The sequence below is a fragment of the Salmo salar genome, chromosome 02 (assembly GCF_965601325.2).
Source record: "Salmo salar chromosome 02, fSalSal1, whole genome shotgun sequence".
In the NCBI taxonomy this organism is placed as follows: domain Eukaryota; kingdom Metazoa; phylum Chordata; class Actinopteri; order Salmoniformes; family Salmonidae; genus Salmo; species Salmo salar.
In genome coordinates, this window is record NC_138292.1 from 40,016,176 (window position 1) to 40,138,071 (window position 121,896).

The 121,896-nt window shown below is 43.8% G+C and overlaps 2 protein-coding genes and 1 long non-coding RNA gene across 3 annotated transcripts; 1 reads left to right on the top strand and 2 right to left on the bottom strand.

The window, feature by feature from the left end:
• Positions 1-17,574: 17,574 nt before the first annotated feature.
• LOC106582885 (protein FAM110C) lies at positions 17,575-35,593 on the bottom strand. The gene is made up of 2 exons (XM_014166472.3): positions 35,297-35,593; positions 17,575-21,577 (listed from the first exon to the last, which is right to left on the bottom strand). The coding sequence occupies exon 2, from the start codon at positions 20,807-20,809 to the stop codon at positions 19,412-19,414; it is 1,398 nt and encodes a 465-aa protein (XP_014021947.1). The 5' UTR covers positions 20,810-21,577; positions 35,297-35,593; the 3' UTR covers positions 17,575-19,411.
• A 29,362-nt stretch (positions 35,594-64,955) lies between these two features.
• LOC145861137 (uncharacterized) lies at positions 64,956-78,918 on the bottom strand. The gene is made up of 2 exons (XR_014380975.1): positions 78,754-78,918; positions 64,956-66,469 (listed from the first exon to the last, which is right to left on the bottom strand). It is a non-coding gene; the product is annotated as an uncharacterized LOC145861137 (long non-coding RNA).
• On the top strand, positions 77,934-120,429 carry LOC106582892 (sodium/hydrogen exchanger 1). Its single transcript, XM_014166485.3, has 12 exons — positions 77,934-79,029; positions 97,747-98,210; positions 100,026-100,276; positions 103,093-103,310; positions 104,043-104,245; positions 106,483-106,572; positions 108,432-108,502; positions 109,424-109,600; positions 109,920-110,043; positions 110,618-110,719; positions 111,816-111,897; positions 113,497-120,429. The coding sequence occupies exons 1-12, from the start codon at positions 78,726-78,728 to the stop codon at positions 113,814-113,816; spliced, it is 2,406 nt and encodes an 801-aa protein (XP_014021960.1). The 5' UTR covers positions 77,934-78,725; the 3' UTR covers positions 113,817-120,429.
• Positions 120,430-121,896: the final 1,467 nt, after the last annotated feature.

The window sequence follows — 121,896 nt, forward strand, 5'->3', positions numbered from 1 at the left end:
CATACCTTCTCAATAGTGTTGAACTGTACGCATATGAACCAGCGCTGGCATCCACAGATGGCATTTAGTTAATGTCATAGGACTCATACCTGAAAATGACACCAACTAGCAGGCTGGATTAGATCAATTAACCAACAAAAACAGATGAGGAGATTACAGATTACAGAGGGGTAGTGGGATTAGGTGTTGGGTTATGGCACCAATTTGGAAAGGGATTTCATAGCTGATAAGATTTTGCTTTCACTGTAAAACCATTTTACAATGTATATAGGAAATATTTCATGTTTTCTTGTGAAGTTAAGAATGGGGGAAATAGGATGTACAATGTTTGAATGATTGGGATTACATGGCCTTTCAGGACATAATATTTGTCTAACTGTTTTGGCTGACTGGTTCATGGAGGTCATGGTTTGAGTGTCTTGGGTTGAACTTATTTGGGCATGAGACTGGTAACTTATTATATTGCCCCTACAAAACACAATTGCGGCAATTCTGTTTTCAATACGCTTTTTCAAATGTTTTGTTCTGATGTGTTGCTACCTCTTGTGCTCGAATAAACACTATTGCACTAATAATTCACCATAAAGAATGACAGGTCAATGAGGCAGGGCACATGCAAGGGGCGTAGGTCTGACTTCAACATTGGGGTGGGACAATATCGCCTCTTGTTTAATATTGACCTTGTAAGATACACGCTTGCACGTGAGCCCAAAGCACATAAGAGCCAATACACATGTGAGAACATGACAGAGGACGTAGACAAATGACAGCCAGACCTTTCTCCCAATCGCAGTCGCGACAGGAGGAGGGCGTTTGCAGCTGGGAGGGTCATTAACTTACGTGTGAACTCCTGTACGTGCTAAGAGCACATGAGGTCTATGGGACTAGCGTGGGAAGATCTAAGACACCCCTTGAGCCTTGTTGTCATGTGTGCATGTCTGTGTGAGCCTGGTCATGCTGTGCGTCTGTCTGTCATCATGGCCTGGTTACTATGGCATGGGTCCAACTGTTGTCTCATACCGCTCACCCTCAGGGTCAGTGAAGTCACAACCTTCCTTGTTGTTGGACAGAAGATAAGTGGGGATATGAGAGGAGAGCATGGGGTTAGTTTGAAGAGTTTACAAGGTTGCGCTTTATAGGGACGTCTTCTGCAGTCAACAGCAGGGGGCGATCTTTGCCAAGTCATAGGTCAACTTCACAGTGAGTACGGTACTACTGGAAAGTACTCTGGATGGTTCTCACTTACAGTCATCTGTTATACAACAGTATATCTCTCAATTACTCTTCATTTAACATCAGATAAGTTCTCTCCCTCTATCACACATATGTGCGCACACAGTCTTGTATAACTAACCTTGTGGGACACACAATTCAGTCCCATTCAAAATCCTATTTTCCCTAACCCCTAAACCTAACCTGAACCCTAACCTTAACCCGAAAACCTAACCTTAACCCTAGCTCCTCACCCTAACCCCTAATCTAGCCAAAATACATATAGGCCTGCCCATATTTCCTATCCGTAACTTCCTCCCAGATGGACAGCTTTATTGTAATTTACGATAGACAGACAGACAGACAGACAGACAGACAGACAGACAGACAGACAGACAGACAGACAGACAGACAGACAGACAGACAGACAGACAGACAGACAGACAGACAGACAGACAGACAGACAGACAGACAGACAGACAGACAGACAGACAGACAGACAGACAGACAGACAGACAGACAGACAGACAGACAGACAGACAGACAGACAGACAGACAGACAGACAGACAGACTGACTGACTGACAGACTGACAGACAGACTACAGTACCTCTTCCTTCCTTCCTCTCTCTGTCTTTTTCTTTCCCCTCTTTTCTTTCCTCTCTCAGCATTCTGTTTCCTCCATATCCTCTCTGTCAGCTCTCAATCCCATTTCCTGTCTAACTGACACACTTCCTGTCTCAGAACGTTAGTCAGTTATGTTGAAAACACTTCAATCCACTGGCAAAGTAGAAGTAATGGTAACTTCCAACTGGAGAATTGATTTTGAACCATCAGTGAGTTAGCTGAGTTGTGTCCCAAATGCCACCCTATTCCCTCTATTGTGCATTCTTTTTGACCAGAGACCTATCCCACTGGGCACACACTGGTTGAATCAACGTTGTTTCAACATCATGATGTTGAACCAACGTGGAATAGTCGTTGAACTGACGTCTGTGCCCAGTGTGATGGGCCCTGGACAAAAGTAGTACACTATATAGGGACTGCCACATCCTAAATCATCCCCTAGTTATTTCCCCTATGGACTTCACTCTATTTCTCGACAGTGAAAAGAGAATCCATTTATATTGATCCCCTTTCGTCACTGGGCTATACGACACTCCCTCTGTAGCGTGCGGCAGTGCGACAGCTGACAGAGAAAGGGTGATGCCACAGCTGTCAGCCTAGGTTTGAATCACAAGGCATTCCCCTTCCCACCCATCATTCCCCTCCTTCCCTCATTCCATCCTTCCCTCCCCTTCATGCCCCCTCCCTCCCCTTCATGCCCCCTTCCCTCCCCCTGCCCCCCCCCCCTTCATGCCCCCTTCCCTCCCCTTCATGCCCCCTTCCCTCCCTTCATGCCCCCTTCCCTCCCCTTCATGCCCCCTTCCCTCCCCTCAAATGACTATTCCAGATACAGACCGTAGGCCTATCTGATGTTAAAACTAACGAAAACACAACCCAGTAACGTGCTTTGTACTCTCTGACAGTAAACACGGCAGGATGCAGCCATTCTGTGGCCATGGAGTTTGTAGAGCATGAGGGAATCACAAAGTGCACATCGACAGACCGTGTTCACAGTTTGAACTGAGAGTACTCTTCAGTGAGGGGAGATGAGGGCACACAGAGACACAACGAGGTTGAGGCCAGAGAGGAGAGAGAGAGAGAGAGAGAGAGAGAGCAACAGCAACAGCAACAGTGACTGAGATAGACTGCGAGAAAGAGACAGAGATACAGAGGAAGTGACAGAAAGAAAGAGACACAAAAAAAAGAGAGCATGCCGAATCAGAAGGGTGTTGAAGGTTGTAACAGAGTGAGCCACAACAACCCCAACCCCTATATTAGGATGTTTAGGTTGAAGTACTCAATCTTATCTTGACATTACTTGACTCCCAGATGCCCAGGCATACAGGTTGTCTTGTCTGGCGCCCTGCCCTGTTGAGAGATGTACACACCCGTTTAAATATGTAACCCAAACCACAAGGCCTTTTCATAGGGGTGTATGGAGACACTTGAAAACCCTCTGTATCTCTCTTCACTCTTTTTCTCTCTCTGTCGCTCCGTCTGTCTCACTCTTTCTCTCTGGAAAACTGACCCTACCAACCCTGCGTCCTGTGCCAAATGGCCCATGTATGTTCTGTCCCCTTGTGTTTCCTGCTCTGTTCCCTCTGGGCCTCCCGTGCCTGCAGGTGTGTCTATACCGCTACCTCCCTCCCTACTACATTCCAAGACATGATCTCAGATCAGCAGAGGCTGGGTCTTTTTTTCCCACGTTTTTAACCGCTGAATGACTGAACAATGACGACTTAACAGTATCACTACCTGAGTTCTTCCATGAAGTAAGAACAGCCAACAAAAGCAGGCCACAAACGCTGTGTGAGCATGTGTTCATTGTTGCACTAAGCCCACACTATTTGACCACTCTTTCCTGGATCGGGAGAAGAAGGGAGCCGATAGCTTTGAAGCTTAATGAGCAGAGTTTGTAAGGGATTCTTTCTCACCCAAAATGCCCTATTGTGGTGAGGATACCTTTGTAATTATCGTGATGTGTAAAATTACACCTTGTTAGTTATAGCATCAAACTAATGAGAAGAAATGTGAATGTAATTATTAATCTAATGCTATTAACCTTAGCAGCATTTAACTAAGTACAGTTTGTAATGCTACTGGCACATAGACCAATGCAGTAGACACAATGCATGTTTGAGATGAACAAAATTGCAGTCAGACTGTGCTTATTCACTGGTCTACAAATCATCTTGCATCCCAAATAACTGCTCATTATGTGATGAAGATTAGTAATACTGTGCCTCACTGTGCTCAAACTGATCCGCTCAAACACAATGGCAGACAAATGAAGAGGATATTACCCATAAGCCCTTTTTTTGGTCAGTTATTTAAATCCATCATACAAGCAGGATGAGCTCAGCAGGAGACTATTCCATCTGTGGTCATTTTTAGAACATATTTAAAAATGATTGGTTTGAATCAAATTGCTAAGTGATTATAGCTGTAAGTTGACAATGCATTTTCATCCTGTCTGTAAGTCGTCCTGGTCAGTTTGAGTCACACCTCAAACATAGCCAACCGGGCTGTCTGTTTTAGCCCCGACACATCCCAACTAGGCTACCCTATGTATGAAACAGACCTTGAAAATGACCAAAGCTTTCATGTCTTTGTCTCACATGGAAAAATAGTGAAATTATATTGCCCACACTTATGCCAACTTTTTGAATTTGGCTCTAATGTCTCTCCTTTTACAAGCGTAGTAAAAACAAACAGTAAAGCCTGTGTTTTACTCACACACTTCTTCCACAAGGAGCTTTCCTCCCTCAACCAGACAGACATCCCCAGAAGCACCCACGGGTGACAGTCAGACTAGAGATGAGCGTCTCTGTAGACCTGATCACACAGACAGGCAGCAGTCCCATCTGGAAACCTACCTGTGTGAACAAGGTGGGTGAAACACGCACACGACACACACACACACACACACACACACACACACACACACACACACACACACACACACACACACACACACACACACACACACACACACACACACACACACACACACACACACACACAAAGCACTTAGGGGAAACAGATGTGAGGAGGACAGGGTATGTTATTGACCTGTTCACCTGGGTTTCCCCTGTGGTTGTCTACCTGGCCTGTCAGGGCCAACCAGGGGAATAATCTCTTCACAGCTTGGAGAGGACAAAGCACTCCAGTTCACAAGAGGTCACCTTTGAATACCTCTGATTTTTCCTTTTAATTGAACTTTTATTAAACATTTCCATCTTCAATGGAAACACAGAACGAAGTGTCAGAATGCATAGGTTAATCATGGGATTCACTCTCGGATTCACAGGTTTTCCTATTTGACAGTTTATAGTTATAAAATATTATTGATGTCATAGTTATTTCAGTTATGGGGTAAATGACCTGCCAGATGGGCAGAATCAGCTCTTTTAACGCTCTTATCAAAGAAAAACAGCAGATAGCCAAAGCAGAGTGAGCCAGAACACTCATACTCCCAACAAAGTGTTCTGCCGAGATACGAGAGAGGGTTTACTTGATTTTCCCTTTTCGTTGGAGTTCCGTCTCACTCAGAGGAACTCTGTCACGCACCCATAATCCAGAAGTGATAATGTGTTGATGATCCAGTCAGTGTGTGTGTGTGTGTGGGTGTGTGACTTTGTGTGTGTGTTAAATAATTGGACACGCTCACAGTGCAGTCATAGGAAAAAACATAGAATTGACAGCTTTTGCTTTTCTTCCTTTTAAACCCAGATAGCTGATCTGAAATCTGTGGCCTGGCTGAATGTGAGGATTGAGGAAGTCTCCAAGGTTTTCGCCGGAAGAGAAAAAGAAAGCGGAAAGGGGTTCACACCCTCTTCTGTTCCTTCTAACCCATTCTCGTTGCCATGGGATTCTCACAGGAACTGGAGTGGCCGAGTTTCCAGCTCTCAGTTCGTAATCTGCCAACGCAGCGTCAGCCGCTGTTATCTGCCGGGTCTTTAGGGGTGAATTTGGGACACCCCTTATATCCCTCCCCTTTTCGCTATCTCCCCCACTATCCCCATCAGAGGGGTAATCTGCCATTAAGTTCCCTTCCACCATCATCTCATACCCCTCAACCTCCCCCAAAACTCCCACAACACACACAAGCCTTTAGAAGCCCCCCCAGCCTCTCCACCCTTCCAACCACCCCAACCCCCATCACCCACCTCTCTGTCTCTCTCTTTCATCCTTCAGTCTTTCACTGCAGGACATTTTATCCCAGCTGCCAAACTTGGGACCGTTGCCTCAGTGCTCTGTAAATAGATTGATTTGTCTATGGTGATTATTATTAGTCTGTAACAAGGGTTGAGGGGTTGAGGGACTGACTGTTAAATGTCCAGGGAGTCAATAAGTTCTCAGTCAATTACGTACACATTCATCTGTGCCGTCTTGAAGCCTGCTGCCTGCTTGAACATGGCCATATTGATTTTCCCTCAGCCATGATGTTTTGCATAAAGAGTTAGAGCAGAGAACTGCTATCCAATAAGTAAAAGAATGTAAGGATTATTGAAAACTTTATACAATCCACAGTGAAACCATCTTTGAACTTCAACTGACATCTTTCTCTGACAGTCAATAACGACGCTTAAGGACACGTTGGATACTTTTCTTTTATTCCATTTTATTCAATTCAATCATTCAATTAAAACCAAAACAGTGTCATGGTTATGGTTGGACATAGAAAGTGACCCTGATAAAGTGGTGTTATGAGTTTTGTCTTTGCTTTGTATATTTGGAACATGGTGGCTCTAGAATGCAGGATGAGTTCAACAACCCCTCACCAAAATCCCTGTCCGTGTCACGTTTCTGTTTCTACAGCTGTTTGGGATGTTGTTCTTTGCTCTGCTCCTGTGTTGCAGCTAGACCCCCCCCACCCACCCAGCCCTCTCCCCTTCCTAAACCCCACAGGGGGAAGGAACCACCACAGCTAGTTGAAAATAGGCTCAGTCCTACCATAAGATACGGCAATATCAAACAAATAGCTAAGCTTTCATCCTCAAGATAGCAAGCCAAGGAGGAAATGTCATATTGGTCATCCGAATGGTAGAACCAGGAGACAATATCCATACTTCAATACTTCATATCTTGTCTGAGATCAGTGCCTTAGAACAGCCAATGGATGGCGGAGGTAGATAGGCTTATATATCCACTCTGGACCCATGGGCTAGTCTTCCACCCCTTCCACTCCTCACACGCCCCCTTACTCCTGCAGTAGCCATGCATACCCCCGTCCGTCCCGCCTGTCATCAAGGTGTCATTAAAAGCCCTGGTCTGCGTGTCTGCTAGTCGTTCCTCCATGGGCCCTGACAGGAATTCCTCCTCATGCCGCCTAGCTCCTCCGTCTCTATTTCGGACTGACCTGGGAATCTGGTGTGTCGCTGGGTACTGGGGTGGGGGGGGGGTTGGGGGGGGGGGGTTGATGGGGAGTTGATAGAGGTTGTCATGAGGCAGTGCTATTGTGGGATAGAGAGGATTGGGGGGTAGGGAAATGGGGATTGGGCTTTAACCTTGACCTTTATGGACCTTGACCATAGAACTGAATATGTAAGATGTGCCTCCCCACAAACGGGATGATACGTAATACAAAGGGATAACTCAGATATGACAGTCCTCTTTGGATGTCGCAAGAGCTATTGAATGATTGAATCATATTTGTGGTTTATTAGTATATCAGATGGACCCCATTGGCGGCAGGTAGCCTAGTGGTTAGAGCGTTGGGCCGGTAACCAAAAGGTTGCTGGATCGAATCCCCGAGCTGACTCGAGAGCATCCTGACTGGTTGCATCACTGCCTGGTATGGCAACTGCTCGGCCTCTGACCGCAAGGCACTACAGAGAGTAGTGTGAACGGCCCAGTACATCACTGGGGCCAAGCTTCCTGCCATCCAGGACCTTTATACTAGGCGGTGTCAGAGGAAGGCCCTAACAATTGTCAAAGAGTCCAGCCACCCTAGTCATGGACTGTTCTCTCAGCTACCACACGGCAAGCGGTATCGGAGCTCCAAGTCTAGGTCCAAGAGGCTTCTAAACAGCTTCTACCCCCAAGCCATAAGACTGCTGAACATCTAGTCAAATGGGATAAAATATTGATTCAGGCCTTTAGAGAAATGCATTGAATAACATATTCATGAATGGCAAAAAAGAAATCAAAAGGAACAAGGTTTTGAAGTCCTTCTATATGAGATATAAGAAAACTCAGGAAATGTTTGTGTTGGAACAAAACTACCTTCAAACTCCCATTCATAAAAAAAATAAACATGTACCGGTTACCTTCAGACGAGTCCTGTGATACTTGTGGGGGTCGTAGAGCACCATCGTGCTCGTGAGAGTCTCCCCTTTGCACAGAGTGGAAGTGCGGATGTGGTGGACTGAGACGGCAGCAATGCAAAAAAAGATATCTAGTCTAAACTGACGGATTTTGATGGGGATTTTTGTATTATGTTACTTAGATTAACGCACCGCTGCCTCAATCAACTCTAAAGGGAACACCTGCTCTTTCCCTGACTGACTGACCAGGTGAATCCAGGTGAAAGCTATGATCCCTTATTGATGTCACTTGTTAAATCCACTTCAATCAGTGTAGATTAAGGGGAGGAGACAGGTTAAAGAAGGAATTGAGACATGGATTATATGTGTGCCATTCAGAGGGTGAATGGGCAAGATAAATATTTAAGTGCCTTTGAATGGGGTATGGCACACCTGTTTGTGTCAAGAACTGCAACGCTGCAGAATTTTTCATGCTTAACAGTTTCCTGTGTGTATCAAGCGTGGTCCGCCACTCAAAGGACATCCAGCCAACTTGACACAACTGTGGGAAGCATTGGAGTCAACATGGGCCAGCATCCCTGTGGAACATCTTGTGGAGTCCATGCACCAACTGACTTGAGGCTGTTCTGAAGGCAAATGAGGGGGTGCAACTCAATATTAGGAAGGTGCTCATAATGTTTGTATTTCTCGGTGTATTTTGTTCTTAACCAGACTGTAAGCCCAGTTTGACTGGGCCAAACACTGGATAGAGCGACTGCTCTCGGAGTTAAAAAGCCTGGATTAATGCTGTGCAAATCCCTTCAGTCAACATCCTTAGATGACATCATGCAGGTGACTTGCTTTGAGGAAGGCCTAATTGAGTCACTCAAGAACTTTACACCTGTCTGAGTGACAGGATAATTGACCAATTAGACACCTGGGTTAAGCTCTGGCCCCTCAGGGCGGTCTCTAGCCCAGCCCTCCATGTCATTTGAGTACACCACAGGACCACACAGAGCCCAGCCTGTCCGTACTGTGCCTGAGGGTCATTTGCAGAAAGGCCTATATTAAGACACAGACAAAGTCATCTCCTGTCTGTAATTTGAAGAATTAAATGTCCTATATTCATTTTAGAGGGAATAATTATCTTTGGGCCACTTTGCACAGTTGTTTGCTCATGATGCACGAATATCACAGGCAATACATAACTTCTGATTGAATAAACATTTGTTCTCCAATTCAAATGAACGATTCTCCTGCAAAAGGAATGTTTGTTGTTATTTACACGTTAATGAGGGATATTTCTCAGCCAAGCAAACAAAATTGCTCAGAGGGTTGCATATAAATAGACTTACCTGCAAAGCATTATGCATCTCTTCTTCCTATCCTCTCTGTGCTGGTTGCCTCTCATTAACTAGAGATTGTGTGTGTACAGTTATCCTACAGCACATGTTCTCCTGCTGATCATTGTATAAGTACAGTATATAAATGTAGAAATAAGAATAATCTGATGTGGCTACTCTGAAAAACGTGATAATTATACAGCTACCCTCTATATGACACCGTAGAACAGTCTTCACTGGCCATCCAGGAAAATAAAAAGTCAAAAATGTTGACTTATAATCACCGATATACAGTAATTAGAGAGAAGACTTGACTCTGCTCTATATCAGGGTCCTACTCCTCCCTGTCAGTGCCTGCAGATGTTCAGATTGTGCATCCCTAAACATCACTCATTTACACATATCTCTTGGTCATCAATGACTTATGATGGACAATTGGATTTTTGCCTGAGAACTGATGACTTCCTACTATGCCATATACCAACTCTAGCTAGTTTCAACAGTGGACAGAGTGGTGAGCAGATATTCTCTAATATTATGGTCGCCATATTCGGCTGCTATCTCAGGGGAGGTCCTGAGCAGCATGGCGCCGTGGTGGAGGGCCGTTCCTCTCCCTGCCAACCAGGCGGGGGTTAAATAAGGAACAGCGAAACCCCGGAGCAGTGGGCGACTTTGGGCGAGGTCACACACACACAAACACTGGTCTGGTCTGGTCTGTTTTGATGTTGGTCAGTCGGCGCTGGAGCACAGCAGGCAATCCCACAGGAGACTAAGGAGAAACCCCATAGGGAGTGACACTACACTCTGCTCTCCATCTATACTCTTACTCTCTTGCCCATGGGGATCATTCGCAGAGCCACCTCCACTACCTAAGTACATCTTATTAAAGGGATACCTTGGGATTTTGGCAATGGGAACCTTTATCTACTTCCCCAGAGTCGGATGAACTCATGGATACCATTTTTCTGTATCTGTGTTCAGTGTGAAGGAAGTTATAGGTCGTTTTGCGAGCCAATGCTAACTAGCGTTAGCACAATGCCTGGAAGTCTATGGCATCTACTAGCATGCTAGCAGATACACATAGACTTCCAGTCATTCCGCTAACGCTAGTTAGCATTGGCTCGCTAGTAACCCTTTAAAACATAGCCTAGATTTTGAGGTTTCCTCACGTTCGTGTGGTCCAGAAGCTGAGTAATTCACTTAAATTGGACAGTGGACAACAGACCTACCTCCCTGTAAAAAGCCTGAGAGTTGTATGTTTTTAGTCCGACTCTCTGCCCCCTATCCTGGGCCCTAATTTGGTCTAGCTTCCTGCTTCGTGGGAATATGTGCCAACTCGTCCCATGCAGATAAACAGTCGGCAATTAGAGGGACAGAAGACAGTAAATTACTACCAAATCCTCCATGCCGGCCAGTCCCCTGAGTCTGGCTGCTTTCTAATCAGGACGTTTCAGAGTGGTTGACCTCCTTTCTCTCTCACACACACTGCCCCAAGGTCACAGTCTTAAAGGGATATTTGGGGATTTTGGCAATGAGTCCCTTGATCTTCTTCCCCAGAGTCAGATGAACTCGTGGATACCATTTGTATGTTTTTGTGTGCAGATTGAAGGAAGTTGTTAACGAAGAGTAGTGCTAACTAGCGTTAGCGCAACGGCTGGAAGTCAATGGTATCTGCTAGCATGCATCGCAAAACTCCCACTAACTTCCTTCATACTGGACACAGAGACATAAAAATGGTATCCACGAGTTCATTTGCCAAAATACCAAAGTATCCATGTAAGCCTAGACGGATTCTCCTCTTACGAGCAGAACTATTGTTGTTTTCCCCCCTTTTTTTATAGGGAGACGTTATACTACAGTTTCTCAATCAGACCTGTTTCATCTTTGTACATTTCACAAACAAATTTAACGGCTTGGGTAAAACATCAAAGCTCAAACCAAGAAAAGGAGCAAGTCACTCACTAGTTATAGCTGGCCCATATTGTCAACACATGGGGATAAGAGACAGTTTAACCCGGCTCTGAGAAAACATCAAGAACTGGAAGTGAAATAGAGTAAACGAAAACAGCAGGGATACAATAAAATGGGCAATAAGTAAGATTGTATTGTGAGGGTTTTGGTATGAACTTTAAACTCCCTAGGAGTCGAATGTCAAAGCATAAAATGTCTAGTTGAATGTTTTTACTAACACATCTACAGCAGCTGTCTGCCTGATGTTTGCTCCACGTTAGTTCCCACATGACTAGGAATAGATCAGAACATATGATTAGCCAACTCTCCTCACCACAGATCCTCTTTTATAAACAATTAGGTTTAAGAATGCTGCTGTATATTTTTGCAATATACTGTATAGCAAACCCAAGTTGCAATGAATATAATAGTTTTTTATGTCTCATAAAGAAAATGTATATTATTGCTGACAATTTATGAGTGATATAACCCAAACATAGCAAGAATTGGTACATTTAAATAATATCGTTTTTTTCTTCAGAATTGTTCATGTTTCATAATCAATCAATCAAATGTATTTATAAAGCCCTTCTTACATCAGCTGATGTCACAAAGTGCTGTACAGAAACCCAGCCTAAAACCCCAAACAGCAAGCAATGCAGGTGTAGAAGCTCGGTGACTAGGAAAAACTCCCTAGAAAGGCCGGAACCCAGGAAGAAACCTAGAGAGGAACCAGGCTATGAGGGGTGGCCAGTCCTCCTCTGGCTGTGCCGGGTGGAGATTATAACAGAACATGGCCAAGATGTTCAAATGTTCATAGACGACCAGCAGGTTCAGATAATAATAATCACAGTGGTTGTCGAGGGTGCAACAGGTCAGCACCTCAGGAGTAAATGTCAGTTGGCTTTTCATAGCCGATCATTCAGAGTATCTCTACCGCACCTGCTATCTCTAGAGAGTTGAAAAAAGCAGGTCTGGGACAAGGTAGCACGTCCAGTGTACAGGTCAGGGTTAAAGAGCCGCAGGCAGAACAGTTGAAACTGGAGCAGCAGCACAACCAGGTGGACTGGGGACAGCAAGGAGTCATCAGGCCAGGTAGTCCTGAGGCATAAGTGTTGTCATATAAGGTTCCCGTCTTAAAAAAATCCCTTTTGAGTTCACTGTACATTCACAGAGCCGATAAACCCAACACACCCAGGCTACCCCAGCTTAGATCCACGGTTGGTTCCAGCATTGTGTTTCCACTGACCCTCTCCCTGCACTGTATCAAAGCAGCCTGAACCGCTCAACTCCTGACAACACAGTCTCTCTCTCCTCTCTGCACCACCCAGACAAAACACAAGGATTCACCGGCACAGTGTTGCTCATTACTTTCTCACCTCTCTCCTCTGGCACTCTATCCTCTGGTATCTGGTAATGCCATTAGCATATTGTGGTAGCTAGCTAGTGTATTACAATGTGGTTACGGGTATTACACAGTAATAAGGCATTAGCTGGTCACCACCTATGCTTTAATCTACCATGATCCTTGGGTCTTCTCAGTCACAGTAAAAACATCACTGAAATAACATGGAATTAGATGAAATTAGTCAATATCAGGCCGCTTTTTATATGACATGTTTTGGATGACTAAGTAAACTGTTTGTATTGTAATTTGCCACTTCGACTCTTGAGGCTTTGCAGCTGTCACTAATGACATTATCAACTTTTCACAGCTGACGCAAAGCAGCGAGTGTGAGGGGGTGTTACTGAGTCTGAGTGGGACATTTTGACTAAGGAAGTCTGTAGCATACTAAAGTTCCAAAACTTCGGTTCAACAAGAACTAGTCAACCCTTGCCCCACAATGGGCTCCATTGACCTCGCCACCACATACAGAACATTAAACACATACAACTCGTCTGCTCTTCCTGGAAGTTTCCACCCGAGCCAACCCAAACCCCCTCCATTCCCCATCGTTGTTGTCTTTCCTGACGTCAATCTGTCTTGTGGAGAGGAGCTAACCGTGTGTGCTGGTGTCTCCTGGTCAGGTTTCCCACAGGGGCGCACTATACCTCCTCTCCCTGACCCCAGGGAGCGAAGGTCGCATGAAAGAGGGGAGTGAAAAGGGCTGTCTTCTGATTTATGGCCCGGTGGAGCCATTGGATCCCCCTGGTTGCTCCAGCATCCCATGGTTTTTGTTAGGGGAGGGGGCACACTGAAACTGAACCACCACCCACCCCCACTCACACCCCATCTACGGGTTTAGGGTATAAGGTTTCAAACCTCCATAGAGGCAGGGTTGGGTATGGGGAACGGGTGGGTGGGTGGGTGGGTGGATGGGTGGAAGAGGTAGGTGTGTTCCTTACTTTCTCTGTAGGTATACAATGTAAGTAGTTTGGTGTGTTGGAATCAATCTGATCAGGTTTTGGGAGCTACATTATATAACCCTTGGAATATACTGTAGCCTACATCACAGCATGACTCATCAATCACATAAATCCAGGCCCGTGCACAGACCTTTCAGGGGGCAGGTCCTCAAAATTAAAAAGATGACTCACCCAGTGACGAGCATGTGCTCGTGCCAAAAGCCTCCCACTGGGCACAGACGTCAATTCAACATCTATTCCACGTTGGTTTAACGTCATTTCGTTGAAACGTGGAAACAACGTTGATTCAACCAGTGTTTACCCACTGGGCTATCTCTTTCTTGTAAACAATGTTTGCTCAATAGGCCTATTTGGAAGTTCATAAAATATAGTGTTTTACCCGTGTAGCTCAGTTGGTAGAGCATGGTGTTTGCAACGCCAGGGTTGTGGGTTCAATTCCCACGGGGGACCAGTACGGATATGAGCGTCTGCTAAATAATGTAAATGTACAGCAGACAGATTAGAGTCCTTTCTTTCAGCAGGGCCCATTTGCTTTCTAACATGTGTTTTCCAGCAATTTTATTTTAAATATTGTGAAAGGCCTGTTTGTCTCCATGCTGTTCACTGACAGATTTTCCGTGCGTTCCCGACTGTAGGCTATGCCTTGTTATTGGGTCACTCACAATCCACAGCTAGGCAATAAAAAAGAACAAGCTATTGATCCTCACAAGCCATGCATGTTTGGATATCGGGCACGCAAATTCTACATAAAGGGTACACAGGGAAAAAGGTATAACCAGGCTCACGTGAACTCCGTACACGTACCTCAGGAATGCCTCTGGTCTCTGTGCCATGTGCTAGCACTATCATAGGGATCCTGTGCTCCTGTGTGTGTGTGTGTGTGTGTGTGTGTGTGTGTGTGTGTGTGTGTGTGTGTGTGTGTGTGTGTGTGTGTGTGTGTGTGTGTGTGTGTGTGTGTGTGTGTGTGTGTGTGTGTGTGTGTGTGTGTGTGCGCGTGTGTGTGTGTGTTCGTATGCTCTGGTTTAAGTGTGTGTGTGCGCGCGTGTGTGTTCATCCCTCTTTCCCTATACAGTATCTCTCTATGAGTCATGGATCGGGCTTCACTCCAGCGTGCTGGACGGTTGCAGCACGCTGGAGCTGCTGGCCCAGAAGAACTAGGCCAGATTTGACACACTCCACAACCGCTGCTAACCCTGACACACATTTCTATTCAGAGTGCAGGAAGGGAAAACACAGAGCACGAATCGCTGTCCAGCAGTGCAAGAACACACACTAATAATATCACCAGCAGTAACATACAGTATGTCTTTTTGAGGGGGAATACTGTACGATGTAAACCTGCCCGAGCAACTTGTGACAATGCCTTGCCCCCCCTCGGGTTCGTGCCGTGGGGGAGATCTTCGTGGGCTATACTCAGCCTTGTCTCAGGGTAGTAGGTTGGTGGTTTGTGGATATCCCTCTAGTGGTGTGGGGGCTGTGCTTTGGCAAAGTGGTTGGGGTTATATCCTGCCTGGCTGGCCCTGTCCGGGGTTATTGTCGGACGGGGCCATAGTGTCTCCCGACCCCTCCTGTCTCAGCCTCCAGTATCTATGCTGCGATAGTTAATGTGTCGGGGGGCTAGGGTCTGTCTGTTATATCTGGAGTATTTCTCCTGTCTTATCCGGTGTCCTGTGTGAATTTAAGTATGCTCCCTCTAATTCTCTCTCTCTCCCTCCCTTCCAAGAGGAACTGAGCCCTAGGACCATGCCTCAGGTCTACCTGGCCTGATGACTCCTTGTTGTCCCCAGTCCACCTGGTCATGCTGCTGCTCCAGTTTCAACTGTTCTGCCTGCGGCTATGGAACCCTGACCTGTTCACCGGACGTGCTACCTTGTCCCAGACCTGCTGTTTTCGACTCGCTCTCTCCACCGCACCTGCTGTCTTGAACTCTGAATGATCGGCTATAAAAAGCCAACTGACATTTACTCCTGAGGTGCTGACCTGTTGCACCCTCTACAAACACTGTGATTATTATTATTTGATCCTGCTGGTCATCTATGAACATTTGAACATTTTGGCCATGTTCTGTTATAATCTCCACCCGGCACAGCCAGGAGAGGACTGGCCACCCTTCAGAGCCTGGTTCCTCTCTAGGTTCCTGCATTTCTAGGGAGCTTTTCCTAGCTACCGTGCTCCTACATCTGCATTGCTAGCTGTTTGGGGTTTTATGCTGGGTTTCTGTATAGCATTTTGTGACATCAGCTGATGTAAAAAGGGCTTTATAAATACATTTGATTGATTGATACGGTGTCCATATTAGGACAGCCTCAGTCTCAGCAGGACTTCTGCAGATAGATAGAGACGGGTGCTGGAGACTACATTTTTAGAGGTCTCCCATTTCGAGGCAAAATGGATTTCTCAGGGATTTCTGATCTAGCCTTGTCCCAGATCTGCTTGTGTCATCTTCCCAATTCCTATGGTCATTGGCGTGACAATGACCAAAGAAGTTGGCAAGACAGCACAAACAGATCTGGGACCATGCTACCTCTGAACCAGTCCTCAAATAAAAATTAGGGCAGCTAACAGGAAGGATTTGGTGGTGCTGGGTAAACACATGGAGGTCTGGTCTGGTTCTCTGCAAGGCCCCCTGAAGTTTAACGTTAGGAAAAACTCACATCAGCCTCAAAGCCGTGGATGGTAGATCCCTGCCAGCTTATCGCCTACTTTCCACAGGCCAGCCACATTTTTTAGAAACCCTTTGATGTCTAACAGGTAGAAACCTTTCATTTGTAGTATTGTACATTCGGAAAAGCAACATTTTGTGGCAGTGTCTTTCCATCAATGTAACTTGATATCATCAAATTCAAATGGACTGCTGCAACTAGGTGTTTGGTCTGTTTATCCCGGAAAGGAGAGGAGCAACCGAAAACGTGAACATGTGTTAAAAACCTGGTCCTACGAACCAATAACAGGACGTAACAGCAGGCTCTGTAGTCAGCCCTGACTGACACACACAGACAGACAGGATACCTATTGTTCTCCTCGAGAGAGAGAGAGAGAGAGAGAGAGAGAGAGAGAGAGAGAGAGAGAGGAGAGAGTGAGAGAGAGAGAGAGAGAGAGAGAGTTTGTGTGTGTGTTGGATGGGAGAAGGGTTTAGAGGAAAGAGACAGCTTGGAGAAGAGAACCAGGAACCAGACAAAGACAGAAAGACAGAGAGAGGGGGAAGAAAGGTAGAAAGAGAGAGAGAGAGAGAGAAATAGAGAGAGGGAAAGAGAGAGAGAAAGAGATAGGTATACAGGCAGGGAGAGAGAGAGAAAAAAGAGAGAGAGAGACAGAAACATAGAAAAGGAAGCAGTTGTCCATGGACGTCTCAACCTGACCACCCAGACATAGCATCAGGCCACAGTCTCCTTTGTGTTGTCAGTAAACAGGACCTGTTGCAACTCCCTCAGGGGTTCTATATGCTCAGGATGCTAAAATGATTACCACAGGCAGCCTTTTGAGCTAATGTGAAAAATGAGATGTCTGTCAAAGGCCAGACAACATCAAAACACTGACTCACTCACTCTTTTCCATCAGACATTCCTAAAATAACTATTTACAGAGGAGTTTCTTTCTTCTCAAAAGTAGTTATTAGCCTACTGTAAACAACAGGTTGCCTGTACCCATGAAATGGTTAGCTAAGTTTGTAAGAATTAAGACCGCACTTATGATTGCAATGTTAAAGAGTGGATGAATTCATCATGTACTGTTTCTGTGAGACAGAAACATTATATGATGGTATACAGAAATGTGTGGTGCTTAATGTTTTTTGTCTACTTGTTTATGTCTATTGTAGCAGGAGCCAAAAAACTATAAAAAATAAAAACATTTGTTGCACAAATATTACTTTATTCTTAAAATGTTCTGTGTACAACATCATACACATTTCTCTTTGGAATAAAAATGGAACCTCTCATATATGGAAAATAAAACATAGATTGAATAATGTACAGAGCCGTTTTGTAAAGATGCAAGAGAACAGTTTTCTCAGAGGAGTTTCCAACACAAATCCAGTTTAAAGGGGTGGTCCAGTTGGTTTGGGCGCCATGCTACATACAGAGAGAAAATACCATGGCTCTAAAAGGGGATTGGTTGTTGATTTATTACATAGCCTATCATGTGACCTTCCTCAGGTCCAATATTACTCCACCCAATGCCTCTCTCTCTCTCTCCGGGTCACACTCTAACCTGTACATACCACCCGTGGACCTTCAGTAAATTTTTTAGGGATATCCCTGGGAGAACTCTGATCAAAGTGACATTTTCATTTAGATAAAAGGGGCATCAATGACAGATTGATGAAGTGAGGTAGGATCTATAGCTTTTAGAGGTAGAGGGGGAGAGAGGGAGTTCGCACCCCCTTGCCATCCTCCCTCAGGCCTGGGGTCTCCTGTGGGGGAGAACCAGATGACCATTGGCCCCAGGGGGAGATGAACCCCAACCCCCACCCTCGAGGGAGTCTGGGGGACTCTGTAAACGTCAGCTCTGTGAAGGTGTCACCCTCAAATATTTGGCAACCTGATAGCTCATGGTCCCTTACACTTTGAACACCTACTATGGTGAAATCTGTTACATGAAAACAGAAACAAAATGATCTTTGTTTGATGAGGAATTTAAAATGCCCTTTAAGTGAATATTTTGTGGTCACAAAGTAAAAAGTAACTTTCTTCCACAAGGAATTGACTAGTTATCCAGTAAAAGAACATATCACACTTTAATTTCTACCTCCAAGGGCAACAAGGTAGCTTACACAGCAGCAACAGGTGTAAAGGCAATGCAGAGTTCGCTGCCAGCCAGTTACACATCTGTAGCTGTCAAAATCAATTGCAATTGTATCACAACTAACGTATCAGTGGTCAGTAGTTTCTGTGTAAGAGTTAGCTCTCTTTGGGGTAAGGTTCAGAGGTGCTGTAGGATCAAAATAACCGACCCCGCGTCCCTCCTTGTCTAATACTACTGTCCCGGTAGTACTGTCTCTAAAGTATTATGCTCAGTGTTTAATAGGAGAGGAGTCTCCTATAAAGCTGTTTCTCTTTCTCTCTCTCACTCGTTTCCTCTCTCTCTCACACTTTTCGTCCAGTTCAGTGCATTAACGACCCCATAGGGGTCCCTCGCGTGCCTGTTCCAACGCCTGCGTTTAAGAAGAAAAAAAAAAGCAACACACAAACTGAACTGGCACAGTTCGGAATGAGGTACTCATGGTTCACTCCAGTTCAGAAAAAAACCTGTGGTTTTCCATTCTAAATTATTCATATATTCGAGAGAAGAGTGTAGGGTTGTGTTGTTGTGCGTCCATGGCACTAAATACAGCCTCATCTGTGCCTGTTGTTTTCTCATTGATGTGCCTTATTGTTGGTTGTAGAGTCAGAGCGGAGCTTAGGGGAGGCTGTCAGTCACTATAGATCCGACAATACCTATTAGTTAGGATAGGGAGTGGGTGGGAAAGCCATATCCAACACAATCACACACTCACTGACACTAACATATGCAGGGGTAAAGGATTCCACTTGAAAATAAGGTGTAGGCCATCCACACCCCCCACACTTCCCATTGGACATATAAATACAGCATATCAACTTGGGAGAAGACTAAGGATTACAGTACAATAACAAAGTCTCTGTCCTTCAGTCATAGGGGAACATGTCTTCTTTTAGAGAAGGGGTGTCTAAACAGTGGACTCTTTGGGCCCCTCCTGTGCTGCGTTCTTGCAGCTGTAGAGCCACTTGATGACACGGGCGTTCCTCTCGATGATTGACACCCCCGTGGTCAGCTTCTCCGCCACCTCCTCCTGGAAAAGCCCCGCCTCTCCTGAGTGGCGGGAGAACTCGCTGGGCACCGAGCCACCTCCCCCTCCCCCTATGCTCCTCAGCACCAATGAGAGTGTGTCTACGTCGCTGGCCCCACCCAGGAAGTTCTCAGGCCCCAGCCGGTCCACCATGTCCAGGTCCAGCCCACAGTAGTCAAAGAAATGCTCCTGGTCAGACAACGCCACTGAGCATCGCAGAAGCAGATCTGACTTGGAGCGTTGTAGTCCTGAACGCCGCCGCGGGGGCGGTGGCGGCGGCACCCGCTTCCAGATGTCCGCCTCGTTGTCAGTGTGGTCACTTACGTCATTGCCCTTGGTGATGCCATTGCCGTTTCTGGTACCATTGGTGGTGCCATAGCAAACACAGCTAACACCATTCTTAGTCTGCTCTGGTGTACAACTGAAGCCAGGGCTGAGGCCAGGGCTGGGCAGCGGTGAGCGCTCATGGTCCGTCTTACTGGATCTCCGGCTACCTGGCCCTACCTGTCCCCCGTCCACGGTGTCCTTGTCATTGGTCCAGGACATGCGTGAGTCCCCATCCCGCGACAGAGCCTTCTCCTCGTTGATCACCATCTTCTGGGTGCCCCCCTCGCCCCCGCCACTCTTCTCCCGCATGGAGCCCTGGAAGAGGCGGCGGACAAAGTTGTACCCCTTTATCTCCATGTTGGAGTTCCCCAATACAATGCCACCATTAGGCAGGCTTTTGCACTCTTTCTTCTGCCGGTAGATGACCAGGGAGTCAGGCCGCAGCATGCGCTTACCGGTGCTCCTCCTGAGGATGGGGGCACTGTGAGGGGCTACCAGGGGTACGGAGGGTGGAGTCCTGGGGGTCCTGGGGCTGGGTGGGGTCACCTTGTTGGCGTTACTCCTGTTCCGTGCTTCCACATCCACCGAAGTCCTCCGATTCTCCTTCCTCGAGTCATCATTCTCGTTCTCATCTCGTACGGTGAGGGGGCCGGGCAGGGTGGTGAAAGGAGCAGAGGATCGGCGGGGTGGCAGTCGTGGTGTGAGGCTCCCAGGCACGGTGTGGGGACGACGGTGTGGAGGAGGTGGTGTGCAGGGCACCAGGACGGGCTCTTGTTTGGTGTTGATGACCTGCTGACTCTTAACGTACTTGGCCTTGTCTGCCTCTAGTCTCTCTACAGCGCTGATGGAACGGCCCTGGCCCCCACCCTCCATCTGTCTACGCAGGTAGTCCGGGCCCTTGTTGAGGAGCCTCAGAGGTGAGGGGGATCCTATGGGTGTTAGCGGCTTCATGGTGCTCCACCCTTCTGGGTAAAGACATCAAAACAGCAGCCCCAAAATGGCTGCCTTCTCCTGCAGCTAGTTGCGAAAGGTGTTCCCCCTGGATCTATTGTTGTACCTTTCAAGTTCTAGTCTGGTGTGAGCTTTTCAGTAAGCTTTCTGCTTCAGAACTAAAGCATAGCAGCTCCCATTCTCACTCACAGTTCCTGAATCTCTCTACTGAGGAAATAACTAGGTGGCAATTCTGTGACCACAGAGGCCAAGTTTGTTGTGGAGCTTTCTATAGATAGCTTATAGTCTCTTTTTGGGAACTATTGGAGCCCAGACAAATTGATATCTCTATCCAGTATTTACACAGGCATTTGGATAAATGGGCAGGGTGCAGAGAAATCCTTTTGCCACTGGCCAACAGCACTCCCAAATGGGATGTTCTCCTGCCCACAGCGCAGCAGAAATAGCAGGCAGAGTTCACTTTGAAAGGGTTACTATTTTTCACCCTCCCCCTTACTTTCTTTTGCTCTCTGTCCGTCTCTCTCTGAGCGATCACTCCTTTTCCGTTGATCTTTTCACTGAAGGTTAGCCCTGGGAAATGAGATATAATGGCCACAAATATTTGCTTTGTGAAGGCAGGCAGTCTGAGGGACGCTGGGTTGAGAGACGCCTATTTGTTCGGCCTCCGTCGTGGTTAAGGTGACCTGAGGGTGGGCGGCACCGGGACACTTCTGACGTTGACGGATGAAGGACTTGTCCTTGTCCTCACCTCACATGCACTCACAGTCCCTGGGAGAAAAATATAAAAATGAGAGGTGTTAGCAGGGCCTGCTTTTCTCCAGGGCCGCAGAGACAGAGAAACAGAGAGAGACCATATGGCAGAGAGTGACAGTGGTCTCTAAAGCTCACACGGAGCTCATTTCGCACTCTTTAGAGCTGGAATGAGTCCTGTGTCTGCTAGGAAAGTGCTGGGCCAAGCTCCCACGCATGCACTGAGCTGACTGCTATTGGGAATACACAAAACATGCCAATCCAAGTTTTACGAGGAATTGAATATCTTGGAGGCTACAATAATAATAGGAATCATACTTCTGCATTGATATTCATAACACCCTGTAGCTGTGAGAGTGTGTCTGTGTGTCTATGTGCACAAGGGGAAGGAGCTCAACACATCTCCCTAAAAAATTTCTCCTCAACATGCAAGGTTGACAGAAAAGAGGCATCGCTCCTAATCTAAAATTGCATAACCAGCTGCGATGAGTTGAACAAAGTTTCTGCACACCACATTTGCATTCCTAAACGGCTGTATGGAATGCTTCGCTAACGCAAGACCATCAGTATTTTAAAATGTTCTCCAAATTAGCAAGCCCCAATGAAAGATAAATGCAACTTTAAAGCAAAAGTAACTGGAGTGGTTTGAAATGGTACATATCTCAATGACATGTCGCATAGAGAAAGAATACCGTTATTTGTAGGGGAACACATTGCGATGACTTGGGAGTAAGGAAGGGAGGGGGCAAGGTTGTGTGTCTATAACAGGATAGTGTACCTAAACCAAGGAGGATGCTCTCTAGCTATTTATTGCTAGAGCGCATCCCAACATGATTATCCTGTGTGCATGTGTGTGTCAGAACGTGGCAATAAGGCCCTGCCCAGTAAATTCAATTGTTGGCCCGCAGAGTTGGTTTGCAGATTATCAGGCCTTTTGGAGAGCCCATATTCTGTTATTTTTCATGTGTAAAAACAGAAGGCACATTTCTTTTAACTAGGCAAGTCAGTTAAGAACAAATTCTTATTTCACAATGACGGCATACCCCTCCTCTAACCCGGATGATGCTGGGCCAATTGTGCACTTCCCTATGGGACTCCCGATTACGGCCGGTTGCGATACAGCCCGGGATGGAACCAGGGTCTGTAGTGACACCTCCAGCACTGAGATGCAGTGCCTTAGACCGCTGCGCCACTCGGGAGCCTACATAGACTACCATGTGGGGTATAGCAGTAGAAAGACCTCGTCTGTAAACCCCAGAACTGCTACAAAAACCTGGGGGCACAGGTGGTGGCTGTTTTTCATTTACTTTCCTTCAAAAAGTATTAAGAAACTGGCCCAGAGAACCAAACATGCTCCTTCTGCTGTGTGACAGCTGAAGAGTCAGAGTGGTATTGTCCTCAGAGTGGCCTGAGGTATGATACAAATAAGTCTATTCTGGCACTTAGTTTTTATGAGGCAAAACAATGAGTTCCTTCTGGCAGGAAAAGGATCTATGTCTGTGGTGTTTTTAAAGGGTTTTGTGTACACATTACATAATAGTATAAGGTTAGTATGTTGGTATGGTTCAATAGCAAAGAAACAGAGGCACTTTGCAAATAGCAAGTACTTTCCAAAAGTATTCTAGCCCTAATGATCACGAAACAAACCCCCAAGACTTTAAACAAAGTCCTATGAATTTGTGAAAAAGCTAACTATTGGCAGCATGACATAAAAACGGGGCTTACCTCCCTACCTCCGTCGTTTAAGTTGGCTCTCTAGCGTTCAACCTCCACACCTCTCTCACGTCAACCCCCCTCTACCCTGCTGTCGAAAGGCCTAGAAGGCCTACTACTATAAATTCCGTCTAGAGAGGAGGAGGGACTGCTACACTTTCCAGATGTCAAGCAGGCAAGGCCGGGAAAGGTACCCATTGTTTGGAATAAGTTCCGGGACAAAACTCAACAGGTGTCAGAGGAAAGAGCCTAGACAGGGACAAAAACAGGGATAAAAACAGAAAGGGTAACACTGTATTTGGATGGTCCATCCGTAGATGCTCTACAGACTATCAGTAACATTTCAACCAACAACTGTATCTACTAACCTTAACCCTAGCCCTAATCTTAACCCTTATCCTAACTCTAAATTGGACCCTTACCCCTAACCCATATTCTAAATCTAACCCTAACATTAGCACGCAGTTGCCTAGTTTGTTGATAGTTTGACCATCTGTATCTACAGATGGACTATCCAGACCGTCCAATAAAGTGTGACTACAGAAAGAAAGAGGGGATGAAAAATGTAGCGGAACTAAAGGTAGCGGTGGTGGAGGTGGTGGGGCGTCATATTTACCACACACCGTTCTTCCGGAGCATATGTGCTCCATCAGACAGTAGGATTGCCGTTTCAAGTGGCAGGATTATGTCAGTGGAGCGTAAAGCTAGATGAGTGGCTGGCCTATGAACTCAAATATGGGGTACTGATGACAGGCAGCCTCTACCCCTCCGTGGAGGTGTGACTTTTTCAATCCAATCTGAATAGGAGTTGTATAGAGTTTGTGGCATGGAGTAGATCCTGGTTTTAGTAATGACCAATGGAAGACACAAAACGGGTGAACACACAGGATGTTGGAGTCGAGAGTTAAGCAAATAGTAATAGGTACACGTTACACGACAAAACAAGGGAGAATGTTCCGAATATGAAAGTATAACTCCGTAGACCCTGCATCTTTTGAAAACCACTGCCTTTTCACTAAGACCAAGTTCAGAAACCGTGTTCCCCGCTGAGATTGACTGTGTTCCTAAGAATGCCTTTTGTTCTTTGAAATGTAAATGTCTTCTGAAGGCATTGTATTCATTGGATGTGACATCAGCCGTTTGAAGAGAGTCAGCCAGTCTCTGATTAGAGGTTATCTCTTGCTCTGAGCACTGTGAGTACTATCACTGAGAACAATGCATAGATCAGTGTGAATCACAACACTAGCCGTTGGTTGTATGGGACACTATTTATTACTTACAAACCAGACAGTGGCCCAAATGTATGTTTGCTCATATGTCTTCTGGACACACATGGTGATTGATAACTGAGAGAAGATTTAGAAATAGACAGGTTTCAAGCCACAAAGTAAGAAAACAGGTTGGATCTGAAAACACAGGGTGAGGTCAGTAGACCAGGTTGACGCGTACGCACGTGCGCGCACATACACAATGAGAGCGAGGGGTGATCCCAACCTGGATTTACACACAGACAATAGCCTCCAGTGACTCCATTCACTCTAATGAGACTAATTAGTACCCAGCACCCTTGATCCTCTCTCTTTTGAAAAGCGTGTGACGGCCACAGTAGAACATTTCTCCTATTTCACTGCATGGTCCCTGCTCCCGCCCTGACTTCCCCCTTCTCTCACAATGGGTAGATATTAACCTCTTCTGTACCCCTCTCATCTCCCTGGCTTTCATATGTCACTGTCCATCTCTCATCTTTTTCTACCCCACTCGCCCTCTCTCTCACTGTATTTGTTTCTCTCTCCCCCCCCTCCTGCTTTCTTTCTCTCTGTTTTCCCCTCCCACCCTGTCATTTCCCCCCTCTGTCTGTCCCCTCTCTCTCTCTCCCTCTCTCTCTGTGAAGCTGCTAGCCCGCCTGCAGGGAAGGCTTAACCAGGCGCCCCCATGTAGCCCATAAGAGGAAGCAGATGTTTTGTGTCATGCTGCATCAGGACCTCTGGGCCGGACAGACAACTGGGTAGCGAAGTGCGAGCGCGAAAAGGGTCCGACGTTCTGTGATCACCAGGGTCGCATTGCGGTTGTGTGCACAACAAATGGATTCGGCTCGCTCAATTTTGCTTTTAATCAATGGTATTATTTGGGCTACTTGGTTGATGAGTATGACCAAGGTTTGATAAACCAAAAGCAAAGGTCATGCCTATATGTTTCCCACTCCAGAGCTCAGAAGACAGACCTAATTCAAAAAACAACTAATTCAATTGATTGTTAATTTAGCTACTGTTTCAAATACAAATGGTGCTAGAGGTAAGTTATATGAGTAAGCAAAGACATTTGACAAGGAAGGGTTAAAGAACGCTGTTGATTACTCTGGTGGGTAAGATACGGCTACAACCCAGGAATTGAATGTTTGGTTCATGAGGACTTCCTCATCGACCCACCAATGAAACAGCTAGAGTCCAGAGCTAACAAAGCATATCCAAGGGAAACCGGCTGTCCTCAGTTTAGAAGGTTAAAACAAGGTCCACTTTGAAATATGTATTCAGAGGGATAAAACACAAGATAAGAGGTACATCAATTCTCGGAGAGACCACCGTTGAAGCACTTTAATAATGTGCTGACCCTCTTTCCACCTGTCAAATAAATGAGGGGCATCTGCTGTGAACTATCTATCAGCAGAAGGGTAATCTCTCAATCTTCACCCCGATATTTTCTCCTTTCTCTTTCTCCTGTGTTCCCCTTTTCTTTCTGTCTTTTGAAACATCTGGCTCCTCTCTGTGGGATGAAACAGGCAGAAGCTGGAAGACCATCACCATTGGACTCCAATTTTATAAAACTGTAACATTTTAACCAGGACCTATTCAGGATTCTCTTGCGGCATCTGTAGATTCTATGGACGCACAACACGCCCAGGTCGACAGCGCCATGTGTGAACATAAAGACGATGACCATTAATGGTCCAAATGAACGGTTCATTCCTGTTGGGTCGTTAACCAGCACTACAGAAACATCTCTAGAGGGTCTGTTCTGAGGATGGACAGAGAATTGGCTCTTCTAGGCCCACAGACATTGCATTATTAACGGCTCTAAACAATGGCTCTCTCTGGGTCTGGTAGATAAGAAGGGAAAGACCTGGACCACTCCATCTCAATAGCTGGGGGAGGACAAAAAACAACAACATGACAATAAAAAATAACAGCGACGGAGCCAGGGGGACAAACACCCCTCCACTGGCCCAACAGACAAAGCCAGTGACACACCGTAAATCCCATCACAATGGTGAGGCTTCGAGTGCCATCAGGCCATTAGCTACTTGATGTATGGTTGGGGGGGGCAGGAGGCAGGGATGTTGCAGGGTGGTACCTCAGACCCCTCCACTGTCATGCAGGGGGGCATCAGGTCACAAGGGGGACGACTTAAGGGACCGCCACCTCAATAGACCTCCTCCCAGCCATAAAATAGACGAGATGGCCACTTAACTCACTGAATGTGGCTCTTTTGTCATTCAAAGTTAATCACTGGAAGACAGTGAGTGGATCGTCGAAGCCTATAAGTGCGAAATAGAGACAGCCTGTACAGACGAAAGCAATCTGTCCTGCTCTGTATCATTTCTTTTTTATTTAACCTTTATTTAACTAGGCAAGTCAGTTAAGAACAAATTCTTATTTACAATGACGGTGGGTTAACTGCCTTGTTCAGGAGCAGAACTACAGATTTTTATCTTGTCAGCTTCGGGGATTTGATCCAGCAATCTTTCAGTTACTGGCCCAACACTCTAACCACTAGGCTACCTGCCACCCCCTCATTACCACTTTACAGTATATAAGTCAAATATTTATATTAGCCTAGTCCAAGCATATTCAAGGTTCGGAAAGTCCTACAAGTCTGAGGCCAATCACAAAAACCTGAAGTACAGAACGTCACTTAAAAAAACACCGTTGATTAGCTACTCAAAGGACACATGGACTACGTGATTGTGGCACTGGAGGTGCAAGACTGCTGGCCCTGGTCAACCTCTTATCAACTCTCACACCCCTGCAAAGCTAATAAAGGTTGAAACGGTTGAGATAAGATGGCCAGACTTCCTAGACTGTTCTAACTTCTAACTTCTTTCTGACAGCAGGAGCAGGCACCCTCCTGGTTGAGCTGATAACCACAGCGCAGTTGACCTACAGTATGTAACCCAATGACTCAATACGGACTGTTTGTGTGTTACACATTTTAGGCCTAATGCATGGAAAAACACAATTAAGCATGTGTTTTGCCCACATAGACAATTCTACAGATGCAGGAAAAAACATAGCTCTATTCATTGGCCTTTCAGTATTATATTCGTTCAGATATCTTTCCACGTAACTTGGATTTGTGGTGAGGGACACGTCCCCCCTGTCCTTACTGCCATGGATACAACATGTGTTCCTCTCTGGAACCAGCCCCAGCCCTGGTAACCCATGCCACAATTTAGTGACACCTGATCCACTCTCTGTCTACAGCTCAGTGGTGGAATGTTAAGCCTCTGCTACGATGGCTCACTGTCGACGAGTGAACTAATGAAGGGTGAGCTCATACACATGGAAGGAGAACATGTATACTGGGAACCTATCAAGAAAATGTTGGAAAAAATGTATTGCATATTACAATAGTCCTTCTGGTCAGGAATGTGGGGAATGCAGCTGAGGTCAAAAGGGAGATGGGAGAGGTTGGTGGTGGATTGGGGGGAGTGTGTGTGTGTGTGTGTGTGTGTGTGTGTGTGTGTGTGTGTGTGTGTGTGTGTGTGTGTGTGTGTGTGTGTGTGTGTGTGTGTGTGTGTGTGTGTGTGTGTGTGTGTGTGTGTGCATGCTTGCTTGGGGGGATGTGGTGCCTCCATCCCAGGTCTGGATAGCATGGTGTACATATTCTGAGCAATGACTACCACTGTTACACCTATAAATACCAACATGTCTTTGTGACTAAACAATACGAACCCTCTGTCAAATATACTGCTGAATGCTGTGTGTGAGAAAGAACCCTGTTGGGTACCAGAGAGCACCCCCCAAACCTCCCAAATACACCATCCTGGGGTTGTATACACAGTACTGTAAACACACATACATCTGGGCACATCCCCTGGAGTGTTAAATTATGAAGGCTGTTCTGCCGGAGTAAGCCCTCATTAAGCTCTCAGCTGGTGTGAAAGCTCTATCTAGAGCTCTTGCTGGAGACGAGCCAGATGTTTGATTTCAATAAGTCGGAAGAATTCGCCCTCTCTGAAGCAGCAAATGCCCGTTCCTAGTGGTTTCATAGCGTTAAAAGAGAGTTTGAGGCATGCGGCCCATTTGCAGATCCCGTAAGGGAATGTCCAACAAGGTGAGAGGTTTCATGTCTTTTCTCTTTCTACTTTGTGTCAGTACACAAAATACATTTTGTCAATGCTGCAGTTTTTCAGGTAACCATGTATCTACTTCATAAAAGGCTGACTATTTAGATGCTACATTATATAATAAACAACTAAGTTTAGCACAGCTGGGCAACTTGTGTGTTAGTTCTGTCGAAACGTGAGGGTGTCTGCATTTACAGCCTCTTAGCACTCTAAATAGAAAATAACGGGGACCACAAAACACTCTCACAGAAGTCTTACAACGTTGCTGGGATGTTCTGACTAGACCTTTTGTCTGTTATAGCATCATCCAAGTGTTGGAGGGGGGGGGGACTCCTCCAGCTAGGCCTCCCTCCCCAAACATCATGTCATCTCTGAACACACTGATACATCCTAGCCAACCACCGAGCCAGAGAGCACCCCCTACCACCACTCACAGTCTCACACTTTCCATTGATTAGCTATCTGTCCCAGTATGGATGAACCATGGCCTGAACACGATGTACCGACCTACAATGTAGGCTACCAGTCACTTATCACCAACCCACCACCAACGTGACAGACACAGCTATCAACTGAACGGAAAAACCAATACGACTCGATTAGCTTACCTTTCAACTTACCCTGAGGAAAAGAGAGAATGTCAGTTATGTGTTTTTCATATTTCCCTGCGAAAACGTGCCACATTTACAGAGGCCCACCAAGCACTGACCCCTTACGAATTGCCCTACTTTTTCGTTTTTTTTTCTCGGATATTTCCAAACCGAATAAAGGAGTCAACCATGGAGAAAACTAGATGAGGGTAAAACCTCTCAAACACAGACCCAGAACAAGGCCCAGTGTTTTCCTTCCTGTCATATGTACTCTTAGTGTGTCACCTCTACTGAACCTGCCAGCTGTCTTCACTCATTACTCAGTCGTCAGCCTACGTCTCCACAAACAGGCCCCAAGTGCCACAGAAATAGACCCCCTCGTTCCTCCTCCTTGCCCTGTCAGAGTCACCAAGACTCCCCATAGTTAGTCGGATGGAGAGGACGGAATGGATAGCAGTCTCGGAGGCTGCCGGGCCCAGCGCTGCCGTGTCCTCTTAATTGAAGGGTCCAGACTGTCATGCGTCAGTGACTGAGTGGATATTACGGCTCTATGGGTGATTCTGATTGGATGTGGCTGAGCCACCGAGATACCCAGCAGGGCTGTGAACAATTACAGGGATGTGAGAGGGAGAGGGAGAGGAGCTCCCACAGCTGTCATCACGACACAGGGGACCAGTTGGAGATGGAGGGGCGGACCACCTTTCATGATTTAGTTATCGATGATTCATTATTTATTGGGTTTGGAGCTGATAGAAATGGGTCTATGGATGCTACAGTGGGAGGATGGTTGAGAATCGTGAAAATGACTAGATTCATAGGGATAATGATCTGACTTGTTGTGCCTCCGATGAAGATTCTGCAGGGGCCCCTAATGCACTCTTAGTAAAAAGGGTCCCCACAGGAGAACACTTTTTGGTTCCAGGTAGAACTCTTTTGGGTTCCATGTAGAACCCTCTGTGGAAAGGGTTTTACATGAGCCCCAAAAAAGGGTTCTACCTGGAACCAAAAGGGTTCTATCTGGAACCAAAAAGGGTTCTTCAAAGAGTTCTCCTACGGGGACAGCCGAAGAACCGTTTTAGGTTCTAGATAGCACCTTTCATTTTTAAGAGCGAAGGGCTGGGATTTGCCAGGGATAGGATATTTATTGTGATTCTCAGGATTCTATATGTATTGCAATTAGATACTGCAATTTTACTGCGATTCGATGATCCAAACATATTGCTCATCATATGCCTGCTGTAGGGGGACAAGAGAGAGCCATGAGGGATTTGTTTTAATCAGTTATGGAAATAAAATTGCTGAAAACAAAATTGGCTCACTATTTAAAAAGAAGATGGAGAACAAGCTATGAAGGAAAAATACAGGAGTTTTGGTGCAGGTACAGCCCAAAACACCAATGTGGTTTTGAATAATAGATTTTAACATGTTGTGGAAATTACTTACTGAAAGAAACTACAATAAATAAGTATCTTCAAGGAAAGATGAAGCCCCTGACGAAACTTTGTACACAAAGTTCTCTGTTAGGTGCATTTCCAGTTTAGCTTTGGATGAAGCTAGGTATCTCAAAAGCACCTCCTCAAACACAACACATTTAAAGGAACAATAAAGTCAAATTATAAGCTCTGATTCTGACAGTTTGTGTGAAGACTGAGGGTGTTTGAAGTCTCACACAGCAGTGATTGTCAAATGTCTCACACCAGCTGCCTCTCATTCTCTCATACACACTCTCTCTCCCTCACACACAGGCACACACACAGGCACACACACATACCCACAGGGGGAAGGTGATGTCACTTACAGGACCCTTTACCCTCTAATTAGAAACCTGAACTTCCCTCCGTAACTAGGGGGCTTCACCTTCTGTAACCAGTGGGCTGTACATGGTAACCATGCAACAGGAAAGGGATTTGGCCCCAAAAAATGTTTGATTTTCATTTTGGAGAATACAATACGACACACACAAACCAATGATTTTCATTTGGGGAAATTACTGATTACAAGACTGGTCTGTGAGAGAAAACACAAGAGTTCAGTGAAAAGTGACTGTGGGTTTCATGAACTTTAAGTGATAAGAAACACATGAGGGGCCTATTGTGAACTAAAACCATGAAAGGTCCTGTGGCTTCCACTATACTTCAGCAGTTCAGATTGATGTGGGTCAACACCAATAAGATTATACACGTGGAGAGTCTCAAAAAAGACAGTGTAAAGATAAATGATAGAGAGAAATGAAGAATGAGACTGGAAGAATGCAGAAATAGTAAGAGGAGGTGTCCCATAAGTGGCTCAGCCCAGTCCTACACCAGGGCATACATGGGTCAATGGCATACCACTGGTAAGTTTAAACTGCTATTTGTCAGTCTAGTACGCGATGTGTGTATGTCTACGGAATGTGTGTGTGTGTTGCTGGGTGAACACGTGGCTATGCATTCACACACACAAACCTCCAGAAAAGGTCACTGTGGGCAATGTGACATTTTGGGCCCTGACTCGACCGCCGCTGTGAGTCCTCGCTTGGTCAGTCAGAGACCCGGATCCCACCGCTGCCACCAACACCACGGGTGATCTGAGCCGTTTAACCGCGGAGGCCCGGCCCATGTTACATTTAATCTTAGTCATCCTACTGATGTCAGGGCACCTGTCATCTCCAGACCGGGCTGCTGTTGGAGGTTGGCTTTGCCTGCTCTCTGCTCTGTTTGTGCCGCTGGGCCTGCCGTAGGAGAGGACCACTTCCTGCCTGTCTGCTCTGGTGGGATCAACTTCAAAGACAGACAACAGCCTTATTACAGCAGCTAAATTAGCAGTGAAAAATACACTACAGATGTTTACAACTGTTCCATGATGCCAGACTGTTAATTTGCAGGTAGTGTCGGTCAGATCACTGCTGGTTCCCGCAGACTGGAAGCCGTGAGCATAGGAAGAGATGACGCATACTGGTGTTCTCATATATGACACATCTCAAAGCTTGTTTCATAAGGATGAACTTTAAAGGCCATATACATCAAGGAACTACACAATTATCTGTATGATGGGGCAAGGTTGTCTATGGGTTATAACCTTCCACAAAACACTGGTGAATGTCCTAAATCTGCCAGGTTTCTGTCCTCACAACCAAAGATCACCTCATCTCATCTCCAAAGAGCGACTAGGAATAGAAAATGCCACTGAATGTGAGAATCTACTGCCATGACTGTGCATACAATTGCTGAGGAATCACATTGAGCTTTATCTTTCAGCAATGTCACACAAAATCAAACTAACTGCATTGTGCTGGGGGAGATCATGTCGGTTCACTGGCTAGGAAGTAAGAGCACATCAGCATCATCACTACTGCATGATATACTAGCACAGCTGTCCATGTCCGCATCTTAAAACATGCAACAGCCTGTTAAAATGGAACAACACCACAAAGTTACCACAGTGCATGATTAAAAAATACCTGTGCTGCTTTTCTTAATAATCGGAAGGGGAAACAGACTGCTCTATGGACACGCGTGCGAGCGCACGCACGCCACACACACACACACACACACACACACACACACACACACACACACACACACACACACACACACACACACACACACACACACACACACACAAACACACCATGTGTGTTTGTGGTTGCAAGACAAAAGAGTGCCCTTTGTTTGGTCTAGTGCACCAGGTTATATGGACTGACCTTCAGTGGTATATGCTAGTGACTCCACACTAATAATCTACTATCTCCAAATATCAGAAAGAGATGGTGGGGGATAAGTAGAACATGGGCCACACAATGCTCTGGCCCAACCCTAGTCTAAGGGAACTTGAGCATTACCCAAGACTGACTGTGAGATACAATAGGTTTTGACTTGTCTTTCATCTGGTAAGATTGCATAAGAACCTTGCTGAAGAACCACTGGTTGTGAGATCTCAGGTAGTGCAGTCTTCTGCCCCATGTCTCACTTTTTAGGGCACTTACTTGGCTCATCAGTGTCTAATATCTTCCCTATTGGTTCATTGCCATTGGCCTAATGTCTAAACCAGGTTAGACTACAACCTGAGGCCACACAAAACGTTGCCATTGCAGGTAAACAGATTGCCACACAATGGCTTCAAGGCAACATGCACTGAACAAAAATATAAATGCAACATGTAAAGTGTTGGTCCCATGTTTCATGAGCTGAAATAAAAGATCCCTGAAATTTTCCATATGCACAAAAAGCACATTTCTCTCAAGTTTTTTGCACAAATTTGTTTACATCCCTGTTAATGAACATTTCTCCTTTGCCAAGATAATCCATCCATCTGACAGGTGTGGCATATCAAAAAGCAAAAAAAACCCCAGCATGATCATTACACATGTGCACCTTGTGCTGGGGACAATAAAAGGCCACCCTAAAATGTGCAGTTTTGTCACACAACACAATGCCACAGATGTCTCAAGTTTTGAGGGAGCGTGCAATTGGCATACTGACTGCAGAAATGTCCACCAGAGCTGCTGCCAGAGAATTTAACGTTAATTTCTCTACCATAAGCCACCTCCAACGTCATTTTAGAGAATTTGGCAGTATGTCTAACTGGCCTCACAAAAGCAGACCACGTGTATGGCGTCATGTGGGCGAGCAGTTTGCTGATGTCAAAGTTGTGAACAGAGTTCCCATGGTGTTGGTGGGGTTATGATACGGCAGGCATAAGCTACGGACAACAAACACAATTGCATTTTATCAATAGTAATTTGAATGCACAAAAACACCGTGACGAGATCCAGAGGCCCATTGTGAGGCCTATTTTTTTTTTTTTAAAGGTATCTGTGACCAACAGATGCATATCTGTATTCCCAGTCATGTGAAAGCCATTGATTAGGGCCTAATGAATTGATTTAAAATGAATGATTCCCTCATATGAACTGTAACTCAGTAAAAATCTATGGAAACATTGCACTCACTCATGGAAAATTCCAGGACGTTACAACGGGATCAGATGTTTTGAAGCTCATCCATAATTTCTTCTCATGCTTTAGTTTTTATCGGGATGAAAATATGATGGTCCAAGGTAGTATGCCTCTTGTCCAATCAGCGCGCGGATGTTCAATCTTATCAGGAAGTCATTTCACCCGATCTCACTTTTATCTCGACCGTAGTCACAAGCAGTCGTGAAACGGCCGTCTTAACGACTAGAACAGTTCACGGTCGACTCATGTATAGGTTACATGTCATATGATGAATTATAGTACATGGCAACTTCTCCAACAGCGCTGGCCTCCGAGGCTGACAGTTAAACTTTAAAATGCCATGTAGCACTATACAATCCACTTTACGCACAAAATACATTACTGGTGCTTGCAGTTAATATAAGGCATATTACATGTGAGGGTATAGCCTATCCATCTGGAATTACAAACTGACTGGCACACTGCCTAAAATAGATGCACAGTTATGCTTATTCAAGAATATCAACAGACAGTGCACCCGGCTTGAAAGTAGCCTACTTTGCGTTTAGTTACGGTGAGGACAACTCTAGCATGCGTGCATAATGTTGTATATTCCCGTTTCCACCATGATAAAACAGGCATAAATAAAATGTTCCTCTCGGTGAGGCATTGCTGACCCGTTAGCAAAATAACCCCTCATCCGAATAACACACCGCCAAGACGCACTGAATGCACCTTGCCACATTGCCTAGGGTTTAATTGTGGTGTACTTGTTAATCACACGTGTCCAAAGTGCGCTCCACCACCATTCAGTAAACCTGCTCTCGGCAATTACCCTTAATATTCAGTAACATATATCATAGTCTACAACAGAGTTATAAACAAGCTAAGTTCGAATCTATTCTCCCATTTATTCACATATGATCAGGCATCATTTATTGCATTATTTACAGCTCAGATCATAGTTGATTAAACCGTAAATAATATTGAAGTAATTATTGTCAATGCTCAATGCTGAAGGCTATAGATTCACGACACCGATGGGAAACACTCCTCAAAACGATGGAGCCTCTTTTGTATTTAATTTAGTTAGTAATAAGATCTACAGTAGGCTAATAAACGGGCATTATAACTTTGTGCTACCGAATCAGTTTAAAAATACATTTCATGCTCACCTTGTGTTCTGTTGCTCTTCATGCATGTGAAGGTGTCCTCTAGTTTCTTTCTGTTCTTTTCAACCGCTGGGACGGGACATGGATCTGTCCGAGTGGTTATCTGCTCTGCTTCTTGTGTAGCCTAGTTTATTCGACAGATAGTCGGACTGACAGACCGCTAGTGCTCCACGCTTCTTGTCTGCTGTGCTGCGTCCGCTTCTTGCGCAGACTGCCAGAACACCGGGTAGTTTACGTTGTAGCAGCCGTGCGACTCCGTGGCACAGTTGTGAGTGGGCAGGTAGGGCGCTGTGCAAACGGACTCCTGTTCAGCCTTTATGTGGGGGTGGGTGATTGGAAGGGGAGGAGATAGATCTTGTTTTCATTTTTCAGGGACAGGTAAGTTTTAATCAGAATCAAGATGTTTAGTTAAAGTACTGTTATATACATAATCACCTATGATGGACAGGAGAACGATGATAGGCTTTACCTTACCTAATGTACTTCAGAACAATATTGAAGACAAAACAAAACTTGGTATCAGACATTTTTAGATTTGTATGGCTGAAATAGATTTGTGTATGGATGGGCATTATACATTTAGTGTTATATTTTTCAGAAAGCTACATAATTCACAATTTGGCACTTTACATGTTTCACTCAAAAGATTGTTGATTAAAGCCACCTCCTTGGGGTTGTGTTGGCTGGGAAACCCAAATTCAAAGATAATTGCAGTCATACAATTTAGGGTGGTAGCAGACTGTCTAGACGGCTTCAGAAGATTATATTAAATTAACAAAAGTCACTTGGGACTGGGACATTTACTAAGCAAACAACAATAAAGATATCAAGGGATGTCCTGAATCTCTTGCCTCACTATCGTTAATTAATTTGGGGTTTGAGGGAAGTCTCCTCAAAGGACTCCTGTGGTGGATTATGGGGGTGAGTGGGGATTGGTGGGGCATAGCCTTATATCTATAATGATTTGATTTGTCTCCATTTTCATTACACATCATCCCTATACTTGCTACTATTTCCTGTTTTTTGTCTATAGCTGATGATGATTGGCTTATTAGCTTATAATGTGATTAATTGTTGTATAACAAAAGGCTTGCTGGGACTTAACATTGCACTGTTGTTCTGGACACTCAGATCTGACTGTAGGGGACAGTTAAGAGTTAATCCAGGGTGTGGGATAAGAGGTGAAGTTTGCCACAATCTGCAATCATCATTGTTGTTTTTTCTCTCCTTCTGTGCTAGTGCTCCATCCGTCTGTGCCTGTCCCCCCTTCCTCCCTTTCTCCCATAAAAAAACAGGCAAAAGTGCCAGACTCCAAAAGGTCGGGTGACCGGGGGAGGAAAGGAGAGAGATAAAGAAGGGCTCCACACATTTCACACACACCTGTTTTTCATTCCCGTGCTCTCATCACTCTTGACAGGGAGAGTGAGGTAACACAGCACATTGTAACTGGAAATACTCTGCACGCAGAGGCGTCATGCCCATAAGGGGCACAGGGGCACATGCCCCCTCAAACTTGTCCTGTTTCAATAAAAAATATATAAATATTGTACCAGTCAAAAGTTTGGACACACCTACTCATTCCAGGGGTTTTCTTTATTTTTACTATTTTCTACATTGTAGAATAATAGTGAAGACATCACAACTATGAAATAACACCTATGGAATCATGTAGTAAGCAAAAAAGTGTTAAACAAATCAAAATATATTTTATATTGGAGATTCTTCAAAGAAGCCACCCTTTGCCAGCTTTGTACACTATTGGCATTCTCTCAACCAGCCTCATGAGGTAGTCACCTGGAATGCATTTCAATTAAAAGGTGTGCCTTGTTAAAAGTTCATTGGTGGAATTTCTTTCCTTCTTAATGTGTTGGAGCCAATCAGTTGTGTTGCAACAAGGTAGGGGTGGTATACATAAGATAGCCCTATTTAGTAAAATACCAAATCTATATTATGGCAAGAACAGCTCAAATAAGCAAAGAGAAATGACAGTCCATCATTACTTTAAGACATGAAGGTCAGTCAATGCGGAACATTTCATGAACTTTGAAAGTTTCTTCAAGTGCAGTTGCAAAAACCATCAAGCGCTATGATGAAACTGGCTCTCATAAGGACACGCCATAGGAAAGGAAGACCCAGAGTTACCTCTGCTGCAGAGGATAAGTTCATTAGAGTTAACTGCACCTCAGATTGCAGCCCAAATAAATGCTTCACAGAGTTCAAGTAACAGACACATCTCAACATCAACTGTTCAGAGGAGACTGCGTGAATCAGGCCTTCGTGTTAGAATTGCTGCAAAGAAACCACTACTAAAAGACACCAATAAGAAGAAGAGACTTGCTTGGGCCAAGAAACACAAGCAACAGACATTAGACCGGTGGAAATCTGTCCTTTGCTCTGAATAGTTTCAATTTGAGATTTTTGGTTCCAGCTGCCGTGTCTTTGTGAGATGCAGAGTAGGTGAACAGATGATCTCTATCAGGTATGAAGGTAAGACCCAGATGCAGACCATGTCGAATAAACAATAGTTTCATATTCCAACAGGGGCAGGCAAAAGACAGGTTAAGGCAGGCAGGGGTTAGAAAACCTGAGGTCGGGCAATGGTACTGGGCGGCAGGAAGGCTTAGGGTCAGGGTAAGGCAGAGGTCGGTAATCCAGAGGTGGGGCAACGGTACTGGGTGGCAGGCTCAGGGTAAGGCAGAGGACGGTAATCCAGAGGGGAGCAAAGATACAGGTCGGCAGGAAGGCTCAGGGACAGGCAGAGTGGTCAGGCAGGCGGGCTCGGAGTCAGGACAGGCAAGGGTCAAAACCAGGAGGGAGAAAAAAGAGAGACTGGAAAAAGCAGGAGCTGAGACACAAAACGCTGGTTGACTTGAACAAACAAGACGAACTGGCAACAGACAAACAGAGAACAGTTTTAAATACATAAATACATGGGATAATGGGGAAGATGGGCGACAATCACAAAGACAGGTGAAACAGATCAGGGTGTTACAATCTCCACATGTGTGATTCCCACCGTGAAGCATGGAAGAGGAGGTGTGATGGTGTGGGGGTGCTTTGCTGGTGACACTGTCTGTTATTTATTTAGAATTCAATTCACACTTAACCAGCAGGGCTACCACAGCATTCTGCAGCGATACGCCATCCCATCTGGTTTGCGCTTAGTGGGACTATCATTTGTTTTTCAACAGGACAATGACCCAACACACAGGCTGTGTAACGGCTATTTGACCAAGAAGGATAGTGATGGAGTGCTGCATCAGATGACCTGGCCTCCACAATCACCTGACCTCAACCTAATTGAGACGGTTTGGGATGAGTTGGACCGCAGAATGAAGGAAAAGCAGCCAACAAGTGCTCAGCATATGTGGGAACACCTTCAAGACTGTTGGAAAAGCGTTCCTCATGAAGCTGGTTGAGAGAATGCCAAGAGTGTGCAAAGCTGTCATCAAGGCAAAGGGTGGCTACTTTGAAGAATTTCAAATATAAAATATATTTTGATTTGTTTAACACTTTTTTGGTAACTACATGATTCCCTATGTGTTATTTCATAGTTTTGATTTCTTCACTATTATTCTACAATGTAGAAAATAGTAAAAAATAAAGAAAAACCCTTGAATACGTAGGTGTGTCCAAACTTTTGACTGGTACTGTCACGCCCTGACCTGAGAGAGCCGGTTTTTCTCTGTTTGGTTAGGTCAGGGTGTGACATGGGGTGGGCATTCTATGTGTTGTAATTCTATGTTGGTTTTTCCATTGATTGGCCTAGTATGGTTTCCAATCAGAGGCAGCTATCTATCGTTGTCTCTGATTGGGAATCATACTTAGGCAGCCCTTTTTCCCACAGTCAGTTGTGGGATCTTGTCTTTGTTTGGTTGCATGTATTTTGCACAACCAAGCTTTTCTTTCGTTGTGTTGTTTATTGGTTTTTTTGCTGGTTCACCTTTAAAATAAAAGATGATGAACTCAACTCACGCTGCGCCTTGGTCTACCTTGAACGACGAACGTTACAGGTACTGTAAGGGCTGACGTGAGAGAGAGTGGACCAAAACGCAGCGGAGTTAGTGTTCATCATATTTAATTCTTAAAACGGAACACTATACAATTACAAAACAAGAAACTGACAGCCAAACAGTCCTGTCAGGTGAAACACAATGACAGAAACAATTACCCACAAAACCCCAACGGAAAAACATGCACTTATGTGTGACTCCCAATCAACAACAACGAACTTCAGCTGTGCCTGATTGGGAGCCACACACGGCCCAAAACAAAGAAATACAAAAACATAGAAACAGAACATAGATTTGATTTGATTTTATTTGGATCTCTTTTAGTCCCCATTTGGACTAATCTTCCAAGAGTCCTTAAATATTAAAATACAATTTATATACGAACACAATTTCACATACAACACACTATTACAAACATACATAATATACTAAAGTAATAAACCAATAAGTAATCAATCTAAAAAATATGAATTCTTCATCTACTGTAATCCCACAACATTTCTGTGTATTATATTTAAATTGTTTTAAAATAATGTTTAAATTTATATATTGAAAGGTTTCTGATTTGCTCAGTTAATTTATTCCATTTCTTTATTGCTCTAAATCGAAATGTTCTTTTGCCTATTTCTCTTTTCTGTCTGGGTAACGCATAGATGGTGGACAATCTATTCCTAGTATTTACGGAATGTCTGTCTCTTACCAACTGATTACCGTTGTGAATAGAACTTGGCCGTTTTAAATGATGTATATTATGAAATAAAATAAGCATGTTTTTTTCAATTATCTTGTCGATTGATGACCAACCAAGAACATTGCGTATGACTGCAACAGAAAAACCATATCTCCACCGTAAAACAATCCTTGTTGCTTTGTTCTGTGCAATCTGCAGCCTCCTAACTTCACTTGATGATGCATTTCCCCAGACCACAGAACAGTAGTTCACTTGACTCTCAATTAAAGCTTGTGTTATTTGCTTAAGAATTTTTCCTGGTAAATATTTAGCTATCCTTCTGATTATGCATGCTGTTTTAATATTTTTTTTTACATAGATTAGTTATTTGAGATGACCATGATAAGCAGTTGTCTAGCTGCACTCCTAATAGTTTGGTTTCTACCACTTCTTCAATTTGTACTCCTCCCATACTTAATTGTATCCCATGCTGTTTTGGCCTTTTCCTAGTGGAACAGACCAACATAACTTTGGTTTTCTTGGTGTTTAAAACAAGTTTATTCTGGCAAACCCACTCCCTAATATTCTCCAAATCTCCTTGTAAAACTTGCTGTACCTGTTGGACCGATTGTCCTGCTGCATAAATTGTAGTATCATCTGCAAATATAGTAGCTTGAGTTATAGAACATAGAACATAGAACGCCCACCCAATGTAACACCCTGGCCTAACCAACATAAAGAACAAAAAAAAACTCTCTATGGCCAGGGCGTTACAGGTACGGTATATACACTGCTCAAGAAAATAAAGGGAACACTAAAATAACACATCCTAGATCTGAATGAATGAAATAATTTCTTTACATAGTTGAATGTGCTGACAACAAAATCACACAAAAATAATCAATGGAAATCCAATTTATCAACCCATGGAGGTCTGGATTTGGAGTCACAGTCAAAATTAAAGTGGAAAACCACACTACAGGCTGATCCAACTTTGATGTAATGTCCTTAAAACAAGTCAAAATGAGGCTCAGTAGTGTGTGTGGCCTCCACGTGCCTGTATGACCTCCCTACAACGCCTGGGCATGCTCCTGATGAGGTGGCGGATGGTCTTCTGAGGATCTCCTCCCAGACCTGGACTAAAGCATCCGCCAACTCCTGGACAGTCTGTGGTGCAACGTGGCGTTGGTGGATGGAGCGAGACATGATGTCCCAGATGTGCTCAATTGGATTCAGGTCTGGGGAACGGGCGGGCCAGTCCATAGCATCAATGCCTTCCTCTTGCAGGAACTGCTTACACACTCCAGCCACATGAGGTCTAGCATTGTCTTGCATTAGGAGGAACCCAGGGCCAACCGCACCAGCATATGTTGCAGGCAGCAAAACGTTCTCCACGGCGTCTCCAGACTCTGTCACGTCTGTCACATGTGCTCAGTGTGAACCTGCTTTCATCTGTGAAGAGCACAGGGCGCCAGTGTTGAATTTGCCAATCTTGGTGTTCTCTGGCAAATGCCAAACGTCCTGCACAGTGTTGGGCTGTAAGCACAACCCCCACCTGTGGACGTCGGGCCCTCATACCGCCCTCATGGAGTCTGTTTCTGATCGTTTGAGCAGACACATGCACATTTGTGGCCTGCTGGTGTCACGGTTGTCGTCGGTTAAGGAGGACCAAAATGACGCAGGTATGTGTAAACTCATCTTCTTTATTATATGGAAAGAAGGAAAACCCAAAATAAACACGTATACAAAAGAAACACACCGACAATAAACAGTCCTGTAAGGCTTGATGCTATACACGGAACAATCTCCCACAAACACACAGACAAACACACCCAACTAATATAGGACTTCCAATCAAAGGCAACACCACACAGCTGCCTTCAATTGGAAGTCCACCCCAATTAACTCAACATAGAAACAGACTACCTAGATTAAACATAGAATACATGAATCTCAAAACAGTGCCCAAAACCCCCCCGGAATACTAAATCAAATGCCCTTACTACAAAAACACCACCCTGAACCACATAAAACAAATACCCTCTGCCACGTCCTGACCAAACTACAATAACAATTAACTCTTATACTGGCCAGGACGTGACAGTACCCCCCCCCCCCCCCAAAGGTGCTAACCCACGAAGCACCTCAAAAATAACAAAACCCCCAAAAAACAACAAAAAATCCCCCTAAACTAAAGGGAGGGAAGGGAGGGTGGCTGCCGTCAACGACGGCACTGTGCTACACCCCCCCCTCCCCAACCCACCTATATCTGGAGGTGGCTCTGGTTCTGGCAGTTCCGGGCAGACGACCCACCCCGGCAGCTCCGGGTAGACGGGCCACTCGGGCTGGGCCGGAGGACAGTCGGGCCACTCTGGCAGACCCGGAAGACAGTCGGGCCACTCTGGCAGACCCGGAGGACAGTCGGACCACTCTGGCAGACCCGGAGGACAGTCGGGCCACTCTGGCAGACCCGGAGGACAGTCGGGCCACTCTGGCAGACCCGGAAGACAGTCGGGCCACTCTGGCAGACCCGGAAGACAGTCGGGCCACTCTGGCAGACCCGGAAGACAGTCGGGCCACTCTGGCAGACCCGGAAGACAGTCGGGCCACTCTGGCAGACCCGGAAGACAGTCGGGCCACTCTGGCAGACCCGGAAGACAGTCGGGCCACTCTGGCAGACCCGGAAGACAGTCGGGCCACTCTGGCATCGCTGGGCAGTCTGGCATCGCCGGGCAGTCTGGCCACTCTGGCATCGCCGGGCAGTCTGGCATCGCTGGGCAGTCTGGCCACTCTGGCATCGCCGGGCAGTCTGGCCACTCTGGCATCGCCGGGCAGTCTGGCCACTCTGGCATCTCCGGGCAGTCTGGCCACTCTGGCAGCTCCTGACTAGTGGGTGGCTCTGGCGACTCCTCACTGACGGGCGGCTCTGGCGACTCCTCACTGACGGGCAGTTCTGGCGACTCTTGACTGACGGGCAGTTCTGGCGACTCTTGACTGACGGGCAGTTCTGGCGACTCTTGACTGGCGGGCAGTTCTGGCGACTCTTGACTGACGTGCAGTTCTGGCGACTCTTGACTGACGGGCAGTTCTGGCGACTCTTGACTGACGGGCAGTTCTGGCGACTCTTGACTGACGGGCAGTTCTGGCGACTCTTGACTGACGGGCAGCTCTAGCGACGTCGGACTGGGATGACGCACTTGAAGCCTGGTGCGTGGTGCTGGTACTGGACGTACCAGACTGGGAACACGCACCTCCAGGCTAGTGCGGGGAGCGGGAACAGGACGAGTCGGACTGGGCTGACGCACTTCCGGGTCCGCACGAGACACAGGAACTGGAAACCCAGGGCTATGGAGGCGCACAGGCGGTCTTGAACTTACCTCCTGCACAACCCGTCCTGGCTGGATGGAACTAGTAGCCCTGTACGAGCGGGGTGCTTGTACAGGGCGGACTGGGCTGTGCAGGGGCCTGATGGTAGCCGTGCGTAGAGCGGGAGTTGGGTAGCCTGGTCCTCGGAGGCGTACCGGCGACCAGATGCGCTGCGCAGGCATCCTCCTACCAGGCTGGATGCCCGCTCTAGCACGGCACCTGCGAGGGGCTGGAATAACGCGCACCGGACTGTGCGTGCGTATGGGTGAGATAGTGCGCTCTTCAGCGAAACATGACGCCCTCCACCTCATACGCTCCTCCATATAACCACGGGTAGCTGGCTTCTGGCTCTTCCTTGGCCTAGCCTCCGTCTCATGCTACCACTAGAGTGAAAGCACCGCCAGCATTCAAAAGTGACCAAAACATCAGTCAGGAAGCATAGGAACTGAGAAGTGGTCTATGGTCACCACCTGCAGAACCACTCCTTTATTGGGGGTGTCTTGCTAATTGCCTATAATTTCCACCTGTTGTCTATTCCATTTGCACAACAGCATGTGAAATGTATTGTCAATCAGTGTTGCTTCCTTTTATTTATTTCACCTTTATTTAACCAGGTAGGCAAGTTGAGAACAAGTTCTCATTTACAATTGCGACCTGGCCAAGATAAAGCAAAGCAGTTCGACAACATACAAAAACACAGAGTTACACATGGAGTAAACCAACATACAATCAATGATACAGTAGACAAAAATAAGACTATATACAATGTGAGCAAATGATGTGAGATAAGGGAGGTAAAGGCAAAAAAAGGCCATGGTGGCAAAGTAAATAAAGTATAGCAAGTAAAACACTGGAATGGTAGAATTATAATTTGAAGAAAGTTCAAAGTTAAAATATAAATAATATGGTGCAAAGGAGCAAAATAATAAATAAAATAAATAAATACAGTAGGGGAAGAGGTAGTAGTTTGGGCTAAATTATAGATGGGCTATGTACAGGTGCAGTGATCTGGGAGCTGCTCTGATAGCTGGTGCTTAAAGCTAGTGAGGGAGATAAGTGTTTCCAGTTTCAGAGATTTTTGTAGTTCGTTCCAGTCATTGGCAGCAGAGAACTGGAAGGAGAGACGACCAAAGGAGGAGTTGGCTTTAGGGGTGACCAGAGAGATATACCTGCTGGAGCGCGTGCTACAGGTGGGTGCTGCTATGGTGACCAGTGAGCGGAGATAAGGGGGGACTTTACCTAGCAGGGTCTTGTAGATGACCAGGAGCCAATGTGTTTGGCGACGATTATGAAGCGAAGGCCAGCCAACGAGAGTGTACAGGTCGCAGTGGTGGGTAGTATATGGGGCTTTGGTGACAGAACGGATGGCACTGTGATAGACTGCATCCAGCTTGTTGACAGTTTGATTTCACAGAAGTGTGATTGACTTGGAGTTACATTGTGTTGTTTAAGTGTTCCCTTTATTTTTTTGAGCAGTATATTTATATAAATATATATGTATATGTTCATTTTGTTATTGTTGTTTCTCTGTAATAATACTAGCCACCTAGCAATTTTATGAAGTTGACTTCCCAAACTCATAACCAGCTACCAAAAATCCTTCAGGCTATCAATTAATTTAGAGTATCTAGCTTGTTTAACAATTTTAGCTGGCATGTATCCAGTCAGGAGGATACAGACAGCTCAAGAGATATGCTTATATATGCAGAAAAATAAACATACTTTAGACATAGAATGAAGCATAATGATTATGGTTCTAGGAAATTGCAGGGAAAAAATCCTCACATACATTGTGGCCCCTCAGATTTTGGGGATGCATGACGCCCCTGCTCTACAGAGAGTATAAACACACTCAAAGATACACACGTGCACTCACACGTACAGAAAACAGAAACACAAACTCACTGACATGCTCAATTTCACGCTTATCTTCACTCGTTCCACTTTAATTTTTTTAATTGAACCTTTATTGAACTTTTATTTTACTTCTCCAGTGTGTGAAGAAACTAATTCAGTAAAAGTGATTCCCTTTCCGGTTTTCTCTAACCAGAGGTCGACCTGTCAGTCACACTGCATTTTGGGTACCTCCGGACCGGTGCCACTGCTCCTCTCTCACATCTGTGTGCTGTAACATGATCTGCTGATCCCATTGGCTGACCTCTGGCCCCAAAACCCGGCTCAAGGAAGCCCCACTTCCTGCTATGGGCACTGTGTGTGAGGTAGCAAAAGACAACAACCTTGTTTGACGCCATCTTTTCCCCCATGAGGGAGTTAGTGCACATCCTGCCAAATGCAAATCACCCCTCATTGTTCCTCACTATGCTCGCCACTTCCCTTGTGATACGCCATTATAGCAGGTGGCTAAATCCTAGCACAATTCCTGGAGCCAGTCAGCTATTTGAGCTCCTATTAACGTAGGGTGATAATCCCTGGAAAGCTGTGAATAATCACGTATCGAGGGGGCAGGGGCGCCGGGGAGACAACAGGGTCGCCCTGGGGCTCCAACAAAATTGTTCCAGATCCCACTGCTGCCACCAAAGACGCCCAAATGTAAAGTAATCCGGCCTGGATCTGGGCTGTGGAGGCCACTATCTGACAGTGATTGGCTCACACAGACAGGATGTGAGTACCCCAACTCAGACCTGTCTGCCCTACCTTTACCAACCTGAGCGCAGGGCTCACCCAGTGTTCATGTTCCTAAAAGTCAGTATAAAGTATATAGTGTCTTTAAGAAGTGCCTATTGGAGATAGCTCTGACTTTCTCTTTGCACAGGTTTTATTTCACTAAGACACCGGGTACACGGGAAAGAAGCAAAGAACAATGACTTATACTGTATGTCGGGTTGTCAGCGTTTGTAAATAGTTTTTACCTCTGGTCCTTGCACAAAGGTAATCATGTAATGGCATGAGGCCCATTGATGTTTAGTAGGTTTGTCTTTCATAAGAAGTGAGATTGCACGCTAATCAACAGAAAAGAGCGCCATGGCCCATGGATCTGTCTTTTGTGGCAGTTCTTGTCCAGTTGTTGTCCAGAATCAATCAATCTAACCAGCAAACCAAATGAAGGCTGCTGTACATTTTCATTGAGTTGTTGGTGATGGGGAATACGGGCGAATTAAGGAGAAACAAAGTTGACTTCACCTTCAGGTCATTTTCTGGATGCAGACCCCTTCCCTTTCACTGACACAGATATGATGTGAAAGGATATATGGCTTGGCATCAGGGCTTTCCTGATATGCATCTCTCTTGGTCTGTCTCCAACTGAAATTCTCCACCCTACTGTACACTATATCCTCCCTCTTGAAACACAACTCTTATCTGCAAACCCATAACACTAAGCAGAGAGTATAGATCGTATCCGACCCATTGTTTTATATATGGGAACTTTTCCCACTGTATACATCTAGGCCTAATGTACATAACCACCATTCCCTCTGTGTCCTCTATTTTCCAGAACTTTGAATCGTTTGGTTCCATCCGCATGACCTGGCTATTAATTCCTCTCACAGCTCACGGCATGTGTACATAGTCCAGGCAGCCAGGCTCCAGAGCCCAGACCTGGTGGCATTCTGTCCGACCTTAGCATGCCCCAGATACCTCCACTCTGTACTTCTACTCTGACCTCTACTCCCGTCCCCTGCCCTCTCCTCCCAGTCACAACACCCTTTTTTTTGTTTACATCTGCTGAGGAACACCATGCCTCCACGTTGTTTTGTTAAACACACGTAATCTCACCAAGAAAAAGAGAGAGGGAGAGAAAAAGAGACAAAAAAGGAGGGAGAAGAGGGTGAAAGTTCCCAGAGCCCCTAAAGATGTCGGGAATTGTTGACGCTAGTGGCAAGGTTGTTTTGGCTCACCTGGATAGCGACTGGGGGTGGAGATCTGATTGATGGTTGGGGCTATGGCTGAGGCCTATCGAGATGCTAAGCTCTGTGCTGTGGGTCAGAGCCATCCTCTCACTGACTCATCTCTAGACAGCTCACTGTTTCAGCCCCATTGCTCGGCTGAGGAAAACAGTCACAAGGTGCTGGGAATCCAAAGCGTGCGATGAGAAAGACAGGAATGTGCCATGTGTAATATTTTATCTTATTAAAGAACAATATTATTGTAAGAAGTGAAGAAAAAAGGAGCCGAAGCATGGCAGAGGATGGGGGATAACATTCTCTGAAGGCCTAGGTATTTCCAGTTGGCTCAGGGACGCGTAGCCTCTGGGTGAACAACTGAATGTCTTTGTCCCCTTAAAACAATGCCAGACATGGCTGGGCTGAGCTAGAGGACATGCCATAGTAATGAAAAGTGTGTTGGAGTCAAGCAGCAGAAGTCATTCGGCCTACAGCTCAATACACAAACAACTGGAAGCAACACATTCAGGCGTTCTGCGAAAACAAACAGTGGAAACTTCAGGATAAGTGTCCGTTAGTAGGTCAATGTGATAGCTGAATAGCAAGTCAAAGCTAAGTGTCAATACGGCCAACTGCAATAATATTGAGAACCGTCAATGTGGGAGTGTTTGTTGGAACAGTCATGAAAATTAGGCCCTTTTGCTTTGACGGCCCCTCCCTCCATAGTTTACATTATCATAATGAAAGTGGATTTAACCCTCACGTTTTTCATAACCAACATAGCCAGCTCCTACCTACTGCAAATATTCTCCTTTTCCATGGTTATGATATCATTTTCCTAAGTAGCTTTTGTAAAAGATGCCTTTCTCTGTCAAGGGAAGCTACATTGACTTTTGGTCTGAGGTTAGTACCTTTGGATTATACAGTCCAATGTGACCGACTTCTCCCTCAGTGGCACACAACAACCCCAAACTTCGACTTAGTACCCTGCCTTAACTTATTCAGTGTATTCACTGAAGAGTGTTCGATTCAATAAACTATTTTTGGAAATAACATAACTTTCCATATCTTCACTTTGTTCGGGCTGTATTTATAGACTCGTGGAAGGAACCTTGAAGGCCCGTGGGCGTGTTTTTCTTCCTGCATTAGGTTCCTTTGCCAACAGAGGGTCTGGGGAGCTCTACAATGGAGGATGAAACTGGACGGAGCTTGTGGGAAGTGGCAGACATCAAAGGTGTCCTGATCACAAAGGGGAAGGCAGCCAAGAACGCTGCCCATGGACATGAGGAGGGATCTGTCAAATACCTGGCTCTGGACGGATGTCGAGAAAGATCCAGGCGAATTCACTCACACGGGAGGGAAGCCTCATCTAGGCCTATATTAAGTCTACTGCTCTGCCTTCAGACGTTCATAAAATTCTCCAATTTCACCTTGGTTCTTCTAATCTTCACCATCAATTAGTCCATATGGTGGAGGTTTTCATGGCCCAGGCAAGCCACTTCTACTCTATATACCCTTCGGCAACATGCTTAGCCAAAATAGATTCCATATGTAGCCTATAGTGGTTTACAGATGATACAGTATATGACCCTCTGTATACAATGTAACGACCATAGAAATAGACTGAATAAAACATAATTCAAGTCAATGATGGCATAATGGGTGGACTGGCAGACATAGTGAGTGTACCCATAGGAGCAAAGAAGGAAGTAAAAGCAGGAAGTGTACCCATCAATGTGTGCTGTGATTTGTTGATTCAACTCAACTGACATTACAAAATTCCGTTCCATTGCATGAGCCACATAGGTTAACATAATTTGAGTTAACATTCTACATTACCATAAAAATGATTGCATCACAATACAAGGCAGCCATTAGGTCTTCCCTGTGGCTCAGTTGGTAGAGCATGGTGTTTGCAATGCCAGCATGGTGTGTGCAACGCCAGGGTTGTGGGTTTGATTCCCACGGGGGGCCAGTACAAAAAAAATAAAAAAATATAATAAAAAACACAAAAAAGGCATGAAATGTAGTCGCTCTGGATAAGAGTGTCTGCTAAGTGAGTAAAATGTAATGTATATGCAAGTGTACCCATAGACGGGGTGGTTGCTAGCAACAAAACCGAGGTATGTGCAACTATGGGAAAAAACAAACTGGCTTGGATTGTTGATAAAATCTAAGCTATATTTTGTCTCCACTGTTTATTGAAAACATACATTTGCACAATGAGCACTTGTTGTCTCTCAAATACATATTTACAGTTGTTGGTTAAATAGCTAGTAAATGTTAGCCATATTAGTATTGAAATTACCTCAAAACAAGACATGGTATCAATAACAAGATGAAATGAGCCACTTACGATTCCCCATGTGGCAGTTTCTTGTCCTTCTTGCTGGCAATCTGGCCACCCAGAATCACAAAAACACACTGACGACTGCCCCATGGAAGCATCGTTTCCACGCCGCTCTATTCATTATATTTCTATGATAATGACTTCACCAAGCATTGAAGTAATTTGGGTAAGATGCCTTGCTGACCGAGCCCACACTATCTGAGAACCCAAACAAGGCATCAACCACCCTGCGTTAGGAGACTCAATGACATGCATCAATGCTCCTCCTAGCTTTTCCTGTTCGAATTCACTCTCTACAGTACCTACAATGAAGTCGACAAAGGGAGGACACTGCTTGTCTGTCCGTGGTGCACCAGTTCCCACTCCAACCCAGCCCCCACCCTCATCCTCATCTCCTAGAGGAAGACGCCGGAAGGCGAACGTGTGATGGGGCGTCACTTACCACCTGTCCCGTGACAGAGGTGTTGAGGACAGCGAGAGGCTCTCTGACAGGCCCTATTGTCCCCATGCGGCCTAGGCGGTCTGACTACCGTTTGTCTGAGTCCTTCACCTGGAGACATGGTCCTCTAACTCTCCATTACCCTCCACCATTCCCTACCTGCAGTAACTTGCTTGGGTCTACGCTTCCTTTCTGTGGCGGTTTGCTCTGTTGTTATTTCTTGGACAGTGGGATGGTCGGATGTGGCTACACAGAGGCCTTGTCAGCACTTACCTTGTCCCACAACATGGGACTAAGTGGACATGGCTTGTAGGGACAGGAGATGTGGAGATATGTGTTTGCAGCTCGACTCAACCTTTCTTTCATTCTAACACGGGTAGTTTTGTGAAACCATTGCGTATTGAGATGGTAAAAAGTACAGGTTTAAGAGTGGCAGTAAGCTTTAAAAGATTTGCAGTGAATAATTTAGTGCAGAGGCCAAAGTTCTTAATCTTTGGCATTAATCTTTAACATTACGGAACTATTATAATTCTGACATACCTCCTTAGGCTCAGAACAAACATTTACTGTACATGGAGATCTCTCAGTGGAGGCCTGCAGGCATCTAGTCAACATGTGCAGGGGAAACAGCACTCAAAACACCAGAGTGGGTAACCAACATCAGTGCCAAAACACCAGTTACAACCTGACTAGTGTTTAAACGACGATGAAACCACAAAGGAGAGAAGACATGGTATAATGCCCGGGGAAAGGATGTTGGCTTCTGGATTCATTCAACTATGTTGTTCTATTAAGCAATGTTTGATATACGCAGCCTTTTAATACACAACACTGTATTTACTGTGTTGCCTGATCGTGATTTAACCGAGAAGTGCTTGATCGTTTGTAATGAGATTGCCGCTGTGGGGAAACTAATTCACAGATGCTTGCGAGAAGTGTCCCCACCCTGAAAATCCTGTGTACTTCCTAAGGCCCAAATGTGTTTAGAAGGAGAGAGGGCAATGAGTCTTGTTTATTCTGTGCTTGAGCAAACGCTGCACTTATGGGTAGCTGTTCAAAAGTAACCTTGTTCCCTGGCTAGCCTGTCAGTCACAGAGGTGGCCTTAGTTTGGAGCCTTGTGAGGTTTCAAAGAGCACAAACTCTCCCTGGTCCCTGACTGCTCAACCTAAATTAAAATTGTCTGTAGTCCTCGCCCATGGCGATACCTGGAGGCTTTACCCTGAATGAAAAGTTGATTAGTCACGGTCTTTTTAGATTGAGTTGCCCATATACCGTAGCGCTCTTTGTTCTGATTGTGCTCCTATTGGAAACTTTAATCACCCATAAGCAGCAGTAATGTGGACCGGTCCAGAGCTTCTTTGAGGGGTGCGTGGTGCGGAATGACCCATATCGTGAACACAGAGTGGGAGGTATAGGCTGAGGTAAATAGGGGCCACATAGGCAGCCACTGGCTCCACTCTTGTATAACCCCAGGCTATTCTAAAGTATAATGTCACACTTTCATTAAAAGAAGGAGCCTCCGTCCATCTTGCTTGCTTTCGATGCCGCAGTCCAAAACACTGACACCTTTTATGTGACCATTACAGGCACCGTTGGCCAGAATAGGGCTGTTGACATAAAGAGACCCTTTAAAGTGCTAACATGTACAAACCTCCCTGGTCCACTTGGTCTGACCACAGTCTGACCACTGGGGTTAATGGTACCAGACCATGCCACCATTTTATGTGGACTTTTCCTCATAGCCCTTCCATTTCTGAAAAGCCTGGATTGATCATCTACCTAGCCCTGAGCATGGATTTTTAGAGCCAGGTTTAAGTTAGGCATTGGTAAAGAACTGTTGGTCTCTTTATGACCTTAAAACAATGTCAAATAGGCTTGACCCTGTCTTGACCTTTGCCAGGGATCTCCCAGTAACATGTTGTTGTCCAGGGAAGAGGTGATGCTATGGTCAGTGTCTGCTGTCATTTTATGGGAGATAGTTGGTTAGGCTTCACCCATGTCAGCCATGGAGTTTGGTATCCTGTAGGTATTGTTTTCCTCCGTTAGCGCATCTACTTTCTTATCAGATACATTCCCAATGTTTACAAGATGAATTGTCCGATTGTCTGTATTTTTTGTCATTGCAATAAACGTTTGGAAATTCTTTGATATAACCAACAGAGCTCAGAAATCCAGTGGCAATGTATACCAATGGCAACAGGTGGTCACCATTTTATTTTATCTTAACATTTTGTTGCATCGCTGTGAGAGATCCAGATAAGCAATTACCCAAACTCAGAGACACCTGGTTTACAAGTAGCCCCATGTCTTTAGATATCAGAACAGGCCTAGTGTTCTGATACCACTAGTAACAGATTCCCTCTTGTCTAATTATGCCACCCAAGCCTAAATTCTGTTTATCTCGGCCTGTCTATTCATCCTTAACCCGTTTCTATCCTTATCTCTCCATGCTTTCTGTGTGTGTTAACAAGGCGGTTGCTATAAACAGGAAGAAGAGGCCTATTACAGTTTCCTCTCATTTCTCCCAGGAAGAAACAATCCCTTATCAATGAGTAACACAAAACAGAACAGGCACGCTTGCACACACACACACACACACACACACACACACACACACACACACACACACACACACACACACACACACACACACACACACACACACACACACACACACACACACACACACACACACACACACACACACACACACACACATTAATGCCAGCTCGGGTCCAGCTTTAGTCTCAAGTATCAGTGTTTATTTAACATCAGCATTTATTACCTGTATTGCCCACTCTTCACTGTGTAAGGAGTTGGGAGTGGGACACTCTATAAGATGGTATTTGTTAAATGCTCAAGATCTGATAGGAAAACAGTTCCAATTCTGACGCCAAAACTGTGGACATCCAGTCCATTGATTCATGACTGGAAGAAAATAACACTAATACAGACAGACCCCGCCCCTAGGTGAGCTCACTTCCTCCCTGCCATTCCCAATTTGTCAGTTACTGGAATAACACTTTCATTCAATTCCCTGAATTTGGTATCAACAGAGTGAGTTGCCAAACAATAACAGCAAATTCACCGAATGAATGTGAGTACCGACAAGTGGACAAAACATGTGAATCACTAGACAACGTTCCCACAACATTCTGAGGAAGGATATGATGGAGTTCCACTGTAACTCCTACAGTAGTGTTGGGGAAATTCATTTGAGCTCACTGATGTGTTTTTCCTCCATTGAAACGGACTGCTTGTACTGGCATATTGACAGTGCAGTTTTCATTGACGTGGATATGAGTCATTGAGTATCGGTGTTCAGTTGTCCACTATGTGCAAGACTATTGCATTCCTCACCAATCTCTTGCACACAAACACAAAACCACGGACAGATGAAGTCTGAAGTTTGTCAGAGAGGGGGCCGAGTCTCACAGACGTGCAGCTGTGTCAGCTAGCGAGGTGAAAAAATCTAGGAGAAAATGAGAGCGGGATGAAAAGAGATAAGGAAGAGCAAATGCTATGTACACGAGGGGGTCGTGTTTGTGTTGGACTGCCTCTTCTCTTCCAAAACCATCACCCCATCCTCCACACCCTGCTCCCCTGGGGCTTTATAGGCCAGTTTGAAGTATCTGTTTGTGTGTGTGAGACTGCGTTTCTGTGTGTGTGTGTGTGTGTGTATGTGTATACACGTGTGTGTGCATGTGATTTTTTGTGTGTCTTTGCCATTTTGAAGTGTGTGTGGCTGTACCTGCATGTGATCCTGTGTGTGTGTGTGTGCGTGTGCACCCAACAAGCTCTCATAAACGTCACATTTCGAATGGCATTCATTCCGAATGGTTAAGTTAAGGGTTAGGGTTTGTGATATGGTTAAAAGGAGTGCCTACCACTGGGATTGAACATGCAACCCTCTGAGCCAGAGCTCACAGCTTACACCCATTCGCCATCCTCGAGTGGCGCAGCGGTCTAAGGGACTGCATCTCAGTGCTAGAGGTGTCACTACAGACCCTGGTTCGATTCCAGGCTGTATCACAACCGGCCGTGATTGGGAGTCGCATAGGGCGGCGCACAATTGGCCCAGCGTCGTCTGGGTTAGGGTTTGGCTGGGGTAGGCCGTCGTTGTAAATAATAATTTGTTCGTAACTGACTTGCCTAGTTAAATAAAGGTTAAATAAAAAACACCCTAGATGGTAATAGCAATCACTGTTGCCCCAAGTGGCCGGCTTTTAAGTAATCTCCTGACGTTCTGCTGACCTGGTCGAATGTTGAATTTCGTTGTGGATATTGAGCAAACTGGCTGGTGCAGGAGTGTGATCATGTGTATGTGACAGGCGTGTACTCCTGGGTGAGGTCCGGGTGGAGCCCACCCAGTGGGAGCAAGGCCCACCCAGTGGGAGCAAGGCCCGCCCAATCAGATTGAGCAACAACAACAAAAACTTTGAGAGATTTTCTTTGAATTCTCTCTACTTGTCAGTGTCCCAAACGGGACGTTATTTGTCTTTTGACCTAAACATACAAACACCATCAGATAGAATTCATAGCAAGCAGTTTACTGGAATGGCATTCAGATTAACTGGAATGACATTCACTCTCAAGGGATGGTTGGCCCAAAATAACTAACTTAAAGCCACACCCCCAATAAACTACAAATATGACTGCATTGAGGCATATGTCACTGTGCTTCTATGGCTATATGCACCATGCCAATGTCACTGTGCTTCTATGGCTATATGCACCATGCCACTACCTACTTCATTTCTTCATTTAGCAAATACGACAGCTCATAATCCAGTGCCTTCTTCACCGTCAACACACCTATATGTTAGCTATAATTAGCTTTAAAACAACAAAATGTTCTCTCAGCCTCAGGGCAAAGTGTGTAGAACAGCATGACATTAGCAATAAAACTGCTATTGTTTCTCTTTGACCAATGGTGAAATGTGTAGCATTGCAGGAAGTTAGCTGCACCCCCCCAAAAAAATACTTTTACAGATATATTTTTTTTTGACCACTAAAATTTCTGCAGGCCCACCCATATAAATAGGATGAATATAACAGGCGTCCCCATTGAAGTAAATAATGGCATAATGAAGAGTGGAGGCTGTTATACCAGAAAAGGGGGGACCAACTTATGATTTTGGAATGGGATGTCAGACAAGCAGGTGTCCACATACTTTTGGTCATGTAGTGTATTTTCCATTGCATGAGCCACACATTACCATGGAAATGATTGCATCATAGTACCAGGCAGCCATTGTGAGTGTACCCATGACTTTACCGGTCAAATTGCCAGGGTTAGAGGTTCCAAGCCCATTCTATTCCTTCTATTTCTATTGGCCCAACCACCAATGAATTTATGGCTACGCTACTGGTGTGTGATCATAGATGTGTGTTGATGATTAAGATGACTGATGGAGTGTGCTGCTCTGGCAGTTCCCCGAGGGCCTATGATGTGAGCGGGAAAAGTGAGCCGTGTAGGCATCAAAGGGCTGTGGAGTGAAGGGAGCCTGCCTCACCTCTTCAGATTGGCGTTTAGCTATCCGAGCCTCTTTCTGTGCTCTCAATGTCTCACTGACTTTATCCTGGCATTCAGCTATGGCAATGACTACAATGAGCCAGGGTATTTAGAGGAGGTGCTTGTGTATATCCCATATCACAAGCCTGGATATACAGGTATTATTGAGATAAGTTCATTGCAATTCCTCCCCTCGGTGTCGGTACAGTAATAATCCACTTCTATCCATGTTAGCATTTGTTCCAAACTCCACTCTTACATGCCTCTGTGTACACTGGTCACATGACAATGGCCATAGGAACAGGCAAGATAGCACATACAGATCGGGTACAAGGCTGATGTCTGTCTGGCCAGGTGTTTGGCCTGCATGACCTAAGTTTGATGCCCTTCAGCCATTTAAGTCTGTTGCGTCACTCCACAAACTCCTCCGCTGTGAATGACTGGCACAGGCACACCGGTAGGGTTAGTTTACACTATGGGAGGAGGAGACGCTTTGGCATGGAGCCAAGGGGAAATAAAGCCGGACAGATAGTCTATCTTTAATGATTATAATAAGTCAGCAGGTCTGGCACATGAAACCAAGACAGCTCACAACCTCACTCTAAAGCTGGACCTGAGCTGACATGAATATGTGTGTGTGTGTGTGTGTGTGTGTGTGTGTGTGTGTGTGTGTGTGTGTGTGTATGTGTGTGTGTGTGTGTGTGTGTGTGTGTGTGTGTGGTGTGTGTGTGTGTGTGTGTGTGTGTGTGTGTGTGTGTGTGTGTGTGTGTGTGTGTGTGTGTGTGTATGTGTGTGTGTGTTCCTATTTGTTATCCTTACTTACACCTCAGAAGAACACTACAGCAGTAGCCAGTGTAACAATCAGCTTAGATCTCAAATGAAATTACAATTTAAAAGTTCAAGGAAATAATATGTCAATATGAGAGCAACAGAAGCAAGACCGGCAAAGTGATATTCTGTGAGCAAAATAGGTACATACTGTAACCAATGAGGCGAATCGATTAAGCTGCCCCAGGTTGAACCGGGGTAATGGCATGTCAAGTGACTGGGCGAAGCCGGTGAGGGAGTCGTGCACTGCTCAAATCGAACGCTAATTTGCGTTTTTTGTCTCCCAGAGCTGCTGAGGCATCACCCAAGTGGGTGTGAGAGTGGAAGAGGAGAAGTCTAGTGGATATAAGACTCAGGCTGTTTCCCAGACTTGTTTAATAACTTATTATTATTCTAATCATTTAAACCAGTCGTAAGTATGTTTGTATATGCCTATCAACTCACAACAGTAATTGACAGTCTCGTGTGGAATCTAATCCCAAAATCATGCAATACTTAATTCATGTCAAAGTAAAGGTATTACCCACACTCTAGATGAAACTGCACTGAATATTTCAAAAGCCATGGTGGAGGAATAAGTTAATATCGAATGGCAGGTTGGAATTACATCAGTCACTAATAAGAGACAAAGCTGGCACGAAGACAAGTTCTTTAGCAGTTCTACATGTAGACAGGCTTGTCAATCATTTTGATCAGTCACCATGGAAACTACCCAGAACTTTGTCTAACACTTTATAGCCTGGTCCCAAATCTGTGTGTGTTGTATTGCCAACTCCAATGGTCGTTATGCATGACAATGATCATAGGAGTTGGCTATATAGCACAAACAAGTCTGGGAACAGGCTAGGAAAGTTACTGTTTAGCACTGTAGACTGTGTTAGCCTCACATTACATAAGTTATGGTTATTATTAGTAACAATATCCGTAAAAATATACAACGAGTCATGATAGTTGATGACATGATAACAACTATATACGGTATGGTAGGCCGTCATTGTAAATGAGAATGTGTTCTTAACTTACTTTCCTAGTTGATAAAGGTGAAATAAAAGAAAATATGTTGGCCTTATGCCAAGGACATGTAGAATACTACACAGATACAGACTAGAGCACAGCTAAATGTTCTACCATATGTTTCATACTATACTGTACATGAATGGTTCAGTACATGTGATATTCAGCTACTGTACAGCCTTTCCAGCTTTTAATGTATTCTGTAGTGTAGGCTACTGTCCGAGTATATACAGACTTCTGGTTGCCAAAGGACCCTAAATGTGGTGCATTTAAATACATCATCATGAAGAGAGAGCTCTAATTTTGGCTGGCCTACTCTCCACACTAACATGCAATGTTCCCATGATGTAGTCTGCTGGCTAAGCCTAATCTCTCTCTCTCTCTCTCTCTCTCTCTCTCTCTCTCTCTCTCTCTCTCTCTCTCTCTCCTCTCTCTCTCTCCCCGTCCTCTTTCTCTTCTCCTCTCCTTCCTTCCTTCCTTCCTTCCTTCCTTCCTTCCTTCCTTCCTTCCTTCCTTCCTTCCTTCCTTCCTTCCTTCCTTCCTTCCTTCCTTCCTTCCTTCCTTCCTTCCTTCCTTCCTTCCTTCCTTCCTTCCTTCCTTCCTTCCTTCCTTCCTTCTCTCTTTCGCTCTCTCTCGCTCTCTCTCTCTCCTCTCGCTCTCTTCCCCGTCTCTCTTTCTTCGCCTTCCTTCCTTCCTTCCTTCCTTCCTTCCTTCCTTCCTTCCTTCCTTCCTTCCTTCCTTCCTTCCTTCCTTCCTTCCTTCCTTCCTTCCTTCCTTCCTTCCTTCCTTCCTTCCTTCTCCTTCCTTCCTTCTCTCTCTCTCTCTCTCTCTCTCTCTCTCTCTCTCTCTCTCTCTCTCTCTCTATCTTCCCCATCTCTCTCTCTCCTCTCTCTCTCCCTCTCTCTTCTGATTACGTCACACAAACTGGTATACACTCTTTCTCCCTCTCTCCCGCTCGCTCTCTCTCTCTCTCTCTCTCTCTCTCTCTCTCTCTCTCCCGCTCTCTCTCTCTCCCACACACACACACACACACACATGCACCGCCCACTCCTCTCTCAGATATGAGGGGAGGCGGCATCATCACTAGTGTCTTTGTTTCCCCCCCATCCCACTCCTCTCCTTATGATCGCTGATGTGGAGAAACTTCACAATCGCCCACTTCTTTCTTCCCAAAAAATGACTACAATTGTTATTTGTTTCGCTCATCTTTCCTGATGATGTTATTTTATTGTGCAGTTCAGAGTCAGACAAAGGCTTATTGAGATGAGGCCTTATGAGTGCATTCTCTTGTACTATCTTAGAAGATGTCTGTTACAAATGCCAATGTCCACAACCACCCATAGAGGAGGAATGGTCTATGCTGTGTGCACTCCCAACAGAGTGTCAGTCTGGTGCGGAGCTTGACCCTACCTACCTACCCTTTGGGTCCACTTCTATATCCATCCATACCATAACCTCATAATAATTCACTCAATAGTCTCTCTTATAGTAGAACTCAATAGTTATCTTGAAACCGCCTATTTCAAACATTATTATCTCTAGATTCTACGACGATTGCAATCTACCACAGAGATTTGCACTGGAGAGGCTGATAGCGGTGAACCTATCCCTTCCTGCAACGTTCCTTTGGTAGTTAAACAGAATGTGTCTTGGTTTAGCTACCGATAACACACTGGGGTCGGTGTATTATCAGTTATTATGTGTCCGATGAGTACACAGCTTGGTATTGTTTCACACGAGTCCTGCTTAGCCTGTCTGTATGGGTCTGTAGTCAGGTCTCTTACTCAGCCCACTGTTGTTCTAACACAGTTCACTGATAGTCTGGTTAGAGCTCTGCTCTGGTGTAAACAGGGCTAGTGACTCATGCCCTTTGTGTCCAGTCAGATCAAGTGCGGCCACAACTCAACCAGGAAGCCAGATGTGCCTTATATATTCATTTCAGTTCACTTTTCGTTTACCTTTACAGAGTCGGTCAGGCCTGCACAACACCACATGTTAAGCCTAACTCTCTCCCTCTCTTGACCTTTTTCTCTGTTATACATTTACATGCATTTCTACTGTACTTTCTCAATGGCTCATTATGCACTTTCTAAAATCATTCTCCTACTATCTTTTGGCCTGTGCGTTTTGCCTTTCTCTCTGTAATACGATTTATATTTACAATTGACTCAGTTAAAGGCTCAGTTTATTTTCTTCTTTGACAGTCCTTTTAAACTCCCATTCACTTGCACTTTCTCCTTGGTGCTAATTCCATTTCCCCCAACGCCTTTGGTAGTCTATATTTATCTCCTGCTTGTGCTTGCCCCAACCTCCCAACACCAGCCCTGTGGTTTTGGGTCCAGAATGAGTGTTTGTGGTCAGGCTCATCACAGCCAGCCATAGAACAGCAGGAGTCCAGTTTCCTCAACCCTGCGGTAGCAGCTAGTTAATCCTGTCATCACGTTTACACCGACACACATCCGCTGCCTGGGGTTAGGAGCCCTTAGTCATGGGAAAAGATGAATCATTTGATCGTTAGAATAATAAAAGGCGTGTTAGAATTGTTAGAATCAACTCAAGCTCCCTCCACAAGCTCCAAATGGTTCAAAGCTCTGCAGCCTGACTCACCCACTCAAGTCCTGGCAACACATCACCCCTGCCCTCAGGGAACTCCATTGGCTCCCGGTCTCCCAGCGCATTGATTACAAGATCCTCCTTTTGACCAACTTGTCTCCCTTACCTCTCAGACCTTCTTCTCCCCTATCACTACATTCCACCACAGCAGGACACCTTGTCATCCCCAGGTCGTAGCTCCAGAGCTTATGTGACAGGGGCTTCTCCAGGGCTGCTCCAAGTCTCTGTAACACCCTTCCTCTAGTCATCACCATCTTTCAGTCTACCCTTACCCCACCCCCACAAACACATACAAGCAATAAACTATTGGGGGAAAAAAGTGCTCACTTGAACCAAAAAAGACCCTTATCCTACCCCTTACCCTAAACCGGGTTCGTATCCTAAAGCCAATCCCACCCTTACCCTAAACCGGGTTCGTATCCTAAAGCCAATCCCACCCTTACCCTAAACCGGGTTCGTATCCTAACCCCATTTCGTATCCTAACCCCATTCCCGCTATTACCCTAAACCGGGTTTGTATCCTAACGCCAATCCCACCCTTACCCTACACCGGGTTTGTATCCTAACCGCATTCCCACTATTACCCTAAAGCGGGTTCGGATCCTAACGCATATCCCACCCTTACCCTAAACCGGGTTCATATCCTAACGCCAATCCCACCCTTACCCTACACCGGGTTCATATCCTAACCGCATTCCCGCTATTACCCTAAACCGGGTTCGTATCCTAACGCATATCCCACCCTTACCCTAAACCGGGTTCATATCCTAACGCCAATCCCACCCTTACCCTAAACCGGGTTCGTATCCTAAAGCCAATCCCACCCTTACCCTAAACCGGGTTCGTATCCTAACCCCAATCCCACCCTTACCCTAAACCGGGTTCGTATCCTAACGCCAATCCCACCCTTACCCTAAACTGGGTTCGTATCCTAACCCCAATCCCACCCTTACCCTAAACCGGGTTCGTATCCTAACGCCAATCCCGCCCTTACCCTAAACCGGGTTCGTATCCAAACCCCATTCCCGCCCTTACCCTAAACCGGGTTCGTATCCAAACCCCACTCTTACCCTAAACCGGGTTCGTATCCTAACGCCAATCCCGCCCTTACCCTAAACCGGGTTCGTATCCAAACCCCAACCTTACCCTAAACCGGGTTCGTATCCTAACACCAAACACACCCTTACCCTAAACCGGGTTCGTATCCTAACCCCATTCCCGCTCTTACCCTAAACCGGTGAATGGGCAAGACAAAATATTTAAGTGCCGTTGAAGTGAGTATGGTAGTAGGTGCCAGGCACACCGGTGTGTCAAGTGTGTCAAGAAGTGCAGCCCTTTGGGTTTTTCACAGTTTCCCATGTGTATCAAGAATGGTCCACCACCAAAAGGACATACAGCCAACTTGACACAACTGTGGGAAGCATTGGAGTCCACATGGGCCAACATCCTTGTGGAACGCTTTCAACACCTTGTAGAGTCCATGCCATGATGCATTGAGGCTGTTCTGAGGGTGAAAGGGGGTACAACTCAAAATAAGGAAGGTATTCCTAATGTTTTGTACACTCAGTGTATGTGTGTCTGTGTGCGTTCTTGAGATTGTGAGAGACTTTCTAATTGGTGATATCAGAAGCTCATGTTTTCTGAAAGAAATGTCCAGAGGAGTGGTGATATACAGCTCATATGAAAACTGACCTTGGAGCAGGCGCGACTGAGGTAAACTGTCTCCCTCTCATCCTTGGCCTAGAGGATGAAGTCATAACTCCAGCAGATGTTCCTAAGCGAGCCCATCATGACAACAAGGGGGTCAACGATGCCCTCTAGTGGATATTAGTAAAATTCAATGTCTCAACATCAAGTTGGCTGGAAAACTTTCCGCATAGAGATCACTGAGAAATAATCCCTATTTTATTCTCTACATCCTTGGGGGCAGAAAGAATACACACCCATATATCCCAAGATTTAGAGTGAGAGTCCAAAACTTTCAAGTGCCAACTTACATGGAATAGAATGTGATGCATACTGGGCTAAAATGGCTCTCAGCACTTCTTAGCCTACCTCCCGCTTTAAACTTCAAAGCCTAAGCTCCCTCCCTAATCTCAATAGGGATACCAGATGTGGCCTTATAGCAGAATCGCTGAGCGAGCACACCTCTCACGGTACTGAGGAAAGAGTTATGGGTCACCCCCGTAGGCAAAGGTTTGCCTGGAGCATAAACTGAACAGAGGAACACCTTGGAAACTGCTGTTTTACGGTATCCATATTAGGAACTTCCTCAATTGTCAGACCAAACTCCATCAGTTTGTCCTTCCTAATATGGATGCCGTACAGGTCTGACTGACAAAACATAGCCTTGGTTCAGCAATCACAATTGATTTTATTCAAACGTGAGAAAAGTGCCACAAAAAGGCCTTGCAATATTTCATTTTCAGTCGGGCCACACATCTGAAACTTGTTTGCACAGTTAAGATATACAGCACGCTTAAATGGTCTTCCTCAGTAAAATTGAGTCCCCCACTGTTACATCCTCGGTTTGAGTTTTTGAGAATGAGCTGTAAATGTACACTACAGGTTAAAAGTTTTAGAACACCTACTCGTTCAAGAGTTTTTCTTTATTTTTACTATGTTCTACATTGTAGAATAATAGTGAAGACATCAAAATTATGAACTAACACATATGGAATCATGTAGTAACCAAAAAAAGTGTTAAACCAATCAAAATACATTTTATATTTGAGATTCTTCAAATAGCCACCCTTTGCCTTGATGACAGCATTGCACATTCTTGGCATTCTCTCAACCAGCTTCACGAGGAATGTTTTTCCAACAGTCTTGAAGGAGTTCCCACATATGCTGAGCACTTGGCTGCTTTTCCTTCACTCTGCAGTCCGACTCATCCAAAACCATCTCAATTTGGTTGAGGTCAGGGGATTGTGGAGGCCAGGTCATCTGATACAGCACTCCATCACTCTCCTTGGTAAAAATAGTCCTTACACAGCGTGGAGGTGTGTTGTGTCATTGTCCTGTTGAAAAACAGATGACAGTCCCATTAAGCTCAAAACAGATGGGATGGCGTATCACTGCAGAATGCTGCGGTAGCTATGCTGGTTAAGTGTGCCTTGAATTCTAAATAAATCACAGACAATATCACCAGCAAAGCGCCCCCACACCATAACACCTTCTCCTCCATGCTTTATGGTGGGAATTTACATACGCAGAGATCATCCATTCACCCACACCGCATCTCACAAAGACACGGCGGTTAGAACCAAAAATCTCCAATTTGGACTCCAGACCAAAGGACACATTTCCACAGGTCTAATATCCATTGATAGTGCACTTAAATGACTTAAATGACTTAAATGTAAATAGTGTTTCTTGGCCCAAGCAAGTCTCTTCTTCTTATTGGTGTCCTTTAGTAGTGGTTTCTTTGCAGCAATTCGACCATGAAGGCCTGATTCACGTAGTCTCCTCTGAACAGTAGATGTTGAGATGTGTCTGTTACTTGAACTCTGTGAAGCATTAATTTGGGCTGCAATTTCTGAGGTGCCGTTAACTCTAATGAACTTATCCTCTGCAGCAGAGGTAACTCTGGGTCTTCCATTCCTGTGGCGGTCCTCATGAGACCCAGTTTCATCATAGCGCATGATGGTTTTTGCGATTGCACTTGAAGAAACGTTCAAAGTTCTTGAAATGTTCCACATAGACTGACCTTCATGTCTTAAAGTAATGATGAACTATCGTCTCTCTTTGCTTATTTGAGCTGTTCTTGCCATAATATGGACTTGGTCTTTTACCAAATAGGGCTATTTTCTGTATACCCCCCCACCCTGTCACAACACAACTGATTGGCTCAAACGCATTAAGAAGGAAAGAAATTCCACAAATTAACTATTAAGAAGGAACACCTGTTAATTGAAATGCATTCTAGGTGACTATCTCATGAAGCTGGTTGAGAGAATGCCAAGAGTGTGCAAAGCTGTCATCAAGGCAAAGGGTGGCTATTTGAAGAAACTCAAATACAAAATATATTTTGATTTGTTTAACACTTTTTTGGTTACTACATGATTCCATATGTGTTATTTCATAGTTTTCATGTCTTCACTATTATTCTACAATGTAGAACATAGTAAAAGTAAAGAAAAACCCTTGAATGAGTAAGTGTTCTAAAACTTTTGACCTGTAGTGTATACTTCACTTGTAAGGGACAGATATGATGATAATTTCATATTACTACACACAATATAACAATATAAATATAACTTAACTAGAAAGCTTCCAGTCTTTGCTTTTCCTTGAGTTCATGCAGAGATGTGAAGAGATGTAAACGGTAGTAAAAAGACAGTTCTGAAGTCACAGATGAGAAATGTAGCCTGCTTGGGCAGGTAGTGCCATCTTCAGGTAGAAATATGCAAGTGCACATATTCACATGGACATTTTTGGGACTTGGGGAGGCAGTGCTAATAAACCAGTAACAACCATTGGCATTTGAACTGTATTGGATGAGAAAATGCCCTTTTTGGGCCTTATTTGAGAATCAACACCACAGTACTTCTTGTTTAATTGTGTGCATGATGTGTGGTCATGAATAAATGTTTGTGTCTGTGTATATGTGTGCGTGTCTGTGTGTGTGAGAGAGAGAGAGAGAGAGAGAGAGAGAGAGAGAGAGAGAGAGAGAGTGAATAGATGTGTATGAGATTAGAAATGGGGTGTTGAATCGAGTTTCTAACAGCTGTATTACATGCTGCAGTGGAGAGCAGAGCCAGCGGGCGTGAGACACACCTCTCATTCTGCAAACAAATTAATGCCAGAATGCATCAGAATCTGGCTCATTCAGTTAGGGGCTTATGCAAATGACATTGTCTTTCTATCTGTTGCCATTGCCTTGCATAACCTGCATTTCCAGTTACCAGTCAGTATTGAGATAGCTCTTGATATGAAGAACAAGGAGATAATAATTGACATTCATTGGTTTCAGTGAAAGGAAAAAGGTGGGCAAAACAACACACAGAAATTTCCCCAAGCTGTCCCAATTTGTGCTTTATTGACAGACAATGATCATTCCACATACACCTTAGTGCTAATACTAACCTGAGGCTGACATGTTACCATGCAACTCTAATACAGTACCTTATCTGCTGGCCCCGAGCCAACATTTTGATTTGATTTATTTAACCTATATTTAACTAGGCAAGTCAGTTAAGAACAAATTCTTATTTACAATGATGGCCTAGGAACAGTGAGTTAACTGCCTTGTTCAGGAGCAGAACGACAGATTTTTACCTTGTCAGCTCAGGGATCCGATCTAGCAACCTTTCAGTTACTGGCCCAACACTCTAGCCACTAGGCTACCTGCCACCCCAACATATAATAAGCCATACTGTATACATATACTGAACAAAAATATAAACGCAACATGCAACAATTTAAACAATTTACTGAGTTTCAGTTCATATAAGGAAATCAGTAAATTGAAATAAATGAATTAGGCCCTAATCTATGGATTTCACACGACTGGGCAGGGGCGCAACCATGGGTGGGCCTGGGAGGGCATAGGTCCACCCACTTGGGAGCCAGTTCCACTAACTGGGGAAATAGGCCCAGCCAATCAGAATGAGTTTTTCACCACAAAAGGCTTTATTACAGACAGAAATACTCCTCAGTTTCATCAGCTGTCTGGGTGGCTGGTCTCAGACAATCCCGCAGGTGAAGAAGCCGGATGTGAAGGTCCTTGGCTGCCGTTGTTACATGTGGTTTGCGGTTGTGAGGCCGGTTGGATGTACAGCCAAATTCTCTAAAATGACATTGGAGGCGGCTTATGGTAGAGAAATTAACATTAAATTCTCTGGCAACAGCTCTGTGGACATTCCTGCAGTCAGCATGTCAATTGTACACTTCCTCAAAAGTTGAGACATCTGCGGCATTGTGTTGTGGCGAAACTGTACATTTTAGAGTGGCCTTTCATTGTCCCCAGCACCAGGTGCACCTGTGTAATGATCAATCAATCAATCAATCAATCAATCAATCAAATGTATTTATAAAGCCCCTTTTACATCAGCTAATGTCACAAAGTGCTATACAGAAACCCAGCCTAAAACCCCAAACAACAAGCAATGCAGATGTAGAAGCACAGTGGCTAGGAAAAACTCCCTAGAAAGGCCAGAACCAGGCTCTTCTGTCTCTGCTGGGTGGAGATTATAACAGTACATGGCTAAGATGTTCAAACGTTCATAGATGACCAGCAGGTTCAAATAATAATAATCACAGTGTTTGTAGAGGGTGTACCAGGTCAGCACCTCAGGAGTAAATGTCAGTTGGCTTCTTATAGCTGATCATTCAGATTTCAAGACAGCAGGTGCGGTAGAGAGAGAGACTCGAAAACAGCAGATCTGGGACAAGGAAGCACGTCCGGTGAACAGGTCAGGGTTCAAAGTTGAAACTGGAGCAGTAGCACGACCAGGTGGACTGGGACAGCAAGGAGTCATCAGGCCAGGTAGTCCTGAGGCATGGTCCTAGGGCTCAGGTCCTCTGAGAGAAGAGAGAAAGAGAGAGAATTAGAGGGAGCACACTTAAATTCACACAGGACACTGGATAAGACAGGATAAATACTCCAGATATAACAGACTTATCCTAGCCCCCGACACATAAACTATTGCAGCATAAATACTGGAGGCTGAGACAGGAGGGGTTGGGAGACACTGTGGCCCTATACAACGATACCCCCGGACAGGGCCAACCAGGCAGGATATAACCCCACCCACTTTGCCAAAGCACAGCCCCCACACCACTAGAAGGATATCTTCAACCACCAACTTACTACCCTGAGACAAGGCCGAGTATAGCCCACGAAGATCTCCACCACGACACGAACCTGAGGGGGGGCGCCAAAAATGGACAGGAAGATCATGTCAGTGACTCAACCCACTCAAGTGATGCACCCCTCATGGGATGGCATGGAAGAGCACCAGTAAGCCAGTGACTCAGTCCCCGTAATAGGGTTAGAGGCAGAGAATCCCGGTGGAGAGAGGGGAACCGGCCAGGCAGAGACAGCAAGGGCGGTTCGTTGCTCCAGTGCCTTTAGGTTCACCTTCACACCCCTGGGCCAGACTACACTCAATCATAGGACTTACTGAAGAGATGAGTCTTCAATAAAGACTTAAAGGTTGAGACTGAGTCCACGTCTCTCACATGGATAGGCAGACCATTCCATAATAATAGAGCTCTATAGGAGAAAGCCCTGCCTCCAGCTGTTTGCTTAGAAAGTCTAGGGACAGTAAGGAGGCCTGCATCTTGTGACCGTAGCATACGTGTAGGTATGTACGGCAGGACCAAATCGGAAAGATGGGTAGGAGCAAGCCCATGTAATGCTTTGTAGGTTAGCAGTAAAACATTAAAACCAGCCCTAGCCTTAACAGGAAGCCAGTGTAGAGAGGCTAGCACTGGAGTAATATGATCACATTTTTGGGTTCTAGTCAAGATTCTAGCAGCCGTGTTTAGCACTAACTGAAGTTTATTTAGTGCTTTATCCGGGTAGCCGGAAAGTAGACCATTGCAGTAGTCTAATCTAGAAGTGACAAAAGCATGGATTAACTTTGCTGCATCATTTTTGGACAGAAAGTTTCAGATTTTTGCAATTTTACGAAGATGGAAAAAAGCTATCCTTGAAATTGTCTTGATATGTTCGTCAAAAGAGAGATCAGGGTCCAGAGTAACGCCGAGGTCCTTCACAGTTTTATCTGAGACAACTGTACAACCACCAACATTAATTGTCAGATCCAACAGAAGATCTCTTTGTTTCTTGGGACCAGAACTAGCATCTATATTTTGTCCGAGTTTAAAAGTAAAACATTTGCCGCCATCTACTTCCTTATGTCTGAAACACTGGCTTCCAGGGAGGGCAATTTTTGGGTTTCACCATGTTTCATCGAAATGTACAGCTGTGTGTCGTCCGCATACAGTAGCAGTGAAAGTTAACATTATGTTTCCGAATGACATCACCAAGAGGTAAAATATATAGTGAAAACAATAGTGGTCCTAAAATGGAACCTTGAGGAACACCGAAACTTACAGTTGATTTGTCAGAGGACAAACCATCCACAGAGACAAACTGATATCTTTCTGACAGATAAGATCTAAACCAGGCCAAAACTTGTCCGTGTAGACCAATCTGGGTTTACAATCTCTCCAAAAGAATGTGATGATCGATGGTGTCAAAAGCAGCACTAAGGTCTAGGAGCACGAGGACAGATGCAGAGCCTTGATCTGACGCCATTAAAAGGTAATTTACCACCTTCATGAGTGCAGTCTCAGTGCTATGATGGGGTTTAAAACCAGACTGAAGCGTTTCATATACATTGTTTGTCTTCAGGAAGGCAGTGAGTTGCTGTGCAACAGCTTTTTCAAAACATTTTGAGAGGAATGGGAGATTCGATATAGGCCAATAGTTTTTTATATTTTCTGGGTCTAGGTTTGGATTTTTCAAGAGAGGCTTTATTACTGCCACTTTTAGTGAGTTTGGAACACATCTGGTGGATAGGGAGACATTTTTTATATTCAACATAGGAGGGCCAAGCACAGGAAGCAGCTCTTTCAGTAGTTTAGTTGGAATAGGGTCCAGTATGCAGCTTGAAGGTTTAGAGGCCATTACTATTTTCATGAATGTGTCAAGAGATATAGGATTAAAAAAAACGTTTGTGTCTCCCTTGATCCTAGGTCCTGGCAGTGTTGTGCAGACTCAGGACAACTGAGCTTTGGAGAAATATGCAGATTTAAAGAGGAGTCCCTAATTTGCTTTCTAATGATCATGATCTTTTCGTCAAAGAAGTTCATGAATTTTTCACTGCTGAAGTGAAAGCTATCCTCTCTTGGGGAATGCAGCTTTTAAGTTAGCTTTACGACAGTATTAAAAATCCATTTTGGATTGTTTTTATTCTCCTCAATTAAGTTGGAAAAATAGGACGATCGAGCAGCAATGAGGGCTCTTCGATACTGCACGGTACTGTCTTTCCAAGCTAGTCGGAAGACTTCATGCTGTTTAATCAGCTTCTTGATATGCCACACCTATCAGGTGGATGGATGGGTTATCTTGGCAAAGGATAAATGCTCACTAACATGGATTTAACCAAATTTGTACACAAAATTTGAGAGAAATAAGCTTTTTGTGCATATGGAAAATGTGTGGAATATTTTATTTAATCTCATGAAAACATGGAACCAACAATTTACATGTTGGGTTTATATGTATTTTCAGTATACATTAACTATGCTCTGTGGTCATGGGAAAAATACCAGGAGGCCTCTATTACTCTCTAAGAACAACCCCTGTGAATCTTAATGGGAAATTATATGAATTGGTATTAATGGTTATATAACTGAACAGATATAATAGGTTCATGAGGAAATGTATTCTACATTGGAAGAACAACTCTCACTCTTAAGAGACAATTCAAACTTCCAAAATGTTCCCTTAGTCAGGCATTGACGTCAATGGGAGACTAAGTGAAAATGCAACTTAAATGGAATGTAGGATACATTACTCTGAAATGCACTGAAGTGTAGACTGTTGTTTGAGCATCTCGACAAACCACCATCGTTATCTCCACAGTCTATTTTCGTTTCATGCTGTCACAATATTATGGTGACTGACATTATTTTAGACATGTTGTCAGGGCTTGTCAGTGAGCACAGTGCTTACATCAGGAGACAATGACAACGTGGCATGACATGACAGCATTTGTTTTTCAAACTGAACACAGTCTGAGGGGTCATGATTACTAGGCTGCATGTTGTGGATAGGATGAGACGGTACCAGTCTGCTAGCCTGGTTAAACCAATTTGAATGCTACGCTCACCATTGTTTAACTTGAGCACAGCGTTCAGTCTGGTTTTACCAGGCTAGCAGTTTGCCAGGGATCTTGTGGTTTGCCACTAATGAAAAGGTCTCTTGACGTAGCCCAGTCAAAATCACATTAGTGCTTAGACGTTAGATGGTATCTAAGCATGATCTCACAACGGCCCGGCCATGTGGGGTAAATAAAGCAGGCAACACAATGAATGTGAATATTGTTGTTATTATTTCATCAGGCTTTACAAAACAGCACACTGTCTACTCAAGGTTACGATTATTATAATTTTTTAGTTGCTGACCTGTTTTCAATGACGTAGGCTTAGGGCATAGGCTATTTCTATGAGTACGGTGTGTATTTATTTGTTTGTGTCGAAGTGTGTGAGTTGTTCATTTTTTCATGAGTGTGTGAGCATGGTCCTACAGTGCTGTTTAGAAATAATGTTTTCCATATCGACGCCACATACACCGTGGGGGGTATAGAAACAGTGGCTTTGGTAGCTACAAAAAAAAAATGGTCTGAACATAGAGATAGATAGAGGACTCTAGTGCCCAAAAGCCTGTTTTAGCATGGGCAGCGCTGCAGGTTGACATAAAGTTTAGTCAACTTTGTTCCAAGGGCAGAAAGAATCAGATTGTTTTAGTGCAAAACAAATCCGATTGGTTTCTAAAAGGTCAATGGGCGGAGTTTAACAGATGCACAACTTTTAAAAACATGGTGGAGGTTTGAACTGAAAATCTTGTAAATAAAACTTTGAGTTAAAAGTTGTAATATTTTGAAATCATTATTATGTTACAGTAGTCAGACAAATTTTACAATATCTCTAAGATACAACTGGTCTCTGGTAGCAAGCTAGCAGCAACATGCAAAGCTAAACAGAGAAAGCTAGCTAAACATTTAGCAACCTCTTAGCTACTCATGCTGAATTAATAGAGCTACCTAGTGTCATGTCTTTGGCATCATTAAAAGTGAAGACTGCTATTTTATCGAATCAATTCTCTGTAATTATTATTACGTGATTAAACTAATCATGTAAATGTAATTAACTAGGAAGTCGGGGCACCAAGGAAAATCTTAAGATTACAAAGTTATAATTTTCCTAATATAAGTCTTCAGATATTTTAATATCTGATCAATTAGTCTTCTTATTAATTATGAATTATTATTTACCTCATGTCAGTCTCATTCCAAACTTCGTAAATTGTTGGTTATCAACATGAACCCAGCCTTTACTATAAATCATCCATACACCAATTGGCTTAATCATTTATTTACTAACTAACTAAATAATCACAGAAATGCATAAACAAACAACAATAGATATTTTACTAACAAATGATAAGGAAGATTCCCTAGTGGGCTAAGCCGATATGACGGCTTGGTGGACACAGGGAAGTGGGTGTGGACTGAGCAAGAGCGGGAAAGACAAAAAAGATCACTACACACTATACTACTATAATTATATTGATTGAAATGCTAACCCTTTGCACATGAACACTCACTCATTCGGGATAATTGCAATCAATATATATATTTACGCCCATGTGTCGTGTTCTCTGTTGGAATCGTCAGTCCATCTGCTGGAGAGTTCATCCGAGTTTCTTTCTGTTTCCCTGAAGATCAAAGTCTTTTGTGGTTAGAATTGATACTTCAGAGTACCATTCAGAAATGTGCTCATAATTTAGATGTTTCGGTGGTTGTCGGTAATCGCATCCCAGGTTTACATAATTTCTAGTTGCAGACTAGTAATTAGTATCTAAGATTTGCTCTTATTCTGTAGGGATCGATAGTCTCAGAGTTGAACCATTTCCAGCTGTGTAGCCAATGCTCCATGTGGTATGGTTAGGAATTCAATAACTATTCGCAACCACAGCTCACGCTGTGGGTTTGCTTAGTCTAAACTCAAACCTGTGCCACCTCAGTTTCCACCGAGTTACGCGTGGTCTAAACTATTCGCAACCACAGCTCACGCTGTGGGTTTGCTTAGTCTAAACTCAAACCTGTGCCACCTCAGTTTCCACCGAGGTATGCGTGGTCTGAAGAGGATATCCTCAGGAGGGGTTTTTATTCATAACAATAGAAAATTACGCCTGATCATGTCTGTGCTCATGGGGGCAGGCCAATGACTTAGTTAAACTTTAAAAGGGAATACAATTCTCCCACATTAAAGGTTTGACATCACATTACATCATTTCACAAATAGTTTCATCTTTACTCATTCATTTTATACAAGAATTAGATGCAAACTCCATAATTGAGAAATTACACAATGTACACAATGTACACAGTTATGTGTGTTTCCTGTCCTCTCTGAGGTCACCAAATGAAACACACTCGTCATACCCGTCCCTTAAGTGTCCACGGACCATTCCCACAAGTAGACATTTTGTTTCATATTCTCATTTTGGGGATTTAGGAGTTTGCCATGTGAAATCCTTTGTTCTCTCTGTGTCTCTCTTTCTGCATGGCCAGTGAGAGACAGTCTCCTCCAGGAATTTACAACCTGAGATAACAGAACCTGGGTGTAGGAGAGAGTGGGAAGCCATGATCTATACCCAGAAAGGGCCACGTCATGACACTAGCTAGCTAGCTAGGTGTCAAATATACAAGTAAGTCAGCTAACATTTGCTTTATTGAAATGTTAAGTTGAATAAGCTGTATGAAAAAGCAAATGGGATGGACAATTATGCTGTCCCGAGGGAAGCAATGTAAAGTGCTAAGCTAAACAGAGCTGGTTGGCTAGGAGATAGCTATACTAACATTGCGTCATAGCTAGCTAGGTCTCAAATATACCAGTAAGTCAGCTCATCACTTAAAATATTTAGTTGAATAAGCCCTCCACACCCCACGCCAATTTCACCCCAACAACGAGTATCAGTTCTCTGTGTCTGACAAGTAGTATGGAGCTGCGTCTCTGAGTATTGTTTCTTCATCCTATGTAATGTATTCCCAGTGAATTTGGTGATGGGTTTTTTTCACATTCAGAGAAATTAGTCATTAAAGTTGGAAGGTTTATGTCCCATCATACGTCCTGATATTACCAGGCTCTGACCACTACATAGAAACCAATCAAATTGTTCTGCCCCCTAAACCAATCAGATTCTTTCTTCCCTTAGAACAAAGTTGACTTCTACACTTCATATCAATCTGAGGAATTTCACCATTTGGAGTAGTCAACTGGGTGGGATTTCCTATGGGTTAAGGAAGGATCACATAATTCCATCTAGGTCACCAGGAGGAATCAGCCAATGAACTATACTTGTGAGCAGTTAATCGCCAACCTGGGATGTATACCTGTTCAAACAACACACTCCAGGTGGCAGTATGCACAGTTTCAGTTTGTTTGCTAACTCATAGAAGTAGTAGTAGAAGAAAATTGACTACCTCAAAATGGAGATGGCCTCAATGGCGCTGCCCATCCTCTCACAGACGCCATAATGGATCAGATACAATGATATGATGTCTATCTAAGTCTATGGGTCTGAATCATATGGTCAGTCCCACCTGTTTTTCTTCATTGGAACATGCTAGAAATCACACCCAGTCCCCATCTGCAGGTTGGAATGCTGCCTGGGTGTAATTGGCTTGTTTTGTTCCACATTATGTGGTTGGATGAGAAGACATGGTGACCTGTTAACTCCATGAAGAGACAGGCAAAAAATATACACTTTAAAGCTATCATGTGACCCCAAAAAGGCTTCATGCTATATTGGCTTTGGTTTTGGTAACCTGAAAATGGAAGGGAATGCTTTCGTTTAGTGAAGTTCTTTGCAAATTTGGAGTCATTTGGTTTCTAAAAGAATCATGTGATGTTTGTGACAAAATTTAGTTTATTGGGTTAGGGTTGTAAAACAAGGCTCAAAGGTAACAAAATATTATCCAAAAAGACATCAAACAATCATATTTTTCTTGTGGTTATCTTGGTTCCAATGCACATTAGATTTCAGAATTGAGCCCTGAGGCCTTTGGGTTAATGTGCCTTTTGAAACCCACAATGTACATATCTGCACTAACCAAGCTGAAAAAATACACAAGACAAACATGTGTTTAACTTAAGCGTCCTGGGTAATTTGGTTCATATCCACGGACCAAAACGACGTCTCTTTTTATTTCCTCAAAGTGTTTGATGTAGTTTGGAGTCATGTTGTAGCAATTTGAGTCCTTGAAGCAAACACTGGAAACCATGACCTTAGCCACAATAGAGAGGAGAGAATAAATGTACACATTTATGTGTACAAATATAGACCAGACTTGCCAAAATGTTGGCTTTGCTCTCCATGATTGAAATGAGAGCAAACGTAATGAACTTTCCAAACTATGCAAATGAGAGCATCGTGCCATGACTAAAGCGCCTTGAATAAAGGTCGTTCAATTTGATTTCAATTACTTTTTGACTGCACCCCTTTTGAGTTGAACGAAACTTTCCATACATACACTGCTCAAAATAATAAAGGGAACACTAAAATAACACATCCTAGATCTGAATGAATGAAATAATCTTATTAAATACTTTTTTCTTTACATAGTTGAATGTGCTGACAACAAAATCACACAAAAATAATCAATGGAAATCCAATTTATCAACCCATGGAGGTCTGGATTTGGAGTCACACTCAAAATTAAAGTGGAAAACCACACTACAGGCTGATCCAACTTTGCTGTAATGTCCTTAAAACAAGTCAAAATGAGGCTCAGTAGTGTGTGTGGCTTCCACGTGCCTGTATGACCTCCCTACAACACCTGGGCATGCTCCTGATGAGGTGGCGGATGGTCTCCTGAGGGATCTCCTCCCAGACCTGGACTAAAGCATCCGCCAACTCCTGGACAGTCTGTGGTGCAACGTGGTGTTGGTGGATGGAGCGAGACATGATGTCCCAGATGTGCTCAATTGGATTCAGGTCTGGGGAACGGGCGGGCCAGTCCATAGCATCAATGCCTTCCTCTTGCAGGAACTGCTGACACACTCCAGCCACATGAGGTCTAGCATTGTCTTGCATTAGGAGGAACCCAGGGCCAACCGCACCAGCATATGGTCTCACAAGGGGTCTGAGGATCTCATCTCGGTACCTAATGGCAGTCAGGCTACCTCTGGCGAGCACATGGAGGGCTGTGCGGCCCCCCAAAGAAATGCCACCCCACACCATGACTGACCCACCGCCAAACCGGTCATGCTGGAGGATGTTGCAGGCAGCAGAACTTTCTCCACGGCGTCTCCAGACTCTGTCACGTCTGTCACATGTGCTCAGTGTGAACCTGCTTTCATCTGTGAAGAGCACAGATGAGCTGCACTACCTGAGCCACTTGTGTGAGTGCTTTCACTCATGCTACCACTAGAGTGAAAGCACCGCCAGCATTGAAAAGTGACCAAAACATCAGCCAGGAAGCATAGGAACTGAGAAGTGGTCTGTGGTCACCACCTGCAGAACCACTCCTTTATTGGGGTGTCTTGCTAATTGCCTATAATTTCCACCTGTTGTCTATCCATTTGCACAACAGCATGTGAAATGTATTGTCAATCAGTGATGCTTCCTAAGTGGACAGTTTGATTTCACAGAAGTGTGATTGACTTGGAGTTACATTGTGTTGTTTAAGTGTTCCCTTTATTTTTTTGAGCAGTGTATTTGCCCATGGTGAAGTGGTCAGAAAGTTACATTTTGAACCTGAATGCTTAAACATTTAGGAGATGGAGGTGCGCAAAGTTGACCCATTTTACATACCCCACCCTACCATGAGACATCAATGTCTTCATCACTGGAGTTTAATATCAAGCTTACAAACAGGATTGTCAAACTATTTTATAATTTCTTTCTTTACATTTAACGCAAATGATCTAAAAACACATCAACTCTGATTTTTTTGCTCACATATGTTGTATTTTAGACCCTATTTTACATAATCTGAGGTATTTGTGTTGTGCCCGCCATTGGTTGAGACACAGATTACTCTTGAATACAGGGTGGGTGTCATTTCAATCATAGAAATACAATTAATAGAATGGACATATCCCTTCGGACCAATGTCATTTAGCTGGTACACCATTGATATTTAAATACAATTTTTAACTCCCAATTACTACCACAAAGATGGCCGCCGGTCCACCCACCTTCGAATTTTGACTTAAATGGAAATGCATGTTATTCACATTCAAGTCAACAACACTCTCTGATGTGTGGACCTCCAACCATCTTTGTGCTACCATTTGAAAGTTGCATTTTCAAATGTATTCCCATTTTAATAAATGTATAAGCCAAAACATGACACCCTGTATTCAAGAGCATGCTGTGGCTAGATAATTGACATTTAAGGATAAACAATTGAAAGAAAATAGATTAAAAAATAAATAAATAATAAAAAAGTTTGACAACCCTGTTTGTAAACTATGAAATATACAGTTATATCAAACTCAATCGTTTATCTTTTCCAGAGATGAAGACATGCATGGGTCAACTATGAGGACCTCTATCTCCTAAATGTTTTGGCATTCAGGTCCAAAAAGTTACTTTCTTAACACTTCTACCATTGGAAAATATGTATAGAACGTTTTGTACAAATCAAAAGGGGTGCAGTCGAAAAGTGATTGAAATCGAATGGAACGACCCATAAAAGTAAGCTGGGCCATTTATGCAACTGTTCATATCCATCCAAATAGATTTTGGATGGTGGAAATCAATTTCAATTAACTTTCTCCTGGCCTTAAAATTTGTGTATTACCTGACTTTTATAGTACTCTTTATCTCAAGCAAATTAGAAAAATCTATTGTGCAACATTACTTGAAGAAGTATTTTAAAAATAGTCACAGCAAACCTCTCGTGTGTGTGTGTGTGTGTGTGTGTGTGTGTGTGTGTGTGTGTGTGTGTGTGTGTGTGTGTGTGTGTGTGTCTCACTATCGTGCTGCACTTCAATATTTTATGGCATTGCAGGAACAGAGTGCAAGGGTGCATGCAAGGACACTTAGTTCCCCATGCCAATGTGTGTGCCCGAGCCCCAGAGGCATGAAGTGTAGCAACACAGGCATTTGATTGGTATTCATCATAACTTATTAATGCAGCTATTATCTTTGTGATAGACTGCATACAGGTGCTGGCAGGTCAGACAGAGGCTACATTACTTAATCCCCTTCGATTAATTACAACTTTTACAGTACAATATACAACACTGTAAATGAATAAGAATGTTCACAATGATCAGCGTGTGCTTCAAAATGCTTCCTATAAAAAGCACTTTTTCAACTACCTTCACCTTCTTTAAATACTTTATGACACCCAAAATGGTAATCAGCAGCAGCATCCGATCTACTCATCCTCATATGTGTTATTACACTAATTGTTGTGAGCAGTTCATTTTTTTTTAGGTGCAAACCACTCTCAATGACCATACCATTTCCCACCACAGTAATTACAAGCCAGACACCTTCAGTGGTATGGCACAACTGTATTTGGCAAGCTGTGGGGGTTAAAGCGCTACAGGGAGACACTAAACACAATGACAGACTACCCTAAAGGTCAAAGTAAACAAACAAAAATAGGTTGTGTACAGTATGCTATTCGTGACATAGTGTCACCACCCAAGGCATAGCCCTATTGTAATTACAAAATGGATGACAAAATGTTTTGGGTGTACTCGCAAGAAAACACACCTATTTCCATATAACACCCATTTGATATTGAAGGGGTGGTGAAATGTTTTTGGCTGGACTCACACCATTTCCATAACAAAATGTTGACATTGAATTGAAAATCATAAAAAATTTAAAAAAAGATTCCAGTTGGCTATCTCTTCAACGAATGTATTTACAACAAGATATTCTCATCCTAGAGGTACATTTTGAGTTAGCCTACATTGAAGACTTAAATAACATGGAGATTATGGTGCAATCAGCTCCAACAGATGCCAAATACTTCAGGATATCCATGGCTTTGTTCTGCCCTGCAATCCATGTAGATCAGCCATAGCAGTTCACATGTGATGGGCGCGATTACCCACTGGGCCTAGTCAGACTATTGAACAGGAAATGTATGGTTTTTCCATACGTGAACATAAGAATATAATATACCTGAATATAATATAAGACCTCCTCTCCAATAGATGTCACTGGTCGAAAATAAAAAAAAGGGTTCCCTCCCCATTCTCCTCCCTCCGCGAAAGGGTGTGCGTTTTGAAGGTTGAGATATATCTCGCTAACATCACACTACAAGGAGCACATTTGAGGAGGGATAACCTTAAGGAGTCACTGTTGGAGCTAGAAAAGGTGTGATGGAGCCACAGCTCCTCATACTGACTGAGTTGAAATAAGGTCTTGTCGGGACAGGGTACGGCGCATACACGGATGCGAAAGCATGGGATGCAGTTCAAATATCTATGATCCCCCCACAATTGCAACGTGACAGTTCTAAACGTTTCATTCAAGGTCAACATTGGACTTCGGTCAGCTGTAACCGCAGACAGTATCGATGAGATTTATCTTCTTGTGGAACAGGAATTGTATGAGCCGCATCTTTTTACCGGTCGGCGGTGAGCAATGACATCTTTCACGGAAGAGATTAACCTACGCTGTCAGTATCTGAAACAAGTTTTCAAGTCAAAGTTGAGGTATTTAGGAGAGGGTATGTAACTTGCTAGCTAACACAGCACTGTAGCCGTGTCTTGAGCTCTCGGTGCCTGGAAGGATAGCTAGCTCGGGGACTTTCTACGTTTCCTGCTTTCACGAATGTTGTTAGCCAGTGTGCTACAGTACCTGGAACTGCTGCATCCATCTCAACTAGCTCACTAAAGTTGGCTAGCTAGCCAGCCTGTCGTCGAACGTGGATATGTTGTCGGTCCTTTGGAAAACCAGTTGCTAGTGAGGGAAGTGTTTTAATACACGCTAACTACACGATTTCCAGCTCACAATTCCCCCCCCCCCCCTAAATTATTTTAAGTTCTAAAAACGAATTTCAACATGTCTGTTCGGGTAGCTTTACACTCACCCACTGGCTCCAAAAGTTTTCTGGAGCGGGGACTCCTACTTCTGGTGATATTGATATTTCTGGAGGGCACCGTACTGACGCTTGGAGCTGCCAGCTCACCGGACATCAGCGCTCAGGACAACACCGGAGGACACGACCGCAGAGGGATAGAAGGCAATCACGTCCGTCCCAACTACACAAAAAAGGCCTTCCCTGTCCTGGCTCTAGATTACCATCACATACAGGTGCCTTTCGAGATCTCGTTGTGGGTGTTGCTGGCCTCTTTAATGAAATTAGGTGAGTTGCACTGTCAGGCTGGTTTATTTGGTTTGAGGTTCAGTTTGAGTTTTATTCTCATGGCCTATACAGAGAAAAAGTAAAGCACCCATGTTTCTCTTACCAGTTCATTGAGGTGAGCAGGCAATCTAGGTGTTTGAAGAATGCCATTGATTTTCATTTCAGCATTATCAAGAGGAATGATGTCTTTCCTGATACTCTGAGTATGTACCCTTTGAACCCCAATCAAATGTTAAAGTTTGAAGAATATATGGTTTGTTTCCTAGCAGGGAATTATGCCATGTGAGATGGGAAATACTACATCTTGAAGTCAATAGGTGATTATGGAGTGGTGTGACATTCCCTTGTACTCTGCATAAAGATGTCACAGATAAACTGACTCAACAAGCTAGGATATACTAATTGTTAGTCCTTAGGTGACTCTTGTATTGGTTGGACTTGTTTTCCTGTATTCTGCATAGTAGGTGATCTTCCTGGGAATGATGACCATACGCTTAGGTCATGTTTTGAAGTGGGAAGGCGCAATCAGTGCTCCTTGACACAATGTGATGTGTGACTAAGCACATTTTTGTTGCACTTTTGGGCATAGGCTAGACTGAAATCATTTCAAGTTCTCATCATGGGGACATCTTTGACCACTGTTCCTGTTAAAAGCTGTTTTGTTGACACAGGATGTTTGGCAATGGGAAGCACACACTCGTGTGTAGTCTAACTTCTATCCTCTTCCCTTTTCCTTGTCACTGGTTGTGGTCCCCTCGCCACTCCCTGTCTTTCACCTTACTGCAATCATTTCATCTCGCACTGCTACTTCTCACCTCCTTTCCTTGTTTATTGCTCTTCATGCAGTGCTCGTCCCATCTCCGCTCCCTCATTCTCATCATGACACTCCTCTCCTTCTCTCTCCTCTCTCTCGCGCCCTCATCTCCCACTCCCTCCCTCTCTCTGTTTCTCCTCTTCCTGTATGCGGTGTGCTCTCATGCCCCTGCTGTGTTCCCTGCTGCGTCCCCTGCTGCCATTTGCTAAGAGCCAGCAGCCTGCCATTTTCTCCGCAACATAATATTGAGCCTGGGTGAGTGCCAGCCTGTGGCCATGCCAGAGAGGGACTGTCCCACTTACCCAGGGGGGGAAGCCCACTGTCCTGGGGGAAGATGGGGAGAGCGCCCAGCTGGGTGCAGTGGTTTGGAGGGAGGGAGTCAGGATGAGGCAAGGTGACAGTCTAGATGGAGAAAGAAGATGGAGAGGAACAGGGAGGAAATTGTAGAGGTGAGCGAAAGAAAGACAGGGAAATAGGTAGAAAGGAGAATGCAGGGAAAGGAGGAGAGAGGCAGATGTGAAAGATTGAGTGAGCGTGAGCGAAACAAACGGGAACAGCAGTGGTGTGACCTTCAGCTTCTGATTATGCTGAAACCCCTGTGTTTATAATCTGCTGTGGCAGCTGCAATGCTCAGCCCCAGGTTCCTGCCTGTGTCCTGCTCAGAGATCTCATTCTCTTTTTTTTAAGCCTAAAGCTGCATCCATTGTCTATTTAAATGTTCTTTTGCTGCCCTGTCAGACTGGCTTTGCTTGCTCTGGTCATTTTCTCCAAGACTAGACTTCCTTCATTTGATAAGAAGGACCTACAATCAATCTCCCTTATTCCCCTAAGGAATAGCTCTTCCTATGTGTCAATGTAGCTTTGAAATTAAATATGATTTATTGTAGCAGAGAGTGTGGTGATAGAGAGATCCTCAGATTATGAAATGTTCTAGCAAGTGTGCCAACACTGATATAGGTCTAAAGAGTACAGACCATATTGACTGATAACAATGTATTGGCCTAGCTACACTTAACATTGAAGTCCTCAATACAAACATTGTTCACATGAGTTGTGGCCCACATTCAGGACTAGCCTATGGTTTTACCTCAACAATCTGTACTGTACATTGGAAGACATGTATTGGACTTGGCCTAGATCTTTGTCTCTTGTAAATGCTGTCAAATCAAATTTTGTTTGTCACATACGCCGAATACAACCGGTGTAGACCTTTTTATAGTGAAATACTTACTTACAAGCCCTTAGCCCTTAACCAACAATGCCATTTTAAGATAAAAGAGAAATGAAAGTAATAATTAACAGCAGCAGTAAATAACAATTGCAAGGCAATATACAGGGGGTAGTGGTACAGTCAACGTGCAGAAGCACTGGTTAGCACCAGTTAATGTCTAACCATTAACAGAGGGAATGTGTGTTAACAAGCTATTTAACACACTGCTATAAATTACCCTGTTCCACATTTTAATGTGTAATGCATCAAAGCACAAGTAGTTTGGCGTTCAGATCAACTAGTAGCCGATTTATATGCTAGGTAGAACCCTGCGAAGGGTCATGGCGGTAGTATTATACAACACTAATAAAGATGGCATAGGGTTGATATGAGGAGTTGGGCTGAAGACTAGACTACATTGGTAGGCCTACATGGCTTTGCAGCTCTATTGGGTCTACTCCGACAGTATGTTTAGGCAACAGGTGACCAGGTAGGTACAATAACCTCTGATATATGCCTTGGCGACTCAAGTATGTCACACCTCCATTTGTAATGCAAACATGGCAGCTCAAACTAAAATGGCATGCGGCAGTGCCCTGTTCTGTTCTCCTGAGAGGCCCGAGTCCTACTCACCCGCCTTCTGGGCCGTTGGTTGAATCTGTGGTCAATATTTGTCTGGGGTAAACCAACTGCCACCTGGAACAGAGGTGCTTTGAATGGAAATGGAAGATGAATAGATGGAGAGCGTCTGTGCTAAGTTCTTTTCCACTCGGCTCACTCTTACAACACTCACAATGCATAAGATTGCATAGTTGGCCCTTCAATGCACCTTTTGACTCAATATATCCATTCACGTCACACAATGACATGCTGATGCTACTGTGTAAACACATTTGCATAGACAATTATACTGCAATAACTAAAGCCAAGGACACTTGTTGTTGATAGACAATTAATTTGGAAAAAGAATTGTCCCTAGTCAAATATTCGATTGATTGGCGGCAACCATGCTCACCTTGAATGACCCAATACACAAGCCACAAATATCTATCCTTTCCCCATCTCATGCAAGTCATGGCACAGAGTTGTTTTTTATTTTAGTTTTGTATTGTCCTATTATACATTGTTCAGCTTCTACTGTGGCTCTGCACAGACTGTCAGGCAGAGGAACAACTGCAGCAAGAGTAGCAGAGGAATGTTTCAGGCTCTATTCATTATTGATACACAGGCCTTACTATCACATAGAGCGAGAGTTTCCCAAAGCTATTATTGGATGTTGTAAGTCCACAACAATACTTAAACTACACCGGGAGACCACTTTCAAGGTCTTTCAAAAAATGTATCTAATCTGTCTAATCTATGCCTGCAGAAAATATTCATACCCCGTGACTTATTCCACATTTTGTTGTTACAGCCTGAATTCGAAATTGATTAAATATATTTTGTTCCACCCATCTACACACAATACCCCATAATGACAAAGTGAAAACATGTTTTTTGAAATCTGCAAAGTTATTGAAAATGGAATATATCCCCTTTTCATAAGTATTCACACCCCTGAGTCAATACACGTTAGAATCAGCGTTGGCAGCAATTACAGCTTTGAGTCTTTCTAGGTAAGTCTCTAAGAGCTTTGCACACCTGGATTGTACAATATTTATTATTTTAAAAATTCTTCAAACTCTTGTCTAGTTGGTTGTTGATCATTGCTAGACAGCCATTTTCAAGTCTTGCTATGGATTTAAGCTGTTTTATATATATATATATATATATATATATATATATATATATATATATATATATATATATCCCTTTTTCTCCCCAATTTCGTGGTATCCAATTGGTAGATACAGTCTTGTCCCATCGCTGCAACTCTTGTACGGACTCGGGAGTGGTGAAGGTCGACACCGTGCGTCCTCCAAAACACAACCCAGCCAAGCTGCTTCTTGACACAATGCCCGCTTAACCTGGAAGCCAGCCGCACCAATGTTTCGGAGGAAACACCGTACACCTGGCGACCGTGTCAGCGTGCATTGCGCCTGGCCCGCCATAGGAGTCGCTAGTGAGCGATGGGACAAGAACATCAAAATATATATACAGCTTTGCAGACTCTTGGCATTCTCTCAACCAGCTTCATGAGGAATGCTTTCCCAACAGTCTTGAAGGAGTTCCCACATATGCTGAGCACTTGTTGCCTGCTTTTCCTTCACTCTGCGGTCCAACTCATCCCAAATCATCTCAATTGGGTTGAGGTCTGGTGATTGTGGAGGCCAGGTCATCTGATGCATCACTCCATCACTCTCCTTCTTGGTAAAATAGCCATTACACAGCCTGGAGGAATTTTGGGTCATTGTCCTATTAAAAAAAACAAATGATCGTCCCACTAAGTGCAAACCAGATGGGATGGTGTTGTGGTAGCCATGCTGGTTAAGTGTGCCTTTTTAAATTCTAAATAAATCACACAGTGTCACCAGCGAAGCACCATCACACCTCCTCCATGCTTCACGGTGGGAACCACACATGCGGAGATCATCCGTTCACCTGCTCTGCATCTCACAAAGACACGCCTGTTGGAACAAAAAATCAGACCGAAGGACAGATTTTCACCGGTCTAATGTCCATTGCATGCGTTTCTTGGCCCAATCAAGTCTCTTATTATTATTGGTGTCCTTTTAGTAGTGGTTTCTTTGCAGCAATTCGACCATGAAGACCTGATTTGACACAGTCTCTGAACAGTTGATGATGATGTGTCTTACTTGAACTCAAGCATTGATTTGGGCTGCAGTCTGAGTCTGGTAACTCTAAAGAACTTATCCTCTGCAGTAGAGGTAACTCTGGGTCTTCCTTTCCTGTGGTGGTCCTCATGAGAGCCAGTTTCATCATAGCGCTTGATGGTTTTTGCGACTTCTCTTGAAGAAACGTTCAGTTATAAAATATTTCCAGAGTTTGACTGACCTTAATGTCTTAAAGTAATAATGGAATGTCGTTTCTCTTTGCTTATTTGAGCTGTTCTTGCCATAATATGGACTTGATCTTTTACCAAATAGGGCTATCTTCTGTATACCACCCCTAGCTTGTCACAACGCATCTTATTGGCTCAAACGCACTAAGAAGGAAATTCCACAAATACATTCTTAACAAAGCACACCTGTAAATAGAGGTGCATTCCAGGTGACTACCTCATGAAGCTGGCTGAGAGTGCCAGGAGTGTGCAAATCTGTCATCAAGGCAAGGGTGGCTACTTGAAAGAATCTCAACACTTTTGGTTACTACTGTACATGATTTTATAGTTTTGATGTCTCCACTTTTATTCTACAATGTAGAAAATAGTAAAAACGAAAGGAAAAACCCTTGAATGAGTAGGTATGTCCTAACTTTTGATGTGTGTGTGCGTACATTCATAAATACAGTGCATTCGGAAATTATTCAGACCCCTTGACCTAGCACTATTTCTATTTTTCACTGGCCTATTGACGTAGAATGAGTGGCATAGAGGATTTCCAAAACCTCCCCGGGCCAGCGGGCAGCCCTGTAAGTCCAGCCCTATTTGTTTCTTTTCAAGAGTTTACATTTGGAGCCTGTATCTGTTGTTAAATTTTGTTTCTACCACAAATGGTTCACTGAAAGATCAAGGCACTCTTTCAGAAGGTTTAAGTGGCCGTTATCTACAGTAAACATACAACTGAGATGGCTGATAAACTTGAGGCGGACAGTGCAACTGCTGGGCATACTGTAACAATATGGAGATGTTGTACGTCACAAAGCAGTATAATCTATTACTACTGGAACCGTGGCCTGCCTATGGGAACCAGAATTAGATTAGGCCTAATCATTTTACAACATCAAAACCAGTCACCTTGTTACAATCACCTAGAGTTGTCAGGAACAAGGAGTGGTCTGAAAGTACAGCTAATAGGCTACATGGCTCCAGTGGGCTCAAATACCAGGTTTGTCATTTTATCTCAGTTTGATCAAGGTTGGTTTTCTGCGTAAACATGAGGAAATGTATGCCTTCCGAATGAGTAGGCTGTAATGAGAAACCTGGCCTACATAATCCGTTTATCTAAGCACTGCTTCTGGCGGCAGTATTTAAAAGCTTAATTACGACTCCAGTGTACGAAGTGTAAAAGATTGCACATTCGGCTCTGCAAGCAAGCCTAGCACTGAAACGTTTAGGTGGTCTTTAGCCCATAGCTGAGTAATGTGACAGTGGATTCAGAAGATGCAACCGTTGCCTTATTTGTCACAGTGGCCTTCACACCTAATATTTAATGACTGTGTGGAAGTCTGGGAGAGAACAAGTAGGCCTATATCATTAACTGAAACACTACTCCCTATCCTGCCAAAGTGTTACGACTTTAGTTTTCCCATTATTTGCTTATATGGTTCTTTTAACTTTTTACAACAGCCTAGTCAAGTTTTTTTATCTATGTGTTACCAGGGTATTCACAGGTTGATTGTCCATATGAACAAATATCCTAATTGAATAGGGTTCATCATTGTCGTCTTGGGGATACAGACCTACAATTATTGCAGTGAATAGTGTTGGATAGCCTACGCTTTAGTCTAGTCTTTGTCTCAGACTTGGGCTTGACATTATCTTTTGCATTCTTCTCATCCCTGTGGCTCACTGTAATCTGTCACCGATTAGTATAGGGGTAGAAAGAGATCCACCTTAATCTGATGGATTAGGCCATATAGCCACTCCTTACCATGAATACAAGGGAACCCTTGTGGGGGACACGCTGATGGCTTCACATTGCAACATTTAAAATGTATCTTCACAGTTTAGTCATGCCTCAGTGACAATCTTCAGAGGGTAATATGCTAATGCTCTGTTATCTTAAACATTGATGGAGATCTGTAAACATCAATTAGTTTGCCGTTGAGCTTTGATTAGAATTCTATATGATTTGCGTCTTCTCGGACAGATCTCATCAGTTGGTTGCAGCGTTGGATGGATGGATGTGACAGTCGAAGTTGGAATGTGTCGACAGGGCAACAATTATTTTTCTCACTGATGGTTAACGTTGCAGAGTATCAGAGTCCTGCCAAAAAATCATTATGGAAACAAACCTCTGGTGCAGGAATATGTGTAAAGGACACAAACTACTTCTGAACCAGTTCCTTCAGAATTGACTTCCAGTAAGACGTGTGTTGCGTAAGATCCCACCAGTGTTGCACGGTATACAGAGATTGCTAGCCAGCCTGTCCTGAGGAACCACTGAGTCTGGGCTGCAACATGTTTGCTCCCAACTCATGCTGCACAAGTTAAGACACTTGAATAATGCAACATGAAATGTTGAAAACGTTAATTACTGTTCGCAAAACAACCTCTATACAGCTACAGCACTTTACAATGCAAGAAGATAACGGTAATGTCAGCTTGCTAGCTATTTAGCTTTGTAGGATAACTTTCCTTGCTAGCTTACAGCTGACGCAAACATCAATTCACTACCCTAGTACTATGTAAGTAAAAATGAGTATACATTGGAAGGGAAACAGAGAATCCAGCCAAGACAAGCTCAATAACTCAATGCATGCACACACTCCTATTGAGTAGGCAATGCATTCACCTTTACTGTTAATCTGCCTATCCAATAGATTTACCCATTTTATCAATAGAGATTTACCATTCAAATAAGTGATTACTGTTATGTAGTTGATTGGTAAAAACTAAGTCAAATTCATTGTATAATTGATTCATTAATGCAGTGGTTCCTAAACTTTTTATAGTCCCGTACCCCTTCAAACATTCAAACTCCAGCTGCGTACCCCCTCTAGCACCAGGGACAGCTCACTCTCAAATGTTGGTTTTTGCCATCATTGTAAGCCTGCCACACACATACAATACATTTATTAAACATAAGAATGAGTTTTTGTCAAATAATAATAATCAAAACTGTTGTTCTTTATTTAACCATCTTAAATTGTTCATCAAAAATTGTGAATGAGAAGGGTGTGCTTGAAAGGATGCTCGTAACTCTGCAATGTTGGGTTGTATTGGAGAGAGTTTCGGTCTTAAATCATTTTCCACACACATTCTGTGCCTGTATTTAGTTTTCATGCAAGTGAAGGCCGAGAATCCACTCTCACATAGGTACGTGGTTGAAAAGGGCATCAGTGTCTTAACAGCGTGATTTGCCAAGGCAGGATACTCTGAGCGCCACCCAATCCAGAAATCTGGCAATGGCTATCTGGCAATGGCTTCTGATTAATTTCAATTTTCACAGAACCGCTTGTTGCAATTTCGATGAGGCTCTCTTGTTCAGATATCGGTAAGTGGACTGGAGGCAGGGCATGAAAGGGATAATGAATCCAGTTGTTTGTGTCATCCGTTTCGGGAAAGTACCTGCGTAATTACGCACCCAACTCACTCAGGTGCTTCGCTATATCACATTTTACTTTGTCCGTAAGCTTGAGTTCATTTGCACACAAAAAAATCATACCATGATGGAAAGACCTGTGTGGTGTCCTTGTTAATGCAGACAGAGAAGAGCTCCAACTTCTTAATCATAGCCTCAATTTTGTCCCGCACATTGATTATAGTTGCGGAGAGTCCCTGTAATCCGAGATTCAGATCATTCAGGGGAGAAAAAACATCACCCAGATAGGCCAGTCGTGTGAGAAACTCGTCATCATGCAAGTGGTCAGTAAAGAGAACTTTAAGCTCGTCTTAAAAAAAAAAAACGTGTCAATACTTTGCCCCTTGATAACCAGCGCACTTCTGTATGTTGTAAAAGCGTTACATGGTTGCTGCCCATACCATTGCATAGTGCAGAAAATACATGAGAGTTCAGGGGCCTTGCTTCAACAAAGTTAACCATCTTCACTGTAGTGTCCATAACGTTTTTCAAGCTGTCAGGCATTCCTTTGGCAGCAAGAGCCTCTCGGTGGATGCTGCAGTGTACCCAAGTGGCGCGGGGAGCAACTGCTTGCACGCGCGTTACCACTCCACTATGTCTCCCTGTCATGGCTTTTGCGCCATCAGTACAGATGCCAACGCATCTTAACCATCAAAGTCCATTTGATGTCACAAAGCTGTCCAGTACTTTAAAAATATCCTATCCTGTTTGCAGAAGAGGATGTCTTCCTTAATTGACCCCCCCATAAACATAATGGACATATTAGAGGTCGACCGATTTATGATTTTTCAACGCCGATACCGATTATTGGAGGACCAAAAAAACGATAACGATTTAATCGGCCGATATAAATAAAATAAAAATAATATTTTTTTTTTAAAATAAATATATATATATTTTTTTATGCTAGCTAGCAACTTACCTTGGCTCCTTGCTGCCCTCACGTTACAGGTAGTCAGCCTGCCATGCAGGCTCCTCGTGGAGTGCAATGTAAGGCAGGTGGTTAGCGCGTTGGACTAGTAACCGGAAGGTTGCAAAAACGAATCCCCGAGGTGACAAGGTAAAAATCTGTTGTTCTGCCCCTGAACAAGGCAGTTAACCCCCGTTCCTAGGCCTTCATTGAAAATAAGAATGTGTTCTTAATCTGACTTGCCTGTTAAATAAAGATGTAAAAATTAATCGGCCATTCCGATTAATCGGTCGACCTTTAGGACATTTACCAGGAGCTTTGCCAGGCCCGCCACGTCTGACTCATCCAGCTATAATGCATATATTTCACTGGCTTGTATGCGAAGCAGTAATTGTTTCAAAATATCTCCTGCCATGTCACTGATGGGTCGTGAAACAGTATTGTTTGATGAAGGAATTGTCTGTATAGTTTTTTTGTCTTTTCCCCCAGTATTGTCCCAGCCATATCCGCGGCAGCAGGAAGAATTAAGTCCTCCACAATAGTATGGAGCTTGCCTGTCCTAGCCACTCGGTAGCTCACCATATAAAACGTTTCTAGCCCCTTCTTATTAATGGTATCTGTTGCTTTTATACATGTCTTCCTACTCGAAAGTCGTCTTAATTCTCGCAAAAAAAAATCTCCCATGGCTTATTTGTCAAATTGCCATGTTTTGTTTCTAAATGTCTGTGCAAGAGTGAAGGTTTCATTGAGTTGTGTGAGAGTACTTTTGCACACATAACACACTGTGACTGAGGAAGGGCACTACTCCCAGTATAAGTGAACCCCAAATCAATGTAGTTCTCATCATATTTGCGCCTCTTCGATGGTCCAACGTTCCGGTCTGTTGTTCGGTGCTTTCCCAGGTTAGGGGGCAGTAGCTCTTCGGCTGCATCAGATTCACAACTGTCAGTGTCCATGCTAACTGGGCTAACAACAAATGTAGAATTACTGATGCTAGCATTGGATGTGGTCGTGGAAGCAGAACAACTTGTGTCATCGACAGGTGCAGGTGTAGTAGTACTACCAGTAGAGCTGGTATGTGTCTATGGACGCGGGCCTTACTAAATGGACTGTTTGAAAATGTGAAACATTTTTATTGTTTTAAAAAACATATCTTAAAAAAAAAATGCAAATCACATTTTTAATTGGCGTACCCCTGACGGCAGGAAATACTTGCATTATTGCGTACATGGCTGTCAAATTGATTGATATTTAACTCAAAAGATGCCCGACAATTGTACAGAACAGTAGCTACATTTTATTTGTCTTGATTAAGAGTCATTCTGTGAATGGCTAATACGGCTTCTTTTTTTGCCGTGGTATAATTTTGGTATCGTGATGGCATTGAGTATCGAAGTCAAATTTCTGTATTGTGACAACACTAAAGACTGTCTTAATAGACTTCTGCCACAGAAGATCTTGATTTTGCACCGGTCTAAAATCCAAGGCATGCACCTCATTGGCAAGAAAAATAATAATGAATTGTCCATCTGAAATTTCATGAGCATCAAGTATAGAGGTCGACCGATTGTGATTTTTCAACACCGATACCGATTATTGAAGGTCCAAAAAAGCCGAAACCGTTTAATCAGCCGTTTTTTTTGTTTGTTTTGTTTTTGAGGTCCTCCAATAATCGGTATCGGCTTTTTTTGGGACCTCCAATAATCGGTATCGGTGTTTAAAAATCACAATCAGTCGACCTCTATACTTGATGCTCATGAAATTTCAGATGGACAATTCATTATAATTTTTCTTGCCAATACTCAAAGTAGTCAAATTCTTGGTACTTTGATCAAATATAGACTCAATTAATTAATATCGCCGCAGGTTTTTATTTCAGTTCAGAAATATGGGCAGAGACAGCCTACATCATATCATCATGGTTCAAAGGAGGGTGAGTAAAGAAAGAAACATGAAGGGAGGTGGAGTGTGAGTAGCAGCAACGTAGGAAAATCTGTGTGAGTAAAATAACACAGATCCAGATCCGTAGCTTTGAGAAAGACGTTTCCAGAGGGACGCGGTCGAAAAATCTGTCATTGCAGCCATGACCTATTTAAATAAAATAAAAAATAGCAAACATGGTGTCAGTTTGAGGCACAGTAATGATAAAGACCAAATGTGATAAACACCACAAAGGAAATAAGGTTTAGAAGGGACGTTCCATTGACCCCACCATGGCTTATCAGTACCATGCTGCTCACTGAAGTGCACTTATCTATAACATCCATCCATATGGCGAGCCTGTGTCATAGGTGTCGGCGGTGGGATACCAGCAATCAGTCACTGGAAGCTGTCTTTTGATCCCAATGTTCCCCCATGTACCACCTTATCTCCAGATGTGATATGTACTTGCCACTGAAGAGGGTGAATACTACTGGAAGCCATGATTGGAGGGATCCGCTAAAGCAGAGAGATGTCAAACACGTTTTTCCACGTGGGCTGCGTTCGCTCTTCAAGGTCCAGAGGGCCGCACTGAAAATGTTTTTTTAAGCTCAATTTGTAAATTGTCCTCTATCGTTTTTGGAATGTCCGATGCTGCCTTACTGTCTAGCTTTCATTTCGGTGATCAAAAATGTTAACTTTTTTCTCAGACCACGTGGGCCGTGTGTTTGACCCCCCCCCCCCCCCCCCCCCCTGCGCTAGAGAATGTTTGAGCTGTCAGGCACATCTGGATAGGAGTTTCAGGCACATCAAAAGTGCCTCCAGTGTTTAGGCCTAACCATTTTCTGAAAGGAGCTCAACAACATGTAATACAGCATACCTTTGTTTTTCAGCTCTGCTTGCTACCTGCCCTCTCTTGTGTTTGTATTGTCTTAAGCCTTTGGGTGTGACCTAGCTAGGCTCTGACCTCAATCCTATAGAAAACTTGTGGGCAGAACTGAAAAAGCATGTGCAAGCAAGGAGGCCTACAAACCTGCCTCAGTTACACCAGCTCTATCAGGAGGAATGGGCCAAAATTCACCCAACTTATTGTGGAAAGCTTGTGGAAGGCTACCCAAAACATTTGACCCAAGTTAAACAATTTAAAGGCAATGCTACCAAATACTAATTGAGTGTATCTAAACTTCTGACCCACTGTGAATGTGATGAAAGAAATAAAAGCTGAAATAAATCATTCTCTCTACTGTTATTCTGACATTTCACATTCTTAAAATAAAGTGGTGATCCTAACTGACCTAAGACAGGGAATTTTTATTAGGATGAAATGTCAGGAATTGTGAAGAAAAACTGAGTTTAAATGTATTTGGCTAAGGTGTATGTAAACGTCTGACTTCAACTGTAAACATTGACAAACAACGCTACGGCCACCTTCTGGTTTGGACTGTTTTATCAAGGCTGAGTGGCTGACTACTTCCAAGGTCTTTGCTGTGTGAACACAAAAGAGACTGATGGCCGACACCCATGTAAACATTTGACAATCCTACCGGTGTGTCTGAGCTTTTTTTTTTCCCCCCTTGAAAGTATCTGTAATTAATGTCTCAAGACTTTGTGGCATTTTTCCTTGAGATAAATTCTTTGCAATGTCATTGCAAGAGGTTGGAATAGCCTGGCAACATGAACCTGCTGCTCTTTTAGTAATGTATATACTGTATGCCTATATTCAGGGTTGGGTAGGTTACTTTGTAAATGTAATCTGCAACCTTAGTTTCCTGTCCAGAATTGTAATCAGTAATGTTAGGTAATCAGGTTACTTTCCCCTTAAGAGGCATTAGAAGAAGACAAAAATGAATTTTACCAATTGAACGACATCTATTTCAGGATTAATCAATGTAAGATTTTACATAGCTGGCCATAAATGGATGTTTCATTTTACTTTATGGGTTAGTTATGTAGGCTTCTACTAGTCTGTTGCTTTCTACTACATATAATTTGATCTAGTTACATCTTTCTATTTTAAACTAGTCTGGAAAACATACAATCATTTAAAAATAATGTAATACCCCGTGATCTTCAAGAATAGGATTTGAAATTATGGAAGAATAGATTAGCCAAATTGTTTTACCTGAGCATAACCCAGAAACGAAGAACTTATTAGCCTGCTCTGTTGTTTATGATATTGTTGTCATGGAGGACTGATTGGGCTCATTGATTCCAGTTGAAAAATAAATGCTGCTCTTATGGAATGACATGCTTTGAGCACTACTGAAGAGTGCTATTTGCATGTGAAAAATGAACACCATATGCTGCATTTGCTATAGGCTTATTATTTACGTTTTATTGGTGACACTGATATCGTGATAATTTGAAGCTGTTTAAAGGGTGAATCCACAGTTGAAACAATAACAAAGTGGGCACCCCGCCTCTGTTTTAGTAAAAAGCTGAGGAATGGGCCTGGAGAAATGTAACCACTCTCAGATTAATAGACAGAGCTATGGATGACCACCCAAATGATTGTATTAACCATGTTTTGAGGCTGTACAGTGTTTGTTTACGTCTACAATGTTTACAAACATTGGAGAAAAACAAGCTTATATTTGGGGTTTTCATTGAGTGTGACAGTTGAACTAGACTCATGAGGTTTATATCTCCTCTCTCTCTCTCTAATTCATAAATCCAAACATGGATGTCGCAACTACAGATTTCCCATTTGAAGTCTATCAAAAGTGGGCGAGTTTGACTTTGAGTGTGAAGCCTATGGACTTTTTAAATTTTTTTATATCAGCAGGCATTAGAATGCGCATTGAAATCCCCACTCGTGGTCTTCTTAAATGAAACGTATTTTTGACAGTATGGAGCACAATGCTCCTGAGGTGTTTAAACGGGAGGAACTCCATAGGCTGGGATCTGCACTATGCAGCTGTTGCAAGAGCAGTGGTTTGATAGGCAGCTTAAACTTCTTCAACCATTGAGTTAAAATACACACTCATTTGTGAACAGCCATCCACATCAACCACAATCCGTAAGGCGCAAATAGCTAAATGAGAGAGCAGCAATGTAAGTCACATCGTGTTGATATCAATAATAAGTGATATCCGTATCCCTCCGTAGGCTACAGCACTGCTGTCATCTTTACCTCCAAGCATTTATTGAAGTTGGATAATCTTTGGATGCCGACCAGTAGTCGCACCATTGGAAGACATAGCTTGGACTGTAGCCTACAAAAGCCTATTTTCAAATGCGTTTGGTGTGTCATTATAGTGCTCAGTCGGAACAAACTTGCACCATTTTTCAACGCTGATTGGAATTTCATTGAGAAAACAGAAAGGTGTCAATGATTTCTTTCACAAACCTCCTGTCTGAATTTAAAGTAATCCTAGAAGTAACAATGTTGTTTTTCAAAAGTATCTCTAATCTGATTACAATATTTTAGCTGGTAACGGATTACAGTTAGTTTTTTGTAATCCGTTACATGTAATCCATTACTCTCCAACTCTGTCAATATTTGAACAATGTGTTTAAAACACTAATTAGATCACAACTACCCTAAAGCAAGATGTGTGACCTTAAGTGGGAAACCTTGCTGTCAAAGAATAGACTTGTATTCTCAAACAGTCTTTTGACTGACACCATAGACTGAAATAAACATTGCATTGAGAAATGTCATGATATAGTGACAACTTTAGATAACAGAAAATGCATTGAGGAGATGCATCAGACCTAGTGCTGACAGCTCAAACCTTTCCAAACACGTGCAGTCACTGACACGCATACAACCTTGGTGTCCTGTTCCCTGTCTAAGCTCTGGGATTTGACAACTTGCTGCAGCCGGGTTATTTATGGATTGTGATTCAGAATTTGGAAGTCTGGGAACCCGAAGTCCCTCTGGATCAGATTCACTACTCAGAGGAAATATAAAGCGCACTTCCCTTAGTTTTGGTTACTATGTTTTGCAGGATACGCATCAGGGTTGAGGTCAATTCCACTTCAATTTTAGTCAATTCTGGAAGGACACAGATTCTAATTCTCGTTAGTGCGGTTCAGGAAATTTCCAGAGGAAACGCTGTGTCCAACTGTTTCTTTCAGCCGGCAACACATCCAACAAGCTCTTATGTCGGGGTCGCGACGGGGGAACTGCTGTGGGGGTCACCGATTTATTTATCTTTCATAAAAAAAAAATCTGGAACAAAGAAAATGGGGTCCCCAGAAATTTTGCCGTGACAAAATGGGATCCTGCCTGAATAAGTTTGAATACCACACTGTCTTATGTACTAGTACCAGAATTTTCCACTGGTCATGGCTGCTCACATGTTGAAGGGTGTGCTTTTAATGAATTTTGACAAGGATTTCGTAAACTCTTGCATCGCAGTTATCTGCTGTGAGGAAGTAATAATAGTCAGTTGACTTAGGCATTCCGACAGATCCTCAGAAGTAGTTTGGCACAGGTCGTTTTTCAAGCTTATATTCAGTCATCACTTAAGCCTAACTCTAATGTCGTTGCCTGGGGCTGAGATGTAAGCTTAATGTCTGTCTGTTTAATTAAAATAGCCCACACTCTATCAAATAAGTTATGGGTTAATTATTTTCTCTGCATATTGTGCATGAACACAAGTCTCTGAGTGAACACGGTAGGCTACACGTCAAGCTCACAAACCCCTCTTCGCAAGAGTGATGCTCATATCTCCACAAAAAAGGCTGAGCCAGGTGGTCTGAGCCATTTTGTAGTGCCCTCCAATTAGTCAGTGTTACTCCTTTGTTTTCCCACATGAGAGGAGATGCTTCCTGTGAATTGTGGAATGGTGCCAGTTTCCTGACGAGGCCGGTTGAAAGGAGAAGAGTGCCCCTAGCACCACACATCTCTTTCTGGGAAGATTAGGCCTCTTTGGACCGTTTCTCTCTGGACTTTCCTCTGCGCTACAGCGGTAGTGCTGTAAAACAGCAGCAGTGCGCGGCAGTGTTCTGGACTCCATAGGTGGCTTTGTTTAGCCCGTGAAAGAGTGTGTCCAACACTGAAATTGTTGCCTTCCAGCTGACTGAGTTGATGAAAAACATCAGATGCCCTGTATACCCGGGAGATTGGAGGTTTTTTGTTGTACGTTCAAGCTAGGCGAAGGCATCATCTGTTAAGACATTGACAAAGTTCATTGTTTTTATAATTTGCAGACACTTACTGTTTTCCACCGTAAGCGCTAGACTCCTGCTGTTTACACGTTCTTCTCCTGACCCCTTATCCTTGAAATCCTCTGATGGTGATAAAGAACACAGACCGTTACGTGACTAACAGTACAGTCTGCGAATGATGACATGCTAATTAGCTATGCTCAGCGCGTGAGGTGTGAGCTTTGAAGGGCAGTTTACTTACTTGCCTGGCTGCCTCTCATCTCCTCTCTATGTCCCAGTGGATCACACTCTGTGCTAACCAGACCAGATGGTGCTGCCAACGTGCGACCCCTACCCTCATGCGGCAGGCAATGTAAATATACACTGTGTGGATTCTGTGTCAGGGTTTCGTGTCAGACTACAGAAAGGCTTTAGGAGTAATGGGATTTGAAGGTTCACAGTTTCAGATGCCCTCCATTGATGGGCTAGCCTATCAGAATGAGACATTTAACTATTTCCCCCCTTGAAAACATTTGTCAGGTAGTTTCCACTTAAGGCTTGGAAAGGCATTCATTTAGCAGTTTCCCAGGCCCAGTTTTTCAAAAGTTATCTGATTTCTGCAATCACAGGATTAAATGTTTTTCAAAACTAATAAAAAAAAGTGGTTCTGATAGGGATAAGGATTTGGTAGTCCAACCTGACCTTGAATCAGGTTTGAATGTCGTTTTTGCACTCAAAGATAGTGATTAGGATAGTTTTGATGCCGAAAATCTGGAATTATCTTGATCCCACTGGAAAGGGCGCTTCACTTTGGGTTTTAGAAAGGTGAAATGCACTACAACCAAGACATTTCAATGTAACTAAAGTAAGGATGTTTAAAAAAACATTCTTATATCTGAAAACCAAAGTTTCATTGTGTTGGTTTAGGTTGGCCTAGGTGGTCATTTTGTTACTGAGAAGTGTCAAATAAATGTACCTACTTACTTATAAGTGATATTCAGGCTCTCTTCTTTTTAATCAAGTTCCCTTTTATTATTAATGTGGTTTACTCATCTGTTTCCCTATGACAGTTTAGACGTAGTAGATGACAAGGTGTAGTAGGCCTGTTCAAAGCACTGAAAATCCTGATTCTGTGACCTTGATATTGTGGTATCCGGATCAGAAAGATCCTATCCGATTTTATTGTCTCAAAAACAATCTCAAAAACAGCCAGATCGATCTGATCTTGGATAGCAAAAAAAAATTGGATTACAGAATCCGGATCATTCTGATCCAGATTAAGCATTTTGAAAAACTGGGCCCTTGGGACTAAGCTAGCCTGTCTGAGCCTGCATTAGCCAATGTTGAGACAACCAGAAAAATTGGATTAGGAAATATCAGTGAAAAAAAGGACCATCTTTTGATGTTATACTCGGATTAGTTAAAAAAAAAGAAAATCATATAAATATTACCCCTTTTTCGTGGTATTCAATTGGTAGTTAGTCTTGTCTCATTGCTACAACTCCCGTATGGACTCAGGAGAGGTGTGCGTCCACCGTACACCTGGTCAGCGTGCACTGCGCCCGGCCCGCCACAAAAATCGCTAGTGCGCGATGGGACATTGACATCGCTGCCGGCCAAACCCTCCCCTAACCCGGACGACGCTGGGCCAATTGTGCGCCGCCCCATGGGTCTCCCGGTCACAGCCGGCTGCGACAGAGCCTGGACTCGAACCCAGAATCTCTAGTGGCACAGCTAGCACTGCGATGCAGTACCTTAGACCACTGCGCAACTAGGGAGGCCCCATACTAGGCCTAGTTAACGTGAAGTTGAAGTGAACCTTTTTCAGTCAAATTTTCCTCAGTAACAATGTCATATGATCACAACGAGAATGGTCTGTGTGTGGTTTCTCTCTGAAAGGAGTCACGTGATTCATATTATGAGGAATTTGCTTAGCATAACTATTTCCACCTCTGACAAAATACATGTGATACTGTGGGTGTGTGACATTGAAAATGCGGCAGACTCTTCTCGTGTTCTGACTTGCAGATTCTGGCCAGATATCAAGTTTGTTTCTTCTGTGCATTTTCACACCCACCAGCCATATCTTTGAGGCCTAGATATGTTCTGGTCTGTTGAAATGTCACTTGTGCAAGCAATACTGGCATGTTAAATTAGCTCTGAAAAAGAGAACAAATAATGTGATTCTGTTCCACTTATAAACAAAGTCTATTCTGAATATGCATTTGGTGGGGCTTTTAACTCAAGGTTCAGTGAGTCACTGGTGATTGTTTTCTGGTCCTTATCTTCAATGAGTTTGAAGTTTCAGGTGACTGGTACATTCCAGATTACGCCTAGAAAAAGTAAACCTTGAGAACAATGAACGAGAACAATGCATTTAATCACCTTCTCCCTCCCTCAGGGTTCCACCTGATCCCCCGGCTGTCCAGCATCGTGCCCGAGTCCTGTCTACTCATTGTGGTGGGCCTCCTGGTCGGCGGCCTCATCAAGCTGGCGGGCGAGGAGGTACCCCCCGTGCTGGACTCCAACCTCTTCTTCCTGTGCCTCCTCCCCCCAATCATCCTGGATGCGGGCTACTTTCTGCCCATCCGGCCCTTCATGGAGAACATCGGCACCATCCTGATGTTCGCCGTGGTTGGCACCCTGTGGAACGCCTTCTTCGTAGGGGGTCTCCTCTACGCCGTGTGCCAGATCGAGGGCACATACCTGAGCCAGGTGGAGCTGCTGCCATGCCTGCTGTTCGGGACCATCATCTCGGCCGTGGACCCGGTGGCCGTGCTGGCTGTGTTTGAGGAGATCCACATCAACGAGCTGCTGCACATTCTGGTGTTCGGAGAGTCACTGCTCAATGATGCTGTCACTGTGGTGAGTGAGTGGTGAATAGGGTGGTATGCAGTGTTATGCAGGGCAATAGAGTACAATGCAATTCTAGATAATCAATTAATTAATTACAGTACAATCACATCAGGGTTTCCCCCAAAAATAGATAATGCCATGCAGTACAATACTATACAGCACTATGCTATGCAGTACAATATAATAAAACCAAACTATATTTTCAGAAGTAGGCTACATTCATCCTCCATATGAAGATGACTCAGTTGTTAGTTGATTGTGTTGTTATTTCTGTGGACAGAATATTGGTTTGGACTGGCACAAGAAATCAGAATAGCCTAGTACCAAATTAGCCTGATTTGAATTGGGCCTAGTCTTTTTGGAAAATCCCACCATACTTCTGTCACTGGATATTGAATTCATACCTTCGAGCTAACTTTTAGCTCCTCGCCAGTAATAGGTTGGTTAGGTTTTGGTGATTTGTGACCTTTTGTACGAAAGCTGACCCAGTTTAGTGGGCCACCAGAGGCCAAATCTATTTTCAATTATTTTCTCTCATGACTTCCTTCTCTTTCCTCTGCCGAAACAGTTGTGAGATGGACCATCTGTCTCTTATGGGTTGGTTATTGAAAATATAAAGTTGAAAAAACATTTTGAGTTTTTTTATTTTACTGTTTGCTTCCTTGCATGAAGCAGGCATCACATAGCCCTATTGAAAAACACTATTGTTCTGTAAGTTACTTTGGTTAAAGTCGTGTGCTAAGTGTGGCATATATTGTGAGGCACAGTGGTTCCTGTTGCTATATTTATTGATTGTACTGTCCCCACACACTGGCTGTTTTGAGAGGACCAGTTCACTTAAAATAGCCTTGGAGTCATGAGACTTAAATTAATGATAGTTCAGCCAAATCATTTTAATATTGTGGGGCAGACGGGCGCAAGTGTGCAGAATTGTTCTGCTATGTTCAGTTTATTTGCAGTACCAGGACAACATTACATTTACATTTTAGTCATTTAGCAGACGCTCTTATCCAGAGCGACTTACAGTAGTGAATGCATACATTTCATACATTTATTTTTTTTTTTTCTTCTTTTCGTACTGGTCCCCCGTGGAAATCGAATCCACAACCCTGGCGTTGCAAACACCATGCTCTACCAACTGAGCCACACGGGACAAACATTGATCTCGGAATCCCAGAACTAAAACCTCACCTGTTTGCGTCATATGCTTGATTAAGTTCTGAGGGCAGATGTGTTGGAAAAGATCATGGAAGACTGGAAGCAGGGCGGCAGCCCCACCCCCTCTCTCTGCAGGTTTTGGGCAAGTCTATGCCCCCCCCCCCAAAAAAAACCCCTCAAATTCAAGCACCTGTGAAATTGTGATTTGTCCAAATGATCAGTGAAGAAAAATCAGGGGCCCCTCAATAAAGTTCCTCGTTAGTTGTCGCATCCCACAGTCTGTTGCTGTGATACCATTTATGTTAAGTACATCTGTCCACGAGAGATTTATCTTTTCTGTAGTGACTATACCGAAACGTTAGACCATATAATATCACTGGTTTATATGCCACTCAGCAGACACTTTTATCCACAGTACAGGGAGTGTATGCATTTTATTGGGGCCCCAGCGGGTATCAAACCCATGACCCTGGCATGCTTGCACCATGCTTTTACCAACGGAATCCAAACCAGTTGTTTATTTCCGATTATTTTCAAACCCCCCTCCATTCTCTCTAGGTCTTATAACACCTGTTTGAGGAGCACTTGGGTGTGGGCTCTGTTATTCTCTGTACACTTGAGCCATGTCTCGAAGGTCTCTCTCTCTCTCCCTCCCCTCCACTCTAGGTCTTATACCACCTGTTTGAAGAGTACTCTGGCGCAGGTGAGGTAACGCCGATGGACGTGGTCCTTGGGGTCATCTGCTTCCTGATTGTGTCGCTGGGCGGCATCGCCGTGGGCGCCATCTACGGTATCCTGGCGGCCTTCACCTCCCGGTTCACCTCGCACACCCGCGTCATCGAGCCCCTCTTCGTGTTCGTTTACAGCTATATGGCCTACCTCTCGGCCGAGATGTTCCACCTGTCTGGAATTATGGCGTAAGTAAGGGGTGTGGGGTACACACACGCTCACAGACAGACAGACACACACTCGCACATACACACAATCTTTCTAGTGGCCAAGGTTTTTTGAGTTTCTGTCTGTCATGAATCATATATATTGTTTAGAATAAAGAAGTTTTCTATGAGAGTTCTGCCTAGGCTGGTTTAGTGTTTATAATGCATTGACAGAGTGGCTGTGACACATGACCTTTTGAACCTGTCCGGCTGGTCCAGCAACACCATTGATTCTGTGTTTCGCTAAAGGAAAAGTATGACCATGTTTAATTCCTGCATTGTCTTCTATTATCATTATCTTCCTTGGAAAAAGATCTCACTCATAAGTGTACACTGAATTATATTCTTAGCTTCTTAGCAATATTCATGACTAAATGGTCAAATCAATACAATGTGGCCGGGTCTGTCCCAGCCAAGGACATCCATACGAGTTCTCTCAAAACGGCAGTAACTCGCCTACATGTCGTGACAGGCCAACGGATGTGCAGCCCAGAGCAGGGATACAACGCTGAATTTACAGCACCCTGTCACGCCTCTGGCCCTAACACCTGTGTACATATCATTCTCATCTCCCTTCCTCTCCTCTCTTCCGCTTTCGTCTCCTGCTTTTTCTAAAAGGTGGTGAGTTATGGAATATGGATCATAAACATAGGTGCTGCTGATGAATTGAGTTTCCTGTCGGTGGGTTTTACAGGAGCAATGGTAGAACTGTAGGGCAGACTGTTCCCAGGCCTGTTGGCACTCTGTCCATGCCTTCCATCGTAAAGATGATTTGAATTAGTACATGGTGCTATTTGTCCAGTGCTTGTATATGAGATCTCGCCCCGGAGTGAAATTGAGCGGAATGATGGACAACTGTGTGTTATGTAAGGGAATGAGGTAGCTGGCTGCCCTTAAAGTCACTGAGGTGGGTTGCCTCACGCAAGACACTAGGAATAGAGAAGTGGTTGCAATGCTATACAGGGGAGTGGATGTGGACATCTTAACTCGGGTTCCATATGTCCAATCAGTGAGTCATTGGTTCACTCGTGGAACAAACTCGTAGAACAAGCTGAGGAAATGGAGGCCTTGTTTCATGAGCTCTTACGCCACAGTTACCAACACAAACTGTATCCTTGTTGCAATGGTTCTACTGTATGTGAAATACTTGTTCTCTTAGCATGTAAATACTTTACAGTGTGTGTGTATATATATATATATATATATATATATATATATATATATATATATATATTTTTTTTTTTAAACCCGTTTGATGTGACTACTTTCTATGCCATGTCAATGAAGTACGAGACTACATTTACATTTTAGTCATTTAGCAGACGCTCTTATCCAGAGCGACTTACAGTAGTGAATGCATACATTTAATTTCATCTAATTTCATACATTTTTTTTTTCTCCGTACTGGCCCCCCGTGGGAATCGAACCCACAACCCTGCCGTTGCAAACACCATGCTCTACCAACTGAGCCACAGGGAAGGCCATAACTTTGTCATTAGCATTAACTAGAATGTAATGTAGCCTATATTTACACTGTTGGTAGTTGGATTCATGTAGTAACATGGTCCCCAGCACAAAAAAGACACATTTCGTGCACAGAGTTTTCCCGCAAAGGTTGACGGGGAAGTGTTTCTCCACGTACAGCTCAGACCATGCTTATGCACAACTTCTCGTGGTTGATTAATTGTATTGCAAGCAAATGTCCTTTTTTTTGTTTGGAGAAAATGGAAGTGTTTGATGCACAGGAATTATTTTACTGGTAGGCTAGTAGAAATCAGTAAAACGTAGGGCTAATGGTAAAACTGATTCATTTGCTGTTGCTAAGGCGATCACATAGCATCGTGTAGTCTTAACCTATTTCTTTTACATTTGTTATATAGGCCTAAGTCATAATCATGTCTCTCCTTTTCTGACATGACTGGTTTATTCCTGCTACACAACAAATAGTAGACTACCATTTACCAACTGCTCACTCAATAGCCAAGAATGCTCGAAAGTAAATAGACCGGTAGCCTATTTGACAGTATGCGTAGGCTACAGTGCTGTGCGATAGGAGTGTGACGACATAGCCTATATAATCTGAGCCTATACCAAGGCAGGAGATAGAAACACAACCACGTATTGACGGGATATGTCTTGCGATTCTCACGATTCTATATGTATTGCATTTCGGTACGGTAATTGGATGTTCCTAAACATATTGCTCACTATATGTCTGCTGCAGAGAGACAAGTGAGGGCATGAGAAAACAGCTCGTTTTGAACAGTCAGGGACATCCAAGTTCTAAAAACATCTTGGCTCACTATTTGGTGCAAATACAACTGACTCGCGCCATCTAACGCTACCTATGGTAGCAAAAATCGATACTTGGAGTCAAATATCGATATAATATTGCGACGTCTAACTGTAACGATCCCCCCCATCACTATATTGCATCAATATCAAATCCAATCAAAATGTATTGGTCACGTAGACACTTTAGCACGTCTTATAGCAGGTGTAGCAAAATGCGTATGTTACTATATAGAGTTTGCTTTCTGATGTCCGCAGCCCTATAAATATCTGCCATATTTCCTTGCTCAGGGAACCTCGGGTAGCTTACGCCAGGTGCAGCCAGTAAATGAATAGTTTAAGTTACAATGAAATACTAAAACATACTTATGTGTCTGGGGGTTTTCATTCTAAGATGCTACAATTCAGAATAGACATTAAATGACGGGACGTTGTCAGACAAGAAAAGGTTTCTTTCTCAGAGAACTCATTTATAATCATCCCTCTCTCTCTCTCTCTCCCCCCAGGCTGATTGCGTGCGGCGCGGTGATGCGACCCTACGTGGAGGCCAACATATCCCACAAGTCCCACACCACCGTCAAGTACTTCCTGAAGATGTGGAGCAGCGTGAGCGAGACCCTCATCTTCATCTTCCTGGGCGTGGCCACGGTGGCCGGGCCGCACGCCTGGAACTGGACCTTTGTCTCCGTCACCGTCATCCTCTGTCTGGTGTCACGTGTCATTGGTGAGTCGAACACGGACACCTTCTTCACTGTACTGTACCAGTCTCTACATCAGATTCCAAAAGATGGTGAGAGAAATGACGTGACAGGCCCAACTTTCTCATAGTTTGTTATAATTTGGTCAAGTTGTTTCAGTAGAGGATGCGATACAGATTTTTAACATCCTCAACACTACAAGGGATAGTTATTCTTGGAGCCAGACTGAAATACCAGTCACTACATTTCAGTTAGGTAATGAGACAACTATTAGAGGAAGTGCCCCTTGTTTTGTCCGCTTGGTCCTCACATCGAGGAAGCCCAGATTTCAAAACTCGTCAGATACACGTCCCTAAAAAAAGGAAGCGAAAATATTTCTTCAAGTATTATGTCATTTCTGCAGTTATAGATAGACCCAAAGCAGACCTCCATCTGACTTTACGTGCTAGTTTGAAACCTGGTGACTTGACATTGCACTATCCCCATTGACCATTCTCTATTCTCACCAAACATAGTTTTCTGATTCTTATAATCTGCTAGTTTCACAATGTGTGTTCCAGTGTCTCCAATGTAGTGTGTGGGCTCTACTCCTCTTTCTCAGAAGCTGTTGATCCTTTCTTAGGTTCTAATGAGGCTGGTATTGGCTGTGTGTAAGGAGGGAGCAAACATGAAGTCAATCAGATAAAAGGCCTTGAAGGTTGACTCGCTTCTGCTCTCTCTCTCTCTCTCTCCCTCTCTTCTCTCTCTCGCCCTCCCAGGCGTGGTGGGCCTTACCTTCATCATCAACAAGTTCCGCATCGTCAAGCTGACCACCAAGGACCAGTTCATTGTGGCCTACGGTGGCCTGCGAGGGGCCATCGCCTTCTCCCTGGGCTACCTGCTAGACAAGGACCTCTTCCCCATGAGGACCATGTTCCTCACCGCCATCATCACCGAAATCTTCTTCACCGTGTTTGTACAGGTGGGTATTGGGCCAGTCCTTTAACCTGGTCCCAGATCTGATTTGTGCTGTCTAAGCACCCGTCCGCCTGGCCACGCCGCCAATGGCCACAGTTGTCACGCCAATGGCCACAGTTGTCACGCCCGCACGACCACAGTTGTCATGCCAGCCATGGTTGCCACGCCAATGACCATAGGAGTTGGCAAGACAGCACAAAAAGAGCTTGTACCTGGCTAGCAACCCTCTAATTCTGCTTATGTCTTCAGATTTATAATGAAATCGAAAGCACTCTTTAAATTATGGCAAGTTAAAAAGACTATCAGATAAAATGTGTCACTGAGTGAACTCTAAATATTAGGAAGTAGGTCCTGGGCGATATGGCCAAAATCTCATATCCTGATATTGGTAATTTCATATAACGATACATATGACGATATACACATTTTGTATAAATTTCGATAAATAAATAGTTTATGTACAATGACCACATGTTAAAAAGACATATTTCTTATTACATTTTGAATTATACTCAACAATTAATTAGGTATTTGCATTTGGTACCTTGGGTCGAGCGTTAGCACCAACTCACAAAACCCCCGTTTCTCGACCGTGTAAATTTGGGCCGTGTCTTTGCAGATGTAAGTTGTAACGGCAGCTATTATCTCCTTCCATCTTTGCGATTATTTTCCATATGGTGTGCCGCGGGCAAAAGTCTCTTGCAATGTCTGAGTCGGGGGTTTGTTTTGAGCACTCGACTGTACTTTTTGGGGTCTCATCCGTAGACTCTGTCCACACTCTTTCACATGATTCTTACGCAGGTGGTGAAAGAGGTTAGTGGTGTATGAGCCTGTCGTTGGGACCGGCCTGCGGCATATTTTGCAGAGGACGGTTTTCTGGTCCGTGTCAGACTTTTCATACCCAAACCACGTCCACGCGACCGAAGTAGCCCCTCTTTTAGGTACGAGCTCCGTGTCTCCGTGCCCTGTGTCACATCCACTCTCCTCCATGTTTGTGTTGCAAATTTCCTTCGAAGAACACAAAGCCACGTCCAATTGCCGAAAAATATTGCCGTAAAGAGTGTGATTTCCGACACAACGAAATAAACGATAGAGCATAATATGAAACGACAGACATTTTTCTACCGTCACACGATATATATCGCCCAGCCCTAATAGGAAGTTGACTATATTACAGAGTGCTTTTGGGTCAAAATGGGTTGCTTTGTTGCTACATTGTGCTGTTGCTCTCTTGTCCCTAGTATATTTTAAGGCCTAAAGTGTTCAATGATTTTCATGGTTTGTTTGTACCCATTGCTACTGTATGCTAGTGTGACAAAAGGTCACTGCAGCTACTACTTTGAAGCACACACACGCGCTCGCGGGTCCGTTTGAAGCTCCGTGCGTCAGATATTCCCCCAGTCCTGCTGAGCAAACTCATCTTACAGTGAAGCTGTCGATGCATGCGGAAGCACTAGGACACTCGTCATCTGGCTGAGTATCCCCAAAATGGCAGCTACTAAAATAAAGCCTTCTATAAGCCTTTTGTGAAACAAATGTCTTCAGTAAATCTTTCACTCAGTGCTGGCAGTCTGGGATGGATTGGGTGTGTGCGTGCGTGCGTGCTGGCAGGGGTATTATTTAAGGGCCAGAGTCTGTTGTCATCCACTTAGGGTATAATAGTTAACCAGATAGACTTAATCTCCTTATGAGAGAGAATGGTACGCTAAAGCCTACGGACACACACACACACACACACACACACACACACACACACACACACACACACACACACACACACACAGGAACAGGATAAAAGAGATTGATAAAACCAGTATGCCAAATGGTATATTAACCAGCATTGATAAATCCTTTTCCCAGCACTCCTCAGTCGTAGATGGAACGGCCTTGTGCACCAACCACCTGCGCATAACTTCATTTAAATGCAAATGTTGCTTGACTGCTAAATACACAAAGTGGATACAGACTACAGTAGCTCTGGAAATAAATGACATGAAATTCACCCCTCAGCCAGTGCTTCTCTGTGCAGTGACTTTGAGGAAAGGAACAGAGTAAACACCATGCACACGAATGGAAGGTGTTGAAATGGACATTGCAGGCTTCTCTTGGGTCGCTGGTGTCGCGTAGATTTTAAAGATGGACATTTATCATTTGTTCGTCAGGATCACTAATGTTGCCTTAGTAACCTCTCCCTTCTCTCTCTCTCTCTCTCTTTCTCTCTTCTCCTCCTCACCCTCTCAGGGCATGACTATCAAACCCCTGGTGGACCTGTTGGCCGTGAAGAAGAAGCAGGAGGCCAAGCGCTCCATCAATGAGGAGATCCACACCCAGGTGACCTTTAACCCCCGTCAACCCCCTCACATCCTGGCCTCTCCTTCTCGAACCGCTCCTCTGTAGCCGGACCACCCATCAGACCAGTTAATTTCCTCCTGGGATATACGCGCTCTGGGTCCATATTCATAAAGTGTCTCTTACTAAGAGTGCTGATGTTTTAGCATCTAAATGGCAAAACTGATCCTAGATCTGCACTGCTACTCTGAGACACTTTATAAATACAGGCCCACAGGCCCTGGTCAGGATATGACATTTTCAGTACAAGAGCAGGAAACTCACTGAAGCAACACTGCAAGGCTGGTCTTGTTCACCTTAATTGTCTAACCAGCTTTCCCTGTAAAATGGGTTATTGCATTAATGGCTGTGGTTAAATGAATGATTTGGTTATTTCAATCTGAGGGATGTCCATTTGACTTTGAGGTGAAGTATCTGTCCAGACTTCAGTACTGTCATTACATGTTGAGTGCCAAATATTGCTCTGCACTTCCCCTCTATCTGCCATTAATGGAATGATCTTCTTCTAATGTATTTCGTCTTGCTGACATTGCCTTGCTGGGTGGTTTTAATAATGGAATGCAGCATTCCCCTGCTTCCTCTTAACTCAGACTAATTAAACTTCCTGCATGGCTCCCAATGGACCATCCTCTCATTCTCCACTGTCTCCACTGACTCATCCACCATGGTTGCCAGATTGGCAAGTAAAATCTCCCTGCGTAGGCCTGGCTTCCTCTGATGCTACTGATCATTCTCTCTCTGCCCTCGAGTGACCACTGAGCAGCACGGCACACCGTCACTCGGTCGCTCCTGTTGCTAATAATAGCCACATAATAACGGCACGTACTGTGTACACACACACACACACACACACAGTGTCTCTTTACGGGGCTCTGTTAGTTCTCTGGTGCACAGAGGAGCGATGAGTCACCGGCGCTCTAGGCTAGATGCCCCGGTTAGCAGCTTATAGCTCCTTCTCCAGCGTAAATGGCAGTGATGAAAATAAACAGAGATGTTCTAGGACTCCTAGAGTGCACCGGGAGTGGATGAGGGTGTTTTTAAGAGCCAGGTGGAGTCCCTCAGGGCTTTAATGTGAGAACCATTGTGTTTGTGGTCTCACAAATTGGTCAGTAGGTTGTTTGATGAATGGATATTTGAGGTTGCAGTTGTTTTTACTTTAGAAAGTCTATCTCTTGCCTAGTTGGCACCTGGGGCTGACCCTGACGTACTGTGTGTCACCTTGCTTGAGGCTTTCATTATAAAGTACCATCTATTGTGAGAAATTGTGAAGTTTTCTTCTACCAGAGGTAGAACTGATGCAGAAACGACTGTCAGGAAAGTCCCTTCGCTGCCCGAAAAAATTTTGAGCGACTTGAAATAAATTCAGTGGCACGACCAAACTGCGTGTTCCCATAGCAACTCTGCATGTCAAACTGTCCCTGTGCAGAACTGTCACAGCAGTGGCCATAATCAAAATACAGGAACAAAACTGACCCCCGACTGAACGTCATCTGTCAGTGCCTATTTCTCTGCTTCAATCTGTGAGTGTGATGGACATCATCTAGGCCTAATGCTCTCTCTATTGGCCAGATTGTGGCTAATTCCTGTTGCAAGTGGAAGAATCTCCGTGGGGAAAAGGCTACTTAAGGGATAATCCAAAAATGACAAAATGGTGGCCTGTGTGATGTGGAAAATATACTTTTCTGGACTATTTCCATGTAATAGACACACAAAAAGTAGTAACAGATTAGGCTTGGTTACACTTTTCACTTCCCATTTTCAAAGCATTTCAAATATCTGTTTCTCTTGTTGGTTACCGTAGATACAATATTTGGACGTAAACGTTGTTTTCTTCCCCCTAGTTCCTGGACCATCTGCTGACTGGCATTGAGGACATCTGTGGACACTACGGCCATCACCACTGGAAAGACAAGTACGTAGCAAAGGATGGACTTAAAGGGTCACGGTGACAAGCGCTGTGTTTTTTTTTTTTTCTTCTTCACTGTAATAAAAACATTTGATTACCTCTTATTCTTAGGTTGAAGATCCTTAACGTGACAACTTTCTATTACACAGTCCAGTCATCTGTTTGTTGTCTATTTCCTTCTGTTTGACTTGAACAAAGATCCCAAGGCTAACTCCGTAAGGTGGCGGTGAAGCTGCCATCCACCAGGCGTTGGCAGTAGCAGCTAGCACCTTAAGTGGATTATCTTTCAGAACCGATGGTTGTCCTTCAATGAAACCGTACTGAACCCAATAATGTGATGGGAATCATAAAGCATCGCCGTTCCTAACCGAGTGAACCTCAATCACTTTGTGTGTTTTCCTTCCCTATGCAGTATTTACCCACAACAGTATTACGTTTCAACAGCCTTGGGCGTTTTATGTGGAAGTTATTCTCTCGAGAACCACGTGTAGGATCTGTTCAGACATCTCTGTAGGCCGATTTTTATCACCCGACAGTTGTCATATTTCACCTTCAGATCCAGTTCCAAACAGACTTTGACATAACACAATGTCTAACTGGATCGATCTCTGGAGTAGAGTCCCCCCTTGGATTTAGAGCATTATGATGAAAACACTGGGCTCATCCTATAGCGGTCTGTTTTCAGTGTGTGTTCCTGCCAGTGACAACACTGTCTCCTGTGTGTGTGTGTGTGTGTGTGTGTGTGTGTGTGTGTGTGTGTGTGCGCTCTACTCATATTCAAGAGCTTTTCATCAATTAACCTTTATAAGGTTTTAATGAGGCTGGTAATGGCTGTGTAATATAGAGGGGCAAGACATGGAGGCAATGGGATATAAGGGCTCGAAGGTTGACTTGTTTTCTTGTCTCTCTCTCCCTCTCTCCCCGCAGGCTAAACCGCTTCAACAAGAAGTACATAAAGAAGTGCCTGATAGCGGGCGAGCGCTACAAGGAGCCGCAGCTCATCGCCTTCTACCACAAGATGGAGTTCAAGCAGGCCATCGAGCTGGTGGAGAGCGGCGGGGGCGTCAAGCTGCCCTCCGCCATGCCCTCGCAGGTCTCCATGCAGTGAGTGCTCCACCCTCTTTCCCCCTCCAGCTCACCAGCTCTACACTTGATAGCCATTTCCACATCGTTGCGTTAGCCTATATCCGCGCAAGCCTGTGTGTGTGTCGAACGCCAGAGAGGTTTGAAAGTCAAGAGGCTGAACTAGCAATTACTTCCTGTAAATAACTGGTATGGGAGAAAGTGCCTGAAATCTTTCTCGTGGGTGTTACAGGAAGTAATTTCTAAGTGAGTTAGTGCTTGGTAGTGACCGAAAACAACCATAGTTATCCGTAGAGCCACAGTCAACATGTCTCTTGTTTTTCTCCTTTCTCTCTTCCAGGAACATCCAGCCCAAGAAGCTGCCGCCCGCTGTAGCAGAGCGGGCCCTGCCTCAGTTCACCAAGGGCCGTGAGGAGGAGATCCGGAAGATCCTCAGGAGTAACCTGCAGAAGACCCGCCAGAGGGTGAGCGCTGATATAGGATCAGATTTACCCTCCACTAATCTGAGGGGTAACATTAGGAGGGCAACTGCAAAGCTGATCTCAGATCCTTTTTTTTTTTTTGCGATTTGGGGTTTTCTCTCCGCTAGTAATGTAGGAATTCAGATGCTCACTCTGTTTGTAAAGAGAGAAGACAATTTTACATAATATAATATATGCCATTTAGCAGACGCTTTTATCCATAGCGACTCAGTCATGCTTGCATACATTTTACATACATCACATGCTTTGTTTGCCATTTTCTCATTAGTATTGTCAAACGTTAAATCTCTTGAGATTATAGTAGTAAAGTAGTCATAAGCCTGCATCATCATGAATACAAGTGTGCATTGTTGCTGTGTGGTCCTAGCTTAGACCTCCCTGTCCCGTGGTGGGAGTTGAATGAATGCGTTTTGTCTCTCCTTCCTCCCAGCTGCGCTCCTACAACAGATCCACTCTGGTGCCTGAAAAGTGTATTATTATTATTATTGTGTGATCCTAGCTCTATAGCGTTCCTGTCCCATAGTGTGTGTTTTGTGTGTGTCGTCTCTCCCTCCAGCTGCGCTCCTACAACCGACACACTCTGGTGGCCGATCCTTTCGAGGATGGATGGAACGACTTCATCCTGAAGAAGCAGAGGATGATCGAGCTAGAGAAGAAGGTTAGACTAGCAGACTCTCCTAGCCTGGTTAAACCAGATTGAACGCTGCGTTCACCATTGTTGTGCTCACTTAGTCTGGAATTCCACTAATTCAGTTCAATAGAACTATATTTATCCCCTCAGCTGCAAATGATACATAAATAGATGTATACATGGGATCCTCCCAAAAATACCCGGTCCAAACAGCCTATTCTCTGAAAGAGGGTGGATTAAGGATGGAAGCCCACGTGGCCAAATTCTGCTCTTTGGATTTGGTCAAAACATTTATTCTACTGGATGAAACAATGAAATGTAGCCAAATCGGTTTTGGAAGCCATGCCAAGACTCCCCCAGACATAGAGAGAACTTCAACAGACAACCAGACACAAAGTTCTCTCATTACTCACAGTTTGTAAACTTTGTTTTAAACAATCGCATTAATTTAGCCTAACTATTATGGATGTAGTCAGTGTTCCATAAATTGCCCCCCCTCCTCAACTCAATTAATTTTCCTGACACAATCAGTTCCTGATTAATTTATGCAGCTTTGTGGCCCGAAGGCCAACTTGCATTTAATCAGTCTCTAATTATGTAATGAAAATGGAAGCAACATCTTGATTAAATAGAACTGTTTGATTAAAAAGGACACTGAGGACACTGTAGACTGAGGACTCTGCAGATCGTAGCAGAATTGTTTATTTTGGAAATGAAGTAACATTTTAACTGAATAGAACTTTTTAAAAGGACACTGTAGAGTGGAGGAAAACGCTGATCCCAACAGACCGGTAAACACAATTTACCGACCTGTCAAACTTTAATAGCACTTTTGTATTGAAGATGTGATTTGGTTGGGCTTTATGATATTGCCCTATCTAGTGTTTGGAAGTATTGCTGTAATGCATTGATTTCTATATTGCTGACCTCACTAAAAGAATTTCCATTAAAATGGACAATAAAGTATCGTAAATAATATGGCTGTATGGCACTATGCTTTAATCTAAAGTGGCTGGCAGTCGCCGACAATTCATATACAGTATTCACTACGTGTGTCTGATGCGGGAATCAAACCCACAAACCTTGTATATTGAAAGGGTTGCTTGTGTGTGCCTGTGAACAGATGACGGAGATGAGTAACTACCTCACAGTCCCTGCCGCACCTCCCGACTCCCCCACCATGTGCAGAGCCAGACTGGCCTCAGGTGAGTCCATCCTACACCCACATCACACCCTGACGCTCCCTTTTTTACACTATCCTGCCAACCCATCCCATTACTGGTCTGGTGCTGATCATTTTTACACTATCCTGCCAACCCATCCCATTACTGGTCTGGTGCTGATCATTTTTACACTATCCTGCCAACCCATCCCATTACTGGTCTGGTGCTGATCATTTTTACACTATCGTGCCAACCCATCCCATTACTGGTCTGGTGCTGATCATTTTTACACTATCCTGCCAACCCATCCCATTACTGGTCTGGTGCTGATCATTTTTACACTATCCTGCCAACCCATCCCATTACTGGTCTGGTGCTGATCATTTTTACACTATCGTGCCAACCCATCCCATTACTGGTCTGGTGCTGATCATTTTTACACTATCCTGCCAACCCATCCCATTACTGGTCTGGTGCTGATCATTTTTACACTATCGTGCCAACCCATCCCATTACTGGTCTGGTGCTGATCATTTTTACACTATCGTGCCAACCCATCCCATTACTGGTCTGGCGCTGATATTTATTTTCAAATTGTCCTTTCCAGCATGGTTCCTGGAACTATGGTGGTTGTGTAACCAGGCTGGCTTGGCTTGGTAGTGTGAATCAACACTTGATGTAAGGTTGCTTTTGAAGCAACAGGAAAGATGATGGAAACAGACTTGTTCCATCACAGACCTTTTGGGCACCTTTGCACTTTATCACTTAAATATATTTTTGGAGTTTTGAGTCGAAAGGATTGCATTTGCTTCACATGTAGTATACCTAGTTTGGTCAGATTGTTACAGTTTATAACGTTTAAATGGCTGCCAGTGATGCTATCTACAGAATGTAATTACATTACTCTGTTATACAGTAGGCTGCTCCACCTTTTATTGTATTTCTACTGGAAATATGTTTACATGTAAAGCAGCGTTGCGCATAGTTTTATTTTAGACAGTGATTTCAAAGCTGAAAACGCAGGGGCCAAAGTCATTCCAGGTATGTAGCACAGTTCTAGTGAGTGTAGAAGGTGATGGGCTGTGGCGGCCAATAGCCTCGACTACAAACTTACTGTATACGCATGTAACTGTTGCTTGCTTCCATTTGTAAATGCAATATGCATGATTCTAGCGTGCATTTTTCATGCGGTTGACATGATCAGGTTACGGAATGATGCGGCACCACAGCTGTGATGTAATTGTTTGTGAATGTGTGTATATATATATGTGTGTGTGTAATGTGAGTGTTTTTGTGACTTTGTGAATGTGTATTGTATATCTATTTTTGTTCGGTGAACAGTTGAAGTATTTGTTCTAGTCAGGGTTGGCCAACCCTAGTCATAGAGAGGCATAGTGTGGGAGCTGCTGTTCTAGCCCAGCTCACTAGCACGCCATGACGCTGTGGAACGTTTCGAAATACAGATATATGGAACAAACATACACCTGACGTGTAGAATAGGAATCAGGTAAGCTCTATTCATGACATTTCTATCTGCGACGTTACACAGCGTTTGCCTACTCAACGTGCCCTTTGGTTGGCCTCCCCTGTTTTGGAGTAATGTACCGTACGCTAACCCTTTTCCTTGCCTGCCCCGCGCAGACCCCAACGCCTTCTACAACATCAAGGCGTCTTCAGACGGCGTCCCCACCATCCAGGTGGACCTAGCCTCCCCCCAGTCCCCGGACTCTGTCAACATGCTGAACGAGTTCTCCAAGCGGGGTGCCACGGACCAGGGCCTGGGTCAGAGGGAGGGGGCCGACCGGGATGAGGACCAAGGCCTGATGATGAAGCCGTCCTCGGCCGGGAAAGAGGAGAAGGGAGAGGAAGAGGGGGGCAACAAGAACCCAGGGCTGATGAGGTGTCTGAGTGACCCGGGCCCTAGTAATGAGGACGAGGAGGATGAACCATTCCTTCCCTAAAAAAAAAACGAGCTCCTCCCATTGTGAGGAATATGGAGGGGCCTGGTTGCAGCAGCTCCTCCCCCTGAGCGGGGCACTACAGGGGAAAGGTCCACCTCCTCTCACTCCACCACCACCTCATTTGAGTTTGCTATCCCATTGGTTGAGGAACCAATGAAGCCAAAACTGTTAAGAAAGGACTTAGGACATAACTTGTTTTATGAACCAAAAGAGAAAAGGAGACTAAATAGCCATCTTTTTTTCAATAGTTGTCATTGCTCTTTTTTCATTTTTTAAGTGACAGGAAGGCAGTCGCCGCCTTGGGTGATCTTGGGTTTGGTGGGAATTAGCCCGAGAGACGGGGGAACATAATAATGCGTTACCAAAGGTTTGGACTGGTGTTCCACATTTGGTTTCATAACGTTTACGATCGTTCTTCTACTTTCAAGAAAAGTTAGCCTTATTTTTTTGGTCAGACACTTAGAGTAAACTCCTTTTCACTAGGTGCATTTTATCACACAATTAGCCACTTAACTGCTTGTTTTGAATTTCAGGGTTAATATGAGACTATTGTTTATGTGGTTGTCTTTTGTCATCGTTTGTCATTCAGCTGGTCAGGGTTCTACTTGGTGTACTTGGTGCTGTACACCGGATGTACTTCACGCTGGATGTAATGTTTTCACTGTGCTAAACTCGATGGACCTCTTTCTTCACCACCTCGCCTATGGAGACCCTAAGGCTAAGGAATGCGCCAAGCGCAGACTTGGAAATGTTGAGATGCAAACCTGGCATCGCCGCTTTAAGCATAGCCTCTCTATTTTAATCGAACGTACAAAATCGTCAGCGTCACCGAGACGTGTATACTGTGCAGTATAAGCTCATTTACATAACAGAAGGCTTGTGATGCAACACCAAGAGATTTGTTGATCTTGAATGGACTTAACTCCCCTATATAAACCAATGCCTAAAATCACACCAAATACTGTTATCCTCCTGACACCCAGCCAAAAAAGGTTTTGGAATGTCTTCATTTTGTGTTTTGAGTCAAAATTATTTACAAAGACATTTGTATGTGCGCTGTAGTGGACATAAAGAAACGGTTGATAGTAAATATTAAAAATGTATATTACAGTAAATGGGTATAGTAGGTAAACATAGTTGTCACATCCTGATGTCCTCTACAAAGGACATTTATAAATGTGAAAAAAGATTACACTGCTCTGAAAACTCACCACATTATTTCTAAGATATTTACTAGAAGCAATTTGATTATCAAACTCACAAAAATTATAATTACACAATTACACACACTTATCTTCTTACCACAACGTATGCTAATTGTGTTGGCAGCCATTTTGAAAATCCAGGAAGAGAAAGTTATCCAGGTCACACCCCCACTCATGTGATATCATTGAAAAGCCCAGAATGTCCTCTCAGGTACAACAGGACTTAATACAGTGGCATGTCAAAGAGAGTGTACAAAAATGAATTGGTGGGTCTCAGGGGGATATGTTCCCTTTAAGAAAATGCTCTAGTATGGGCCATTTCAGAACCATTTTGTGGTGTTTTCTCCATACTCTTGCCGGTAGTTGCATCTTACAATTCATCTTACGGGTTTGATCTATTCTTTACTCTCTTGCACCTTATTTACATCAACTGTTTTGACATTTTTAAAAGACCTTGTTGCCAGTTTAACGTCCCCCCTTGGTTTTTAGCACTCCCCTTTTTGAAAATCTAGTGTTCCATAGACATGTGGGGTTTTAGGCATCACTGTAAAGGATGTGAGGGGACTACGGATCTGTATCGTCTAACCACCTCAATGGCCAAGAATATATAATTAATTTAACCTTTATTTATCCAGGTGAGTCAATTAAAAACAAATTCTTACACTCTGACTACACCGGCTGTGCATGCGTCCACCATCGCGCGTATGTTGAGTTTGTCGATCCACACCAGACGTGATCATGACACGCCGGTTAAAATATCAAAACCAACTATGTTAATTTGGGGCAAGTCGAAACACACATGAAACATGTAGCCAGCTAGCTCTTGCTAGGTAGTTTGTCCTAGGAGATGGACATTGGCTTGTTATTTTACCTGACATGCATATTGTCCTTTTATTAGCTGGTTCTTTGTAGAATTTTTGACCCGGAGTGTTTCTCTACTCCGACATCGATTAAAAAGGGAAACCTTGTTAGTTTTTAGTTTATCTTTAGTGAATCTCTCCTCGTTTTGTCTCTCAAGCTTTCGCGTGGGTTTGTATCTTCCTGATATCCAATAAGGAGGGGACTTGCAGCGCGACTCTAATAGAACGAAGTTGTATTTTAGGGCTTGGCTACGCAGACACTTCGTCACACGAGCGAGCACCACATGGCCGGTGAGGTTTGCATGTTACTTATAATGATGGCCTGGAGATACAAGCATGAGGACATGGGCAAAACTAGCTATTCAATGCAGTATATTGGTGTAAAATGTGCATAGCGATTATATTGATTATAACCATTTTAATTGAACGATGCCCTTTAAAACAAATGCCGTGCTGTAATGTCGACGCAAACGAAGAGGTCATCGCTCCTCTGCTAACACTGAGGTCTATAACCATCACGGGAAGTGCGCTAGCTAGCTGTAAGCAAATTCACATCCGAACGCAAGAGCCAACACATATTCTACTCGCACAACAGCGTAAAGCTAATCTAGGGTTTGTGTAAGACTATGAAAACCTTGACATGTACAGTATATTATGTATACAGTACATTGCTTCTCTTTTCGACACAAAGCCATAAGATCAATAGGAACAATTGAGTATTTGATTTTGATTTCAAGAATGTTAGCTATATTGTCAATGTGATTACTGTTGACCCTCAACCCACCTACTGTATAACCATCTTAGATTTGTAGCATGAGTGACAACTTTAGCTGGAGTCTCTCAACTAGAGAAGCCTAAGATGTCCAAGACCGTGGCCTAGTTTGCTGATTGTCACCTTCCTCTCCGACCTTTGTGTGCTGTCACTTTACGCCCAGAGAGAGAGAGAGAGTCTCGTTACAGCTGAGGAGAGGAGGAGGAGGGAGGAGAGAGAGGGTTCTCGTTACAGCTTAGGGGAGGAGAGCGAGAGGGAGGGAGAGCGGGAGGTGAGGAAGAGGAGCACGGTGGTTACTGAGGTTACAGTAGAGGGGGGAACATGAGGACGGTGTGACGACGTAATGGCGTGCTTCTAAGAAACCGTGGCCACTCGCGCACATAAAGTACTACATCGTGTGTGTAGGTGGTGTTCTCCTTTCATGTACCCATTCCCTCACATGGGCATTGCAGTGGCGGGTACTTGTAGGTTGAGTCCAGGAAGGTAAAATAGATCAAGCGTCTCACTTTCTTCACTGAAACCAAATTGAATGATGTGTTGAAATGTCAGAGCATGTTGTAAAGGACAGGCTGCTTTGGCTGTGAGAGTAGACGAGGACAAGGTCTTATTGATCAGAGAGGGGTTTAAAATGAAGCTTTATGGAATGATTGACATTTTGATACTTCCCTGGCAGATTTTTCTCTCCATTGTATTGTTATTTCAACGACACCAGAAATCTAGTATAGTATGAACATGACATTTACAAGGTTTCCGAAATAGGTTATGTAAGGGCAGCCATAGAAAGTCAACTTTAGCTTGGAAACTAGCCCTGGAAACTGTTTCTAAGCCCCCTTTTTTTTAAAATTAGCCTTAGTGCTAGTGTTAGCTGTTTACCTCAGCTTTCCCAGCGCTCTTTTATTTGGCCACCACTTAAAGACCGTCAATGGTTTCCTGCTGGAAAGGAGGAACCACTGTTATCGTTAGTGTTCAGAAGACCGATCTTTAAATTTATACTGAACAAAAATATCAATGCAACATGCAACAATTTCAAAGATTTTAGAGTTACAGTTCACATGAGGAAATCACTCAATTGAAATCAATTCATTAGGCCCTAATCTATGGATTTCAAATGACTGGGAATACAGATATGCATCTGTTGGTCACAAATAACTTAAAAAATAAAAATGGTCCTCACGATGGGCCTCGAATTTGTCACCGTATTTTTGAGCATTCAAATTGCCATTGATAAAATGCAATTGTGTTCGTACTCCGTAGCTTATTTCTTCCCATATCATAACCCTACCAACACCATGGGACACTGTTCACAACATTGATGTCAGCAAACCACTCGCCCACACAACACCCTACATATGATGTGTGGTTGTGAGGCTGGTTGGACGTACTGACATTCTCTAAAACGACATTGGAGGTGGGTTATGGTAGAGAAATGAACATTCAATTCACTGGAAAAAGCTCTGGTGGACATTCCTGCAGTCAGTGTGACAATTGCGCACTCCCTCAACTTGAGACATCTGTGGCATTGTGTTGTGTGACAAAACTGCACATTTTAGAGTGGCCTATTGTCCCCAGCACAAGGTGCACTTGTGTAATGATCATGCTGTTTAATCACCTTCTTGATATGCCACACCTGTCAGGTGGATGGATTATCTTGGCAAAGGAGAAGTGCTCACTAACAGGGATGTAAACTAATTTGTGCACAAAATCTTTGGCGAAATAACATTTTTGTGCGTATATAACATTTCTGGGATCTTTTATTTCAGCTCATAAGACAATGGACCAACACTTTACATGTTGCGTTTATATTTTTGTTCAGTGTAGTTGCCCGGTACATGTAGGCTACCTTAAAATCTAATTCAGGGTGTTTCTCACCAACCATATTGTGCACCAATGGTTTAAACGCAGATTTTTCCATCCAAATAGTTTTTGTATCGAAGCAAGCCCTGGTTGGTGTCTGAAAATCATGCAGTGTGTTTGTAACACTCTCGGCATCATTGTGTTTTCGTTCCTTGCAGACAACTAAATCTCAAGCCATACAACCTGTCTAGGGACTTTAATATTAATTGGTGTATGACAATGCTATGTCTGTCACGTTGCAGCAGCCTTTGTTCAGTATTTCCTGTAGGGAAGGAAGGTGAACATTTGTAAGTGGCTTCAATGTCTTGCTTCACTAATTTCCTTAATTGTTCAAATGCAAATGAATTTTTGTTTCCTATCTCAGCTCCACGCTGAATAATTTTTCACATTTAATGGATTGTTGAATCTATGTCTGTATAAATTCTCTGGCCTCGTTTGGAAGTGGGTTCATGGAATCGCAAGGAGGAGGGTATTCGTTTCCCAGGACTAAGTTTGGCCATGCTTGTGGTTCTGTCTGCGTTATGCATGCTTTACATGTGTTTATTTGCATTTGTATAATTGCTGCTACATGTGATTTTTTTCCATTCGGATCACATGCTTTATTTCGGGTTCCTTTGCTTTGTATTTCTTAATGTGTTCTACGATGTGTTAATGTGGTTTATTTGCTTTATATTGCTTCTAGTACTTTATATTCGGTTCACATGCTTTATTTGGTTTCATACACTTTTTACATTGGCTCCATGTGCTTTATATTGCTTCATGTGCTTGACATGGCTCTGTGCTTTTTAAAGTCATTCCATCTTATGGTTGGTTGGCTACCTTACTGGAACTGAACCATACTGACATTAGAGACCAAACGCTTCTTTCATCCAAACTAGTGTCGTTACAAAATGATTGTTCTCCTTACATTGATAGGTTGGAGCAGTAGATCATGGGTATAACAGCAACCTAGATAGGACTATGATGGTTGACAATCTGTCAGAAGGTCATGTTTATTATGGCCTGACCCACGTTACGGGCTGTACTGTAAAAGAGCTTTCTTGTTTTCTTTTCTCCTGCTGAGAATCAACAGAATAATTATTCCACAGTCATCATTTGCATATGTCCAAAGGGATTTGATTGTCAAAAAAAAAAAATCTGAGTGATCTCACTCCTGAAGTGCACATGTGGATATAACATCTTCATTAAACATACTGCGGCCTGGTATATTTAGAAGCGATGAACAATGTATGTAGACTACCTTTCCTTACCTCTGAGTCTGTAGCAATTTGCCACACCATATTGATAAAAGCACTTTAACCGATACCTTTAACTCAAAACACTCACGCTAAAGCAAGAGCAATAAGTACGGGTATTTTGGTCACACAGGCTTTGCATGGCTAGTGTAACACGGGGGATGTATGTGTGGTATAATAGTTTACGGTAAGGTCAGGTGCAAATTTGGATCTGTCTATGCCACATGCAAGACAGAGAAGCAGGGATGCAGTTTAACTTTGACTTAAATCAGACTAGGTTGAATGCTTTTCTTCATGAATTCCCTTGCTCTACTACAGCTGCGTCCACAGCATGGCGATTGTATTGCCCACCAGCCACTCATGTTTTTTTTTACGTCTCTCTTTTTTTCTGTTTTAATGTCGGCTAATTGATCTCCAGTGATTTGCAATGTGTACTTCGCAATAATACAAAATATTTTATTTTCTATACAAGTGAATTCAAATATATAAGTCAATATGTTATATAAATATATAATGTTACTGTAGAACATCAAACTGTATGAAAAATGACACTAGTGACAACTGTGCACTGTATTGTTGGTTAGCCTAGCTTAAGCATTCCAAACCTTGTATTACGAAAACAAACTAATGCAGTAATGTTGAAATGAAACAATATACCAAATTAAAGTTGTAATTTATCAAAATAAATGTTTCTCTGATACAATGTTTCTTTCTGCAATACAATTTCTACTGATTCTCCAGTAAAAGTAGGCCTAATTTGCTTCAAAGGACAGCAATAAAGAAAAAGGCTGGGCTTCAATGAAAGAGGTGTTATAGCGTGCAGCAATATACAGCCAACAATGACGTTTTAAAGTCATTTCCATAACATTTGCGGAGATCACATTTTATGGTAAACGCTGCCCATTTCCTCTCAAGAGTAAATTGCGGACTAAAGTTGTTGTAGTGCGCAGCGCCATGACGCGCCTTGCATTGAATCCCGGCCAACGTACGCTACAACTACAGTACCAGTCAAAAGTTTGGACACACCTACTCATTCAATGTTTTTTCTTTATTTTGACTATTTTCTACATTTGTAGAATAATGGTGACGACATCAAAACTATGAAATAACACATGGAATCATGTAGTAACCAGAAAAGTGTTAAAAAAATCGAAATATATTTGAGATTCTTCAAAGTTGCCACCCTTTGCCTTGATGACAGCTTTGCACACACTTGGCATTCTCTCAACCAGCTTCATGAGGTAGTCACTTGAAATGCATTTCTGGTGACTACCTGAAAGTTAATTTGTGGAATTTATTTCCTTCTTAATGCGTTTGAGCCAATCAGTTGTGTTGTGACAAGGTAGGGGTGGTATACAGAAGATAGCCCTATTTGGTAAAAGACCAAGTCGATATTATTGCATGAGCAGCTCGAATAAGCAAAGAGAAACGACAGTCCATCATAACTTTAAGACATGAAGGTCAGTCATTCCAAAAAGTTTCTTCAAGTGCAGTCACAAAACCATCAAGAGCTATGATGAAACTGGCTCTCATGAGGACCACAACAGGAAAGGAAGACCCGGAGTTACCTCTGCCACAGTTCATTAGTTACCAGCCTCAGAAATCGGCAATTAACTGCACCTTAGATTGCACTTCACAGAGTAACAGACACAACTCAATATCAACTGTTCAGGGGAGACTTTGTGAATCAGGCCTTCATGGTTGAATTGCTGCAAGGAAACCACTACTAAAGGACACCCATAAGAAGAAGAGACTTGCTTGGGCCAAGAAACACAAGGAATGGACATTAGACCGGTGGAAATCTGTCATTTGGTCTGATGAGTATTTTAGATTTTTGGTTCCAACCACTGTGTCTTTGTGAGACGCAGAGTAGGTGAACGGATGATCTCTTTATGTGGTTCCCACTGTGAACCATGGAGGAGGAGGTGTGATGGTGACACTGATTTATTTAGAATTCAAGGCACACTTAACCAGCATGGCTACCTCAGCATTCTGCAGCGATACGCTATCCCATCTGGTTTTCACTTAGTCCCACTATCATTAGTTTTTCAACAGGACAATAAGACACAGCCTGGAGGAGTGTTGTAAGGGCTATTTGTCCAAGGAGAGTGATGGAGTGCTGCATCAGATGACCTGGCCACCACAATCACCGAC

Excerpts from the sequence above, each read along its gene's own strand:
- LOC106582885 (XM_014166472.3), bottom strand. The coding sequence starts at position 20,809 with ATGAAGCCGCTAACACCCATAGGATCCCCCTCACCTCTGAGGCTCCTC.
- LOC106582892 (XM_014166485.3), top strand. The coding sequence starts at position 78,726 with ATGTCTGTTCGGGTAGCTTTACACTCACCCACTGGCTCCAAAAGTTTT. Across the intron at positions 79,030-97,746 it reads GGCCTCTTTAATGAAATTAG|GGTTCCACCTGATCCCCCGG; the intron begins GTGAGTTGCACT and ends TCCCTCCCTCAG. Across the intron at positions 111,898-113,496 it reads CAGAGCCAGACTGGCCTCAG|ACCCCAACGCCTTCTACAAC; the intron begins GTGAGTCCATCC and ends TGCCCCGCGCAG.